Below are 116453 nucleotides of genomic sequence, written 5' to 3' on the forward strand. Positions count from 1 at the left end.
GATAGACTCCCTCCAGTCTATTAGGATGGAGATGAAAAGTGATGAGGAGCAACCAGAGTCAGTTGGACAACTGCTTCAAGAGGATCGTTCATGGGCCGAAGACAGAGAGAATCTAGAGAGAGAGCAGCAACAGCAGCCAGTTGGACAGCTGGTTCAAGAATATTCATGGACTGAAGACAGAGAGAACTCCCAGCGAGAGCAGCAACAGCAGACAGTTGGACAACCGTTTCAAGAATACAGTTCCTGGGCAGAGGAGGGAGAGAATCCCAAGAGAGAGCAACAGGAGTCAGTTGGACAACTGGTTCATGAAAAAGCATGGTCTGAAAACGGAGAGAGTCCCCAGATTGAGCAACATGAGTTGATTGGACAACTGGTTCGTGGAAATAACTCACGGAATGAAAAGACTCCCAAGAGTCCCTCATGGGCTGAAAAGACTCCCAGGAGTCCCAGGAGTCCCAGGAGTCCCAAGAGTCCCAAGAGAGAGTCAGCTGGACGACCTGTTCAAGAACATAATTCACGTTCAAGAGATAATCACAAGAGAGAGAGACAACTCCAGTACTACCTCAAACACGCCCAGGATGAATTGAGAGCCAAGGAGAATCTTCGCTTCCTGTTGCAGAAGAAATGGTACATGGAGCGACAGGACCTAGTTGGACAACTGGTTCAGGAAAAGGACTCGGGGGCTGAAAACACTAGAGAACTTCAGTACCACCTGAAACGTGCCCAGGATGAACTGAGAACAAAAGAGAATCTGTGCTTCATGTTGGAGACAAAATGGGGCATGGAGCGACAGGAGCTAGTTGGACAATTGGGGTCCAAAAAAGGGTCAGAGGGTGATAAGATTAGAGAACTCGAGCACCAATTGAAAAACACCCAAGAGCAACTGAGAAACAAAGAGAATCTTTGCTTCATGTTGCAGAAGAAATGGTATGAGGAGCGAAAGGATCTAGTTGGACAACTAGTTCAAGAGAAGGAGGTAGGGGCAGAGAAGATTAGACAACTCCAGTACCACCTGAAATACACCCAGGAAGAACTGAGAACTAAAGAGAATCTTTGCTTCATGTTGCAGAACAAATGGGATGAGGAACGACAGGCTCTAGTTGGACAACTGTCTCAAGAAAGGGAGATAGGGGTTGAAAGGAACAGAGAACTCAATTATTACCTGAAACGCACCGAGAACGAACTGAGAACCAAAGAGGATCTTTGCGTCGTATTGCAGAAGAAACTGGAAAAGGATCGACGGGAGAAGGAGCGGCAGGAGCTAGTTGGACACCTTGTTTCAGGCCACAAAATGAGTACTGAACACAGCAGACAACAGATCCAGTACCACCTCGGCAAAAGTTGGTGGCGTCATAAGCGGGATCGCCTGGTGAACGTTTTCCAAAAAGTAGGTGTGGTGGGGAAGCCCGATGAGCTCAGAATCGAAGACAATATTTGCTTCAGGTTGCAGAACAAGTGGGATGAGGAGAGACAGGACACGGCTGGACAACTTCTGGGGGCTGGAAAGAGTACACAACTCCAGTTCCACCACCGCCCACCACCACCTCCTCCCCCCACCACACGACAGCATCACAATAATCCTCTCATGCAATCGTCGCCCCATACGCAACGGAATCAGTCGGCTACAAAATCTACCGCGCACCCTAACCGATCTATGCGACAGCTTCACAACCGTCCTCTGACACAGTCGACAGCTTCAACACCCACCACACTACAACGATATCAGAATTCTCTGACTCAGTCATCGGTTACAACACCCACGCTAACCCCTACACGCCGGCATCAGACTCAGCCTCTGACATAATCGTGTATGTTACGAAGCCCAGTACACCCCACAATGCTCACGACAGCATCAAAATCATCATCTGATTCACGTATGCATGTACTGTTCTGTACTATGCAAGTGGAAGTCAACGAGTTATGTGAGTGGATTGTTGTCTGTGTAGACTGTAGACCATGCATGGCGAACAGTAGAACTAGTCCCTATAAACGTCTCGCATATAGCGGCCCAGTTCCGCCAGGAAACTGAAACTTTGAAAGGTGTACATTTTTTTCAGGGCCAGTTTGTCTTGGGACCAACGAGCAAATGGTGCTCATCTGACCATGTAATGTCCCCCTATGTTTTGTGTTCTTTCGTTTGTACTTTCCTTTTCACAGCCTTCTCTGTAGAGAGGAGGTTTTGGACTTTGCACTAATACTAATCTGAATCCCAACAACTTCCCTGATAGTGGTGGGGTTCCTTTCCTTTGTTTCAAAGCCTGGACTGGGCCAATGTCTGCCCATGAATCACCTATAGTTTTTTAAAATCTCAATTTTTTTAGCATCAATTTAGCTTTGAACCTGTGGCTTCCCTCAAATAATTAAAATGGTCCTTGAATGTCTGAGAGTGAACCAGCTGGGTTATTGTCCAAGTAACACACGATGGGACTGGAACAGGTGGATTTGGACTTAATTGCACATTTCATGTTTAACAGGTCTTTAAGATACTCTTTTACTTTCTCATTAAATTGCTTCGGTACGATACTGATGTTGTTGAGACCCAGCAGCTCATGGCTCATGTCCACTGGTTCAACAAAAGGGTGATGGCATCATCACTGTGGTCGAGGATCAGCGGTGATGATTTGCTGAACACTCAGCCAGTAGCTAGTCATGGGACATTTCCTCAAGGCCAGCAGTACGGTCGTAAAACCCTGAGTGGACCTCATCTTCATGGACGGCTACAGTACGACCCTTGTATTCCTTGTAGGTTGTCCCTCATTCATCCTGAGCAGGTATCACACTCCTCCCACCCTTTGTAGCTTCCACTGGGGAAGATCGTGATAGTCAAGGTGGAAAGGATGATCCCTGCTAGTGCTATTTTCTTGTTCCTGATTTAACGTCGGTGGAACACCTACATAGACAGACACCACCGACATACGCAGCCGATTACAGTACTTGCACACTCTGCTTGCACAAGTAATAAATAAGGTCAATGGGTATGTGTGTATGACCACTACTGTATTTCAAACCTATAGACAGCAGCAGAGAGCTTTAGGACTCAGAGCATACAAGTGACACTTTTGACCAGCTGAGTTCACGTACAAGCACAGCTCTTGGGGAAGTAGAATCTCACGGGCTGTGTTATTTATGATTGACCGTCATAGGCTTGAACTCTAAATAGAACTAGAATGATGACATTTACATATACATTCAGGCCAAGTCAATTTGTGACACACATGACATCAGAAGTTACTCTAGGAATAAACTCATAGTCTCCCCTGTTCCCAACTACACTAACAAACAAACACTGACTCTTAATTGTAAACTAATTCATGATAATTACAAAAAATAACCTTATTTTAATGTGAAGTACATTGATAATAAACGTAACTTTAGGGTACAAGTCGCATAATGTGTGTAAGTATGTAATGTATCTATTAACCTGACACATTGTTAATGTATCTAAAGTAGGTTTTACTGAAAGAGTCTACATTGAAAGACCCTCTTTCAATGTAGCCTACTCACAATATCAATATCATATCCCCAAATGCATATGGACTAGTACTAGTTCATTTAATTGTGGGATGCAAAATCCGCCGCCATCGGTGTTTGTGAATGGGTGAATGTAATGCACAATCTATGTAATCTATGTATATACATTTACCATTTACTAATCGGTGTTGTTCTCCAAGAGGACTGCGCAGCGTTTATATATAGTTCTTCCAAACCATTGCAGAGGTTTTAAAAAAAAAGAAACGAGGAAAAAAAGGGTTTGATATGAAGCTGGACTGCAACTGGAAATGATTTAACTAACTTGAATTTCTATGCTCCAACAATATTGAAACATTATTACTGTAGCCTTTATTTTGAGTAAGAGTAAGTGTCTTCCCCTAACCAGCATGAGGATAACGTGTGCGTGCGTGTTATGATTGATTTAAAATATAATTCCAAAGATGCACCCATTTCTTTACACCTGTAAGCCTGTGATGTGACAATAATGCAGAGACTGATTCTGATGTGAGCTTTGTGTGAACCAACAAACACAGCTAAGAACATGAATGGAGAATGTGTAAGTATTTATTAAATCTCATAGTATGGACGGTTCCTGAATGAGCCACTTTGTTTCTTCTCTTCTTTCCCACCACTACGGCCCCTCCTGTCCTTCTTGTCGGATCTTTTCTCTTTATCATACCGAGAGTCCTTTTTACTTCCAGAGGAGGTTCTCTCAGCTCTAGATCTTTCAGCTGAGAGCGTAGAGTCTGAGGAAGGACTGGTACTTTTGCTTCTTTTGGAGGAATTTGTGCCATTCTCACCTCTTCTACGCTTGGGGTCTTGGGTCACTGAATCCCGGTCACTGACAATGTGGAATCTTTTCCTGTCGTTCCGATCCCTGGATCTGCCGTGTTGTGTGTTCTCATACTTTGGTTCGTTGCCAGATGATGAGTGTGATGGTGAAGAGTGGCTGTCAAGCCTTCGGCGCTTGTAATCCCTCTCAGACTCAGCAGACTCTGATCTGGGAACTGGTGACTTGAGGGACCCAACTATAGTGTTCCTGTCTCCCCTCTCCTTGCTCTTGGATCGAACAACTGAATTGTAGTTGGTGTGGTGCCTAGATGCAGAATCCTTGGGTTTGTTGCCATTGTCCTTCACAGAAAAGGAGTGCGGTAGTGAGGAGTGGCTGTCAAGCATTCGCCGTTTGTGATCCCTCTCATACTCTGCAGACTCTGATCTGGGAACTGGTGACTTTAGGGGCTTGTCCATGCCGCAAGCGCCATTTTGTTGGCCGGCAGGAGAGGCGTTGCACACTGGTTGCTCCTTGTGATGAAACTCACTTTCTGGGACCATGTGCTTACTCTGGCTTCTCAACTTACCTGAATAACCCATGGCCAAGGCATAGAGGTCTGGCCTCTTATCCTTCTCCTCCCGACAGATCTTGCTGATTTTGAACTCCAGTGCCTGGCCAAGGTTTAGCACCTTGGGGTAGAGGGGCAAGAGCTTAGTGAGAACAATCAGAATATTCCGCATGTGGATGTACTCCCTAGTCTCCAGGCAGTGGATTGAAGCTTCAGTCAGCATGTAATGCCACTTATGCACCACGTGCCTAAAGTTCTCGTAGTCCACCTGGTCAGCTTTGTTCTCTCCGTTGGACCCCGTGGCTCTGAAGGTCATGAATCCGGGGTAATTGCTGCACTCTTTCTCGTAGATGGCGCAATCACTGTGCCAGCGAGCCACTGTCTTCAGCATGCAGCAGAGGAAGAGTCCATAGCACTGCGACTCATTCTCTGTACAGCTGGCGACTGTGTAAATGATCACAGAAAACACCCTGTCGTAACACAGGAGGGTGCAGAAATTGGGTGTCTTCTGTTGGTGCACAAGCTCCACAAAGCGGGCACAGTACACAGCATCGATGGCAGAGAAGATGCAACGTGGGAAGATGCAGAGCTGCAGGAACTTGGTGATGGTCTCGTTTGTTGTGGACTTAGCCAACAGCCAGTTGTCTTTCTCCAGTTTGAGGCGGTGCAGGACCCTCTGGACGTGCTCCTTTTGCTTCTCCTCCTCCTCTTGCAGCTTGTCCTGCATGGCTGTGTAATTCTCCTTCTCCTTCTTGAACTTGTTGACCACGCGCTCATAAGCATCATGGGGCACGGCCAGGTCATACATGGTCAGGGTCCAGAAGGTGGCGTAAAACTGGGGACGGAGCTCATCCCAGATGCCGGGCGGATAGAGGGACACGACTGCCTCGTGCACTGGCGCCATCACCTGTTCGCACGCTACCTCATACTTGTGGACCATCTGCTGCTGCCCAGCTTGTTCTTTCTGCAGCTCATCAGATTTGGACAGAATCTGGTGGGCATACATGGGCCGGGACAGGAAGAAGGCGGCATCATGCGGAGTGTGGAACTGGTTACACAGAATGTCAATGCAGGGTACAAGTTTCACATAATCCTCTGTGCTCAAGTTGGATGCCAGGAATCCACCAAACTGCACTAGTGTGTTGTGACACTGGTCATAGAGCTTGCCCACTAGTTTGGGGTGTTTCTCTACTCCTTCTTTGAAAACCACCCCATCACGTTGCTTAGCCATTAGGAGGCACAGAGGCAAAGCCAATTCATGGTCCAACAGGACATCCTTAAGACGCTGAGATGACTTCTTAGTGTTCCTAATCTGGTCAAAGCAGCCACCCTCAGCTTTGAGTAGCTCTCCTCCCGCCATTGCCTCCAACTGCTCTGGTGTAATCTCTTCACTGATCTCAATGCCGGCCATTTTCTGCACAACCTCCTTCAGGATGATCAGCTCAGAGCTCTTCCCTGCTTTCAGCTGATTGGTCACGTACTGAAGAAGTCCGACCAATTCGATGGGGTATTTACTGAATGCGGCTCCACACATACTTGCCAAGTTTTGAAGCCCAGAAGAGATGGAAGTATCATTGTGCTTTGTTTTCTCCTTCTCTGGGTGGGCCACAGCCTCTATGATGCAATAGGCCAAGATGTCATAGTTGAGCGATGTGAGGTATTTCAGGGAGTCCACCACTGGACCAATGAGGTTGTCAAAACACTGGATCTGAAACAGGATATAGTCAAAAAGGATGGCGGGGTTGCTATGGCTCAGTTTGCCAATTTGCTTTCCAGATTGTTTCACGCTCTCTTTGGTCAATCTCTTCATAATGTATTTGGCCCTTTCCAAAGTCTGATCTTTGACCTTGACCAATAGTGGGTGGCTGGAGTATGTCTCATTTTTCCACTGCCCATATAACCGGTACCTGTGCTGGTAGGGGAAGCGTTTGAAGAGCCCCCAAAGTTCTTCAGACATGCCAGAAGAATTGCAGTCCATCAGAGACAGAGATGGCAGCAGCACCTGGTCCGCAATGCTCAGGAAGCAACTAAGCAATATCTCCATGTTGTCTTTTTCAGCTCTGGCATCACTTTGGTACTCCTTCATGAAGGCCTTGCCCAGACGCACTATCTTGGTAAAGAGGTCAGGGTCATGGAAGAGGTGGGGGCCCAAGTACCCCAGCATGCTGAATGTGTCCCTCCGCAGGTCCTCAAAGCTCTCTGCTGGCAGAGGGACGCTCTCGTTTCTCAGTGGACACGGCTTACATCCCTTTTCCCCTATGGGTACCCCATCTCTTCGGGACACTGGCTCCACAGTCAAGTAAACTGGCTCCACTGTCAGGTGCACCAGCTGGCAGAGAGCCTGAGCAATAGCCTTGTGAAAAGTGGTATAGAAAGGGGGCATCTTGTCCATAATAGCCTGGGAATCGCGCCAGTTTCCAATGCTGAGCAGTGCTTCTAACAAACCGAGCTTCTGGTTATCAGGTGGTTTATTGCTCTCTCCTTCCTCCTTCTCTTTCTCCTCTTTTTCCTTGTCGTCACTCTTCTCAGAAGATAGATGGTTAGCTAGCCTGCGAGCGAACTGTTTGGCCTCTGACATTTCTCGTTTGTGTTCCTCTACAATGGTGGCATCCAGTGGCATGAGATGTGCATATAGGTCTTCCAGCTCTATCAGGTTGTGGTGAAGCAGGGCAGCAGCAATGTGATGAAGTGATTTAGGTGTTTCCTCATTGGGCCCCTGGTAGAATTTGAACTTGAAGCCCAGGATGTGGCAAAGGCTGACAGGCTCACACATGTAAGACTTGATAAGGGACAAGAAGAACTCATCTTGGTCCGTCCGATCCTTATAGACCTCGAGAATGATATCCAAAACACGATTGGGGTCCAAATTGAAACAACCTATGAGGGATTTGATGCTTTCGAGGACAACGTGGCTGTTGATGTTAGATAGATCCTGACCCATCTCAGTGATAAGCTTTGCATATCCTTCATTCTCTTCCCTCAGCAAGTTAAACTTCTGTTGCTTGTAGAAGAGTTTTGTCTTGATTTTGACAAGTTTCTGGTTAAACAGAAGAGCTTGCTTTACAAGTCCAAGAGACTCTAGCGTTTCTGGATCGAGCCTCTCTTTCAGAATTGACACTGGCACAAAAAGAAAACATGCTCCCACCAACTGTGTGTAATGATCACGTTTGTTTCTTTCTTCCAGTGCACTTGTTTCTATATCAAGTATACAGAAAACGTCTGCTAAAATGGATGACATGTCATCTCTGAATTCCTTCACTTCACCAAGAACACTGGCAGCAAGATCCAACTTCAAGTTCCCCTGTACAACTTGCCAGCAGAGTTCATACAAGGCAGATTGTATATCTTGGATAGTACTGTCGTGACTTTGTTTCTCCGGGAGATTAGTACCGTCATGGGTAGTTATCTCTGTGAGACCCTTACACAGCTGGACAAAGTCATATCTTCCTGATGTTTCCCAGTTGTTGATCCAGTCACTGGGGAGGATAAGTGTTGCCATCTTCACCACACAGCTGGGAGGTCTAGTTTGTTGTATGACTCAAATGTCAAAATGTGTTTCTGAGTCTTAGTAGAAGCGGTCAAGTCTTAAGTCACAAACACAACACAAGCCGTTGCTTAACAACGCTGATTTGTGCAGGCCTTTCCTTATTTGGCATTATACAATATAAGCCTACCAGCATTTTGATTGGTCTAAATACACTCTCATCGTGGGTTAGTGACAGGCCAACGGCATTCCACATTGTGCGCTGCAGAAGTTTGTATTCATAAGATATTCTTTTGCCTAGCCCCTATAGCCTCGATGACCTTGAAGGCTTATGCAAATGCTAAAAATGACAGACATCCGTACAGATTATTGTATTAGAGGGAGCTGTCGAAGAATTCTAAAAAGTAAACATTTAATATCCTATATCTTTTAACTCTGTTCTAACTATACGGAACTAACCTTTGGGGGGAGATATTGGTATGTCATATCCCCAAACGGGCATGGACTAGTGTAAATCAATTACAATAGTGCCAAACCTCAAATCAAATAATATATTATTTTGGGTGGACCAGCCTTCCCTGAGGCTATAGCCTCAGGGATCTCCATATATTGGCATATTTATAAATTGGTCACATCTCATGGATCTCCATATATGGGCATAATTAATTTATTGCGAACGCAGTGAGCACTTACTATGAGACCTAGCAGATCATTCCGTCCGTGCGTGTGTCCCCCCTTTGTGCCCATATATGGAGCTGAGTGATTTGTTTGTGATTGATGCAACACACTCCATATTTGGACGTATAGCTGCTTTGGGGACTCCTTATATGGTTATGACTAAGTTAAAAACTTAACTTAAAAATAACTTCCCGCGTTTGCGCGTCTTACTCGTATATATATATATATATATATAAAACCAGGTAGGACTATTATTTAACCCATATTAACTTCCATGAGTAGTTGGCTGTTTTTTACTGCACACACAATACAAATCAGTTCATTAACATAATGTTTGTTTATGAGAGAGAGAGAGAGAGAGAGAGAGAGAGAGAGAGAGAGAGAGAGAGAGAGAGAGAGAGAGAGAGAAGGGGGCAGGCTTGAGGTGCGTGCGGAAGTGGCGTGTATTGTGTGTGTGTGTGTGTGTGTGTGTGTGTGTGTGTGTGTGTGCGAGAGAGAGAGAGAGAGAGAGAGGATGCTGCTGATATGCAGTAGTTCCTGACACTGTGAGGACGACCAGCTGTGTAGATTTGTTTTACAGTAGTAGCTTATCTACTGCCAGTCCGATGATTATTCACCGATGACAACGTCTGCTTAAAGGTAAAAATATTGTAGTATATTATTTCGCTCCACTTCACAATAACTTTACTTTGCCTTGAACTTGTATCGTGTATTGTCATGTCTAGCGTGGATAATGCTGCCACCTGCTGACGCATACCCGGTCAGTTATTCCCCAAAGAGAGAGACATTTGTGTTAAATCTTTAATATGAATTCAGACCACAATTACCAGAAAGGCTGAAACGTAGGCCTACAGTCTAAACTATATTGTGGAAGAGTATCACATTGTGGGTTATGGGCAATATGGGGTCCGGGGATCATAATACTATTCCTTTTCTATGCGTCGAGGGGTTGAGTTTCCAGGAACAATGTTGTTGCTTCAGCACACAGGAGGAAATCGTGTCGACTTCCTTACCAAATTGCGTTATCATTCAATAACAAACTAAATGTTTTGCTAAAGTTGTGACTTTTCTGCTAAAGTGGCAAAGGTGTATTTAGTTTTCTACACAGTAAACAGTAAAGTCTTCAGTCAGTGTTCAGACTAATCAATTTAAAGGTGCTGTGAAGTATGATTATTTTACTTTATTATAAAGTAATAAAATATGTGGTCTCCCCTGCTCTTTAATACAACAATATATTTATATACAATTTCAGGTGGGACACCATGCAGTTTTAATAATAATAATATCACTCCTCTTCAGATGACTGGGATACATACAACTTGGAAACTATTCTGTGTGCGTGTGTGTTTTGAGACTGTCCTGTTTGCAGTGGTGATTGACTAGGCTTAATTTGCCTAGTTTCTGGTTTCTGTGCCCTCAGCAAATGTAAACAATTCTCCTAGCTATTTTACAGCACCTGTCTTTCACACACACACACACACACACACACACACACACACACACACACACACACACACACACACACACACACACACACACACACACACATTTGGCGTTTTGGTCCTTGCTCTGTAAACAAACTGGCTGCCCAATAACGCAACGGCTTACGGCATCGTTGTTTTGATTGGATGCCTTCCTTCCTCCTTACCTAAGTAGAGTCCTACTGAGTGAACAAACTATGAAACTCACCCAGCATGTTTAGACACACGATATACTGCAGCAGGTGTGTTATGTCATCTCCAGGGTCAAGACCAACTCCCACACCTGCACCCAGCCAGCCCATGTTCACTTCTCTAAACCTAGTTCAGAGACTCGCTTAACCACTTAGAACACTTCTTTATACTTCTTTCACCAGGTTTCCCCAGGCGTCTATCCAACCATGACCCATATTCCTTTTTCACTCTCCACAAAATCGGTGCATTCATATAGCGACTTCATCCAAAGCGATGTGCGCTTAGGATATTATGCAAGGCACCAACCTGCCCTTCGAAACATTGACACTAACCCAGGAGGAGCCAGTAAATAGGATATACAGTATATTTTAACCTGCGTGGCGCCTCCATTTTTTTGGGAATGTCATTATAGGCGAGCATTGTAAATACATTTCACACATTTTCAGCTAATTTCACTGAATACAGATGTAAGTAAGGTTCCTGAGCCATGTAGCCCACATGTCAGGAGCCTATCTTCTGTTTCTGTAGCGTGATGTACAAGTACACCCCCTGGGCATGATGTACAAGTACACCCCCTGCCCTGGGCATGACACTAGTATAACGTCTTACCCCCAATCCAACCTGTGATGTAATGCCAAAAGGAAGGCATTGGGTACCACTTTTATTTTAGTCTTCTTTGGTATGATTCGACATGGGATTGAAAACTGACCTCCCAGTCTCAGGGTCACCACTGAGAAGATGTGCCTCGATGGAGATTTTTACTTGCCTATTGGTGTACCTTGGGCACAAGAAGTTTTAAAACCACTGCAATACATTGGGTGATAATAGTTCATCTAATACTTCGATACGAAAGTGAGAATCAAAAGTACATTTTGAACAGAGCAGTTTCATCTTGCATCTTGCCCACAGAGGTGAGCTTGACAGATTTCCACTCTTGTAAGTTCTGGTGCCACCTGGCCCAGTCCTATCCAGATCCACTTTACCACAAGCATTCCCCATAAACAGGCTAACCCCAAATACTCTAACCGCTGTTACCAAACGTTTTCAGCTCGAGAAGACGAGAACCAAATTATATATTAATTTTGTAGTCTCCCTGCGACTCAAACTTAACAAGAATACATTATTGATTTACCACATGAAGCCCTATTTCAAAATTAGTGAAATAAATAGACAATGTAGATATGCGTTGGGAGTGAGTCAGCCTATTTTCATCAGAGATTTGGTGTAGAGGGGAAAAAAGGAGGGAAAGTATAGACCCCTGCGGGACCCCAGCCAACGAAGTACAGTATACACATACATATAGGGTTTGATACAGCCTAACTGAAAGCGTTTTCTAAACTGCATGGTGTTGGCTAATTCAGTTCTCCCAGAGGAATGTTCCAAAGAGAGGAGATTAATTCGCTCCTCCAATCCCTCTTAATTGGGATCAAAGGTTGTGGTGATGGATCCCATCGGACAAATGCATTTAAAGACTCACGCTCGCACACTGGGCCCCCTCAGTCTGTCACACGCTGTACACTGTGCTGCCCTGGACAGAAAGGTACACGCCGGCTTGGACCTTTAGTGCAGCTGTAGACCTAAGAATTAAGGGACATAAGGGACACTGGCACAGGAGTCATTCTTTCGTTTCGTTCGCCAGTCGCCACTGTATTGGATGTAATAGTTGAATGTTTTAATTTCGGACCTGGATATTACCTATAGGCTACTTACAGTAAGAGGACAAAAGGATCATATTTGAGTTGTTTCAACATAAAGGTGGTTTAAAACTTTAAAGTGATATTTTCTGTTATAATATTAAGTGTTAAATAGCTCTATATTCTGATACAAATAGACAAATAGAGTGTTTGTTCAGTAACAGGGGTCTCCCTGTACCTCCAGCTCAGATTGGGATACCAATTTTGATCAGGAGAAAAGTCATACATGAAACGGTTAAAGACAGTGATGACAAAACAATTAGCAGACTAAATTGGAACTGGAACACTAAATTAAGATTTTACTGTTATAAATTAACACTGAGAATTTTACTGTTTAGCATTGCATAATGGAGGTAAATATGGGAAGCATCCTTTTGAGAGGCATTAACTGTTTCCCAAAAGTGTCGGGGTGTGTTTCATTCCTGCTGATCCCCAATTATAGTTTATTTGTTTTGTGTCATGTTTCATTGGTACCGTGGGCTTTTAGCTGTTGTTACATAATCTTCAGTGATATTCATGCAAATTACGGTCAGCTTCAGTTCCTTTTTTTTGTATCTTCTCTATAGACGTGTACCAGGGATATGCAGTTTCTGTAACAAATCCATTCAAGGTAAACAAAATCTGTCCAATCAGGAACTCAAAATGCAAACAGATCAACCACAGGCTGTTCAGTTTGAGGAACAAGGAGTAGGTGGAAATCTAATTGAGTTCTCTCTATCTAAAAAGGATGTCGACCGCAACAGTTAACAGTGGAGGACCGGGAAGCAGAAGTTCTAAAGTGTCAAAGCGCCATAAAAAGGTACGGCATCTTACTTTAGTTCTCTCTCTTTAATTAAATTATGTATCTTTACACACAGTAGCACTGTATGATGGAGGCTGTAGAATGGTGGCAGAGAACATACTAAGCAGAGAGGCTAGAATCCTGGTCTCTGGTCTCCCCATCACCCCATGGCCAGCCTGGGGAAAGGAACTGGTTGGAATAACGTGTTCCTTCCACACACTACGTCCAACCAGGGAAACGCCCCCCCCCTGTTAGATGAAAAGAAGCGTCTTGGACTCCTCATGCATGAGGTCAGTCCGTTGCTCTCCCCAGTTTGGCAGAGGGAGTGTAGCGCCCAGGATTACATTAGATAATTGACACTGGGTGAAAATATTGGGTTACAAAAATTATGGGGTAAAAATGTAAAATATAAAAAATAAAAACAGTGAGCCTAGGATTACGGGTGTAAAGCAATCAATTATAACATATTCAGTATACTGTATAATAAGGACTCCAGTTGAAATGGTGGCTCAAGGAGTACAGGGAACAACAGATTATTTTCTTGTTTAATTTTTTATATTCTTATTGTAAAATAGCAATTTTAACATTCAGCCATTAAATAATACAGCTCTCCATAGATAGATATAATTTTAAACAATACATTAACATAAAATAAAACACACAAGATAAAAATAAAATGACATTAACAAAGAAAACACAGACAATAACACAAAGAAAACCACATTCTGTGAGAAACTCATCCAGATATCTGGGGGGTATGAGCATTGTGTTCATGAGACGGATCGTTGACACAGTGATGTATTATTCTGTTCTAGCACAGTGGTTTTCAACCAGTGGTCCGGGGACCACCAGTGGTCCTTGAGAGGGTTCCAGGTGGTCCCCAGCTAAATTATGAAGTTGGTAACCAAATAGACCCTTATAGATCTTTAACTCTTGAGAGTGTAAAATGAAACCAAATGGACCCATATATTACACTCTCAAGTGGTACACATTTTTGTTCTGCATTACTTAATGTTTAAGTCTACACAATTTGAGAATGTACAACAATCATTATTTTGATACATTTTTGCCTGTTATCTCTCCTATGGTAGCACATCAATACAACATGGAATTGTGGACAAAATCGTATCAAACGATGACAAAGTATTCTTTAGTTTAGTCTGAGTGGCTAAATCTCATCAAATGGTGGTCCGTGGCTCAAATGCTGAATAAATAATGGACCTTAATGAAAAAGGTTGAAACCACTGTCCTATACTAGCGCAAAACTACAGTCACGTGTTGTAGTGCAGGGACCTGAGCACCAAACCAAATATTCACGAAAAGGAGCCAAATCCATGCAAGAAGAAATTTGTTTGCACCGCCAACATACGCACGTGACCATCCAATGCCCTTCCTATATTCGCACGTTCCAGCATGTGACATCACTGAGCTAAAACAGGCCGTAGATAAGAACACCATAGACAATGCATGCTTTCCCTCTCTCGAGGAATGCTGATAAGCCTTAAGTCAGTCAGTGTGGTGGTGTTGGGGAGATGGTGCTCGACTAGAAAGCACTGAATGACGTCAGCGTCAACACGCCAAGAATGACAGCGACCCAGAGATCAAGCAGGGACAACTATATGTAAAGGTTTTATTTAACCACATGAAACATTTGTGGGGGGGGACAGTATGTACTGGCAGGTGAGCCAGTAGGATACAACAGAAGTGGTGATACAGAAAGGAGTCTTCTTCTTTTCTTGTCTTTGAAGCATGTGGTTAGATGACAGTTTGCCATTTCTTTACAAAGTCCTTTGCATTATTATTATTGAACTCTGCGAGATCTTTTTGAGCTGCACGGGTTGGGTTGTAGAGGGCAGACGAAGATGAAGACGAAGAAGGCAGTGCTGCATCGTACGGTCCTCTTCTCCACATTCACAGATGGTTGGGCCGGTTTTGTAGCCCCATCATCTGTTCATAGCAGCTTTTGATCAGCCCATTCCTGGCAGTTGAGTGTCTTCCACTGGACCCATGGTGCTTCTGAGCCACTGAGCCAGAATGGAGCTCTTCAGAAATCACATTTGACCCAAACTCTCCAGACTGATTGAAAGTACCGGTATGTTGTTTTTGTGGTCACTCACAGCCCACCTCAGGTGTCCTGAAAGATGCCATCCAGTTGGGCATTGGTTATGCTGTGGGCAACCTGAGTTCCAAGCCAGACCGAGACGTTCTCATGCAAGACTTTTCTGTGGTGGAGAGTGTCTTCTTGCCTAGGTAGGTACAGCAGTGAACAGCACCATATGTAACCTTTTACTTACAAATGGAAAAAGGGCAAGTCACTGACACATCTTTAGTCAGCAAGTAATACATTTGACTAAACAAATTACATTGGCTCTCAGTCGAGTGGGCATGGTCTATGGGCTGGAAACCAGGCTTCTCAGACTGTGCATGCATGCCAAATTTACTTTCCATTGTATGACGGTGACCCACCCATTTCTAGAAGCATTGTGCTATTTTTGTTGTGCTATTTTTGTTGTTGTACACCATCATACAGTATGACTAAGAATAAATAAAGCATGAGAGCACCATTGTTTCTTTTAAACTGCGTGCTAGTAAACCTACCTACTGTATTTCCAGTTTCCTGTTTACCTCTGAGAGGGCATGTGTTGTCTAACCTTGTTTAATGTGTAATAATTAGGCCTGTCACAGTTATTACATAATCGTCAATCACAATTATTTGAGATAATCACAATTATTTTGTCATATTCGTGTCATGATGAAAGATTTTCATACATTAAAAACAGCTGAATAGCTGATCTACAAGCTCACAACACGTCATGAAGTGACAGCTATTTCCGCTATTTTGGTACCCCCTTTTTAAGTATAAAAACAATATGTTAGTCATTTCTATGTATATTAGTTATTTGTCATGTCTGCCCTGTGCATATTTTTATTACAAGGCAAAGAGAAATGTATTATTTATTCATATTTTGACCATGTTAACCGTTAATCACAAGTATCTGTGAGACAATGAATTGTCAAATTCAAATTGTAATCGTGACAGCCCTAATAATAATGATGTGTTTATTCTATGGTGAACAGTGAGGGCAGTAACCTGACTCCAGCCCATCGCTTCCCAGACTTCAGGCTGAAAACCTATGCACCTCTGGCCTTCCGTTACTTCAGGGAGCTGTTTGGAATCAAACCAGATGACTATCTGGTTAGTAGTTGACGATGACGATGAGGCGCCGCCCAATGGCTGCAGTGGAGCTTTGGCTTTATGCACTGGTGCCAACATTGGGCGAAATAAGTTTTGGTTAAAAAAAAGGGGGAAAAATAGTCAAATTTTAATTAGTAAAACAGTTTTATACATTTGAGAACTTTAAATGGGACATTCTGCGCAATTAGTATACTTTTACTTTAGGTAATTAACTAAGTATGTTTTGAAGCCAATACTTTTGTACTTTTACTCAAGTAACTAAAGTACAAAATGCGAGTACTTTTTCCACCTCTGTGTGAACGGCAGTACTCCATCTGTAACGAGCCACTGATCGAGCTGTCCAACCCTGGAGCCAGCAGTTCCTGGTTCTACCTGACGAGCGACGACGAGTTCATCATCAAGACCGTTCAGCCCAAAGAGGCAGAGTTTCTGCAGAAACTGCTTCCTGGCTACTACATGGTGAGTCCCTCCCTCCCTCCCCAGAATGCAAAAACATAGTGCTGGCGCCCGCCAGGTCTCCATTCACTTCTACCCACGGCTGGTGGGAATTTTGCATGTCATGTGACAGCGACTGCAGAGCTATGCAAATGCCGTCACCTCTCCAATTTGTCTTCTAAAGCAGACGCTCTTATCCAGAGCAACTTATAGAGTGCGAGATCGGAATAGGCAGAGTAAGCAGCCTCATTTGTTTTTTTATTTTATTTATTCGCACAATAGAAAATGTACAAAGGAAACATTATTAAAAGGCACAGAAATATGTGCAGGTTAGAAAGGAAACCCATATAGGGCTTATACAAGGTTCTCACCTAAAATTAAGTAGTAAGTTAAACATATCGTAAATAAACACAAAACAAGTACTTTGTGTGCAGTTGAATGTGTGGGTGAGTGTGCTCAACTGCTTGTGTCTGCACAATGCACATGTGTGTCTGTGTGTATGCAGAAGTAAGGCATAATATCATATCTAGCGAACATTCTTAACATTTATGGTCAATAAAAACTAATTTAAGCAACCAAAACATGTGAACAAGGGACCAAGATACAGTATATCTGCAATAGTAAGCTAGAATCTATAGAGAGAGAGAGAGACATTTTAAATTCAGGACGGGAACCCCGTTGGCGTTTGGTGTTTTAAGCATTGTTATACCTAGACTATTTTTATTTTCATTGTGAAGATGTGGCACAAATCTTTGAATATATATTCTTTCAGAGAGCGAATGTTTTTAACTCATACAACATATTTTCAGATGGGGGTCCGCTGCCAAATACAGATAATTCTGGGGGTCCTTGACATGAAAAAGGTTGAGCACCACTGACATAGAAAGGTTTTTCAGAAAACTTTTAGGATTTAGAAGCCTTTAAAAAAAATCGGCCTCAGGTCTATGGGTTAAGACTTTTTAGACTGAATCAGAATACTGAATTTGTTATTTAAGCAATATTTCACAAGAGGGTGTGCTTTACCGTGATTATTGGCACGACAGTGATGCAGGTCACTCACTGAAGGGTCAATAATCACGGTAAAGCACACCCTCTCGTGTAATACTGCGATTATACAACGGTCACCAACAAAACAAAACAAAATTCAAAATGTATTCATATTGTGGGTCAATTCACTATCCATTACATGGAAGAGTCCATTTGACTGAGACAATAAATTGTCCCTGTTCATTCAAAGTAGCAGCGCTCAGCTGTCACAGAGGCACCATCAACACAGCTGAGTTGTCAATGCCGGCCCCCGGTGCAATCAGTGGGAGGAATCTTATGACCGTGTCGCACGGACAAAATAACTGGTCTACAAGCTACCAATGCGTCGCAGTGGCGATCACAATCAAACTAGAAGTGTACAAGCTCACAACGTTGTGATGTGAGCTTGTATTGCTAAGTAACAGATATGTTGAGAACTGAGCAGAGCCGTTTTAGGGAGCGGTCCTTTCAAAAGAGTCTTCGTCCCCGAGGAGGAGATAAAGACAGTTTCACATTCCAACGTCAATGCACGGGCGCTAAACATTGTTTTCGGTCTCTTGTAAAACGTAAGCAATACTGTAAAGACTATAAATATAACATGTACGTATGCAACTGTTTACATTCTTCTTAGTGCAGAAACTATTTAACTATGACTTAAAATTGTTTATCCACTATACTACATACATTCAAGATTATAAGTTTATTGCCACATAACAATTTTACTGGTGTGACAGAGTATTATTCACACAGTCATGTGCCTGTAAAATGTTTGGATGTCCCGTTTTTTCCATGTTGCAGCCAGGTCCCTGCATTATGATATCCGGACCAAAGTTTTACACAAGATATATCACTCTGTAAAATCTCTCTCACAAACTCAATGCTGATACCTGTATTGTTAGCACTTATACTATACAGAACAATCTGGCCATGGCCACAAATACCCGTATATATTATGTGTGTATCTATATATAAACAAAGTTGAAGCAATTTGATTGTCTAATCATTTGAAAATGATGTAACCGGCCGACCTGTGATGTTTTCTGTCAGAACTTGAATCAGAACCCGCGGACGTTGCTCCCCAAGTTCTACGGCCTGTACTGCATCCAGTGCGGCGGCGTGAACATCCGCGTGGTGGTGATGAACAACGTGCTGCCGCGCGCCATGACCATGAACTACAAGTACGACCTGAAGGGCTCCACCTACAAGCGGCGCGCCTCGCGCAAGGAGCACGCCAAGAGCTCGCCCACGTTCAAGGACCTGGACTTCCAGGAGATGATGCACGAGGGCCTGCACTTTGACGCTGACACCTACAGCGCCCTGATGAAGACCCTGCAGAGAGACTGTCGAGTGAGTTCCAAACTATCATATATACAGGATTTAACGCTTGATTTAGAAGTCAGAAATTAGGACAGGACATTGCCGTTATGATCAATCTGTGCCGAGGCAGCGTAGATTTGAGTAAATAAGGACGTTTGTCAGCCCGTAAACAAGGTGCTCCGGGAGCACTGAGCTGTCAAAAAAAATATTTCAGTTTTTAATATCGATATAAGACCTTAAGACGTGTCCACATGTCTGAGGCACCCTGCTGTTTTATTTGATAGGACGTCTTTACTATTGTTAAAGATGGAATTCCGTGATTCCCCTCCCCCAAAACATGATCATCAGGTACTATTATACTAGGAGGAAGATGTTTCTTTTTCTTTTTAAAAAAAAAGTGTACAGAAAGTGTTAAAATGATGTTTGTATGTGGCCACACCTACCAGTTCATTAAGTATACCTGGTTTTCACCTTTGCAACACCCACCTGAACTGAGAATTTCAGACTAGAAGGCTTTCTTACCTTTATTTGTAGTTGTTACGTCCCCACCAAAGAGGTCCAGGTGTTCTTTTGTGCAAAAGCGCATTATTGGCTATTTCCCCTACCATAAGCCCTCAATGAATTGAATTGAATGGGGCATATACTCTCTTCATAATGTAAATAGTATCCCAAGCAGCACACTTTACTACTTATTTAGATGGAAATAAGCAAATTGGCACAAAAACCCAACCCCCATTGAGGGCTTATGGTAGGGGAAATAGCCAATAATGCACTTTTGCACAAAATAACACCTGGACCTCTTTGGTGGGGATGTAACAACTACAAATAAAGGTAAGAAAGCCTTCTAGTCCGAAATTGTCCTTTAAGCCTCGCCCACAGCTGTTGTTGGATAATGGGGAAGGGGAGGGGATGATTTTATGGGCCTTTTGACTCAAAGGCTTTCAGGAAGAAACAAAAAATACACAGGGAAGACATATTTAAATATAACCACACCTGGGGGTCTATTAGATGTTAACTCCATAGACAGTTAGACACAGAAACAGAAACAATCACAGCATTCCATAATTAAAAACATTTTCTGTTGGATTATGGCTTTGGAATTACAGTAGGATTTATCCGCTGTACAGTATAAAATTGTGTTAAGCTTAAAAGCTTAGTACAAGAAACAACTACAGTAAGTACATTTAGTTACATTGCACAATTGCTGTACAAAATTACTATTTTACAGGTACCGTGACATACCGTATCCATTTGGAATTCAGTTTCTAATCCTGATCTGTTAGCCTGATATCCTCAAACATTCAGTGAACAACGTTATGTAAGAAAAACAGTCTCCATTGTTTCCGTGTTTCACAAACAAGTAAAAATGGTACATTTGAAATTATCCACAGCATTAATCCAGTCATAATAATCAAATATATCCCCTCAAATGTGTTGACAGATTTGTGACAATGTGTGAATTCAATACTAACGTCTGCATTTAAGAACTTGAACCCTAGAATCCCTAATCCCTAATGGAGGCGAATATTCAGCGAAAATAGCCTCTATACAATCTCCCTACAATATGTTGTGAGCTTGTAGATTGGCTATTTTCTACGATGATATTTGGTGTATAGGGGATACTCGGAGGGGACCATGCAAGGACAGACCCCTGGGAGACCCCGGCCCCTTAATTGGTAAATAGTAAATGGTGCATCTATATAGCACTTTTACCCATTACATTCACCCATTCACACACCGATGAAGGAGGAAACCATCCAAGGCATCAACCTGCACATCAGGAGCAATTAGGGTTTCAGTGCTTGCTCAAGGACACTTGGACACTAACTCTGGGAGAGCCCGGTATTGAACTGGGAATCTCATTCGGCTCTTCTACCCTACCAGCCACTTTACACCTAATACACTGCCGTCCCTTGAAGTGTAGGTTTAAGGTTAAAGCTTTCATCTGACTCGGTCTGAACTGCATGGTGAACCATGCACGCTCTGGCCTGCGCCTTCACTGCTGAGGCTGTTACGTACACCTTTCGTCTGACCGTGAACAATTGCCCTCTGTCCCCGTCTCCCTCTCTAAGCCCGTAAGAATGACCTCATTAGTCCTGCCTGTTGTTTGATTAGTGGGAAAGGACCTCGAAAGAAAGGCCTCCTCCTCATCCAGGATTACCAGCAGTAGAACAAAGCACCACCTGACTCATATTACTGACTTTAACGACTGGACTTCGTGCGTGCGTCCATCCGGAGCCCAGAACACACAGCCCAGGCTTGGTGTATACATACAGTGTGCTGTCTTAGGGTGTGTGATGTAAGCCAGTCAGTGTATTAGGTAACATGTATGAGGAGAATGCAGTGTCCCGTATATTCTGAATTTAACTTTTTCAGTGCTAAAGTAAAAGTACTCAAATTATCCCTATAATCTTTGAGCAGTGCACAGTCTTAACACCGCTCCAATGACTGGCTTTGTGTGTGTCTATGTGTCTGTGTATGTCCGTTTGGGGTATGAACAGCTGCAATACCACTGGGTGACCTAAAGTGGCACTGTTGAGCAGCCTACAGGCCCATTCACACTGAGCACTATAACTCACAATAAAAGTATAACTAACAATAAACCTGTACCATACAGTACAGTACAGTAACTATCACAATAAAAGTATAGTTGCACACAGTTCACACGGGTGTGATTGTTTTAATGTTGCAGATTGTAGATCGACTATTTTCCAATAGCCGCAGAATATTTCCCCTGAGAAGTAGTGGAGTAGACGTTTAAAGTATAAAAAATGGAAACGCTCCGGTAAAGTAAACATACTTCAAAATTATACTACAGTGAATTAATAGTACTTGAGTAAATGTACTTGATGATGTACAGTAAGCCAGGTCAATGTATTGGGTAACATGGAAGAACTTAAAGCTTTAGGCTTTAGGTTTACAAAGAGTCCTTAACATTCACATAGTCAGACTCAAGTTGAGAGTGCACTGTATGTAAGTATTCTTAGTCTCCAAATCCAGCTTTAGTCCCCCTATAACCGTGACTTTCCTGCATGTTGTCTACCAAAGGTTGAATGGTCAAGTTGGGGGAATTGTTCAAGAAATTACCTAAGAATGCGGTAAACTCATTTCATGTATACCCTCAGCCATTTTCTTTGCTGGGGGGGGGTTGCAGAGACATACAGAATAAAATTAATTAATTAAATGCATTCATATAATGTTGCTCGAGGTGCCTTGAATATCCAACATAAAAATAAATAACATCTCAGTACTAACAGTAGCCTATTAGTGTAACCATGCACAGCATTGCAGAAGACACTTGCAGACAGGAAACAACAAGGGCCTGACAGGAGATGCAATAATGTAACGTTGCTTCACCGTTTACAAATTCTGTTGTTACTAAAGCCTTGTAGGCATCCTGTGAGCTGTTCAGTGTTCACACACAGCGATTACTTTATTTTATTAATCAAATAAATCGATTAGTTCGATTTAATAGTTATTCTCGAACGTGGCACGGCTGCGGCTCACCGCTCCAAGAGATGGGTCAAATGCGGAGAACAAATCTTGCATACAGCAATGTATGTGACAAATAGTAGGACTTTAACTTTAACGGTTGCACCATATAGATTTCTGGGTTTGCCCTGGGTTTGTGTAATTTAATTTCCCAGGGCAAAGGTTACAAACCACGATGGTTCACGAAGGTTATTGTTCACACGTTCACTCACAGTGGTCCTCACGGCCAACTTTGAGCTAGGTAAAACAGCCTTCCGTTTTAAGGCTCCTTTTACCTGGAATCAATTACAATGCACTTTAAAAATTGACTCCATGATCTCATCGGGGCAATTAAAAAACCTGCTAGCTGCTCTTGTTGTTTTAAACTGTCACTGTTTTAATTAAGTTGCTCTTGTTTCTTGTAATCTCTGCATCATTGAAAATGAGGGCTTGCGATCAATGTATCTCGGAGAAAATAAATAAAGGTTGAATGAACAGGATCATGTATGTGTGGCAGGTCCTGGAGAGCTTCAAGATCATGGACTACAGTCTGCTGCTGGGGGTCCATGTCCTGGACCAGAGGGCGCTGGGCAGAGGAGCCCGCGGAGACAGTAAGAGGGGACAGAGGGTCCTCTACTCCACCGCGCTGGAGTCCATCCAGGGAAATGTAAAAGGGCCGGTCGATGATGACACGTGAGGAATACTATACACACACACACACACACACATACACTTTGACCCGCTGACCCGACCCAATGGGCTCTATGCACAGAGAATAACTCTTCCTACTTCCGGGTCCCTTCCCTACTTCCTTCACAGGTGTTACTGACGATACAAATTAAGGCTCTGTTCCATTTAGTGTACAGTGGTTCTCTAACTTTTTAAATTTCAAGGATGCCCATAACTCTTGAGAGTGTACAAATGGAACCAAATGGACCCACTTAAGAGTTACACACCCGTACAGGGCCATTTGGAACCCACTCAAGAACACTTTGAGGCCCACCGGTGTAGCAGTGCTTCCAGTGAGCCTACATGCACAATAGCACACACTACACCGCTGGTTCTCAAAGTGGGTCCTTGGGGAGGTTCTAGGGGGCTAAATCAGTTCAACTAGGCTATTTTAATCCTATACATCTAAAAAATAACGGTAGTGGGTCGCACACACCAAGACTTCAGTTCAATTTGTTTCGACAAACGTTTCGGCTATCCAGCCTTCATCACTGATGAAGGCTGGATATCCGAAATGTTTGTCCCTGTTCAAATATGAAATAAACAAATTGAACTGAAGTCTTGGTGTGTGCGACCCACTACTGTTATTTTTTATATGTTTTGAACGAGTAGCGCACCTACAGTCAGAGCGCGGTGGTCACATGAAGAGTAATCCTATACATCTGCCATTTGAAAATAGCGAATAATATTATTATTATTTTAATTACATAAATCATGTAGGGGGGGGGTTCCCTGGCACAAAAGGTTTTCAGACGCGGGTCAGTGGCCAAATATATAATAATAGCTGCAATCCATATACCCTAATTGTATGAATAAATCGTTATTTTAATCTATCTATCATAGAGTATATTAATACAATATAGTGAATATACAGTAACTATATGGTTGGAGGTGGACTCTACTTATATTTACAGCCTGTGGTCGAGTAGGACACCTACTGGCTGAACTGAATATCTCCCCTACTCCAAACAGGCTCTGTAGAACAGGGGTGGGCAACTTTGATGCTGGAGAGGCCCACTATTTCCACACTCACTCCAGGGGACCACATTGCATATACAGTATACTGTTGGGAAGAAACCTCTTATCTCTGTATTTTAACTTTTTCTTTTTCGTAAATGAATGCACCTACTACGTCATTTTATGTCACACAAAAGTAGCAAAAACTGCAGATCTACAGTACAAGCTAAATGCGTTTTGAGCTTTCTGAATTGGAATCCTGAATTATTATTTGCTATTTTTTAACTGGAATCCTGAAAAGTAACATTTGTATTTAATTTCAAATGCGTTTAGTTATGTTAACTTTATGAACTTAAAAACAGATACATTGGACATAGAAAGAGACAATAACATTTTAATACATGCCCATGTATGCCGTAGCGTATGGGAGAGCCGTGTCCGAGTCCCGTGTGAATCTAAAGCAGGGGTTTTCAACAGGTGGTCCATGGACCACTGGTTGGTCGTCTGTGAAGGTATTGCATGTGGTTCCTGACTGCATTTAGTAATGTTTGGATTTGTTGATAAAAAAAAGTATTTCCACTAGTTGAGAACTGAATGACCTGGTGACCTATGATGATGACCGTCAATATAGTTATTTACTGACAAGTTTGGAGGTCAAGAAATTCAAAAGAAAAAGGGAGTTAGAATCTCAAGAGGGGGAAGTAGTGATTGTCTGGTTGAGTCATCATTATTAGGAAATGTGCCCGTGCTGTGTAACTGCATGTGTCGGCTCACTCATAAGATACAAATCAGCATATCAGTTAACATGAGTTTAATGGAAGGTTGGATAAAGTAAGTGAACAGAATAAGTGTAAAGGTCCCTGCACACTGAGAGCGTTTAAAAAAAATTGCTGTGTTTCTCCATCGGTTTTCCCAAAAACGGGTCCAGTGTGCAACCACATTAACTGTGAGATTCTCAACCATTTATTTTAAAGCTCTGCACCACTATAGCATATTTCAGTTAAATGATGCTTCTGCTTAGTATCATTTGTTGTGCGTATCGTGCAACAAATTAAATCGAGCTGTCAATCATCGTCATTTTCAAGCCTTTTCTCCAACACCAAGCCTATACTCATTTTCTTACAGTTGATGGAGTTATGAAATATTATTTATTTTTGAATACATTTCACAAATGTATTTTGTTCATGTATTTAAATTAAAACCTAAAACACTGAGGGAGACTATTGTCTAATCCTATACCTTCTTAACATGTAATATTTACATTTTAAAACATTTTCCCCAAGGACCACCTGCAGGCCTAGCTCTGGTCCATAGCCTTCCTGCTTCGATTCTGCGAATTTCTGCCCTGCAGTAAGGCTAGAAAATTAGACTAGAAATTAGGCTAGAAATTTCTGCCCTGCAGTAAGGCGCAGCGGAGTAACTAAAAGTATTTTTTTTCCGGTAGAAAAAAAATCCCTTTTTGGCCAAAAAGTACCGTTTATACGTGTGGTGGGGGGCTCAGAGTGCGTCCACTAAGGAAAGTAGGCTTTCTATTGACACAACCCATGTTTGTATTGGTGAGTAGGTCAAACGTTCGTGAGATTTCCACTAAAGAGGAGAGGCTGATCTGATTTCGATTTGAGATTTAAACCGGTAAGTCGCATAGCCTTACTGCAGGGCAGAAATTCGCAGAATCTAAGCAGGCCTAATTATGCCATGATGGTCCACTTGTAGTCCATGGACCATTGGTTTGCGAAACGGTGGGATGCATACGGTAGCTAGGAACTGCAGGAAGTGTTCCCAAAGCACTAACCTTAGCCCATATCCACCTCCACCCAACACAACAGTGGTCCCCAGGTTGATTCCATGTCAGGGTGGTGGTCCCTCATTCACAATCAGTTGGAAATCCCTGATGTAAAGGATTGCAGCTTTTTTTTGTTCAATTATAGCTGTTATCTTAAATAGACACTATTTCTCACCTTTTTCAGGATGGGTGGAATCCCTGCCAAACACAAGGATGAGAAGCTGCTCATCTTTCTAGGAATCATCGACATACTTCAGTCATACAGGTGAGGCGTTTACAACATGCAGTGGTTGAAAGTAACAATTTTGAGGTATTTGTACATTACTTTAGTATTTCCAATTTCTTCTACTCAACTACATCTCGGATTTACTCCACTACAATTATTTGAGAACCTTTCTTTGAATTGTTACTACAAAACATACATTAACCACTTTAGCCCTATGTGCATTTTGACCATTTGAAAATAGCCGATCTACTAGCTACTTTTACTTAAAGTTAAACAAAATGTATTACTTATTCCACTACTGACAAGGTACAACATGTAAAAAATTGATACGCTGTAGTGTTCATTTTAAAATCCTATATCTTTCCCTGGTATATTTTTAATTATTAAAAAATGTAAAGGCTTCAGCCACAGTGGAACGTCACTCAGTGTCACGCTCGCATCAATGATGCTTTAAGTGTGTCAGGCCAGTAACGCCTCATCTGCACAGGCAAGGAGCACAAAAAACTGTGCGAAACCTCGCTCAAATAGAGACTCTGCGAGCGAATATAGGAGGGGTAGACGACGTCGCTGCACGTTGTCAGCGATGTCGTTGGCACTCGCGGTACGTCAGGACAGTCATCGCAAAACACGTATTCTAATGAGATTTCATCGTTCACTGGCATCGCTGGCAGTGCAAATGGGGACGGGGTGCAGAAACCTTGGTATCTCCATATTTAAACTTTTATGTTATTTTTGTAAACTTCATTCATCATACAAGTACAGTGACGCACAAAAGTATCGAGAATAGAAGATTGGTGAATCTTGACACGATAGATTGGCTATTTTCAAGAAAAAAAGAAAAAACGATAATACAAAAGGAACGGTTTTGGACATACAAGGTTTCCATGCGATAGACGGCAACGGTGTAATCACTGTGATGAACGAATGGGTGTTCGTTGTCACCCTCGGTAACCAGCCGAGTGCCGGCTTCATGCAGCAATGTCCAGGTGATGCACAGTAGGAGAACTTCTTTGTGATGACAGTGGCATGATGTTCCCTCAGGTTAATCAAGAAGATGGAACATTCTTGGAAAGCTCTTGTATACGATGGGGTATGTACCTGTGTGTGGCGCTGTCTGTGTCTGCTAGTGTGTGAATTCTGTGCATTTTGTCGTGTTTAACATCGGCCAGTGTGTGCCTGTCTGTCTGTGTAATAAGTTTGACTCGTGCACAAGATGTAACAGAAACTTGTGTGCACGTGATAGCGTGCAGCCGTGCACTGTGTGTGCATTCTGAGCATCTTGTCCTTTGTCTTTCAGGATACCGTGTCTGTTCACAGGCCTAATTTTTACGCAGACCGGTTTCTAAAATTCATGGGCACCACGGTCTTCAAAAAGATTCACCGTAAGTTGCTGATTAATATGCCCCTATATCTCAAATGTTTCACTCGCCTCTGCTTTCATATACAAATAATGTACCACATGAACCCTATTCTGTGGCGAACAGTCTGCAAAAATAAAGATATAGTTGAAATTGTAGGAGTTGAGGAATTATATTAAGCTCCGACATATTGAGAGAGAGAGAGAGAGAGAGAGAGTGTGGGGAGAGAGAGTGTGGGGAGAGAGAGGTAGGGAGAAACTCTGCACATACTTTGGGTACAGTACATCATATCCCCGAACGAGGTCTAGTCCAGGGGTTCTCAACCTGGGGGTCGCGACCCCTGGGGCAGTCGCTAAATTATTTTCGGGGGTTCTCCGATTACTTTAAAAAAACAAAACTGAATGGCTGGAAAATTGTATTGTTTATGCATAGTACATGCATAAACATTCCTTTATGATTATATCTGGTTTCAGTATTTACTGTATTTATGATGTATTTTCTCTATTATTAAGGTTATTGTAGCGGTCAATTTGTATTGGGGGTGGGGAAAGCGTTTCCGGGGGTCCCCAGTTAAAGCGTTGAGAACCCCTGGTCTAGTCTAGTGAACATAATAAGTCTTGTAACTTGTACTTTAGTACGACTCTGTGTAATCAGTGCAGGTGGCACTAGTCCACCACCCAGGGGCACTGCTGACTATTTGGGTTGCCCCATGCATGATATGTTTGTGCTGATCGGCTTGGTGCATTTTGTTGGCCCCCTCGGCGTATTGCCCTACGCACAGTGCGTCTTGCGTGTATATAAGGCGGCGACGCTGGCCACCACCTCACCCCCTGCATGCAAATGATTCAGAGATACTGAATACACTCCTCTCCCTGACCCCCCCCCCCCCCCCCCCTCTCTCTCTTTCGTAGATCTCAGAGTGTCTTCTAAGAGGAAGAGGAATTCCCTCCATGCAGCAAAGTCGGCCTCCCAGGAGTTCCTGTCGCCCCTCAGAGACGAGCTGAAAGAGGAGAAGAAGACCCAGAGCATGGACCATCTGGATGGACCGTGTAAGCATGCAGTGGTGTCAAGTAACTAAGTACTTTTACTTAAGTACTGTAAGATGGAGTGCCATGATTTTTTTCCCACCCTAAATCATGATCATCATATATTATTATTATATAAGGAGGAAGATTTTTTTTCAAAAAAGTGTACAGTATTTGTTAAAATGTCGTTTTTATGTGGACACGCCCACCAGTTCATGAAGTATGCCTGGTTTGCCTGGTGGGTGGTGATTGATTGAATTGTAAAATGCAGCCTGTTCCACTGATAGAATTGTAAAACGCGTCCGTTCAACTGATATAATTATAAAACGCAGCCGTTTAAGTAACAAATGTTACGTACTATAAGCACGTCTTCATTGTGCCATATTGCTGCTCCTGGTGGAAAAACGAAGGGAATCGCAGTAACAAACCTTTAGCTATGGATAGGAGTTTGCTAGGTGTGCAGTGTGTGAACGAAGCGTCGTTAGCTTCACACATACTGTACTGTAGGTACATCACACGCTAAAATGTATGTGTAAATTGACAGAAATTCTTAGCTTAATTCTTGGTTATATTTTTGTTTGTTTTAATGGTTGTCATTCATTCATTCATTCATTCATTCAAGTTGTATTTTATTCAACAGTTTTTAGCTCTTCTAAACATCCAGACCTGGTCCCAAGATCTCCTGGTGCCAACCTCGCTGCAGCTGCTGATCCCAACAAGGACCTGTGTGATCATGAAAGCAGGTAAGATGGAGTCTGTCTGTCTGTCTGTCTGTCTGTCTGTCTGTCTGTCTGTCTGTCTGTCTGTCTGTCTGTCTGTCTGTCCGTCCGTCCGTCCGTCCGTCCGACTATGACTATTTAAATAGGCTCCATTGGTGTGTCCATCTGTCCTGCCTGTCTGTCTGTGTTTCTGAGGGGTTTTATATTCATATTTTGAACATTCTTTTTGCGTGGCCCTCTCCGATCATTCTTACCCCAAATATGGAGTTCAACACATTGACGTCAGCAATATGACATTGTGAGGTACAAGTACGTATTTCTCTCCTCAGATGAACATGAGCCTTTTAACCAACTTTGATCGAAACGCAAGACTGCCACGAATAGTCTTCGGGTATAGATCATAGCCGAGCATAACGCACCACTCGAGACCATGTTCGAGGCTCGCCTGGTCCAGGGCTCCATCCTGAAGAAGGTCCTGGAGGCCCTGAACGGCCTGATCACGGAGGCGTGCTGGGACGTCAGCGCGTCTGGCATCTCCCTCCAGAGCATGGACTCGTCCCACGTCGCCCTCGTGCTGCTCACGCTCCGGAGCGACGGCTTCGACTCGTACCGCTGCGACCGGGACCTGGCCGTGGGCGTCAACCTCGGCAGCATGGCCAAGATCCTGAAGTGCGCCGGGAACGACGACGTCGTCACCCTCAGAGCGGAGGACGACAGCCCGGACACGCTCGCCCTCACGTTCGAGAACCCCAGCCGGGATAAGGTCTCCGATTACGAGATGACGCTGATGGACCTGGACGTGGACCAGCTGGGCATCCCGGAGCAGGAGTACAGCTGCGTGGTGAAGATGCCCTCGGGAGAGTTTGCCCGCGTCTGCCGCGACCTGTCCCAGATCGGCGGCGACGCCGTCATGATCTCCTGCGCCAAGGACGGGGTCAGGTTCTCCGCCAGCGGAGAGGTGGGTACCGGAAACGTCACGCTGTCCCCGTCCACCGCCATGGACAAGGAGGAGGACGCCGTGACTATTGAGATGATTGAGCCCGTCCAGCTCATCTTCGCTCTGAACTACCTGAACCTGTTCACCAAGGCCACGCCTCTGTCCAAGACGGTTGTCCTCAGCATGTCCGCGGACGTCCCCCTAGTGGTGGAGTACAAGATAGCCGACAAGGGCCACGTCAAATACTACCTGGCACCCAAGATCAATGAAGACTAAGAGGTTTTTGCAAGCTGCTTGAAAAGCGGCTGGACAACATGAAGCTGTGATGTTCATACTGTAAATGAGAACTTGCTGCAGCTGTCAATTATGACTGAGTCATTCTAGTTTAAATGGGGTTGTGCTGTTTCTTAACGTCAGGTCCGGGGGACCACCAGGGGTCCAATTGGACGCTTTTTATGGTTCTCTATTAGCATTAGCCTTTTGTTCCATGTTTACACTGTCTGAGATTACAAACAATGGTATCAAAGGGGGTTCAATGGCCTATTGAAGTGGTTTGTCGTTCACTGACCCATTTTCATTGGTTGCAGGTAAAATAACAGTAAAAGATGCCAACTTGCGCCATGTATGGCCTACTTGAATGATCACATCCCATGCCACACACACACACACACACACACACACACAAAGCTGGGCATAGGAGGGGCCCCTCAAAATTGTACAGTACTTGAGTACATGTACTTAGTTACCTATTTTCCATGCACCCCCTGTTCCTGCATCACAAATCATCAATCAATAATAAACCTGTCTTTCCCGTGTCACAGTGACGACCGACGAGCCTCCAGTGCCACCGTCGCATTGGAGGATGCCACTGCTTCCCTCTCCAAAAGACCATCGGATTCTGAACTTGACGTCTACTTGGTAAAAAGTCTACTACTTTGAGGTTGGCATGCATTTTAAAGCCAGAACTTCTCTTCCATTAGATCAGTTGGAAGAAACGATAATCTTTCTCTTTCTTTCTCTCTGTCTCTCTCCAGTGAGGAAAGATGACACCCTCTATAATACCTCTTCCAGCCAAATTGTGCCTGTAGCCTACAAGATGATCCTTGACTGTCCAACCATCGCCATTGCAAGAAATTCCTCAAATCAGATACACGATGAAGCACATATTCTATTAATAGGGCAGCCATTTTCTTTTACATCATTCTCATATACTCCCCTCAAAAATCGTGGTATGTCACAGTACGCAAGTATTGTTTCCGGGAGACGGGAGATACGCAGCTTGCGATTGGCTTGTGCTTCACAACGTTCGGAACGGTGCCTAGTCTCGTGGCTCAAGTTCTCTTGAGACAGTAACGGCCTATATCATTGTAATCTGGAGAACTGTGGTCCCAGATTTCCAAAAGGTGGCACACCCGTTTTCCTGTTAATTCCAGTTACTTTCTCATAGCTTTGTTTGATTGGCTCAGCAGCAGATATGAACCAGGCAGAAACACATACGAAGGTGTGATATGTACTGCAGAGCCAGAATCAGAATCAATCTTAGCATTACGCCCACATTACAAGTTAAGTGGGCGAAAAACTTGGTTGTGCAGGCTCATCATTGCAGTTAAAAGGGATAGAGAGAAGAGCATAAAGTGCATAATATGACTAATCTGCAATTGTGGGTGCATAATACATAAATAGCTCATGAATGTACATCTACGTGTACATGCCAATCAATATGCCACTTCTGACTGGAAACCCAGGTCAAACGGCAGAGAAAGGACCGCTGCAGAGATCGTCCATCTTGCTGTACTATCTGTACTCGTGAAAAGTGGGTGCCAGCCCCTTTAGGAGACCAGAAGTTGGTTTTGAGTCTAGTCTTTGATGCCAAAATGGAACTCTGGTGATGTGGCTTCCTTGCCAACAGGATGCAAGGGGCCTTTTAGTTTGAAAACCCCAAAATTCACCCTAAACGAACCGGAAGAATCCGTCTTTGGCAGGTAATGAGTTTTAAATGGCGTTGTGCGATGAGGGGATGGGTGCAGGGAGAGGAAGCCACGCCCACACGGGAACCATTTCTGCGTACCATTTTGTACCTATCTGCGGAGGAACATGAGATGGTGTATCTTTCTAAATGAAGGATCTCTGCCCAGGACTATACAGTTATACACAGAGCCTACTGTACATATTCCTGCAAGATCCAATCACTGTGTACTCAGGCAATGTGTTATGTGTGATGGGGCAACAGTGTAATTTAATTGAGGAAATCCCACACAGAATGGAAGGAGTCTGGCTTTGTGTATGGTAAAAAAAAAGAAAAAGAATATATATATTTGCCATTGTATTTTAATATACTGTATGTACAAACAACATGACACTATGAAGTAGCTTAAATCTCCTTCTACTCTCAACTTTTGCTGCTAATTTAAGAACATTGCGAGTGCTCAGGAAAAATATTGTGCTTCTTTGCTTTGACAGAGCTCTTTTTTCAAGTGTCTTTCTGATAATCTATGCAGTGCCACGTCGGTGTGAATCTCTCAGCGGCAGGATCCCTGAAAGATGAAATGCATTTTTATTATTAGATAGATACGTGGTTGATGCTTTCAAATCATATGCTACTAGAGAGAGAGATAAATATCAGATGACTTCTCTGGTTTTGCTTGAGAGAGAGTGGGTGTCATTGACACATTGTGCATGTGTTTATTATGCTTAATGTCATGCAGTTGGGTTGATAATTGATATTGTTCTTATCTGTCCAAGACGGTGCCGTGCACCGAAAATAGCCAAGCCATCCTACAAGATCACAACAACTTGCTGTGAGCTGGCAGTGGCAAGTAGATTCCCAACTCAAACCCAACATGAAACATACAGATAACATCTCATATTCGGATAGAACATGCAAATAACCTTGTCAGATGTGAAAATGCATCCTATCTTACTCATCATTTTTATGTCCAAACTATACTATGACATTTTCTTCAACCTCAAAGTAAACAAACAGACAAGGGTTTGGAATCTAGTGTCATACTCTAGTCTAGATGGATTCATTAAATCATGCCTTTTTGTGTGTTTTTACACTTTCTTGGTGTAAACGAGCACTGATGGGTTGAGAGACAGTATATGTAAAGCATGTGTTGTTTTTCCAGCGTTTCATCTCTCTTGACAAATTAAAAGTCACAGAGAATAATTAAATGGGGAGACAAAATCATCAGTTAACTATAAAACAGAGGACGAAGTGATTCAAATGGTATGTTATTTAAAGTGTCTACTTTTGCCTTCAGTTCACCTTGCGGAATATATATCATTTCAAAATCAATGTATCATACTGTATTATAGAAAATGTGTCTTTGTCAAATAAACTATTATTTTAAGTGACTATCTTCGTACATTATATATATATCTCCAGCTTAATATTGTCACAGAGAAACGTATTGGCTAGCAATATTATTACAAATAATGGTTAAAACAACTACGTGTACCAGAATGCTTTGCGCTTAAAACTAAATAAAAATTCCTGGGGGTGCCAAATAATTGTTTATATCAGTGGTTCTCAACCTGTACCAAGTACGACCTCAGAAAGTATTTGGCCACCATAATAAGTGATAAATACAGAAACATAAACCTGTTACCTGCCCCATCCTATTCAACTATGTACAGTGAACATACACTATAGGGACATTTCATTTGTTCTTTGATTATTATTATTTTGTTCCATTCCTAAGCCAATAATGTTTCTGCTCTAACAAAACTGTCTAATCAGCACAACTGATGATATTTCTAATGTGATTAATCAGTTCTTGAATTTTCTATTAACAGCTAGGAGTGCTATCATGCTCATTTCACGACTGGAGAGCTGATTTCAACCAATTGCTTGGTCAGAAGAACTACCTGTAGTAATATTAATATTTCATTCCAAGACGATCATAGATCGATATGCAAATCAAAATTGATACAAATAAAAATACTGTACATGATAGTCTTGTCTGATCCATGTGTTTTTGGTTAGACGTAGGAGGGGCCCGGACAGGAGGCAACCCACAGAACCTAGTCCCTCCACATACCAGAATTGTACCTTCCAGTCCCGGCAGAGTAGTTCCGGAGTGGATCCAACGGATTGTGTGGCCCTGGTCTTTCCCTAGTGGGTCTGATCGAGGGTAGCTACTGGGACGTAAGTCAGGAATTGATCACCCCGTCTGGGTCACCCGAGGGCCGAGTGAGAGGTATGATGTTCACGAGACCCTAAACCCTGATGACCTTGGGATACATCACTGAGGATACGTCCCAGGTGCATCCAAGCATGTATTTTCGTTCTGTGACAAATTGTACAACTTTGACTTTGAAAGCATTTAAATTGTATGTTGTTATAATATATGAAGTGTCTTTTTCCTGCACCTTGTGAAATATACAATTTATAAATCGATGTATATTTCGGTATTGTCAGATACAATTATTGATTGTTGTACCTATGTGACTGTCCTTGTGTGCGTTCTACACATTTGTCATACTCTTTGTCACAAGGGGGCACCATTTAAACAATTACTCAGTGGTTCCTCTCATGTAGCATACCGGTATTTAAATCTTCCGGTATATGTCCCATTACATTTCATCACCTATCCTATATTCTGTAACTGCTGAACCACCATAGTTCAAGGATCTTTATGCTTAAGTTATGGTTCTCTAGCATATATACACATTTCACCAGAGAGTAGTGATGGGGGCACTATAGGCTCACTAATACTACAACAATAATAATACTATAAAAAAGCATAACTAAAACTTCATTTACGCAGCCATTTTCGAGGCTGCTTCCGGAATGAATGGACGAAGATAAGGAATAGGCAAAGTACATCAGTGAGCAATTCTATCATGAGTGGAATGAAAACTGCCCTTTCACCCACAGGGTGGGTGTTGTTGTTCCCTTTAAACCACAAGGCCTTTTATTATCTGATGGTTAACAAATGCCTACAAGGAAACAATCAGTGGGAATTTGCAGCATGGACCAGTCCAACGGGTATTTGAAATTATACACCCCCACTGTAGAGCAAGGTTGGCATCAAGACCCTCTCCTTTTCCTGAACGAAGAGCTCTCTAATCAGAACAATTTTAATTCTAGCTGCACCTGCAGGGCTGTCACGATTACAATTTTAAGTTGACCATTAATCAACACAAATAATTGCGAATAATTATTTATTGCATTGAACATGGGAACGTTACGCAATTTGTTCCTTTTAGGCTCCATAAACACAAATTTCACAAGGCAGATATGACAAATAACTTAAATATACAAAGAAATCACTGATACTTTCCAAAAAAATGTAGATTTCCTATTTCTGCTATTTTTGAAAGATGTTTGAGAATGCATGGACATTTTTCAACATGGAAACGTTTGACGATTATGCAAAAAGAATTGTGACGATCTCAAATAATTGCTTTTAGGCGATTATGTAATAATTAGCTGTCCATTGTTTTACCGCTTCCTGTGGTTGGTCATAATGACTCCCCCCTTTTTATCAGAGTTGAAAAGTACAGAGTATTTCAACATTTTCTACTCCACATGTCAGTGGCAAATCATTATGTTTTACTACACTACAAATATTTGAGAAAATAAGTTACTATTTGCTGATTTAGATTATTATAACACAAAACATACAGTCGATTTACAAGCTCACAGAATATTGTGGTCCGACGCGTTGTGAGCTTGTAGATTGGCAGTTTTTTTATTATTATTATTTGGAAATATTTTTGTAGGCTACTGTAAGTATATTTACTATATAAACCATTTGAATACAGGCCATTTTCTTGTAAAAGAGTATTTTATTGTGGTATATCGCTCATTTTACTAAAATGAATAGGCCTCTTCCACTGTCTACTGCTCATTAACCTTTCACAGCCCCCCCAAATAACTCACTTGTATTTAATCTAAATGAAAGTGAGTCACCCTGACTCACCCTGACACATTTACAGACTGGGGGGGCACCTCTGTCATGTGAAACTAGGGAAGTAACCATGACACACCTGCAGTTTCGAAACCACGCCCATACCTGCGAGAACCAGGAAATGAGAGTTTAGGAACCTGCTTACTGGTGGACAGAAGAATACCGTTTTTCATTTCGGCTCTTACTTAAAACCACGATTTCTGCCGTTTTTTGGGGGACTTTTATTGTTGATACAAGAAGACCACACACCCTGTCTGTGGTTTCAACAGGTAAGAGGACATTACTGAAGTTTATATTGTGCGCTGTGAGCCTGTGACTGACAACACAAGTAACAGGGCATTCACTTGTCTTGAGCACACAGAAGGCTTTGTTTGTTTGGCTGGTTTGAATTCCTTCCATTTATTGTGTAAATAAACAAGTAAAGTGTACTTCCAGACTAAAAACACACCCGAAAGTGGATACATACACGTAGCGACATCGTGAATTTATTTTTTTATCTGGCGTTTATAAGATTAATAAGATAAGGCCCAAATGTAACCTTGCATAGATCCCGTGGTGGGTGGAGGCCGTTGCTGGATCGTTGCGTACATAAGTACGCATACATGAGTAAAGTGCATTAGGCTATGTACTAGAGCTACCTGTATGGTTAGCCATGGTTCACACCCCCAGCTCCTTTTAATACACTATGGGTTCACATGACGCTCGTATGTTTCAGGGCTACGGCGGCTACCTGTAGGGTGTAGTAGTAAACACTGCATGTTGTTGTAGGTCAAACATCAAATCAATGAGTTGCAACTAAGGAATGTTCTTCTCATTATCAAATCTCGACTTTTATATCACTTAGGTTCTGGGAAAGGACAACAATCACTGCATGGCTCATAGAAATGAGTAGAAGTGTTTATTAAAACATTATTTTAAATGTCAGTTAAATTACTGTGTGTGTGTGTGTGTGTGTGTGTGTGTGTGTGTGTGTACTGCACCAGTATCTGTTTAGGATATGAGTTCCATTGGATGTTGAGCTCTGTAGTCACATGTGGAACACTTTCTGTAGCTCATTACACATTACCGACTATTACTAATGTATTGATCATCACCAATGTAGTCTTATCACATACTCTCTATACTTTGATCTGAATACGGCTGATGTTCACAGATATAAGCACATAAAGTCTGTTATTCACTGCTTTCAGAATAATGTTTTTATTTTTAAAGGGACCTTTCTTTAGGAAGTAAAAAAAAGTTGATGCACCATATCTGGTATATTTATAGATTACAGGCTTACAGCCTATTTGTTGTAAAGAGCCAATTCTATTATTTATAAATATTCTATATATTTTTTCAAATAGTTTGGAACACAAAGTTATGCCTGACTAGTTATGTCAGACTAGTCCTGCATGCAAACATAGACAAGCATCTAAAGGCAGGCCTGGATTGGAGCCGTGACACCCCGCAGGTTTGAACATGAATTTTACTGCTCATGTTCATTTTACTGTATCTATTTATCGGTTTTAAAAGCTGATTTGACACTAGCATACTGTAAATAGGTAATTCTCAAACTTTTACGTTTTTTTTAATTATTTCAAGGCCCACTTGCTATTAAGATCTTTACTCAATACCTCTGGACCCTCACCTTCTAAGAAAACTTCATATTGGATGATTTGGTCTGACATGGTCTCTCATTTGGTCCAGAATTCATAGATGAATTCAGTGAAATTCTGAATTTCTGCTATATGTTTGTTCTCTAGTCGTATTAACTACATGTAATAATGATGAGGACTAACATCGTCATTATTAGCGCTGATGAAGAAGATTAACGCCATCATTAGCGCAGCGACACATGCTCTGTATATACTAAATACCCAGCCCATTTGACACCACAGTAAACAGCTTTGGACATTGTTATGAGGTTTCCAATTCCATCCGACAAAGACGGTATGACAATTGACTGTACTGTTGTTTTATATCAGGATTTTAAGCCCCAAGGTCTCCCACATGAGTGGTGTTTTGTAGTCGTCAGTCGGCATGTATCTTATCTGGCTAGTCCATACTTGTACTAGATTATTTGTAGAATAAAGGTTATAATATCATACAAAAAATAGCTATATAGGATGATGACATGCAGCGAATTAGCCTCAGGTCAGAATCGAGCCTGTGCCAGCTGCAGGCAGGAAGCGCTATACCATTTTTGTGGTATGCAGTGCACGCTTACACATGAGACACCAGGGTGGCACTGGCCCTCACCTTTTAACGGCTAGAAACCTCAAATAGATGCTGGCTCTAGTTGGGCGACCATCTGCCTTGACCGGTTGGAGGGGGAAAGAGGGGGGGGGTTGTGGAGGCTGCCTGAGTGAGAGCACATTGGTAACTTTTGACATTCATAATGGGCTTGTTTAAGCCTGTTAAGGCATGAATTATCAATGCTGTCATTTGAATCATAAAGGGGTGTGTGTGCACTGTAGTGTACATGTAAATTGTGAATTACTTTTAATGATTGCATTATTTACACATTATTTAATCGATTAGTCGTTCATCGAATCAAAATTGATTATTAAAACAAGCCTATATGTATAGCCTATATATATTTTTTATGAACAGAAAATCTGTTGCAAAGGCTATTGTCACCCAAGAGGAGCCCTGTTGGATACTCTGTTTCCCCGGCCTCGGCTCTCTGGCCACAGCGAAACGACGCATTGTGAGCTTGTAGATTGGCTATTTTAAATTGGCCTAAAATGTATATAGGATCATTAGGATGTGGTTAATGCATGTTTTGTAAAGTAAACAAAGTAACTAGAATGTTTTCAAATAAATGTAGTGATGTAAAAGTACAATATTTTATTTGCCTCTGAGATGTAGTTGGAGTAAAACTATTGGAAATCCCTTTAAGTAAATGTACTTTACACACCACTGTCAACCCATCAGAGCCATAATCCAGACATTCAGCCATGCTGCTGGTAGTGGAGTATAATTCCTCCGGGGACCTGTCCCAGAGTCTGGCAGCTCATCACCAGGGCACCACAGGGAGGGGAGATGATGATGATTTATTTATTTATCTCTCCTCCTCACGGGACACGACAGCGTGCCGTCAGCTGGTGCCAGTTGGAACAAACGTGTGTGTGTGTGTGTGTGTGTGTAGAAAAAAGGGTCAGTATGTAGACTAAAGCTTGATGTATGCTTCTTCGCCTGATGGCGTCACGTGCTGCTGACAATGCATCGCGATGGGCGCAACGCGTTGTCAGCCTGTAGAGCTGCTATTTTCGGCACGCGAGCGACACCGCCGTGCGACAGAGTATAAATTAAGCATAAGCCCGGATAGGAGATTATAGAAGAAGGGGATGGATGGAGAGAGCATACTATGATGATCTGTCAGGGCTTAGTTAGTACCACAATTATCCCAACGAACGGCTGCAGCCGGCCGCACTCACTAAAATCAAGAGTGTTATTGTAATGCAAGTTGATTTCACGTGGGAACCCTCTGCGGGTCCATTCGAACACTCAGGAGTGAAATCAACACTCAGGATTTCTAACGTGCGCTGATGATGATTATGATGGTGGCAGAGGCAGCAGTGTTTTCATTAGTCCAAATGTCCCCAGCAGCAGTCGGGAGAACTTGCAGGAATTATGTAAGCGTCCGTGACGTGCTGTCATCCCCTGAGCACCGTTCATTCCCGGCTGTAACGTGGCCATTGTTTTTCTTCCCCCCCCCCCCCCCTCCGTCGGAAATCGAAAAGAGGGCGTCTTTCTTGTCAGAGAGACTTGGGCGATATAACGACCGGGACAGGAGGAATTGGGGGAAGCCCCCCCTGCTGTCGCTGGCAGGCACTGGGCATCGTGACTCGCATGGGAGTGATCTGCCAGAGAGCATGACTTCCAGAGAGGTTTTTTTCTCCTTTCTTCCAGACTCGGGAAGGAGCTTGGCAGAGGGGTTTGAAGGGCTGCATATAGTCTTGGTGAGGCTGTAGGCTCGTGTGGTAGAAGATGATGCATGGAATCTGGAGCTCTGTGTTGAGGGAGATTCTTTTAGATATTTTACCCACTGAATTTTGTCAAATAGCAAAGATCTTCTATCTACAAGCTTATGTGTGTGGATCGCGCTCGCTATTTTGACCAAATATCCGCCCGTTTTTGACGAATAATGCTCTGCCCAGAATAGGGGCACCAGGGTTCTTGTGGCTATAATGCCGGCGACGGTACACTTGAAGAAGATGGGATGTCAGTGATGACGGTGAGGGTGTGTGCAGCACTGACCGTGGTGGACTACTCTCGGACGGTGTAGAGCTGGTGGGAAACACACACACACACACACACACACACACACACACACACACAGCTGTGGCTGAACGTGGTGAAGATGAAGTTCAAGAAGTTCATTACCTTAATGCAGGCGGCCATGGGGGTCGTCCCTCTTAACAAGCCGGACATGATACCAACTGGCAGGAAAATGTGGAGAGTGAGACCCCCAGGGTGAGTGACGTGCGTGTGTGTGTGTGTGTGTAATATCCATTTGTATATACAGTGTTTTTTAGGACGTAACTGCACACTTAGTGAACTGTAGGTTGCAGTTCAGTACCTGTGGCTCTATCGTTTATATCTGTTTTGTGAAAAGGTTACAGCTCTATATTCAGAATAGTAAATGGAGTGTTTTTTCATTAACGGGGGTCTCTCACTTTCTCCATAAACAGAAAATATTTTTGTTCACTTTATTGCACTGTAAGAGTTCTCTTTCCTGATTGGATAAAATTTGAATTTTCTGTTTACTAAAGAGCTGGAGAGAGTGGAAGACCCCTGTTGCTGAACAAACACTTTGGACTAGTCTAAGTCTATACTATATAGCAATGATCACAGATGGTAGTCCTTTTTGAAAAAACGTCTGACTTTAAAGCGTCAAAGCAATATTTAGAGCACACAAAGGCCAGCACGTTTAATCTTGGATAGGCTACTTTCTGGAAGTTTGAGGACTCATTGAATCGTGAATGCATTAAAACCTCATTTCTGAACCACTTCCATTTTTTTTATTGAGCAAAACCATGTTTGAGCTTAGCAGCGTACACCACGTGTTCCAGCATGTTGGTGATTGGGTCAGAGAGCAAGATTACAGTATTATACACACCTCTAAAATAAAAAAACGAACCCCACCCCTCTTATTTTCTGATGTTGCATCTTGAAGTGGAGAAGATAAATTATATGATTTGGTGGTTGAGATTTGAGATGGATCACCAGGTCCTTTAAATGTCAGCTTCACACCCAGAGGAATATACAGTATAATGTACAGCATACACGGCTTCAGCATTTGTCGTACATTGTAGTTCAGCATGTGGGTGGTGGGTGGCAGCCAGCTGTTTACATCCAGACACTGCTTAAGTCCCGACAACAAGATGGTTAGTTTAAGAAGTCAAGAGACCATGGCAAGGTCAACACTTAATCACTTAAGCCCACTTAAGTGTATTTTACAGTATGATTGAAAAAAACTGTCAGATTGAAAAAGGAGTGGTCTTTTTCTATGAGTTCACCTCCCATGCTCCCGCACGGCGGGGCGATTCTGTCCCTGTCGGTGCATAACTCGGACGGCGCTGAGTCGACTGAAGGCGACTTCGCAACGCTCAGCACGGCGACTCGCTCGCCTGAGCTCGCTCTCTCGTGGCTCAAGTCACCTTCAGACGGCGCGCCTCGGTCGGCGATTCCGAGTCCACCTTTTTTAATCGTACTGGTTTTCCAATCGTACTGTGACATACTTCATCCATCATACAACGAATAGTGTAGATGGTCGTTCTGATCTGACATTGATCTGTTCTTTCTTTCTTTCTTTCTTTCCACCTACTGTATGTAGAGCATAGCAGTGGGCATGTTCTTTCCCAGAGAGATTTACTAAAATATTTATATCAATTATTTTAAGCCTAGAATCCAGGATCCCGGTGAATCATTCATGACATCTTCATCTGTGAAGAAAGAAAAATGAAAACCGCTATTCAAAGGATATTTATAAAATGTAGTATAATGAATTATTAAAAAAAAAAAAAAAAAAGAGCAGATATACAAGCTCATAGATCTGCTACTTTTGAAAAATTGAAAATGTGTGCAAGTCTTTGAATATATATTATTTCACAGCACATGTTTTTAACTAAAATAGTTGCTTCTGGAGGTCCCTGGAACAACATATTTTCAGATGGGGGGGGGGTCCGCGGCCAAATACAGATAATTCTGGGGTTCCTTGACATGAAAAAGTTTGAGCACCACTGATACGTTTTTCAGTAAACTTGGAAGGCATTTAGTAGAATCTGGTCTCTAGTCTTTAATAATAATGTACCATCATTGTGTATGGAACCAGCTGCTGGGTAAAAGCATCCAAACTAAAGCTTCACTGTCTACTTACAATTAGACACTCACTTTGAGAGCTTTTCTGCTTATTCTTCCGCCATAGTCTGAAACTCACCTTCAGACTAATAGCGTGTAGCACTTGCCCTAGCCTCAACGACCCTGCAGGCGTACGCAAAGGCTAAACTTATAGCATATTGTGTAGACATAGCCCTCTATAGTCTAGTCACTGTAGTGTATACTATAGTTTCATTGTACAGATATTCTAAAGTTAGATGGATCTTAGCTCTGAGCAAGTTCTTAGCTTGCTTATGATCCTTGATGACTATTTCTATGTATTTGATGTATTACCATGTGTTGTCCTTGCCTACTGTCTACCCGCTTTGGACATGCTAAATGGGATCTGCTAAATGCCTAAATGGTATTTCCATAATAAAATATATACTCTGTAAAATCCTCAATGTTCCTTTAACATCGATTTGAGTTTGTACACTAGTTGAGTTAAATTTACACTGAGGATGTATTTTTCCAAAATGGGAGAAGAGAAGAGAAGGAAAAAAAGGTATTACAGTACTGCAAAAATTATACTATGTATAGCCTGCCAATGCTGCCATAATATCACACTCTGAACTGTTTTTAGAAAATAGTAACTTGTTCAAATGTACACTGACAATGGTTTAGGTGGGTTTGGCTAGTTTAATGTCTTTGAAATAATAAAGGACAAACTTACGTTGGTGTTTTATTATCCAAACCGCTGCATTTTGGAACACAGACCTTTGTAAGTGTGTGTGTGTGTGTGTGTGTGTGTGTGTGTGTGTGTGTGTGAGAGAGAGAGAGAGAGAGACTGTGTGTGAGAGAGAATCACCTGGTCAAATTGCCATTGCTTTGTGTTTTCTTGTACACATTGAACCATAAACACAGTTTGAACTTTGAGAGTTTTCAACGTTCAAGGCAAGCAAAGGAGGAGAAAGCTGTTACTAAAAATGGGCCTTGTTTCTAAAAATATGTCTTGAGGATATTTTTAAATCAATGTTTATTTAAAAAAAATTAAGTAAAATCAATACATAATCAATTGATAAAAATCATACTGTTTCCAATGGTGAATATCCCTGTGACTATTTCTTTACATTGCAATCCAATTCATTATTTAACATAATTTCTAGGACTTTTACTATAAAACAGCTCTCACTTCTGTTTACTTGAGGGCACACGTCCTGTGCCTTTAGACATGCATGATTACAACCTTGTCCTGATAAAACTGTTTATTGCACGCTATAGGCAAGTTGTACCTAACAGTAAACACCCATGGATTGCTCATTGCTGTCTGTTCTTCATTAGTTTATTTTTCATATCAAGTCATATTTAGTGTTTATTTTATTGGGCTTTGCTTGCTGTGCTGTCTGCAAATCACTGTGTTGTACCGTGAAGTAGTACTACAATATATTATTTTATAATACTTTTTATGTAGTCAGTCATCATTTCGTCATTAGCAGTCTCAGGTTTGCCATTTGTTTTGACTGTAGTTTAATTCATGTAATCAATTTGCATGGTTTTTCTTGTCTTTTTCTTATAATTTCTTTACTATAACATTTCATGATGTAAATGTGTCTTTTTTTTCTCCTTTGTTTTGTTTTTCAACTGTGTTTTTATTGTTTGTATATTATGTGGACCCCAGGAAGACTAGCTGTGCTTCGGGTAGCATCCAAAAGGGGGTCCTAACAGCAAATAAAGAAAATAACCAAATAAACTACGTGTCTTTCCGTCTTACAGTGACCGTCACTGGGAGTTCTGTTGGAGAAGTACGAGAGACGCCCACTACCTGTGCCTCCGTCGCCTGTCTACACACAGCTACTCTGCTATATTGATGGTACTGTACAATAATACTAATAATATAGTTGACTCCTTTGTGGTATTTGTCTGTCTATTCTACACACAGCTATTTGGCTACATTTGACGGTACTGTCCAATAACAATAATATAGTTCACTCCTATGTGGTATTTGTCTGTCTACACACAGCTACTCCACTATATTAATGTTACTGTTGTCAAAACGTTGTATGTCTGTGTGTTATTGGTTTATTTGGACCTTTACACCAGTGTTTCCTTTCGTGGAATTCTGGATCAATCAATGATCGAGGCAATATAGGATTCGAGAGAATAGAGGCTATGCACGTGACATCATCATCATACCCGTACGTTATGTGGGAACGCCTACTGAGTGGCAAAAAACGACGTTCTGGCTTTAACAGCTTATACATACAAACTGAAAAGTCCCATTTGATTGCATTAAACTACGTTAAACTCACTTTGCCAATCACTTTTCACTCGTTTTGACACTCACTTTGTGCATACTGCATACCCTCTATATTCACAGGTGGTGATGTTTATGCTTTATGTACGATATCATGGGTAGAAGTACAATAACACTCAGTCTCAGGTCAGCGTTACGGTAGTTCTGCCAGAAGCACAGGACAGAGAACAAGAACAAACTGAACCATAACAAGATAGGTTGTAACATAAACAATGGCTATTAGGCCTAGTGGAGTTCTGGAGACTTCTAGTCTATCAAATATAAATATATTATAGAAGTATAACAAGTATATAAAGGTTAGATATAAACAACATTCCCAAACACTTAACTGGGTTTGAACCAATTTTTATGGATCCCGACTTGTGTCATAAAACGTTTGGGAACCACTGCTCTGCGCTGTAAAACTTTCCCGGGACTCAAGCTATAGTGGAAATAGCAGATCTACAAGCTCACAACGTGTTTCTTCGTGAGCTTGTAGATTGGCTATTTTCTGTACATTTGATTTCTAATTCATGGAATTTATTTTATTTTGTCTTTTATAACTTCTTGAAATTACTGAGAGGAAAAAAAAACCCATTTAATTTGTTTTTAATTCATGAAAACGCATGGGAATGTTTTCTTTTAAATGTTTTGAAATAATTATTGCCCATTGTTTGGGAAGCGGTGCTGTAAAAATGATCAGTGTGCATTTATCCATTTGTGACTGACAACATACCATGTCAATTAAAAAGGATATAAACGGAGGAAAAGGGGCCACTGCCCATCTATAAGGTGCACAATGCATGTAAATGTCGGATGAAAGTATACATTCTGCCTATAGTTTCTTTGTTGCATGACCAGACAGTGCTAGCCTGTCTACAGTTTCTAGACATGTTCAAGGCTATTGTTCTATTTGAATGGGACAATGCCCCTTCACACACACACACACACACACACACACACACACCGTCACACAGTGACACACATTGAGCAGATGATTAACCAGAAAGATATTTCTTGTCAATGGAAGCTTAATTTACTGACACAAATGATTCAGGACAGGAAGTCTAGTTTGCATTACAATGTGGTTCTCATTGATGGCCACTTGTTGTCCTCATGTCCTGGGATTCTTCAATGACTCAACTAGATGTAAGGGCTTAGAAAACATGACATAGGCGCAGAAGTTTTTATTTGTGTTGTTTCTTTCAACACGTTGTGCTTCACGAGTTCACGTTTCACAGCCGCCTGCCTTGACTTCTGTATGTGCTGACTGCGGCGGGCACGGTGTGGGCTCCCCTCACTGGTGAGAAACTGGGTAGTAAAAACGGGGACGCTACTCAGAGCCATAGAGTAAGAGTTACGAAAACTCTGTTCACTTCATGGGGCCAGTCCAATGGCGGCTCTTCTACATAGACTTCTATTGAGAATGGGAACAAGTCCTGAATCGGGAGTAGGCATAAATGCATTGGACTCAGGCAACACTCCAGCTTTAATGATCTTAAATCCCTTTATTTTAGATTGTTTTGTAGTAATCGTACAACATAAACATTACAGAGACTTTAGTTGTTACTGTACAATACTTTAAAACAGTTGGCATATGTGCAATGCCTAAAATTGCTCTTATTTGCACCGCCCTCGTTGAAAACAATGTAACTCTTCTATTAGATGGCTCTGGGCCTACTATACCAGTGGTCGAAAGTAACGAAGTACATTTACTTTAAGTAAAATTTGGAGGTATTTGTAGTCCTACTTTACTTGAGTATTTCTATATATACAGTATATATATATATATATATATATATATATATATATATATATATATATACATACTTCTACTCTATATATCGGTTCCAAATATTGTACTTTTACTCCACTACAATTATTTAAAAACTTTAGTTATAGGCTACTAATTACTTTGTAGATTTTGATTAAAAACACAGGCTACATGAACCATTTCGGCCATTTGAAAATAGGCGTACACGCACACACCTATTTTTTTTTTAAGTGGTGCAACCACTTCTACATCCAGCTTTGTCCGTGTACATACCTGTGTGTGTACCTGTGTACCTGTGTCCGTGAGCCTGAGTAGTTACTTATTTATACCAGAAGGGGGCGCCAGAAACAGAGAGAGGGGTAGTGCTGTGTCTCTAATGAGAGAGAGAGAGAGAGAGAGAGAGAGAGAGAGAGAGAGAGAGAGAGACGGGGGGGGGGGGGGGGGGGGGAATTGCACCACTTGGTTCACACAGGTGTGATTTTTTACAGTCTATGGCACACACACACACACACACACGCGTGTGTTTTGTAGTGTGAGTGTCCTCACTGTCCTGTCTGGCATCGGGGTCACAGCGGGGTCCCGAAAAATCGATGCGAATTTTTGGAGCGATCCATCTGATCTAGCCTTCTTTAGAAACCACGCAGTAGTTCTGTTGAGTTTGTATTTGTATCTGTGCTTAATATTATTGTCTATTTTAACTTTGCTATTCAAAATTTCCCAATATATTACCGCTTTTTTTTTGGTGGGGGAAGGGGGGGTATAGCCTACCGTACAATGTATCGCAGTTCCACCCCCGTCCTTTGTCTTGGTATATTCTAAGCCCCCAGGGGAGAGTCGGCGCTAAGTTTTTCAGTTGGTAATCTTCATGTTTTCGGTTAACTGTCGAAAAGTAGGCTAAGCGATGCGGTTCAGATATGTAGCCTATACACATTGAGCTGATTGATTCATACCCGACTGCAGAGATCGAGAGCATTTTATAGTTTTGGTATATTAGACTTGTACACGTCCAGTTGGAACTATAATAAAAGTGCACCACGTACGTACCATGCCAGTGAACGGAGGGGGTCTGTTCTCGTTGAGCAGATATGCTACTCAATATTTCAATGTAAGTAAAAAACAAAACAAAAAACGTTAATTTACTAGAACGTGGTGTAGGCCTACACGTAAACGAAAGTTGTTGCACAATGTTATTTGACTGTAGGCTTGTTAAACGTGGTATAATGTTAATAAATGGTTCCTTAACAACAGTAACGACCGTTACATGCACCTGCTCCTTGCTTGGATGCCAAAACTTTGCAATAGTCTGTTATTAATGCAAATTAATATGACAAAGACTGTAGCGCTAACTTGCTCTTGTAGAATGATCGCCGTATTATCATACTTGTTGTGTCGGATATCTGATCTCTGCAAGCTAACTTGGCCATCTATTGTTGTTGGCCTGTAGCCAAAAGCTCCATTCTTGTACGTCACCTTGGGTTTATTCAAAGAAACGTATGTTTGTTTGTGTCAAAAACTGTTTGTCCTCTCATGTCGCAGCCATGGTTTATAATCTTACCCCACAGAGTAGTAGGCAAGTAGTATTAATTTTAATTTAATACCATAGCGTGTGTGTTACTTGACTGGAGTCTCATTTTCTTTAGTGTGCGTGCATTCTATTGTCATGTGCCTTCCCATGCAATGTAGCTGTTCTACCAAAAGAGGGCAGACTAGTACAATGTACCACATGTAAGTGGTATATTCGGTCAAGACAGATTTAGCTGCTGAGCTGAGCAAATTAATTTTCCCCCTCTTTTTTTCTTTTTTGCTGTGTGTGCGTGCCTTGCTGTGCACGACTATTAGGCTATTTATATTTCTGTGGTGACAGGAAGGATGGGTGACTGGGCAAGTTCCAATCATTCCAAAACACTTCAATAACATGTCAGATAGGCCCACAAAGTGTTTTGGGAATTCTATATTTGGCTTGTGCTCCTCCATAGGGCTGTCACGATTCCAAATCTAAGTTGCAGATTAATTATCACACAAATAATTGTGATTAACGCATTAAAGCAACGATTTATTGCTTTAACGATTAAAGCAATAATATCTCAACGTTTTAATTACTTTCTTTTGTTTGTATTCAGACAGCCAGCAATGGGCAAAACACAAACAAACAATATATAGTCTCTGTGACACATCTAGGGACCACAATCTGCATTAAAAGATTTTCCTAGAAGCTTTGTCAATTTGCCTGTCTACTTCTGACTGGTTAGTCATTTCGGCAGGTTTTTTTTGACCAATGACAAAGCTTCTAGGAAAATATTTGAAAGCAAATTGTGGCCCGTAGATGCACGCTGGGCAAGACGGTATCATTTTTTTTCAGGGCGGAAATACCGCTCAAGGAAATGACGTTGACTCTTTACAAATCTGTTTACATCTCCGTGAATGAAATGAGTCCGATGCCGATACCGTCTCTGCCTTGGGTTGTGACCAGGCTTTTCTCTTCGCAGATGAGTAAGCCTGGGACCGAGGCTACCCTAGATGTGTCACAGAGACTACATTTCTTTGTTAGCGTTTCACCCCTTGCTGGCTGTCTGACTCTGAATACCAAAAAAGCAATGTTGTAAGCTTGTAGATCTGCTATTTCTGCTTGTTTGACGATTATGCAAAAATAATTGCAATTATCTCAAACAATTTCGAGGGTGGGCAGTGTCCCTGGCCTGGACGCAAGCTGGCAGACATTTTGTTCGTTGGTGACAAACTGGACATAATCACAGAGCTACTTGAGGTCACAGAGTGCTACTGAGTAGGCCTGTCTAATCGCAGTTATTTGAGATTATCGCAATTATTTTTGCATAATTGTCAATCATTTGAAAAATATTAATAAATAGCTGATCTACAAATAAAAAGCAGGTAGCAGATCTACAAGTTTTGGAAATGTTTTTGGAAAGAAAAAATTATAAAATTGTCAGTGATTTCTTTGTATATTTAAGTTATTTGTCATATCTGCCTTGTGCAATTTGTGATTACGAAGCCTAAAATGCAAACAGAAACACAAATTGTAACATTCCAATGATGAAAAAAAACCCACAATTAAATTGTCAATCGCAAATTACTTACAATTACTCATCAACTTAAATGTGTAATGGTGACTGAAAACCCTACTACTTTGTACAGTGGACAATAGTGACAGGATGTTCAAAGTCTTTGGACAGTGGACAATAGTGACAGGATGTTCAAGGTCTTTGGACAATGAACAATAATGACAGGATGTTCAAGGTCTTTGGACAGTGGACAATAGTGACAGGATGTTCAAAGTCTTTGGACAGTGGACACTAGTGACAGGATGTTCAAAGTCTTTGGACAGTGGACAATAGTGACAGGATGTTCAAAGTCTTTGGACAATGAACAATAATGACAGGATGTTCAAGGTTTTTGGACAGTGGACAATAGTGACAGGATGTTCAAAGTCTTTGGACAGTGGACACTAGTGACAGGATGTTCAAAGTCTTTGGACAATGAACAATAATGACAGGATGTTCAAGGTCTTTGGACAGTGGACAATAGTGACAGGATGTTCAAAGTCTTTGGACAGTGGACACTAGTGACAGGATGTTCAAAGTCTTTGGACAGTGGACAATAGTGACAGGATGTTCAAAGTCTTTGGACAATGAACAATAATGACAGGATGTTCAAGGTCTTTGGACAGTGGACAATAGTGACAGGATGTTCAAAGTCTTTGGACAGTGGACAGCGTGGACCTTTTTAAACCTGTCTCATTAAATCATAGCTAACTCCCACAAGTGACATCGTTGTGGAGCGCACCAACACTGTTAATACTTGAAAACGCATTATGAGCTTGTAGATCTGCTAGAATTTTGCTTTGTCATGCAAGTATAGGGCTTAAATGGCTGTTGGTTACAATTTCTGAAAGTGTGTGTGTTCTTTGTATAATATAATGTTGAGGTGAAATTGTTATCTAACATAATTTCCGACATATTGAAATCAGACGCACGCTCGCTAGCTCGCTCGCTCGCTCACTCACTCACTCACACACAGTCTCTCTCTCTCTCTCCATGAAAAACTGGTAATAGTGCTGTCGCGATTAAATATTTAAGTTGACGATTATTTAAATCGTGCATTTCCAGTCAGTCAGTTGCTTGCTTGGTTGATTGGTTGGTTGGTTGGTCATGCCTCGTGACATCACATGTCATCATGGATTGAGATCCCAATATTAAGCCAATTTATGGGATCCCTGATGTCATCAATATTGGCCAACAACTGTAGATCTGACCCTTAGATCTCCATATATGGAGCTGACCTGTTGTGACATTCCATATGTTGATCCTTCCCCATCCATTCTTCCTCTTCGATGTCTCCCTTTTGACTGATACCTGTCCATTTAAACTCTAGACGGGCTTGCTCCAAAGTTATTGGTGTAGCCACGACCGGCAGCCGGAGAAAACTAGAGTTCCCAACAGGCCCGAAAATTAAGGCCAGGCCCTACCTGGGCCCTCATCAAACCCTGTACACTCAAGACACTGCCCCCGCTGCTGATCTGACACTGGTGTTACATAACCGTATACTCTCCTCATGAGGCCATGGCCTTGCCAGCAGGCTTGCCTGGTGGCAATCACATGTGAAATAAGACCTGTTATGCCTGTAGACAGTACTTGATCAAAATGTAATATGACGCTGCTGCTGTCAAGCTGAAACAGACTCGGTGTTTCCCCCCAAAAAAGGCTCCTTGAGGGGTGTCCATCATAGTTATATATTAAAGCTGCTATAATCATAATTTAATGACCTTTTTTTATTCCATCATGGGGTCCCCAGAAAATAGTGGTGGTTATAGATCTGCTATTTCGTCTTTGACAATAGTCCTGTTCACTTATCTCTGCACATTTTGTTTTTGATGGGGGACGGTTTATGGTAAAATACGTATCAATTTGGGGGTCCTTGACATGCAGAAGTTTGAGAACCGCTGCTCTATCTATTGCACTACTTAATCTCTACGAATGTTGTTTTGTTTTATGATTGGCCTTCACGAGAACCATCCAAACAATTGCCTTCATTCGGTGGCATGTGTCTTGCTGATGCCCCAAAGCGGTGGCGCTCACGCAAGTGCAGTGCCAAGTGTGAAGTTCTCAGCACTTCTCCAAAACCGGCACCACAATTATTATATGCAAAGTCAACATGTGTAGGTAAGCGTCCCCTGCGAATTACATCAACTGATGCGAATGATGGCGGAACGCATGCAGCTACTGCACTGCATCAACACACCAAGGGCATTCGAGGGCGGCAGTGGCTCAGCTGTAGAGTGGCCACTTTTGAACCGGAAGGTTCCCATTTAGATCCCAGGCTCCCCCAAGTGTCCTTGAGCAAGACGCTGAACCCCTTATTGCTTCCGATGTGCAGCTTGGTGCCTTGCATGGTTTCCTCCACCATCGTTGTATGAATGTGTGCGTGAATGGGTGAATGTACTGAACAATCTATGTAAAGTGCCTTGGATAAAGACACTATATAAATGCACTATTTATTTATTAAATGCACCAACACAACTGGACAAGTCTGAAGCCACATGCAGCATGTTGGACATTTACACACACACACACACACACACACACACACACACACATACACACACACACACACACACACACACATACACATACAGAAACCGGCACGCGGGGTACGTTCCTGCACTGCAACTAAATCTAAAGCCCTAAACCTATAAAGCCTATAATCCATACAATGCGATTGTAATGTTGCATGTTAGATTGATTAAACTAGCATGGTCTGATGTAAACATAATCCTCCCGTGTAGTGGTTACCTTTTTCCACTGATTTCACTTGGCATGGAAGTGATGTTTTTGTGAGCATGCATGTCGCTGTGTATGACTAATTCTCCCTGGCTGCCACAGTGCCACTGGTCCTTTTGTTGTCCCTCAAGGTCTAAAAGTCCAAAAATAAGTGGGTTTTGACGGGTCTGCTGCCAACTAGAGTCATGCCCCCATTTCAGTAAGCCGGGCCTTGTGATATTAGAGTTTGTAAACGGGGATTTCACTTTCCTCTCAGTTTCCAAAAAACATTTTGAAATCCCAAGTCTTGTGTTGAAAAGAATATCCGCCACTCTCCAACTTGCTGTTTGTGTGGTGGTACTTCACAGAGAATTATATATATATTATACACATTACACACTCGGTGTTGTCAAAATGGACCCTTAAGGGGTTTTTTTTACACTCTGGGTTAAATCAACAACACTTGTAGATTTGACTGTGTGTAATGTACACTACACTGTAGTGTACATTACACACAGTCAAATCTACAAGTGTTGTAGTGACTACAGTATGTATGTATTCTCTATAACCTGGGGGAAAAGGGTCATTTACATACTGTAGTAATTCTCAAACGTACATCAGTTGATTAGTCACCATGTCACATTTTGTTTAATACATGGATGCTACTGCATGTGCATTTGGGTATTTAATCAACGCCTGAGTGCATGTGGTCCGCTCCACAGAGAGTTTGTGTGCGTGTGCATGCGTGTATTAGTCAGTGCGCGTGCGTTTGTTTGTGTGTGTGTGCGTATGCAGCGGACGGACGGTGGGATTTGCACTGAATATAGGCCAGCAGAAAGAATCCCTCTTACGTCAAATGCAGCCGGGCAGGCAAGGCGGATAGACGCAGGCTTGAGTTGGTAGTGGGTGATGTGAGCATGGAGCAAGCTGTTCACCACCAGACCCCCGCTGGTGGCAAAGCCCGGGAGAAGAGACGCTAACAGGGAAAAGGACGAGGCAGGAAGCCACTACTACGGTAGGGATGAAGGCCGTGCTTAGCCTGCACAAGAAGTGGGCCCACGCGGTCAGGACCATCAGCATCCTCCAGGAACTTGTGAGTGTGACGATGATTCCACTTGTCTCGGATGCATGCCACTCCCATTCTGAGCGGCATGCCAAGGCTGACATGGACGCCGTCGGATACATATTATTTGACTTTTTCTTTTGGAAAGGGTGAAGTCGAAGAGCTTCCATCTCAAAATGAGATGTGCACATGTTGTCCACTGTTTGGAAGGGGGAAAAGTGACAAAGCCGTATTATAATATTATCACTATCAGTAGTAGTGTGGATGCTGAAATCGAGGTATCTTTTTAAAAAGGCATAGGTGACATTAAGTTATTTGACAAAATGGTGAGCTTGACATTAAGTTATTTGACAAAATGGTGAGCTTAAGATATGTTTTCTTATCTGTTTTAAAAATGGATCTACAGGTACATTTGTGTTAGAACTTTCCAACAATGTGTTTTAAATTTTTGAAAACCATTGGTATTGACTTCAGTTGAGTTTATTGCTGGCTCGTTGCTGTTTACATTTAGCTGAAGGCAGTGCGCATGTATCATGTGACATCATAGGGGTGTGTCGACATGTGTTTATTATATGGTATACTAGTTGTGTTGGCTTTATCGTAACAGTGTTCCACGTTGTGGACTTTGAATGAAAAATTGCAGATTCTCCTGTGTTTGCTGGTTTTCTCATGGGCATTAATTAAAACATCTGGGGTCTCTGTACCAGTTCAGCAGGTGAACCATGTCATTGGTTAGATCCCGGACGGTTACTGACCAGTGTTCCATCTCTCTGCCCCCTTGGTTTCTCGTCTCTACTCTCTACGTTAAACTGTCTAAACAAACGCACTGAATTGAAAGCTCATAGTTAGGCCTGTCAGAATTATTACATAATTGTCTAATCACACTTATTTGACATAAGTGCAATTATTTTGTCCTAATTGTTTCCATGTTGAAAAATGTTCATACATTAAAACAAAGCTGAAATAGCTGATCTACGGGCTTACAATAAGCTATAAGCTTGTAGATCAGCTATTTATGCAATTATTTGAACGTTTGAAAATAAAAATGTTGAATATGTCGCTAATAATTTTATTTGTCATATGTGCCCTGTGCATTTTTTTAAATTCTTTATTCATATGTTCTGATGTTCAATGCCAACAACAACACAATTTAATTGTTAATCACAATTATTTGTGAGTCGATTCATCTTCAACTCATAGTTGTGTTGTGTAATGACGGCGTAATGAACACGGTTAACCCTCTGCATTGATTCAGAATGTACTAACTACTAAGTGCAACCAAATGAAGATTCGCAGTACAGGTCCATTTGGTTACACTCAAAGAGTTAAATGAACACCAACACCTTTATTAAGCTGTGCAACTGTGTGTTGCCACATCGCATACATAATGCATGATTAATCTGTTCTGTGAAATCTGATCAGCGATCGTAATCTTCTTCTGGTTTCTCTCCACAGAACCCAGTCATGGAGGAGACCGTGTGGGAGGCCTACACTGTAACGTTGCACAGGGTGAGTCCTCCATTACAGCATCCCTATTCTGGGGGGAACATTCACCAAAAAAACACAGATCTACAATGCCACGTTGTGAGCTTGTAGAGCTTGAACTTGGGCAAGTACACCAAAAACACCTCATCTTCATCTTCACCAAAAACAGTTTTTGGTGAAGAGATTTGGTGTATTTTGAAAAAGGATGTATGTACAGATTACTCTGGTCCATTTTACTATTTACTAAGTATGGAGGGTCTAAGTGCATGATTAATCTGATATTGATGTATTCCAAATCCAAATATTATCAAAGTATTCTGCGGCACCCCTGGATCTGCTTTAGAAAGTGGAAGCTCGCCCTGACCCAAACCAATGTGACAAGAACTTAAGTGACTTTCTGTGATCAATATTGTCTGTATGATTTCACAAGCTAACTTGTAGATTGAATATTTAGATTGGATATTTTACGATATCCGACAGCGTCATGTTAGTGCAGATACAGACCTGTGATCTCGCTTAAACCTGCTTTCTCATGACACTGTTGCATAAGGGTAAAATACCCAATTTAAATAGCCAATCCATGAGCACGCTTGTTAGCTTGTTGATTAGCTTTATTCAGCATGTGACACCGTCATGCGATTAAGTATAAATCAGGGTCGAGGCTGATGCCTTGTGCTCCGTTTACAACATGGTGAGTCTTGGTGACATAGCGTTGTTTTGTGTATCACTGTAAATCGAAAGCAATTCAAAGCACAAGCTTGTTGTTCTGTCCTCTTCTGACATAAAGGCTCTCTGTGTAGGAAGCTATATTTCTCTCTCTCTCTCTCTCTCTCTCTCTCTCTCTCTCTGTGAGATGCCCTTGAGCAAGGCATCTGACCTGTTGCTCCAGGGAAGAGGGAAGCTACTCACATAGAGGGCAGAGGACTGGTGTTACTGGTCAGCTCCTATGTCTGTCTAGTTGTTTGTGTAACTGTTTGTGTGACCTTATGACTGTGAAATAGAACAGTGTCTGTGCCCAGAATATGTCCCCTGGATAAAGGTTTAGTGAAAATTAAACTAATGCTCCCACACACACGACATCATTCAGCACACATCCTCTTATTGCAATGCAATGTAGATTCCCAAAATACTGAATTAATCTTAAAATCGCAGAATATGTGGGTTGGATTACACTTGCCCCTCTGTCTGCCTGTTTCTCTCTCTCCCCCTCCAAAAACACACTTGCACGCGCCAGCGCGCGCACACACACATACACACACACACACACACACACACACACACACATCCCTGTCTCTTTGACCATCTGGTAGAGACACAGCGAGATGGGCGGGGGGGGGGGGGGGGGGGGGGGTGGTGGAGTCGTTGAATGTCTTGTCTAATCTCGCCAGGGGGAAGCGGGGTAGTGGCACACACTAAAGTCCCCAGTGTTAATTTAACTTAAACCCTAGTGTCCCTGTTCTGGGCACTAGCATTGCATAATAGGAGGACATCCAGTGAAAATAGGCAAACATTCAGTTAAAATGGTAGATCTACAAGCTCATAAGGTGAAGAGCATGAAGGCGAAGAGCTTCTTATTTTTGGGTAGTGGACGGGAGGGAGGTCTGTTAATTGGACCCCCGGGGGTAAGGTATAGGGTTTATGTGATTATTTAGCAGCATTTTTCTGCCGCTTCCCCGAAAAACACGTCCAGTCTGCAAGGACGTTTTAGGCCCTGTCATCTGATAGAACACACCCACTGTACTGACTGTTGAGAAGCACTGTCTGAACCCTGGTTCGAAGACCGGTTAGGGCATAAAAGTTACGGTTTGCAGCTTTAAGACTACTCTGTTCTGTTTAAATGTAATTACAAAAAATCATGCCGATAAAATATGCACGCACACAGACAGTACTCTCTCTTTCTCTCAAGACATTTACCAAGATGAGGATTAGTGTTAAAGGAGAATTCCATGCTAGAAGGCTTTCTTACCTTATTTGTAGTAGTTACGTCCCCACCAAAGAGGTCCAGGTGTTATTTTGTGCAAAACCTCCTTATTGGCTATTTCCCCTACCATAAGCCCTCAATGAATTGAATTGAATGGGGCTATGGGGTGTTGTGCTAATTCGCTTATTTCCATCGCTCAAAATTCATTTTTTGTATATCATTATATCCTCTCTTCATAATGTAAATAATATCCCAAGCGGCACACTTTACTACTTATTTCGATGGAAATAAGCGTTTACAATCAGTTGATGAAACGGGAGCTAACAAAACCATAGCACATTCAGCCCCATATACAGGTTTGGTTTTAGGATAGACAATTCATATAATTTGTCTTTTATAATTGTGTACATGAGAGAACATTGAACGATGACCACAGCGAGTGTCCTGTCCTACAACATTATATGGGGCATTCTAATAAACTTGACATGCAGTGGTCGGGATATCAGGATAATGACTAATGAGGATATCATTGGCAGCTGTGCATACTGTACTTGATCAATTAAGCAACGCATTGAGCAAGCTAGCTGATTTCAAGACGAGAGAGATGGAATAGCCGGAGAGAGGGAGAGAGAGACACAGAATAGGAGAGGAAGCGAAGGTACCGGGATGCTTTTAAAAGCTAAAGTGACACAGATGCTAGCCGCTAAAGTACATGTTTCTCTCTCGGACAGGATCCAAAGATGGGTCTCTAAACTGTTTACTAAAGTTCATGTTCCTCTCTGACAGGATCCAAAGATGGGTTTCTAAACTGTTTACTAAAGTTCATGTTCCTCTCTGACAGGATCCAAAGATGGGTTTCGGCATTGCGGTGTCGGGGGGGAGAGATAACCCCAACGAAGACAGTGGAGAGACCTCCATCGTGGTGTCTGATGTCTTGCAAGGAGGCCCCGCTGATGGCCTGCTGTTGTGAGTGTCACAAATACAATAGAAATGATTCTTGAATTAGACCTGTCACAATTATTACTTACATAATCTCAATTATTCTTTATTATTTATAAATCTTCTTGGCATGCCATTAGAAATTATGATGCCAAATGAAGAGGAGGAAAATAGGTCATGTTGAGCCTTGTTTTACATATGGGTCATTTTAATAGTTTTGCGTTTTTGTATTTACTTAGGGCCCATACACAATGGCATGGTTAGGCCAGAGTTGGCTATATAGCTGGGTATATGGGCAGGAAGATTCTAAAACTACATTTTAACACCCCTGTTACTGAACAAACCCTCTAGCAATGATTGCAATCAGAATATAGTTATTTAACCTCTTAACATTTTTTTTAACCAAAAATATATCACTACATCACATACATACACGTGGTATGTGTCACTGACTGACTGGTGGTTGTGTTTGTATGTATCACTGACTGGTGGTTGTGTTTGTATGTGTCACTGACTGGTGGTTGTGTTTGTATGTGTCACTGACTGGTGGTTGTGTTTGTATGTGTCACTGACTGGTGGTTGTGTTTGTATGTGTCACTGACTGGTGGTTGTGTTTGTATGTATCACTGACTGGTGGTTGTGTTTGTATGTGTCACTGACTGGTGGTTGTGTTTGTATGTGTCACTGACTGGTGGTTGTGTTTGTATGTGTCACTGACTGGTGGTTGTGTTTGTATGTGTCACTGACTGGTGGTTGTGTTTGTATGTGTCACTGACTGGTGGTTGTGTTTGTATGTGTCACTGACTGGTGGTTGTGTTTGTATGTGTCACTGACTGGTGGTTGTGTTTGTATGTGTCACTGACTGGTGGTTGTAACTTGTGTCTGTCCAGTGAGAATGACCGTGTGGTGCAGGTCAACGCCATCGCCATGGATGGAGCCGCCCACTCCTTCGCCGTCCAAACCCTCAGGAAATGTGGCAAAGTAGCAAAAATTGTAAGTAAAGGCTCATAATTTCTACACAATAAACGCAGAGCAAAATGTGTGGAAACAGATTTTTTTTTTACAGAGTTGATCGCGTTATCGTGTTGTTTACCAAAGTCCTGACAAACAACTGACCACTGAATTATTTGACACAAGGTTTTTGAGTTCATATTAATTTAGCTTCCATTGTTACATAAACCTCTATGGTTCTCTCTTATAGAGAACGGCAGTAGGTTTGCTCAGATAGATTAGCTTGGAGCAGATTTTAACCAGAAACTCGCATCATGCCATGTTTTCCGGTTCAAATCTGCTTGGCCAATCAAACTAAACCAATCAAACTAAGCTATGCCTACGGAACTTGCCTATCGGCTCGTTCCTGCAGCAACGCAGGCGTGCCCTTAATGACGGTAAAGCACACCCTCTTGTGTAATATAATATTGCTTAATTATATGTACTAGTCCTTACGCGTTCTGAATATATGAACAGCAAATCATGTTCAGTGTGCGATGTAATAGATCACATTACACATGTAAATATGGTGGTGATATTCTGCCTATAAATGGAAGTTATTGAATATTTTCAAGTTCGGTGTTGCACTTTGTAGACGGTCCCTAACCGCTCACCGTCTGCTGCCCATGGAGATATAAGCTATTAAACGGTGAACGCGGAGGTTGGCTTTTTGGGCTTCAAAGCAAGTTGTAGTTTGTTCTTTATATAATCAGGATAAGAATTTGATGTTTTGTGTGATTTAGGAACGTGTCGTTGTCATTGCATCTGTCTGTATGTATTTTGTCATTGTGTTGTTCCAACGGCACGGGATCTGTCTTCCCCAAACGTCTCCATTTGGCCACCCCGAGACCCCGACAGATAAGCATTCCGTTGTGATAGTGCTGTTCAGTGTGTCACGCAGCCACGCTGGGTGCGCGCTGGGCTGTAACCTGTCGTTGTCGTGCCACGCAACCCGGCCGCGATGCTTCCCCAAAGAAGAAGTTATGTCGACTGACGCAAGAGTAGCTGTACTATGGGTCCGAGTTGTTTTCCTCGTGTGGGTCTGATGCATAGGTCTGGTGCCTGCCTGGGGGCGGTGTGAAAAAGGGGAAGTGCGTTGGAGAATGCAAGGAGAATGTTGCGCCGGAAACTGTGTCCCAGTATTAATCTGTGTCCGTTCCAACATGCATTTCACTGGTGACACGTGATTTGCGGGGAGATGAGTTGTTCAGTAACCTGGGGGCCGCGGGGGGTACTGCGCCCTAATTCACTAATAAATTCATTATTAATCATTAATGTGTCAAATCGAAAAAAGGGCTCCGTTAAGACCTCCATATTCATATGGTCAATGCCTGTGTGAAAAGTGGGATTGGTGCAGACAATGATGAGAACGCGTTGTTTCTGACAGACAGGCATTGTTAGAATTATAGTATGATGATATTCCATCATGTTATCTGTTGTTTTTGTATTTCTATTCGACAGACGGTTAAGAGAGCCAGGAAGGTTCCGGTCAACCTGATGAACCGCCCGCCATCTCCCGACGACCGCGTCTTCAACAACGACTTCAACGAGGACTACAGCTACGAGCAGGACCGCCGCAGCGTGTACAGCGGCCGAAGCGGCGGGCGCGACCACAGTGCGGAGCGGGAGCGCGTTGGAGGCTACATGGATTCCGGCTACCAGACGCGTGAACGCGACTATGACAGGCGCGAGCGCGGACGGAGCGCCGACAGAGAACTGAGCCCGGACGGCAGGCCGTACAGGAGGGATGGCAGCCGGGGGCGGACTTTGGACAGGGAGCACAGCCCGGACCGGCGCTACCGCAGCGAGCACGTGCTGGACCGCGAGCGCAGCCCGGAGAGGAGGGTCCGCGACAACAACAGCCCCGACCGCCGCTACCGCAGCGAGCGTGCCCTGGACAACCGGGGAGGAGCCCCCCGCAGCCCCGACCTGCGCGGCGGCCACGGACGCGGCCGCAGCCCGCCGGCGCGCGACCCCAGCTTTGACAGGAACCGCGAGCGAGTCCCGGAACACAGGAAATACGACGAGCCCCTGAGGCGGAGCGGGAGCCGGGAACGTCTGGACGACAGGTCGCCCTCGCCCGCTCCCATGCCCATCCCTCTGCCCCGCCCCCCTCGAGACCTGGAGCCGCTGGAGAAGCCGCTGAGCGTGCTGCTGCTGAAGAACAGGCCCAACGAAGGTCAGAGAACAGTCCAATCAGCTGATCCTCAAGTCGTTTTTATTCACTGGCTTTTGTCACGTGCCTCGTTGAATATTGCCGAGTGTATACGTGACTGAACATTATATGGCACTTAAATAGTGGCTACAAAGTACTACTGTATGTAGACTTATAAATTAAGAGTACACATGAAGATGGCTTTAATATCCTTGATTATTTAAACGAAGCTTTACACTTTTATTCTAGAATGATATTTTCTTTTTCACCTACTCTCATTTTAAATGAATTGGTATTTTTTGTTTTCTTATCCAAAATGCACATACTGTAGAATATTTTTCAACTCCATTTAATTCTTCATTTACTGTTGACACTGACATACACCACTGCGTCTTATCACCACACACTTAATTTCCTTTCATTCATGCTTTATTTAATGGTATTGGATTCCACTGGTGCATTCTGTGCCTGCATTTACAATGTACTAATGCATGTCCATTGTCTATGCTTCTCTTGTTTGGTAGAGTATGGCCTTCGTCTGGGCAGTCAACTCTTCATCAAGGAGATGACCAGCACAGGCCTCGCCAGTAGAGACGGAAACCTGCAGGAAGGTGACATTATTCTGAAGGTAGGTTTCGGTGTCCTGAGCCCATGTCCTTTAACACCCCATCCAAACTGCAAACAACAATATCTTATTGAATAGAAGTTTTTCAATGAGAATGCCCTGGCGTAACGCAATCGTGCAGCGACGTCGTCCACACCTATATTCACTCGCAGAGTCTCTATTTGATATCACAGCTTCAGTTGCTTTGATTTGTTTTAGCCTCTGTAGGCTATAGGGACTTAAAATGTTACACTACTTTGTTAAACTTTCGTACAAGGCAATTAAGACAGCCGCTCTCAAAAAATGTAGCCTCTTTGACACATCTAGGGGCCACAATCTGCATTCAAAGAAGAAAAGCCTGTCAAAATGACTAACCAATCAGGAAGGAAGTAGACTAAATCGACCAATGACAAAGCTTCTAGGAAAATCTTTGAATGCAGATTGCAGTCCCTAGATGTGTCACAGAGACTAGATTGTTTTGGGAGCGTTTTACCCATTACTGGCTGTGTGAATATACAAAAAATAAAATAAAAATAGCAGCTTTAACGAGCTTAATAGGTTACAGCTGGAAAGAGGAGAAGACGTCAACTCTGTACACATGTAATTCAGTGGTGCAGGTGTATGAGTATGAGGCACAGTAGGAATGACAACGAAAGGTTTTTATGTAACCTTGTCTGTAGAGGAGCTTGCTTCTCTTCCCTCAACTACATGCAGAGAGCTAGCTCCGCTTCAGCTGATCTGCAAGCCCACAACGCCTCACTGATGCAACATGCAGGCTTGTAGATCAGCTGTGTTCCATGCTAGGATAAGATCAAAAGGGACTAAAATAAATGTGCGGACAAATGAGCACTGAACGTGCACGTTTATGTGCATAAAATTACCTCTGGGATTAGGTTGGGGTCGCGAGTCAACCGCGGCATTATTTTGGCGTCGCGGGCTGAAATGTTTGGGAACCCATGGTTTAGATGAGGTGGTATGTGTAATTTAGACTCTGATTTATGCTTGGCAAAAAGAAACTCGCAAAACATAATTTTTATAATATTCGTTACGCACTTTATATTTGAAACAAATCTCAAAGTGCTACTGTACATTGAAAGAGAAAAACGTTATTTAAAAAAAATGAAATTAATAAAATTCACATCAGTGGTCTAATAAAGAGGTTCCCACTTCCCAACCACCGGCATGTGTCTTTGCTGGTACGCGGGACATGTCCCACTGGTACACGGGACATGTCCCACTGGTACGCGGGACATGTCCCACTGGTACACGGGACATGTCCCACTGGTACGCGGGACATGTCCCACTGGTACGCGGGACATGTCCCACTGGTACGCGGGACATGTCCCACTGGTACACGGGACATGTCCCACTGGTATGCCAGAAGGGAATCCCAAGTTTTCCTGAGCGTGAATCTATAACCAGGGGTGCACACTATTATTTTAGGCTAGTACTCAAAGGAGCACCTGCCCATGTAGTTTGGTGCACACAGCGAGGGGGGGTACAGACGTTCATATCCTGCCACAACGTTATGCTGCTTTCACACAGGCTGATGCAAAGCTACACTAGTACACCTAGTCACAGACAGTGTCGTTGTTGCGCAGCAGTATATCCCACTGGCAGCACCTGTCCGTTTATCTCTAGCACAACCACAAACGTCCAACACATACAATGAATTACTCACCTAAAGTTCCATGTTTAATTCCAGCGTGTGTATCTTACATTGTCTAAGTGACAGTTTTCATATTGTAAACATGGTCGCTAATGTGGTTTAGCGACTAGCACTTTGACAGCTCATCCATCGTAGCTTGTTTACAAGTGAAACAGACTTTCTGTGCATAAACTGCCTCATCAAAATAAGAGCCACTTGTAATGATTAGTCAACACTAGTTTTATTTCTAAGTCTACTTACAGGACGTTAACATCTCATTTGAGTTCCTTTTGAATGCCTGTCAGCATTCTCTAAATCCCTGACTCTTAGCTGGTGAAAAATGTGCAGGTTTCGAACCCTTAGTCTAATACACGGCTATAAAAATTAAAAAAACACACAGGCATCAATAAGAGCAATCTAGGCAAACGTCTCGTTAATCATTGTTTCAGCTTCTCTCTAATTCTCCGCTCTTCTCCTCTCCTGTGCAGATCAACGGTACGGTCACAGAGAACCTCTCCCTGGGCGACGCAGGGAAGCTCATCGAGAAGTCCCGGGGAAAGCTGCAGCTGGTGGTGCAGCGGGACCGGAGGCAGGTGCTGATCCGAATCCCGCCCATGGCCGACAGCGACTCTGAGCTCGATGGTGAGGCTTGACCCATTAAGACCTGGAATGCATCTGTGTGTCACCTTATAGCTTTTTGACCACTTTTATTATTTGAAACTGATACAAGCTTGTAGAGCTTGTAGATCTGCTATTGTTGAAGAATCGTGAAATCATTGAATAATTATTCTTTCAAAGCATTTCTTTTTTTTAACTCAAATCTTCTGGGAGGGGTCCCTGGAACAACATGTTTTCAGATCGGGGTCGGTGGCCAATTACGTAATTTTTTTGGGGTCCTTGTCATGAAATAGTTTGAGAACCACTGATATAGAAACATAGGTTTTTCAGTAAACTGATTTAGAAGACATTTAGAATCAGATCCTCAGGTCTTAATGGGTTAAAGGCAGCAGCTCCCCCTATCCACTTTTAAGGGAATAACCTTGGCCCGTCAGTGGCCATTGTGTTGTGTAAAACCCTAGCTACCGTTGAAGGACACTGTCACGCCAAAGCAATGAATTGTGAAAATGAGCATGTATGTTTCTGTTGGATGATTCTGAACCATATTTTATTATGTATTTGTACACTTTGTCACCAAAACCTTGTTTGTTCATGGGAAAATAAAAACTGTACTAATGCTATTCACCATTCTTTTATACTTCACACAATCTGTTTACAATTTAGGCATTTAGCAGACGCTCTTAATCCAGAGCAATTTACAGTAACAGCACAAGGTACATCAAATGCATAGAAATGGTCATCTAGGTCTAGGATCATAAATAAACCAATAACCTATCAGTCTAACAGTAGAATATCCAATCTATGTGAGCAACGGAGCCATAGCTTCTGCAGGGAGGTGACACCGTATGCCAGTGGTTCCCAAACGTTTTAGCCCGTGACCCAAAACAGAAATTACGCATTCTCGCGAGACTCTAACTAGTGAAAATAGCAGATCTACAAGCTCACAACGCGTCACTTCACACCGCGTTGTGAGCTTGTAGATCGGCTATTTTCACTACTTATTTTTCTTCAAATTTATGGAATTTAGTAGATTTTTCTTTTATTACTTCATGAAGTTACTGAAAAACAAAATCATTGAATTTCGGTTTAATTCATGAAAACTTTTGCTTTTTTTGGAAATGTTTATTTTTAAATTCTTTCTCTGCTAAGTACGAATATGTTCATACCCCCCAGCTATGGGGCGTTATCTGCTAAGTACGAACATGATCGTACCGCTCCGTTTACACCATAATATGAAGCGGATGAGCTGAAAATCTGCTTTTGCTAGGCAATGCCCCCGTCACCCCAGGCACCAGGATTTATGCACACAGCCCCCATTTACATCAAGTCAAAGGATGATTTTAAAAGTCTCATAACTCTGCATCTACGTTCGCTGTCCATGTAATCCTGATTCATCCGAGGTTCGAATATCATTTGTCTCGCATCGCTCCCGACATGTAAATGTTTCTGGGGAAAGGTAAACGGTGAGCTAATGCTAATGATAGCCGATCCTTACAATGGGGGTCTCCAGGCTGGTAACACGGAAATGAAAATGGCCAAAATAGGGAAATAAGCCTGCCAAAGATTTCCTACACTCTGCTGCCACCTGGCTATAAAATAAATAATAATAATTAAAAACCAAATTTAGGAAACCAAAAATAAGGCGACCCATAACAATGTGTCCGCGACCCACAAATGGGTCCCGACCCAGAGTTTGGGAACCAGTGCCGTATGCTCTGCAGGCGTACGTGTGACCCACTTCATGTGGTTTAGGGACACTGTGTGTGTGTGTGTGTGTGTGTGTGTGTGTGTGTGTGTGTGTGCGCGCGTCAGGGTCTCTGCTTGCTGGCCTTTGAATAATAATCCACACTCATAATCCAGCCGTTGGATATTTAATTATTTTATGGTCCACACATCTTGGCAAAAATGCCTAGTGCCCCCTAATGTAGTTCACGTCAATTGCGATAGCATTTTTCCCTCTAAAACGCATTCAAAATGTCTAAAACGTCCGCTTCACTTTCGTGTGCACTTGCATGCCTAAAGCTGTCACGCGATGACGGTCCGTAAACATGTCGAATGTGAGTGACGTGTTGGAACACGATGTGCTGGGAATTTGGATGGAGTTTTTGATTGGCGAATCGCGTTGAAAGTGATCTCTTCCATATCGTCTCTCCAGCTTTTTGGTAAACGGCATATTATGTTTTCAGGTGGGTTGCCAATTTCATCCAGCCAAGAACCCTATTTAGCGGGTTCCTTGGGCTCTGCGCACACACGCCATTTTCACAGGTGTTAACGATGATACTAATGAATGAAGGCTCTGTTCCATTCTGGTCCGGGTGCTGCTCGCTCACTGGAAACACTCTGCTACACCAGTGGGTTTCAAAGTGTCCTTGAGTGGGTTCCAAATGTTTCTGTACGGGTCTGTAAATGTGCCCTTGCTTCCATTTGTACACACTCAGAGTTATGGGGGTCCTTTGGAAACCACTGTATTGGAACAGAGCCTTAATTAGTATCATCGGTAATACCTGTGAAGGAAGTAGGGAAGCGGCCCGGAAGAAGGAAGAGTTATTCTGTGTGCATAGAGCTTATTGTATAGTGTTCCAGTTCCAGTTTTGTCTCCTCCTTTTTTAGTTTTTTGTTGTTTCATCACATTCAAATCCACTTGTTTATCCTGTGTCTTCTCTCTCTCTTGTGATTGAATGAAATTGGTATCCTGTCCTGAACATGTCATAATTGCATTGCTACAGAAGTGTGTTTGTATTGAGTGAGTATCATCATGACCCTTGGTCTCCAGAAGTACAGGAGTTCCCAAACCTTTCAGGTCGAGACCCAACAGAGAGATTATATGTTTGCCCGGGACCCAACCAGTGAAAATAACAGCTCTACAAGTGCACAACGCAGCGCCGCATTACGAGCTTATCTATCGTGCTATTTTCACCACTAATTATTATTTATTTATAGAATTTCTTTGTGTTTGTTTCATTTTAAAATGTATACAATTATTTTATTTAAAATTCTATTGGTTGCAGGACATGCGTATCAAAGACCGGTCAAAACGAAAGTTTGATCGCACATTAAAAAGGTTTTTATTAAACCTTCACTCTGATGAAGAGTGTATATGGGTGAAAACCTAAAAATCTGATCTGTCTGAAGTGAGTTGTACTGTACTGTACTGTACTGTACTGTACTGTACTGTACTGCCCTCCTCCCTGCTGCTGCAGAACAGTGCCATCCAGCGGTATTGGCGTGGTACTTCCGTGCTCACATACACACAAAGTCACATAGGAGTGGCTAGCACCACTCAAAAACACTGACGGGAGCATCTCAGTCATTTGTTAATAGAATCCACTTGTTTTTTTTTAGCTGTGTACCCACGGCTTAGCAGAAACCCGTCTTCCAGTGCAGGCTTTCTATTCCTGAAAGGTTACTGGCGATAATACAATTGTTAAAAAAAAAGCTTAAAGATGATGTCACTGGAAGACGGGGTTCTGAACTGCCCACAGACCTATGAGACAGAGAAAATGGTGCTACTTTATCAAGGAGATTTCCGGACAACCCGTTTATTTTTTTATTTTTTTTTACTGAATTCTGATGATAATGTGACAAAAAAATACAAATATATACTGGGCGCTGCGGCCTTAGGTAAGGTAGGCGGGCTCAAACCGGTCAAACGCCATGGAGCGTATAAGCAGGAAGTGACAGAGTCACAACACTTTGTGGATTTCTATCCCACAACATCAACAACGGATGTAAACACAAAATAATCTTTTTTGTGCGTTTGAAGAAGAGATCTAGCGTTTGACCGGCCATGCGGGTAAAAGGCTGAGAAATGCTCAAAATGGATTTATTTTTTCTGCAAATGTCCAGTGATCAATGGATTATCGTCATCGTGAAACATGAAACGAGTTGGAACTCTCCTTTAATTTGTCCTAACGTGTTAACGATGATGATGTGTTTTCTAGATATCTCAGAGATCGAGTCGTACCGCTCCTACTCGCCGGGGGACGAGCGGCGGGCTCACCATTCCGACCTGTCTTCCCATTCCTCCAACGAGAGGCTCAGAGACAAGCCCAGGTGAGCCATAGCACCACCTTACAGCCACCCAACATTGATATACATGTTTGGCCGCGGAGCCCCATCTGAAAATGTGTTGTTCCAGGAACCCCCCAGAAACAACGATTGCTGAGTAAAAAGAAATATCAAGTTTTTTTTAAATAAATGGCAGATCTAAAAGATCGTAGCGCGGTGACGCACTCTGAGCTAGTAGATCTGCTACAAGTGGGGTGCCTCAGAAATACTGTGATCATATTCTTTTTCAGCCTACAGTACACCAAGTCGAGACATGCCATTAATATGACAAAAGGTGCTATAATGTACTGTAACAGTATTATAATTCTGGGCTGTCGTGGATGAAAAGGTTATTTACAGGGGTGACCTGAGCCAAGAATGTTTGTGAACCACTGGTCTACAGGCATTAGTAGCTAGTAGGGGTGTAAGGATACATTTTAACAGCGATATGATATGTATCACCATTAGAGATATCCCGATACTGTATCGTTATCGGATCGGCCCTTATTTTTGGAGGGAAGACGGCGCCAGGTTCGTCACACGGGATACACCTAAACCAGGATGCAGCTTTCTTCACTGAACAACGACAAGGAAGACGGAACACGACATTGAAAGGACATTGTTTCCGGGCACCAACCCATTGGATAAGTTCGGTAAACGGTCAAAATGTGCTGTGTGTCAAAGCACATTTCATTGGGCCAAGGACTGTCCCCAAAAGAAGAACGAACAAGTAAGATTAACTGAAGACGAAAATGTAGATGAAGTTAACATCACGTTGTTGACAAATAACCCCATGTCTGACGCAGAGATTTTCATAACTGAATCAGTGGGATCCGCCATCATAGACACTGCATGCACTCGTACTGTATGTGGGGAGAACTGGCTTGACAGTTATGTTAATGGTCTTAGTCAAGAGCAGGCAGACAAAATGATGAAGACAGAAAATTCCAGTTCCAGACCATTTCGTTTTGGAGATGGCAACTTCTGTATATTCCACCAGAAAAGTGAAACTACCTGCCAAAATAGGACACACAAAATGTCACATTGAGACAGAAGTGGTCAACGCTGACATTCCACTGTTACTGAGTAAATCTTCACTGAAGGAACTGTTTTAGACATGGAGAATGACAGAGCAGTAATGTTTAAGCAGCAGATTCCTCTTGAGTTCACTAGTTCAGGACACTACTGTGTGGACATAAGAGACAAAGACAACACAACACCGCGAATGAAAGATGACGTGATACTTGCAGCGACAGCTGAAGATGAAGTCCTGACAGTGACAGAAAACATGTCTTCAGCCGAAAAGCGCAAAGTCCTTCTCAAGCTACACAAACAGTTTGGCCACGCATCTGCAGACAGGCTGCAGAGGCTAATCCAGAGCTCGGGGAAACAAAGACAAGGACTGCCTCACTATTCTCACTAGCAAAACAAAGCCGAAGCCAGCTGTTGGTCTGCCTCTAGCTTCAGAGTATAATGAAACGGTGGCGGTGGACCTGCACGAGTTGGAGCCAGGAGTATGGTATCTACATGTGATTGACCAATGCACACGCTTCAGCGCAGGAAGTATTGTGAAAACGAAGAAAGCCTCTGAAATAGTCAACTCCCTGTTGATGTGTTCACCGTCCCCCTCGGATTCTGTACAGCGACAACGGTGGAGAGTTCAATAACGCAGAGTTCAGAGATATGGTGGAAAACTTCAACATCGAGACGAGGACAACGGCAGGATACAGTCCCTGGAGCAACGGGCTGTTGGAAAGACATAATCAGACTCTCACCGAATTGATAAACTACCTGCACTAGAAGGCACTACACTAAGTGCAAGGGTAGGGCAACACATATCAGCGTCGCATGCTTCTAGGAAAGCTTTCACTGAAGCTGAATGTTCAGAGAGGATAAGGAGAGCACTACGTAAGCAGCTCAGACCCACAAATGTGAGACAGGACCAGGGGTAGTTATTGGTCAGGATGGGGCTGTTGTATTTGTAAGGCATGGTGGTATCCTTGTTAGAGTACATCACTTAACCTCATCACTTAACCTCATCTTGAACACGTGTGTGTATCTTATTAAGCCTTAAGGCTTAATAAGATCTTGTTAAGATATATGTATCTTATTAAGCCTTAAGGCTTAATAAGATGCACACACGTGTTCAAGATGAGGTTCTCAATGACACAAACGGTGAGACAATTGTACAGAACCAAGCAGCAGATAGTGAAAACACAGGTGTGGTGAACAGAGACACAGGTAGCTCATTTACTGAACGAAACACAGACAACGAACAGGAAAGTGACAGAGAGTCCGATGCAGGAGAGGGGAGCACATACATTAGTGACTCAAAATGATGTAACACAAAGTGAAATGGAGCACAATGTCTGTGATGATGACAGACTGTAACTTTTATGAAAAGAGATGAAAGTGTTCTATGTAGAGCTAAAGTCCTTAATAGGGCAGGCAAAGCCACAGGAGGGTAAAATAAATCATGCTGAGCACAGGTGGTAAAGTGTCACAAGTGGATCCTGCAGTCTTTTATTGGTTAGATGACCAATGCAAAGTTAAAGGTGTACTGGCATGTCATGTAGATGATTTTCACTGGGCTGGCTCACAAAACACTTTGTAACTGATTCCTCGACTCAAGTCTGCGTTCCATGTGGGACGCGAGGAACATGGGAATTTCTGCTATGTGGGACTGGATATTGTCACTGTAAATGGTGTCATAGAGATGCATCAGCAGAGCTATATTGACAACATGCAACTCATCCACATGCAGCCAGCACATGCTATACAAAGAGATTCAGCTCTTAGTGAAACAGAAAGAGAGCAGCCGAGATCAAAAATAGGACAAATTATTTGGGTTGCAAGGCAAACCAGACCTGATGTTATGTTTGATGACTGTATTTTGGCATCCATTCTAAAGAAATGCTACTGTACCGTCCATTCGTGATGCAAATAAGGTGATTCGTAAACTTAAAGCTGAAAAGGTTACTCTGAAATTTCAGCATTTGGGTAAGAATGATGCTTTGAACTTGACTTGTTTTCAGTGATGCTTCGCTGGGGAACTTGATCACACGCGGAAAGTTTTCTCCTCTCTGTTGGAAATTGAAGAGGATCAGACGTGTAGTGCGGAGCACACTTGCGGGAGAGACTCTTGCTATGTCGGATGGAATAGAGTCAATAGACAATGCAATTTTCCTTGCCACCCTCTTTTCTGAGCTCACTACTGGGTCTGCCGAATTGAATGCTCCCGTGTGTCCCTGTGTGACTGACAATCACTCCCTTTACGATGCCCTTAAGTCCACTAAACAGGTCACAGAGAAGAGACTTCGGTTAGACATAAGCGGCATCAAAGAGCTCATTCAGAGTAAAACGATCAAAAAGGTGCTCTGGTCAGTCACGAAAGCCCAACTCGCTGACTGTCTGACTAAAAAGGGAGCATCGCCTCTAGTGCTCTTGAGAACACTCTGTGAAGGACTACTATGGAATCCAGCCTAAATGTAAAGGAAAAAGAAAACAGAAGTGGGAAAGTTTGTATTTGTATTTGTTTACATGTTGAGCCGGTGTATGGTGAATAAATTGAGTCAAAACTAAATGAACATCCTGTTTATTAAGTCCTAATCAACATATAGACAACAGTAAAGTGTGCATAGTTGAGCCCTAGCACCCTCTGGTGGACAAATGTGCCAGACAGCCTGGGATAAATACACAGACATCAGACATTACAAGACTAACACTTTATGCAAGAAGATGCATAACGTCAGTTCTAAGTCAAATCTGACTTTTGGATCATGTAGCATCTTTAGCTATAACACTATTCTGTTTCAAGAAGGTATAGTATTTAATTGGTCCCACTATAATGGAACCTACTTAAATAATGTTATTAGGTAGGACAAATGACCATTAACCATGCTGTTGTAATGTTAACAGGGACGACCCACCCAGCAGGCTGGCTAAAATGGGCGCCATGCCAACGCCATTCCGAATTCCAGACAGAGCCGTTGAAGACCCGCCCCCCGTTGTGGCAGAGAGGGAGGAGCCTCGTCCAGAAACGCCCCCAGGTGTGTGAATGAAAGCACAGCAATAACGTGGCAAAATGTTTTCATAACTATAAGGATATATGATATACTTAAGGTTGTTTGTACTTCCAAAAATATATCTGATACAACAGGTCGTTTCGAGGAAGCAATCTCATTAGTTGAAATAGATATCTAGCCGTGCTTAAAGGAGCAAGATGGAACGCCTAATCAAAACATAAAAATCAGCTGTGCTGAGTCTCGGAATTCCTCTTCCAGAGCAGAGCTGTTTGGGTGGCTAGGCGTTTTCATGGGACATTTTCGGTCGTAGTGGCTACAGCTGTCATGTGTTTTTTTTTTTTAATCGAATATCTTGGTTATAATGAAATTGAGTCGACGTGTTTTGTTTTTTTGAGTGGTCACTCCAAGGACCAGCAATGTGTGTACCCTCACCATGTACTGTATGTATGCATGTATGTCTGTTTAAACTTTAGGGTACCATGTCTGTTTAAGGTACCAACATGTGACAAAGTGGCTTAAACATTATCTGGTTCCCAAACGGTGTGACGGGGCACACTAGTATACCATGAAACAAGGCTAGGTGTGCCTTGGAATTTTTGAGACGATGTGGGCGCTGGGGGCTTGTTCTCTCCTCCACGTCATCAGCACCCATACCCTAGGTGGGGTTGGCGAAAGGGTCTTGTTCTCCCCGTGTCCACTAGGGTAGGTATAGGTACCGTCACAAAAAATAGGCAGTAATCCCTCAGTTTAGACACCGGGCGCTCCATCAGCCTGATGGAGGGGAAAGGAACTGGTTGGAATGACGTGTTCCTTCCACGCGCCACGTCCAGCTGGGGAAACTCTCCCCTGCCGGGGGAAAAGAAGTGGCTTAGACTCCTCATGCATAGAAGGAAGCATGAGGTCGGTCCGTTTCCCTCCTGTAGGTTGTAGTGTAGCGCCCAGGATTACATTCGATCATTTACACTGGGTGAAAAAATGGGTTGCAAAATGTGAATGAATTATCTCATAATTGGCTATACCAGTACTTTGTGTGCAATCATTTCCCAATACAGATGCAAATTCTATACCCTGGAGAAATACCATTTGAACCACTTTCAACCTGCCGTTATTATAGGCAGTAGGCACAAATATTCAATATTTTTCCAGACAAATCGACAAATCAGCAGATCAACAAGCTCACGTGTCACAGCGTGACATTTGGGTGATATAAATATAAATACAGCCGCTCATTTATTTTCTATGAATACAGGTGTGCCTTGAGATCTTGACTACTCCAATGGTGTACACATTGGTTTTCAAACCACAAAAGGTGCGGTCCGTGTTGTTGTTTCTCTGTGAATATCGTGTGTCCGAGTGAGACATGCACAGTTGCACACAACAGTGATGTGTCTTTGGCCACTGACCGACCGTGTAGTTTCTGCGTTGTTTCTGTGCTGTTGTTTTCTGTTCTGTGAATAAGAGAGAGAGAGAGAGATAAAGTGTGTCCATGGTGTTGTTGCTTTCCCTTGTTCGATGCGATACAGAAAAGGGCTCTTTTAGTTTCACTTTCAACAGCGTGACAGAATGCTGCTTGTAGGAAAACCCCACTGTGTTTGACCAGTAGTCGCACACCCACCCAGCTGGGTTGAAGACACGGGTAACGTCGGTGACGTATCGCGGTCAGAAAGCACAGGTGTAAACGGCATTTCTGCATGCTCCGCATACGTGACATGGCGACCAGAACTGCACACAAAGCTGCGATACAATTTGCATTGTGCTTATTTGCATTGTGGGCGTGTCATTCTCTCAAACGTAACACTGAAAATAGATATACCGTCTGCCTTATTCCTTTCCAGCAGTTACTGTGGCTCCCAGAGTTCACGCTCCCCCCAGGGTTCCTCTGAAACCCAGCACAGAAGACCAGGAAATCTATGGGTTTGTATAGTTACTTACTGTACACCGGGGCTTCTCAAAGTGGGTGCCTTGTCCTCAGAATACTTGTGTCACTTCAGTTTAAACACTTATGCCCTCTATACTTAGTAAAACGTATAATTGTACATTATAAAATGATAGGTAATATTTTAATTACGTTTTATCTTTCTGGGGCTGTGTGATAAAAAAATGTCACACCTCAATTTTTATTGTAGAAACAGTGAAAACAGCACATTATAGGTAAACAAACGGTGCTCTTACACATTCCTCAGAAGACAGAGCGCTCTGGCCACGTTCAGGTGTTTAGACAGATATCTGGTGTTAGACGGTTCTGTCCGGCCTCAAACAAGCACTTGCCCGGTTGGGCAACCTGAAAGAAAACTCCACCTACTTGAAAGTTTAATTTACCTGCCAGGGGCATGTGGGCAACCCTTAGTGTCAACGCCCGACATGTATGCCTACATGATTCCACACGACACTTACATGTTTTCAACCCTGGGCCGATGGCTTTTTCTCACAGTATTTCTTGCTATTATTGAACGTGTGGTTTAGAGCCAACACGGTGATGGTGCGTTTCCAGAAGGGGGATAGCGTGGGTCTGAGGCTGGCGGGAGGCAACGACGTGGGCATCTTCGTGGCAGGAGTTCAGGAGGACAGCGCCGCCGAACAAGAAGGTCTCCGCACAGGGGACCAGATCATGAAGGTAACCCTTTAACAGTGGAGTCCAGATCATGAAGGTAAACTTTACCTTACAATGCAGTCGTTATGACAATTCTCAAGTGTGTGTGTGTGTGTGTGTGTGTGTGTGTGTGTGTGTGTGTGTGTGTGTGTGGCAGGTGAACAACATGGACTTCAGAGGGATGGTGCGTGAGGATGCTGTTCTGTACCTGTTGGAGATTCCCAAGGGAGAAGAAGTCAGCATCCTCGCTCAGAGCAAACCTGACGGTAGTTTAACCCAGTGATCGTAACAATCATAATAATATGGTACATATTACATAGGGGTGTAGCGATACATTTCAACAGCGATACGATACGTGTCAGGATACATGGTTGACGATACGATACATGGACTGTATTGGCTCATTATGGCGATACGATTCAATGATTTAAAATCGATACAGTAACTATTTAGCAAAGAAATTAAATCTGTGTGAAACATGTGGATATTATATTTGAATGGGTTAAATTACAGTTAAGTTACTTAACTGTAATTTAACCCATTGAGACCAGATTCTACAAAATGAATGTCTTCTGAGTGCCGAGCTATGAGCTTGTAGATCTGCTATTTTTCAACAGCTAAAGTTTAAAATAATGGCTAAAGTGCTTAAAAGCTATAAGGTGACACAGATGCGCTCCAGGCCGTAAGGCCTTATAAGTGAGACGCATACTAACAGGCAGAGTGTGTGTGTGTGTGTGTGTGTGTGTGTGTCTCTGCATCCTAATCCTAGTGTACAAGGACATCCTGGCCTCGGGCAGAGGGGACTCCTTCTTCATTCGGACACACTTCGAGTACGAGAAGGAGGTCCCGCAGAGCCTCCCGTTCGGCCGGGGGCAGATCTTCAAGGTCACGGACACTCTCTACGACGGCAAGCTGGGCAACTGGCTGGCCATCCGCACAGACAGGGACAACACACTGCTGGAGAAGGGAATCATCCCCAATAAGAGCAGGTGTGTGTGCGTGTGCGTGTGTGCGTGTGTGTGTGTGTGTGTGTGTGTGTGTGTGTGTGCACGTGCGTGCAACTGTGGTAATGCCAGCTAGCTTGTTAGCCATGTCTACATTAGTAAGGTTACCCATGGTGCAAGTTTCAGTATTTAATACTTTTACTTCGACTCCACTACATCTCAGATCCAAATATTGTACTTTAATCCACTACATTTATTTTAAAACTTTAGTTACTTTGTAGATTTGGATTATTATTACAAAACATACATTCACCACTTCAGAGTATATACAGTACATTCCGGCCATTTAAAAATAGCCGATCTACAAGCTCACAGTGCGTTGCGATGTGACACATTGTGAGCTTGTAGATCTGATATTTTCAAAAGATGTTCATACAGATTTGAAAACTTGAAATGGGACAATCTACACAATGAATACTTTCCACTTTTGGTACTTTTAAGTACATTTTTAGTATTGATATTTAAACTTTTGACTCATTCCATGTTGCGTACGACAGGGCAGAGCAGATGTCCAACGTCCAGAGCGCCCAGCGAGCAGCGGCTGGCACCGACCGAGGAGACTTCTGGAGGCTCCGAGGCCAGCGGAAGAAGAAGGACATGCGGAAGAGTCGAGAGGACCTGACCGCCACGCCCGTTGCCACGCGCTTCCCTGCCTACGAGAGGGTGGTGTTACGAGAGGGTGAGCCCAACATGAGAGGGTGGTCTTAAGTGAACGTAACCGGGGTGAGAGGGTGGTCTTTAAGTGAACGTAACCGGGGTGAGAGGGTGGTCTTTAAGTGAACGTAACCGGGGTGAGAGGGTGGTCTTTAAGTGAACGTAACCGGGGTGAGAGGGTGGTCTTTAAGTGAACGTAACCGGGGTGAGAGGGTGGTCTTTAAGTGAACGTAACCGGGGTGAGAGGGTGGTCTTTAAGTGAAAGTAACCGGGGTGAGAGGGTGGTCTTTAAGTGAAAGTAACCGGGGTGAGAGGGTGGTCTTTAAGTGAAAGTAACCGGGGTGAGAGGGTGGTCTTTAAGTGAAAGTAACCGGGGTGAGAGGGTGGTCTTTAAGTGAAAGTAACCGGGGTGAGAGGGTGGTCTTTAAGTGAAAGTAACCGGGGTGAGAGGGTGGTCTTTAAGTGAACGTAACCGGGGTGAGAGGGTGGTCTTTAAGTGAACGTAACCGGGGTGAGAGGGTGGTCTTTAAGTGAACGTAACCGGGGTGAGAGGGTGGTCTTTAAGTGAACGTAACCGGGGTGAGAGGGTGGTCTTTAAGTGAACGTAACCGGGGTGAGAGGGTGGTCTTTAAGTGAAAGTAACCGGGGTGAGAGGGTGGTCTTTAAGTGAAAGTAACCGGGGTGAGAGGGTGGTCTTTAAGTGAAAGTAACCGGGGTGAGAGGGTGGTCTTTAAGTGAACGTAACCGGGGTGAGAGGGTGGTCTTTAAGTGAAAGTAACCGGGGTGAGAGGGTGGTCTTTAAGTGAAAGTAACCGGGGTGAGAGGGTGGTCTTAAGGGAAAGTAACCGGGGTGAGAGGGTGGTCTTTAAGTGAAAGTAACCGGGGTGAGAGGGTGGTCTTAAAGGGAAAGTAACCGGGGTGAGAGGGTGGTCTTAAAGGGAAAGTAACCGGGGTGAGAGGGTGGTCTTTAAGTGAACGTAACCGGGGTGAGAGGGTGGTCTTAAAGGGAAAGTAACCGGGGTGAGAGGGTGGTCTTTAAGTGAAAGTAACCGGGGTGAGAGGGTGGTCTTAAAGGGAAAGTAACCGGGGTGAGAGGGTGGTCTTTAAGTGAAAGTAACCGGGGTGAGAGGGTGGTCTTTAAGGGAAAGTAACCGGGGTGAGAGGGTGGTCTTTAAGGGAAAGTAACCGGGGTGAGAGGGTGGTCTTTAAGTGAAAGTAACCTTGACTTAAGACAAAAAGTTCCTGTCGACCATCATGTGTTTGTTTTTGTTTGAGTGGTGAAACCACTCCCTGGACCACACTTTGAGAAGCACCAAGACAGAGAACAGAAATGGGGCTGAGTGACACTCCTTTTACGGCCTGACAGCCATTCAGCACTATTAGACACTGCACCCTACCACCACCTAGTGGCTGTCCGCCCAGACCTCCAGATCCAGACGGGTTGTGGTGGCACAAATAAAGTACACAGTAGTCTCTCTGCTCTACTTAGTTGTTTTATTACATGTTTTTCTGTCCTGGTCTATAGCTCACAGTGTCGTGTGTTGTCATTGCATTTGTTCTAGCTGGATTCAGGAGGCCTGTAGTCATATTTGGTCCAATCGCTGATGCAGTCAGTGAAAAACTGGCCGCCGATCTTCCCAATGAGTTTGTCCTTGCCAGTAAGTATTTGCTTTGTATGTGACATTTGTACTAAAATGTGTAATAAACATGGTCCTAAACAGCTTGCAGAGAACTTTTGATTTAAAAAGAAAAATTCAAAAACAGTGATGTACAATAGTCAAGTGCAGTGATACTCAAACTTTTACATTTCCAGGACGAATGAAATGCATTTAATTTTTTATCTCTGGGACCCCAATCTGATAATTGATTGTTAGACATGACCTGGTGCGATGTGGTCTGTCATTTGTGGGTCCCCGATTCCCAAGTTGAGAACCACTGGTCTAGTGTCTTGCCTACATGTCTGGAACTGTATGTAAGGCTTTGTTACAAACCCTGTACTGTGTGCAGATATGTTCTGTTACTATGTTGATTCTTGCATTTGTGACGATATGTTGGCACATTGTAAATACCTTTTTTATTGTTTTTTTTTTCTTTTAGAAACTGAGCCCAAGGATGCAGGCAGTGAGCAGTCCTCTGGTGTGGTGAGGCTGAACACCATTCGACAGATCATTGAACAGGTATTGGAAACAACTGGCAGCATTTACTACTTCACCATGTTTGTCATCCTCTGCCTCAAAGCAGAATAGTTACGAATTAAAATGGTGAGAGAGTAGGTGCAGGCAGCAATTCATGATCTATATTTGTGTCGCTTGGCACCAAAGCCACACAAGTACGTAAAGTACTGTAGTTTGAAACATTTTTAATAAACTGGCTTCTCTGTTACCTCCTGCACATCTTTTCCTAAATTACCGTATGACGTTTGACGAGTGGCTGCGACTATGGTTCGATTCCTGCGTTTATTTGGGGATGATTTAACCACTTCAAACCTGGTGGCGCCGCCCCAGCCCCTCACCTGCACATCATTATCGGTGTCATTACCAGTAAGACGCCTGAGTGCAAGAAGCGACCTCGCCCAGGTCACGAGAAGATAGATAGGTCGCAGATATTTGTCTTCCCAGGTCTGTTAGTTCAACACCAACAAAATAGCACAGAAAACATATTACCAAGACAATACACAGGGCAGTTGGTTTAATGCCGCGATGGCTGAGGGGACAAAACTCACCCCAAAGAGGACCTTTTTTTCCACCCCAAGGTTCTGTATCTTTGTCCAGATGGCATGAGGTTGAAGAAGCGTAAGAGAGGCTGATCGGTGTAATAAGCGTGTAGCCTGCCCAAGCCTGTGTGATTTCTGGTCTAGAGAGTCTGGTCTATTGCAGACGAAATCAGCCTGATCCCATTTGTTCAACGATCTAAGTATTAATACTTCGGTGTGGAAAATGTATTTCCAAGGGGCGGTTACAAACAGATTCCAACACCACAGTGTCTCACTTTCAACAGTGGGCTCTGATTGTTCACCCACAACTCTGGGGTGAACGAATTGCAATTCAAACTGATCAGTGCCAGACCCCAATCTGGCCAGGGAAATGTCTTCTTTTCCTGCGGCAGATTGGTCTGGTTTCCAGGCTAATGCATACATTGCCCTGACTCTCCACAGGACCTCCATGCCCTGCTGGACGTGACGCCCAAGGCGGTGGACACCCTGAACTACACCCAGTGGTATCCCATCGTGGTGTTCCTCAACCCCGACAGCAAGCAGGGCGTGAAGGCCATGAGGAGCCGCCTGGTGCCCGGCTCCAACCGCAGCGCGCGCAAGCTCTACGAGCAGGCCCTCAAGCTGAAGAAGACCTGCTCGCACCTTTTCACCTGTGGGTTTAACACAAAAATGATAAAAAATAGCCGATCTACGAGCTCATAATGTCGCAACATGACCTGCTGTCGAGTCATTGTGAGCTAATGGATCTACTATTTGCACCTTTTATGGCGCGGATAGAATTCACGTGGTTAATGCAATTTTCTTGATGTGCTTCTAGCGGCCGTCGACTTGAACTCGGCCAACGATGCGTGGTATGGCAGCATTAAGGACTCCATTCGAGAACAGCAGGAGAGAGCTGTCTGGGTGTGTGAGGGCAAGGTACGTTTAGATGATGTCATTTTAGAATTTTCTTTAATCTTTTGAATCATTTTTTTAATGATTTTCTGAATACATAGGTATTAGAAGGCGTTTTAAAAGTCGGCCTTAGGTCTAAATGAGGTTAAGTGGTCAACTATTGTGCGCTATTTTGTATATACAAAGAAAATGTGTCAGTGTCATAATTATTATGTGCAATTTGGGATTACGAAGCCTAAAGTGGCAAACGGAAATAATAATTGTAATGTTCCATTGTTCAATGCAAAAAACAAAAACAAATTGTTGATCTCAATTACTTAAATTAGCCCTTACCCGTTGTGAGATATTGCCCCGTTAAGACCTCCATATTATTGTGGTCAATGCCTGTGTGAAAAGTGGGAGCGATTGGTGCAGGTGAGGAGATACGGCGGTGTTTCTGACAGACATTCAGACAGACATTGACTGATGATGATGTGTAATTATCTCTCCCAGTTGGACGGTACCGAGGAGGACCTGGACATCCAAGATGACCGCATGTCCTACCTGTCGGCCATGAGCGACTACCTGAGCGTGGACAGCCGGATGACCAGCGACTACGAGGACACCGCGGACGAGGGCGGAGCCTACACTGACAACGAGCTGGACGAGCCAATGGACGAGGAGCCCCGCCACCACCACCACCCCGCCGTGTCGGCCATCAGCCGCTCGTCAGAGCCCGTGCTCCCGGACGAGGTAAAAAGAAAGATATCGCACCTGTGTGAACTGAGCGGTGCAGGCCCCTGGCTGGATGCCAGTGGCATTGCAGCTGTTGGTACTCCAAACAGACAGACAGACACGCGGCCAGTCTTGGGGCAATTAGGCACTGCAAAAAAATAACACCTTTTTCTCACGACCATCTCATCATTGCATCACGTCGATCATTTCCATCGTGTGTTGCCGTTTTTCTCCCAACCAACAGGGACCTGATTCCCAAGTAATGTTTTGGCCGTGGCGCCGTGGGCCCGTTTTCATGGGGTGTGATTAAATATCAGGGTTTTTATTACATTTCCTAACAAAAACATAATAAAATAATAATAATTGTAGTTATTTCCAAGATTATTATTTTTTAAACTATATTTTCTCAGAAAATATCAGCTCTACACGCTCACAATGTGTGGCGATGCGACGGGTTCTGAGCTTGGAGATTATTATTATTATTATTTTTACTTTTCTATTTTAGTGTACGTCGTTTGGGTATCTAGAAGGCACCGACTTTGTTCTTTTTTTGGGGGGTATCGAGCTGAAAGTATTCAGTGTTACTTGTTATGAAGTTACATAACTTATCATTCATGTGTTTACCAACCCCCCCCCCCCCCATCACCCACCCCTCATGTGTAGAAAGCCCACCCTGCTCCGCGGGCTCGTATGAGGAGGTCAGGGAGCAGAGAGGGGCTCACCAGAGACCCCAGCCCTCCCCCGTCCTTCATCCCTGAACCCCCAAAGGTGAGACCCCAGCCCCCCCCCCCCCCCCCGTCCTGTCCTGTCTCCATCCTTCACCCATCAACGCCCACCATCTTACCCCCACCACTAACATTAACACTGCCACATAGGGCCGTCACAATTCTCCAAATCAGTGGTTTTCAACCAGTGGTCCAGGTGGTCCTCAGCTAAATGATGGAGAGTGGGTATTGGGTAACCAAATGGACCATATAGATCTTTAACTCTTGTGAGAGTGTAAAATGAAACCAAACTGACGGGTCCATTTGGTTTCATTTTACGCTCTCAAGAGTTACATTATTGTTAAACCCATCTACACAATTTGAGAATGTAGAATAATTGTTATATTGATCAAATGTTGCCCGTCATCTCTCCTAATGGTACCACATCAATAATACAGCATGGAATTGTGGAAAGAATATTATCCGACAACACAATTTTCAAAGTATTGGGTCTGAAATGTCATCAAATGGTGGTACGTGGCAGGCTCAAATGTCGAATAAATAATGCATGTATGAAAAGGGTTGAAAACCACTGCCTTAAATTCACCATTCAAAGAGACTGCTGACTTAAATGTGACTTTAAAATATTTATCTCACAGACATTATTTCTTCTTTTGCTTTTTTCTTTGACAATTCTAATCCCTGTGGCTTTTATGGGTCAGGAAACTGGAGCTGTTGTAAAGTTCTCGTCTGCTATGCATGTATTGTATATAAAATGTATAAAGAAATGGCAAACAAACAAGTACTTATAAATACAACCAGATTTACAAGCTCACAAACCTTTGACAATTTTCACCCGTAATTTGGGACTTCAGATTGACATGGTTTAAAATTGGGCCACTTGGACTGGGTTAGTGCTGATATCAGCCAGACTGCAACAGCTAGAAAGCAAAATCCGGAGGGTTTTTTGATATTTTTTCATGTTCCAGTTCCAATTTTGTCCAATTTCACTCGCCCTTGATGAAAATTGTGTCCCATTCCAAACATCTGTTTGCTTAAATGGGAAAATTTCAATTTTTGTGTATTTTTATATAAAAAGTCCCTAAAAAGACAATTTGAAACTTGTAAACAAACAGACTGCACCCATGTCCCCAAAAAACGAGGACGAGATGGATTATGGGCGACGGTACCTGATACCATCTAGCGCAGCTCTAACGTCCCATAGCCTTGAAGGGATGCAACGCTCTGTTTGGTTCAGAAACGTACAGGCTTCCGTTTCAGACTGAAACTAATAAAATGGACCGACAGTCCCGACTTTAAAGTGCCGATTCCGAAGTAGCTGTACCCGCGGAGCCTCTCTCCACATATTGGTGTATGACGCTGTAGTAGTCCTGGTCGCCGTCGACGACGGTAGCGCTTAGCGGCATCGCTAGCTCGTAGTCGAAGTGGTTGAATCCGGAGATCTCCTCCCAGTCACGGCTGGACGGGGTGGCGAAGGTGGGTTCCGGCGTCTGCACGAAGAAGAAACTGTCCAGGTTGCGTTTGGCCAGCTTCTTGGCGTGCTCGGCGGCGTAGCGCTCCAGCAGGCCGCTCTCCTGCTCGGCATAGAGCCGCCGGAACCGGAGCTGCTGGTCGCTGATCCGCGAGCGGCACCGCGCCGCGCACGTCATCAGCAGGTGGAACAGTATGATGATGGCGATGTACAGCCAGCCCAGGATCTGGTAATCGGCCAGTGGTGGGAAAAAAGTACTCACATTTTTTACTTTAGTAAAAGTATCAATACGGCAATGTTGTACTCCGTTACAAGTCAAATCAATAAATATTTACTTCAGTAAAAGTATTGGTATAAAAATGTACTTAAAGTATCAAAAGTAGAATACCCATTAGGCAGAATGTCCCATTTCACAAGTTTTCAAATGGACCCTCATAGACCTTTAACTCTTGAGAGTGTAAAATGAACCAAATGGACCCTTACAGATTAATTTGGGTTAATTTTACGCTCTCCAGAGTTAAATAATTGCAGAGGCTACTGTAAAGATCATCAAATGGTGCTCCGTGGCTCAAATGCAGAATAACAAATAATGGACCTTGATACCCACTAATCCATCTAAATGGACGTCTAAAAATGGGCTAAAATAGTTTGCTAATCAGCATCGTCTCTAGGCTAAGCTTGGACCGCTAAAAAACTTATATTTTTAGACATTTTTTTGTCTAATGGAGAATTAGACGAAAAATGGTCAAAAAATGTAGTATAGTCGTCTATTAAATAGACGACTATTGCTCAGTAGGATGAAAAGGGTTGAAAACCACTGGCATAAGATGATGGAGCAACCTCCACAAGTTCTTTCTCACCTGCGATTCGGCGCGAAGAGTCGCGAGTATGTCGTCTATCTCCGCCTGCGGCACGGCCGTGCTTTTTCCACGGCAGGGAAACTTGTAGCGCTCCTCCTGGCACCTTGACCGCGACATATTGCCACAAAGAAGGTGGTCTTGATAGTGCCGCGGCACATTCTCACCGGCGAGAGCGCACACGTAGTAATTGCCGCCGAGTAGCGCCACGGCGATCCAACACAGAGGCGCGATCCACGCCGTGTTGCTAACGATCAGGTACATGGCGACGGTGTTAAGTGTGTCTTTTAGGCTCGTTTTGCGAAGAGCCAGTCCCGTGACGAGTTTCCACGTGTCCCTGTTCAAGATGTAGCCGAGCACTAGCAGCACAAGCGCGGGCACAAAGAAAGACACGGCGCCGTACAGGCGGTTCCCGTCGTTGCAGGGACAGCTGAACAGCACCAGGGAGAAGACCTGCTCGCCGCCCGCGGTCGACAGCGCCACCAAAGCCGTCACCAGGCCCACGTTGGCCTTCTTGTTTAGAGTTCTCACCACGGCTCTGAAATGATCCATGTGTGTTCATGATGTGCCGTGTGCTGCGCGGCGGTTGCAACTTGTGTCTGTGACACTGTTAATCGTCTGGGTTTCTGAGGCTAGTGACACTGCAACTTGACTGATAAGCAAGGGTGGGGATTGAGAAGGAGGGGGTGTGTGTGTGTGTGTGTGTGTGTGTGTGTGTGTGTGTGTGTGTGTGAGTGTGTGTGAGTGAGAGACATTAAATATGGTATCTGCTTTTGCCAAAAAAGAAACTATTATTATTAATTTAATAATAATACATCAGCTAAACTTGCACATCGGTCAGGTTGTAATGTTTCCATTTAAAATGGGCAAGCCAACGGGTATAGTGCTTTCTCACTGTTCTCAAAGGGAGTCGCAATAGAATATATATATATTTATATATACAGTATATATATAGTAAAAATGCAACTCCTTGGAACCAAACTTTTGCGAGTAGTTGCATGAAATGAAACCATTATCCCCAATGGCAGTTGCAAGGAGTTGCATTGGTGTGACATTTCCTTAAAACTGTTTTGTTGCAAGGAGTTGTGCCTAATGTGCTGTCCCATGAATTCCATACCATTTGGAGCCCTTGCAGGCTCTCACCCTCAAGCACTTACCAGCTGACGTAAGTCAATGAGGTGCAGGGCTTGAGGGCGAACATTGAAATCAGGCCCACTGTATGCAGGTGACTTGTCTGGATAACATGACGGCATTAAATCGTCCCGTTCATCTGACAGGTTCGGGGGGTTCAAACTCGCAACGACTCGTCCCGAGGCTACGACTCTCCCTCCAGCAGCACCATCAGCAGTGACACCACCACCGGCGGCGGCGGGGGCCGGCCTCCTCCGCCCCCCGTGGCCAGCAAGCCCTCGTTCACCTCCCGCACCCACAGCCAGTCCGTAGAGGAGCACCAGGGCCCCCCGGTGGCCAAGGAGGAGGACGACCCGGCAAACCGCTCCTTCATGGGCAAGGTTATTATTATGAAGCACTTGTTTCTTATTGCCTTCTCTGGCGCTCCCCGGTCAGACACAAATAGATTCTGCATACCAAACTGGGGGTCCGTGAAATAAAAAGGTTTGAGAACCACTATCGCTATTAGTCGTATGACAAGTATATAGGTCTTAAGAGGTGTTTTTATGTGCCTATAATACAGTACATGCGCCCACGTGCAGGGGGATCTAAGGTTTTGTTAGATTTGTGGGACCTCCAAGGAAAAAAGGTTGGGAACCACTGAATGATTACCCCCTAGAAACCAATGCTGCACGATTCTTGCACAAATGTGAATCTCCATTGTCCTCCACAAGAATTGAGATCATGATTCTCACACGATTCAAAAATCTTCCATGAAAATATTTGTCTATAGTCTGTAGTTGCTGAACATTCAAACTGTGGCATCTGGAGCCAACTACTGTGGCTACAAGGGAGATACTTTTTATCTCCCTTGTAGCAAAAACAAATTGGACAGCCAACAATTGCTCCACAATTCTCTAATCCCGTGTTCATTGCTTTCGTATTACTGTTTTGGACGGTCTTATTATATATTGTTCGTTTTTTTCTTCTTTCATAATAGTTTTGAGCACCTCGGGAGTTCCTAGAAAAGCGCGTTTGATGTATTAATATTTCTCTTAGTATAGTTGGTCATACGCAATTGAACTCTGAGAGTGTTCAAATGTAACCAAATGGACCAATAAGGGTCCCGTTGTTTACATTTGAACACACTTGGAGTTAGAAATACTGTAGATAAATATGTTCATGCTTCCTTCTGGGTTCCCACGGTCATGAAATTCCTGGATCTTTTTTTTTTAAATTACAAGAAACATTTTCCAGTCCTGGAATTTGGATTTTGACATTACACGAAATATGTAACATACATAGTTTTTTGTCGAACGGGCTGGGTGATTGCAGCCTAATGTGTACTAGTAGACGTTCCAAAAACAGATCTACAAGCTCACAACATGCTGCAGTGTGATCCTATGCCCTAGGATAGGTGCTGTAGCAAAGATTTGGCCTGATATTTGGAATGGAATTATATTCCAGGAGTAAGAGACTCATTATTGCTCTGAATTATTGTTATATAAACCTGGAAATTGGCTTCAATATTACTACGTAAAGATGTGTGGGAACTCATTTCTACTCTGCCCATAATGCATTCAGGAAAAGAGCTTTCATCTGACTTCCCTCCCCTTGTTGATAAATATTTTTTATTTTAACATTCTTCTTTTTTTTCACTTGCTTGCTTTACTATAACAAAATAGAAGCATGGTGGACAGGTAATGGAGTACATATTGATGTACATACATTGTGATTGTAATTTTGTTCCCCCCACCATTATGATTCCATGTGGTCATCCATCACGATGCCGTGTTTTTGTTTAATCGTACATTGTTTTTTTGTTTCATTATTTAAAACCCAATCATTTGTCTAGTTATTTTAACGACATTTGTGTATGGCTTTAGTGTGAACGGCACCATATGTTTGTATTAATAAGCTAAATATGTATGGTTAATTAACTTTGAAGTGTTTTACTTGTAAGGTGAAAGCCTTCGAGCAGATGGACCATCTGGCCAGAGCCCAGAGGATGTTGGAGCTACAAGAGGCAGAGAATGCTCGGGTTGGTACTCAAAATAGTACTTTTAAAAAAATGTTCGATGCAATAAGAATTAAATCGTTAATCGCAATTATTTGTGTGGCAATTAATTGTCAACTTAAATTTGTAATCGTGACAGCCCAATTTAGCATAATTTATTTGTTTTATCATGTCTTTATGATACTACTATTACTACCGCAATACTACTGCATACAACTACATGCTCCCCAAAGTCATACAGTGGGATTAAACATGTCTCGTTCCTTTCCTCTCTCTGTGTACAGCTGGAGATAGCTCAGAAGCACCCTGACATCTACGCTGTTCCAATTAAACTGCCAAAGTCCAACCTCAACCGCCCACAGCCAATAGGGTAAGCCCAAGCTCAACCGCCCACAGCCAATAGGGTAAGCCCACCCTATACTGCCCACAGCCAATAGGGTAATAGACATATTAAGGTATATAATAACATATATATAACATATTAAGGTATATCCGTCTCTGGGGCGTGTGTTCTGGAGAGGGGGCAACATTTTACTGAGATTCCTTGTGAAGCATAGCGGAAGCATGAGTGTCAGCTCACGTAAGTCCCAGAAAAGATGCGCTGTGATTGGCCAGTAGTCACTTGAGTGGCAGCGAGAGACATGGAGGAGTCGCATGAGTGACATCACTAGGGCAGCGACACAGCGTGCCTTCAGCACTCTTCCTGTGCACTTCCACCCCCTTTTGCACACACATGGCTCCAACGAACTGCAGCTGCCAATGAGGCATTTATTTTTAAGGGGCGCTAGTCCCTTCTATAAACGGCCTTTGTCTCCACACGTCTCAAGATGTGCCATTGACAATGAAAGGGATTCCCCTTTCATTGGGCCTTTCAGGTCAAATGTCCGCTAAATCTTGTCCCCACACGTCTTTACTTAAGTAAAACATTTGGGTCCCTTTTCCACCACTGCCTGCTGTCTTTTAGCTCCAGCTCCAACGCCCCCGAGCCCCAGGTGGCGCCATCCAGGCCACCGTACGGGGAGAGCAGGGGCTACGCCCGCGATGATAACGACGACGAGGATGAGTACCGCAGGCAGCTGGCTGACCAGACGAAGAGAGGCTACTACAGCCAGCAGAAATACAAGGACACTGAGCTGTAGAGCCACTGTCACTACTACACTACAGCCAGCACAAATACAAAGACACTGAGCTGTAGAGCCACTGTCACTACTACACTACAGCCAGCAGAAATACAAGGACACTGAGCTGTAGACCCACTGTCACTACTACACTACAGCCAGCAGAAATACAAGGACACTGAGCTGTAGACCCACTGTCACTACACTACAGCCAGCACAAATACAAAGACACTGAGCTGTAGAGCCACTGTCACTACTACACTACAGCCAGCACAAACATAAATACACTGAGCTGTAGAGCCACTGTCACTACTACACTACAGCCAGCACAAATACAAATACACTGAGCTGTAGACCCACTGTCACTACTACACTACAGCCAGCACAAATACACTGAGCTGTAGAGCCACTGTCACTACACTACAGCCAGCACAAATACACTGAGCTGTAGAGCCACTGTCACTACTACACTACAGCCAGCACAAATACAAAGACACTGAGCTGTAGACCCACTGTCACTACACTACAGCCAGCACAAATACAAAGACACTGAGCTTGTAGATCCACTGTCTGGCAGTCTTCCACTGTCTGAAAATGCAGTGGGCTGAAACCCCCTCCTTCATTCTGTCCTATTCTCCCACCTAGTCGAGGCAAAGGGATATTATGGCTTATGTCAGCGTGGTGGCCAAGTTAAACAGTGTCTTCACTTTGATGTTTAAGGCCCATGCATATTCCACTTTTAGGTGATAACCTAAAACAAATGTCACATTTGAAGGTGATGACCCTTTCACCTAAAAGGTGAGTAGGTTATCAGCTAAAAGTGGAGTATGGGGGCATTAACTGTCAAATGTCTGTTGTGTTCCATACTCCCATCTCCTAAATCTAAAAGAAAAAAAAATCGGATTACTAAAAAGGGATTACTTCACATGCGAAGCACATTAGATAACACGTCTTTTATTCCTGTTCACAAGGTGTGTGTGTGTGTGTGTGTGTGTGCGTGTGTGTGTGTGTCTGCCTGTGTGTGTTGTTCCAAATGTTTTGGAAAAACATCACAAGACTGTAAAGTAGTTTTCTTAAACTTTTCGTATATACCCGTCCTTAATGGCAGAGAGTGTAAGTGTCTGCAATTCCTTTTTGATACAGTATGTTTGATATTTCATGGTGTATATATTCCTCATATCGGGCTTTTGTTACATTATTAGGATACAAACTCGCTCGCAGGGCTTTCCATTACACTTATAGCAATGCTGTGTCCATTGTGGGCCCAATGACAAATATAGCACCGTTTCAATCATCTCGTTTTTATTTCTTTTGAAGTTTTACTTCTGAGACTTCCCTGCTCTCACTCTTTTAAAACATCCTTGTGCTTTTAACTGTTCACAGTAAAATCCGCTAGTTAATTTTTATGATTTTTCTACTTGGAACGGTTCGCGGTGGGTTCACCCAGTTGGAGGCGGAAGTGCTGCAAAGTGAAAGTTGTGAAGCGAATCGGTGGACATATTCTTCAACCATGTCCAACTGTTCACACCGGGACATTTTTTATTCATACACTTTGGGTGGACTTTTATTCTGACATATTGTCAGATTTGACACAGGCTTTGCAGCGCTTCTGTGTGCACCTACCGTCCGTCCTAGATAAAATGATTCTATGACCTGTGCATCCAACACATTGCACTGACTCTGCCACGTTGGATCACACTGTAAACAATGGCACACAACTGTACATGTACTTCTTTACATTAGTGTCCTTCCTTTCTGTGCCGTAATCACATTCATGCAAAATCAACTGTTTTATTATTGTTCATGTATATGCCTGAGCCCAGGGCTGGGCATTATATCCATATTATATCCATGTCATTGTACGTTACAAGATATCTCGGGTTTTGAATATTGTGAAATGGCAAATGTGTTGTCTTTTCTTGGGTTTAATAATTTAAGCCCTATTTTATACTCGATTAATGCTTTTTAGCTATTTAGAAAAATGTATATTTATATGGTCACAATAAAGAATTATCCGTCACAATATAGATATCAAGGTATTTGGTCAAATGATGGTGACATTTTCTTTTGTCCATATCGCCCAGCCCGCTGAGCATTGCTTCTGGATGTCCGTAAATCTGAATTTATACTCCCTTCGCATGATGATGTCGCCTACCAGGTAGGGCTGTCACCATTACAATTTTTAGTTGACGATTAATTGTGTCACATAATTGCGATTAACGATTCGTTTTTTGCATTGAACATTGGAACGTTGCAATTTTTTTGCCTTTAGGCTTCGTGATCACACATTTTTCTTTCCAAAAATGACAAAATAGCGGAAATAGTTGATCTAAACACGTGTTGTAAGCTTATAGATGTGCTATTTCTGCTATTTTTGATTTTTATTATCTCAAATAATTGCGATTAGACGATTGTCATAATTGTGACAGCCCTACTGCCAACAACTGATTTTATCTTGGGAATAAAATCAGCAACACCGATTGCTGGCCGTGTCACGAGGCAAGCAGCACACTTTCTAATGTGCCTTTTTTGCTTTGATGACTTTGAGAGAGAAACGGCATGCGTCCTGGACAGCACTGTTACTTATGTTCAGGATTCAAATTAAAAAATGGCAAAAGTACAAGATCGACAAGCTCCACATTTCGAGCTTGTAGATCGCTACTTTTATGCTTTTGTGTCGCTGTATTATGATCAAGTGGGGCGTTAATTTACACACAAAAAGTTAAAATATGGAGATTAGTAGTTTTTGCCCGATAGCAACAATATACTGTATATTATATAACATTCAATGCACTATGTTTCATGTCTGTTGTCTCCCAAGTCCTGACACACAGATGTCATTGGAACGATGTCTGAACTTCAGCATAGATGGTGGCGCATCTAGGGCTCTATTTTCATCACAGCTAAAGCGCTTATCCCTAAACTTCTTTGCCTTTTTTACTATTTTGAAAAACATTTTTGAATAGTTCAACTAGCCAATCTACATTGACACGTTGTGTGCTTGTAGACTGGCTATTTTAACTATTCAAAAATGTTTTGCAAAATAGTAAAAAAAAAAAGGCAAAGTAGTTTAGGGATAAGGGGTTTAGCGGTGATGAAAATTGAGCCCCTAGTGTACAATCTAGTGCGCCATCTGTGTTAAAAAAATACCTTGACCAAAAAGTCCAGGAGTGTAGCTTTAAATGTGAGGCACTGTACTCAATGTACTTGAAAAGGTTTGATCACATACAGTAAATAGTTGTCAGGGAGAAACCTCGTTTGGCCAAAACTGTTACTTTTCTTCTTTCAGGATTAAAAATGTAAAACTTTGTGTAACACAGTAGCATGCCGAAGTAGGCCATCAAATTAAGCAAGATGAAATCTTGCTTAAAGCGCCATGATCCTACACACAGTAAAATCCTCCTGTTAATTGATCAATTTGAATCCATATAAGGGTTGATATTTTGTATATTGTAAGGCAATAAAAGCTGTTTCATGACGGAGAAGAGACGTCACAGAGGAGGGATGGATTGTGGAACAGGTTCAAGTCATTAAGGTGTCTCTAGTATTTTGTATTTGTACCTCTCTTTATTAGCTGCTCACAACAGGAGACAATCACATTTGTATTGCATATATATTTGTATGTTGTGTACACGGTACGTTCTGTCATGTCTTTATTTTTTCTTCTTTTGTACAAGGTAGAATTGGGAAATATTATGGTACAAGACAATCATGTCAGTTGCTTTATTCCAAATGTATTTAGTACGGTATGTGATGTGTGTAATCTCCCTGACTTGCAGCAATTCTTGTGACTGTTGGGAGTGCTTGTCCCTCTGAAACAAATTCAAATAAAAAAAAACAATTTTCATTTTTTTTACAGTTACAATTTTACATGAGGTTGATTATTAAGATTATATTCTAAAACCAAATCACGTCAATGCCTGGTGCTTGTGAGTGTGATAACACTGAAAGGTCTCAAACTCAACCCGTGGCTGAAAAACCCTGGATGCTGACATGAGTTGGTCGGTCATTCTCAAACAGCCTCTGAAGTTTAGTTCCACAGGCGCATGATGGAATATCTTCAGTGGTGTAAGTACATTTACTTAAGTAGAATTTCCGCAATTTCCGCTTTCCCCAATTTCCGCAATTTCCGCAATTTCCAATTTCCGCAATTTTTCAATTTCCGCAATTTTCAATTTCCACAATTTCCAATTTCCGCAATTTCCACAATTTTCAATTTCCGCAATTTGCAATTTCCGCAATTTCCAATTTTATTATTACTAAACATACATTAACCACTTATTAAAGCACTATATATTTTGGCTATTTGAAAATAGCAGATCTACAACCTCAGAACGCAATCTGCTATTTTCAAACGATTTTTATACATTTTAAAAACATGGGACATTCAGCATAATGAGTATTTAACTTTATGTAATATATATATTTTTTTTTACTCTTTGTTTATCCCACGATTTTGTAACCCACTTTCACCCAGTGTCAATTATCTAATGTGATCCTGGGCTCTGCACTCCCTCTGCCAACCTGGGGAGAGCAACGGACTGACCTCATGCTTCCTTCAATGCATGAGGAGTCCACGTAGCGTGTGGAAGGAAGGAACACGTTATTCCAACCAGTTCCTTTCCCCTCCGCCCCAGCTGGCCAGGGGGAGGCAGTTTAGAGACCAGGATTACTGCATGTTTTTTGTGAGGGTACCTAATCTAGAGGACACGGGGAGAACATGCAAACTCCACACAGAAAGGCCCTTTTGTAAACCCCACCTAGGGTATGGGCACTGATGACATGGAGGAGGGAACACGCCACCGTGCTATTGCAGTATTGATACTTTTACTTAAGTAAAGATTATGAGTACTTTTTCCACCACTGAATATCTTCACTTGCAACGGTTGCCAGGGAATCGGGGGCTGGGTGGTGAAATGCATAAATTAAAACATATAATGGGACGTTGAGTGAACCAAAATCAGCACTTTGCAAAACCTCTCTTGAGATTTGATGGGAGGACACCTAACACCACCAGCTAATGAAATACGTACTGAGGCCAATTTATGTTCACATTGGCCCCTTTTCCACCAGGGTTGAACCGGCTTGTTTATATTTTCCTATATAATGCCTCATTTGCACATTTAAATGTACAATTTTGGAAAACTTTAATACTGTAATACAATAAATCATTGTCTTCATGTAAGTAACTGGGGAAGTTTCATGGTGATAACTATGAATTACGTTTTTACCTATTCACCTCATGTATACAGGTATACTGTAGGTGAAAATAATGTGTGAACTGATACATATGAAAAAGCTACTCCTGTGGAAGGGTTATCATATATTAATTTACTTATATTGATCCTATAAATATTTAATATAGGTATGGTTTTGCCCACTCAATTGGTAATTAACGTTCCAATTTTGGGGATCTGGCTTCTGGACTATAAACCGGGCCGGTTCCACCCTGGTGGTAAAGGGGCCATTGTGAAAATGAAATGGACCGTGGGAGGTTTCAGAGTTTGTTTGGCACGTTTACACATGCACAAAAACGCAGTGCCATCGACCGTCAAGAGTTCATTTGAGAGGTGGAAATCTATGTACAGTAGCCGGCAGACACACCCCAAGAGGCAATTTGTAGGTCCGTTTGTGTTCGATACATTCAATTAATATAACTATATAAATAAATAATAAAAAAGTAAAAAATAAATAATAATGATTATTTACCCCACCACCTAAATATCTCTGCTGTCTGAAAGAAACCACCAATATTTCAGGAAATGGAAAAGAAAATTCAGCTATCAAGAAGTTAGAAGGGTCTTTGTCAAAGCACTTTTGCGCGCGTGTTCAATAGCACTGATTTATGAAAAAAAGTTAGGTGGTTTCTTCTGAACAGCAATGATATGCACAATATAACTCGCTGTTGTCTTTGGTTATGCATGATGAAATGTGAACACTCCGCCTGGTGAAATGACCTGCATCGTACTGTAGCTCTACCGTACATGTTCACATGATGACAAACTGTACAGATTAAGGCAAGTCAGTGCTGATGAGATCAACGTGTTGAACGTGTGTCGTATCAAACAAGATGCAGAAAATGGGTCATTTCGGCTTTTTTTCTGTCAAATCAAATTTGTTATGGATAAAATTAAACAGGATTCAAACCGCTGTCTTAACCCATTTAGACCTGAGGACGCATCGTTGTCACCCTATAGCTTTTAACCACAGCGCAGCACGAGTGCTGTGCTATGAGAAAATGTGTGAAAATGTGTGCAAATCTTTGAATATATATTCTTTCACAGGGAACGTTTTTAACTCAAATATTTTCTTCTGGGGGTTCCTGGAACAACATAATTATTTTCAGATGGAGGTCCGCGGCCAAATACTGATATTCTGTGGGTCCTTGACATGAAATAGTTTGAGAACCACTGATATAGAAACATAGGTTTTTCAGAAAACTGTCATGATTTAGAAGACATTATTTTGTAGAATGTGGTCTCAGGTCTTAAAGGGTTGAGACACATGGAAGCATTTGTACTATCTGGTAGGTGGGTGAACAGTGAACAGGGAGGCCGGTCAGATGTACACCGGATGCTCTTGTGCTGTCAGCAGACGGTACATGGCTGCAGGCATGGTCTTCATGTGGATCTGGAGAAAGGGTCATGAAACACAATGATCCAGGCACTGTAAACAGACAACTGACTGAGTAGTAAACTGAGTAGTTTCCCTTAGGCCAGTGGTTTTCAACCAGTGGTGCTTGAGGGGGTTCCAGGTGGTCCCCAGCTAAATGGAGTTGGTAACCAAATGGATCCTTCTAGATGTGTAACTCTTATTAGTTTAACAGTTTTTATTTTGTTGCTGTATACTGTATAGCAAAGGCTACTGTACACACAGAGGTGCTCCCTGTAAAGCATGTATAATTAAGTGAAATATGACAAATGGATATCACAGAGGGAACAAATGAAGTCCCCAAAGGGGAATATATTAACGGAGCCCAAAGGTGGATGCTGGGGTGCGATTGCAAAACGTCTTAGGGCAGCAGCAGCAGCACAGACAAGGCTAGGGTTGATCAGGTAGGCGGGGAGATTTAACCAGGTGACGAGTCCATGTGACTGATCACCTGATCAGGGTTTGGCATCACTGCCTTGAGTTGATCTGTCTGAACTAGCTCTGCAAGCCTTGTATCATTCAGCAAAAAAATTGTTAGCTCACATAGTCTGTCTTAAACTAGAAAGATTTGTTCAAGATATGCTGTAAAAAGAGTGCTGGGTTCTGCCCCCTATAGTTCCCCTAGAAACCTGTCTATGCAGTGAAGTAACCAGCAGAAAGGAAAAGCAGCAGCCATCTTGGATCTCCATTGGAGTTGAGAAGAACCATTGATGTAAGTAAATTATGTTTTGCATCATGGCAAAGGACAGAGGTTGGAAATTAGTATATGTAACATGTTGGCTATAGGAGTGAGTACAGCCACAGTGGTTCGGGGGTTTGCAATTTGCAACACTAGATTTTTTTATGAAGAACTTCTGTGTTGGTGTTTTTTGGCCCATGAATTTGCACATAAATGCAGGAAGCAGCAGCACAATCCGTTAATGAAAACGAGTGCTTCCAAACTCCAACACTTGGAAAAAATTATCACGGCTCGATAACATGTCTACGGTGGCGTTTTATTAAATAAACTACAGAATTTGCATATTGAAAGAGGATAATTCAAACTTTCCTTACAGCTGCAATGTTGGCGAGTTTAACGTTGTTTAATACCAGCAGATCGCACTTTTCTGTTTGGATGAATGGATTGTCAATGCCAGCTGGTGTTGCAACTCTAGACTGAACCCATTATAAAAAACCTACTGTTGCAAATTGCAGCTAGGGTTTGGGTCAATATGATTGGGACCAGTGGCTGTGGTAGCGGTTTTCTATGGAGCCCGGCTTTGGGGTTGGCATTTGGCAATGGCATGGATCTCCAATCCAAGTAACACTGTAGTACTAGGGCTACTTTCTCATGAAAGGCAAACCCAATTTCTATGTAAATAATGTATAGTACTGTAGATGAGAACTTTAGTCTGTTACTCAAATGTCGTATTCATTTTACTTGAGCATAACACATTTTGTAAGATTAGACAACATGGGTGTATACTTTTTTCCTTTCACACAAATGGTCAATCTTTGTCAGAAACCTTTAATGAGAATAATTTATCGAACAAACTGACCTAAATTCAATATTATAAAAACAATGTAAGGGGACGGCCGCACTTTTATTCTACCTACGAGGGTGGATTCTGCCAATGCATTCCAATGGATTTATTTTTTGGCAGAAATCCGTGAATAGCAGCAAACCGCTGCATTCCCATTGAAATGCATTGGCAGACTCCACCCTGGCCCCTCATGGGTAGAATAAAAGCGCGGCGTGAACGTGGCTTAAAGCCTGATTTATAATATTTGTCGCACATTGGCTTCATAACTAGGGTAAAAAAACGTGATCGGGACATCCCTATCAATATTATATCCATATCATGATATTAGACTGCATATTGTCTGATTATGGATATTGTACTATTGTGATATGGCATAAGTGTTCTATAATTTTTTCGGTATTGGCAGATACTCAAAATCAAAAGATCAGAATCGGATCTTGAGAAAAACCAAACGTGATCCGGACATCCCTAGTCATAACCACGTGTAGTTTGGCTATTTTGTGAATCTGCACGCGAGACAAAGCGCTCGACCAATCATCAATGAATAGTATAACTAGGGCGGTCCTACCTCTCCCACGGCGTTGGACAGAATGTGGACGATCTTCTCGTGGGGCGTGGCCACAACGCTCTGGCTGTTGATCTCTATGATGCGGTGACCCACTCGGACCCCGCCCCTCTCCGCTATCCCTCCTCTCATCAGACTACAGATCTGTGGAGGAACAAACGGCACACTTACTCACTGTAATAAACTACTTCTGTTTGGTATAGACAGAAGTTACAACGCTCTGTGTATTATATTCCTACATCATTATTTGTTAGTATATTTCAGTATACTCACAATGCCGTTCTGTACGCTGAAGCCCAGCTGGTACCGGAGGTCAGGTCTGCGTATGAGCACCATGGTGACCGGAGGACAGCGCACAATGTTCAGCTTGATCCTGGCCTGGGATTTCAGACCCTGAGGGGAGGCACACAGATAGTCTCCAAATAGTTTTTGTCATATTTTAGTCTAGTTTTAGTCGACTAAATATCATAAGTCGAAGCAATATGAGAAGAGCAGATCTAAAGATCAGCTATTTTCAAGTGTAAAATAACTTTTAGTTCTACTGGATCTACTCTTGTCTCCGCTATAGTCCCTCCATAACATTTTAGTATAGTTTGTATTTGTTGATGAAACAATCACACCGGCCAATCACGCCGGCCAATCACAATTTGCATCTTACTTTCCCGTCTTTTCACGTTTGTGTTTAAAAGTAGCTGACGAACATTTTTGGTCAAAGTTTGAGCTGACGAGATCAACAACACTGCAGTGTACAGTACATACAGTACCTTGATGATGCTCTGACAGGTGCCGAGGGGCAGGCCCACCAGGCTGGTCCCGTTGACGGTCATGATCTGGTCTCCGATGTTCAGCCGGCCGGACTTCTCCGCCGGCCCGCCGTGCATCAGGCTGGCGATGATGACCGTGGGAAGGATGGAGCCCCAGCCCGACTCCACGATCACCAGGCCCAGCATCTCCGCCTTCTGTTTCTCTATGTAAACCTGCAGGAGTTAGGCAGTTGGGCAGTATTTTTTATCCATTGCAATGTTTTTATTTGGTTTGCAGCTTACTTTTAACTATGTCTGCACCTTTATTACTTTTGGGTTCTAAAAAGTTGGCCTTAGAGCCACTATTTTCAATATATTTATACAGAGTCCTTAGCTTGACATGCTGATTGCTGCCTCATCCTTTTAGATGTGGTGGGCGTGTCTAGCTTGATTTTCATCATTGCAACAGAGCTTGTTCCTTGTAGACCTGCCCATATGCTGTTGTATATAATACGCCTCTTGATGTTGTACACGCATACCTGACGAAGACCCACAGTGGTCGAAACGTTGTACCAATGAAGAATTTTCCTGGGAGCTACAACTCAATTTTCAACCTGCAGGAGTTCACACAACAGAGACCTGCTTCTCTATGTAAACCTGCAGGAGTTCACACAACAGAGACCTTCCGCTTCTCTATATAAACCTGCAGGAGTTCACACAACAGAGCGACCGGTGGGGGCACGTAGTTGAAACAGAGAAAACTGATTCAAATGCTTTTTATTGAACAATACGGGATATATGGGTGCTTATACCCGCCCGAGAACTGTAACATCTGTGCCCTGGGGTGAGCACTTTATATTTGAAATCTGAACATTTATGTAAGGGCTGTACAGAACGTGAGTACTGCGTAGCCTATACTTGGCATTCCGTAGCCTACTTGGTATTCACTAAAACGTGTTCTATAAACATTATTGATGAATTAATGGATTTTTAGCAAAAAGCAAAAAAAGCTAAAATCAGAGAACATTATCAAAACCCCCCATGGATATACAAGAACAAGCATACATCAAGACCGTTAATGAGATTAACTTGAGTCAAGCAGACTTTAAGCATACAACTTGAATGCATGTTAACGTTAAAGCCATAGAACATTGAATTAGATTATAGTATGAATCTAGTTTACTTCAGAGACATGCACACGAGAAACATTTGGCAATACATAAATTGACAGCTGATTACAGCTCAGGCAAGCGACTAACGTGTCCCTGTATAAACTAACGCTGTGCTTCATTAAGTGTCTCTTACGAGGGGGATAAAATCGTTGTGCGGTTGTGTTGGATCATGTCCAGACCAGCAGTCAAGAAAAACATTCCAATCAGACTCTACCTTTTTTAATTTTCTAAAGTAGCGTTCCTTGTTGAGCTGCAACAAGGATCTGTGCCTGTGATCTGGCAAGCCATGACATCTGTGTTTGAAAGCCCAACACCCAACTGTTTATTCCGGTTGGGAGAACTCTTAGCTTTACTCCAAGCTCCACCCCCCAGATATATTGACGCACATTGATGACACAACGCTGTGTGTATGTATAGGAGGGTTGTGGGCAGTTCAGAAACCCGTCTTCATCGTTGCAAAACGTTTACTCACGTCTTTGCAGTTCTCCGACTTGGAGAAGTGGATGAGGTCATCGTTGTACATGTCCTGAGTGTTGAGCAGGTCGCTGTACTCCCTCTGACTCAGGTCCTCTGGGTCGATGCCGTTGGCCCGCAGGAACTCCTGGTAGGCAACGCTGAACGCCTGGCCTATAGACTGAGCTATCAGCTGAGCCTGGTGGGTAGGTAGGTAGGTAGGTGGGTGGGTAGGTAGGTAGGTAGGCCGGTAGATAGGTAGGTAGGTGGTGCATGGGTGGGTAGATAATTAGTCATTAGAACTTAAATGAGAATTCGGGAACAACCATTTTCTTACCTTAATCTGGTAAAGGTGAAAAATTACACAACTCAGTTTATTAGAACTTAAAGGGCTACTAGTAGGCAGGTATGTGTTTGTACAAACACACTCCGCCCTCCCGTCTCCGACAGGCATCAGGCAGGTAGCTGTTCTTGATGCTTTGATTGATTAGAGAGAACACTAATGAGCACAGAACCCAGTTTGACACTTTTACGGCCCAATTCAGTGCGCAACTACTTTGTAGTTCAAAGGGATCAATTAAGAGCTCTGTCTGAGCTCTCCCTCCCCTCACAGAAATACACGTCCCTGCAAGGGATGAATGTCAACATAAAACAGTGGAAATGTCAACGTAAACAGTGGAACAAAACCAAAATAGAGGGAAGTCTGGAGCTCTCTGGTGGAGCTGTTGCCCCCGCGACCCGATTACGGATAAGCGGTTGAAGATGGATGGATGGATGGATGAAAACCTAAATACTGTCTTTCTGCAAGGAAACACCCCAGCACCAGTGTTGCCAACTCTCCAGTAACGGAAGTAGCTAGTGGCTCCTCGAAAAGTAGCTAAAAGTCGCCAGGGGTGCGATATGCGCGCGCGTAGCGCGCGCCGCCCCTAGCGACTTTTTTGCGTCCCTAGCGACTTTTAGGCGCCCCTTAGTGCACTTAGTTTGTATCATCTCTTCATTTGATAACACATCGTTTAAACTCATTGTAATATTTTAAAAAAACATACCTCAATTCAACTAATGTTTAGAACGCTATTTTGTTCCGATCCATACAGGAATTAGAAGGTTAATACTTTATGCATCCGAGTGTGTATTTTATTTTTACTAGCAGACTAAAAGCTGCCAGTGCTTCCTCCTTTCTTGCTCTGTCGAGCTCGAGGGGCGCGTTCGGAAATACCGCACCGGAGCGCACTCGCCTAGGCAGAGCAAGAAAGGAGGAAGCACTGGTAGACAGTCTGTGCAGTGTGCACATAACCGAGCCGAGGAAGCCACTGAGCCTGCTGTGAGCCAGACCAGACGCGCCGACCACTTTTAGTTTTGCCAATTTCGCGGATTTGAGGCTGAGAAAAAAAAAAAAAGATTTTATCTCTGGCGCATATCTGGCGCCTGTCAACACGATTTGTCCCCAATTCACCAGGGGAAAAAAGCTAGATTTCTCGCCAGAAGCTTTTCACTAATTCAGTCGCTAGGGGGGTCTGGAAAGAAGCTAAATATGACGACAAATCCGCTAAGTTGGCAACACTGCCCAGCACAATAATATAGTGGCTGACAGACTGACAGAGGGACTTGAGGGCTAAAATATTTATATACTATATATTTAAAAAGAAAAAAAGGCTAAATGTTACCCTTTAAGATTAACAAATGACTCACAGCCAGGACAAACAATACAATACTCACGTCCTCGGACTCGAAGACGTGACAGATCATCCTGTACTGGCGCCGGTCGTCGTGGGCCACGGTGGTCTGCTCCTCTGTGGCGTTGTCCAGGCTGTCCTGGTCCTGGGAGCTCCTGGACCGGACCATCTTGCCCCGCGCCATCAGAACCACCATGTTGCCAATGTCCGCTATGTAGGAGATGGTCCTCAGAGGCAGGTCCATCATGGACTCCTGTTCCAGCAAGAAGGAAGGAAGAAGCCAGGGCAACAGTGTTGATTTTTGATTTAATTTTAGTCGTATTTTTGACCACCGGAGAGACTGATGGCAGCCGGAAATTAGACGGCACCCGGGAGCAGTATGGGTTGGCACCCCAGCCTGTGTCTTCCGTGAGGAAGAAGCCCAACAAACCCACGGTGAGGCCTTTAGGAGGGCCATTCAAGCTTCAAGCGGAGCCTGCGGCACCACCAAGGGCAAGGTGGAGCCTGCGGAACCGTTGCGGCTCGAGAATCCACCATTCCTGAATAAAGTGCCTGGTGCTGGGAGTCTGGTGCAACGCACAGGGCCTGACCTGGTGAGAGCAGGAGTGGACCTGGTGAGACGTAGGAGGGGCCCGGACAGGAGTCAACCCACAGAGCCTAGTCCTTCCATGCGCCAGAATGGTACCTCCCAGTCCCGGCAGAGTAGTTCAGGAGGAACGGATTGTGTGGCCCTGCTTTTTCCCTAATGGGACTGATCGAGGGTAGCTACTGGGGCGTAAGTCGGGACTTGATCACCCCGGCTGGGTCACCTGAGTGAGGGGTATGATGTTGGGAGACCCGAAACCCCGATGACCTTGAGGATACGTCCCAGGTGCATCCATTTATGTATGTATTTTGTTATAGTCACCTGAAATGTTTTAGTGTTAGTTTTAGTCGACTAAATATATGGTTGATTTTGTTGACAAAAAAATGCATTTTGGCGGGCCTTGATGGCATCGTAATGGCAGATTTTACACTTTTCCACAAGCTCACAACGCGTCACAGCGTGACACACTGATCAGATCCGGACAACCCTAATTAGAGCCTTGCTCAGGGGATAAACTGAACTCTGGATCAGTTTTAGTGTCATCTATCTCGGTGTGGTTGTTTGTGTTGAAGCTGCAGGTCCAGGTCCAGGACCAGCACCAGGAGGACTCTCTGTCTATAGTGTCCACATTCAATAGATATTTATTTGAGTTGGTGACACTGAGTCATGGCTCTCTCACCACGGGGCCTGTCGAAACCGCCAGACCTGAGAAATACAGTACATTGAGGAATGTGTTGTTTGTGTTCGTGTGTGTGTGTGTGATAGAGAGAAACTGAGGGCCGATTCATACTCCTATTTTACCGCTGTTTCGGTGCTGTAGTGCCGAAATGATTTTGGCTCGTCAGAAATGTTCAGTAGCACCGAAGAGACGACTTTAGGACGGTCCCCGGCTCCCCGAACCTCAAATAACGATTGTAGGCTCTACAGCGCCGAACTGACTTTTATTCGGCTCTAAAATAGGAGTGTGAATCGGCCCTTAGTCTCTCTCTCTCTCCCACTCTCACGTACGCACAACACATACAAACAGAAAGTACATTGGAAGAGGATCAGCTATGACATCAGTACCGCTAGCTTATCATTTCCAAATGAGTCAGGAGTGAAAATCCACTCCCGTGTCAGTCTCTATAGAGCGTCGCAGTCCCTCCCCCTTTCAGAACAACGAGTGGCGCAGGAAATAAATCCCAATGCATTTTTCCCATAACCATTTCTTAAAGTATTTATTTAAAGAAGGTTACGCTGCGTACAAAGCCAACTCGGATCGTGACAAATCATGACAATGAACACAATGTTTTGGGCCGATCAAATAATTTATAAGAAGAAAAACAAAACAAATAGTGTTGTCTCCTGCCTTTATTTTCTTCTTTCTAATGATTTGATCGGCCCAAAATATTGTGTTCATTGTCATGATTTGTCACGATCCGAGTTGGCTTTGTCCGCGGCGTAACCGTCTTTAAATAAATACTTTAAGAAATGCCTATGAGGAAAATGAACGGCGATTTATTTTCCGGGTCTCTCGAGGGGGCGGGACTGCTACGCTCTATACTGTCCAGTGAATATGAAACGAGGAAGTGGTTGGGCCTGATTTACTTATACGGCAAGGTATAAATTAAGCATTATTGTTCCAAATTCATTGCTTCCCCCGGCAAAACGGAAGGCGAATTTTCGTCCATGCAATCAATTCATAGACATGACGTGAAGTCGTGAACAATAACAACAAATAACAATCGATTCATCTAATTATCGGCTCAGGAATGCGACGAAAACAAAAAATAAATCTCCATGAATTCAAGGCTTCATGGGGTGTGTAATTTATAGAAGAATTGTGATTGTTATTGGGTGAACTACTCTCTTTGTAGAGGGTCGGTCCACAGTGTTCCTGTACCTGACTGTCTGCGTTGAGCACTTTGATCCTCTGTGTGGACATGAAGAGATCCACTTCAGCAGAGGCAGGAACCTCTCCTTCAGGACTCTGGACACAGAGAGTGTTATCATAATGGAATCAGAACAGACTCATACTTGTTTTTATTCGTAAAAACTATGGCTGGGACTTTAACTGGTTAATTTCATTGAATTAATTACAGAAACAATAATGCGATTGAAGAAATTACCGCATTGTGATCTTAGTTTTCGCACCAAGGAACCTTTCTCAGTGGACGAATTTCAGGAAGCCTATCAGACCGCTTTGCTTGGCCCAGTGGATGGGAAATTTATATTAAAAAAAACTCACTCATTGATTCACTCGTGTACCAATATCCGTTTTCATTTAAAAACAAAAAAAGCTTCTCAGTGCGAATATTGATATGCGATTAAAATGTGATTAACTTTGAGTAATTACAATGTTTCAAATCGTGCTACAACTACAAATCTGATTTACACTACTACATTGGCTATTTTTGAAAAGCCAATGCAGAAATCTACAATTACACAGATTTTAATGCGTTAACCTCTATATCGTTGCTGTCGGGCAGAAAACGTTTGTAAATGAACGCCCTACTTGATCCTACACGGCGTCACATTAACTATCAAAAGTAGCAGATCTATAAGCTCAAAACACGACGCGAAGCAACGCGTTTTGAGCTTGTAGATCTGCTATTGTATTGCTACTATTTGGGCGAAGACAAAGCAGCATAACTTACCTTTTTCCTGTTTTTCGCCTGCTTCTGAGCAGCCTGCGAGACGTAGAACATAGGAGAGAGAGAGAGAGAGAGAGAGAGAGGGGGGGGGGGGGAGTGGGGAGAGGGAGATGGTGGGGGGGGGCATAGAGTGGGAGACAGAGGGAGAGAGCACAATCAATGCAACACTTGAAATTGAGATTTGGGTGGGAGGACAAAACAGAATTGGCTAAGTCACTACTTAGTGTGTGTGTGTGTGTGTGTGTGTGTGTGTGTGTGTGTGTGTGTGTGTGTGTGTGTGTGTGTGTGTGTGTGTGCGCGCGCGCGCTACACAGTGCCAGAGGCTCGTGAAGCGAACATCATCAAAAGTTTCCCCTTCATCGACATGACACAAGTCACCCTGTAGACACTGATACTGACATGCTGCATGTGTTATTATCACCACACGTCTCAAATGTGTCCGTGGGAAAGACTTGACCTTGAGTGTCCAGGTTTTCTTCAGAATATGTATGGCAGTGATTTACACTATGGCACATCATGAGTCCAACTAGTACTAGTGGTTCTCAAACATTTTATTTGTAAGGACATAACCCCAGAACTCTGAGAGTGTATTCCATTTGTTTCCAGTTACAGGCCTGTTATGGTCATTCAGGGCTAGCTCGTTGTGTTTCTGGTAATACTACGTTTATGTCCGAGGCAGAAATGTAATTTTGACAAAATGTCTACCACAAGCAGATGTCGATGACCCTCCCTAGTCCTACTTGTCAGTTGTTGTGCTTACTGGTTACTTACTGTGACCTGCAGGGCGTGTTATCACCAAACATCACGACATACACAGCAACATCCTCAATGTTAACCATTTCAATCAATGGTATCATGGATATTGTAGAAACCTCTTATCTCCATAGTTTTACTTTTTTATTATTAACACCCCTACCTGATCATACTTTTGAAGCACCAAAGTAGCAGATCCACAAACTCCAGCCCGTTCGTGCCTGTTTTAAGCTTGTTGATCTGCTACTTTTGCTATTTTCTAATTAGAATCCGGAAAAGTACCTGAGACGGAGACGATATAAATGTATGGCCTTTTCCTCTGTATCAGCAATTTTACAGTCATTTGAGCCTGTTCACATTGTGACCAGATGAGGGCCCTATCTTGCGCCACCACCTTACCCCTTATCCCTAAACTTATTTGCCTTTTTTTTCCACTATTTTAAAACATTTTAAAATAGTTACAATAGTACAATCTACGTCGACACGTTGTGAGCTTGTAGATCAGCTATTTGCACTATTTTAAAATGGTAAGAAGATGGGAAATAGGTAAGATAAAGCTGCAAGGGCCCAACACGTTCACTGAGTTCAGATTTATTCTCACCCGGACTCGGCTCATGGCTTCCTGGGCTTGTTGCATGCGGGCGGCCTTGGTGGGCGTTCTCTCTGACAGCAAGTGGGTGGAGCCGAGATAGCTGGCCGCAAAGATGATGCCATCAATCAGGTCATCGGGATCACACGGTCCAGGGACTGCAAAAGCCAAACATGCGTGTTGATTTCGTCGACTAAATATATGACAAAAAATGTTCATCGACTACCTTTTTTCCAAAATAAATGGAAACTAAATAAAAACTAAGTTATGATGACTAAGACTAAATATATTGACAATATCGTCAACAAATACAAGCATTTTAATACACCTTGGTTTCAGTGAACAGTGAAACCAAGGTGTACTAAAATGCTTGTAAGTAAACGATGGAACATGCTAGAATCATAATTCTTTTTTCGGTGTAAATTACAGACTTGCAGCTTTAAAATGAGACATTTCGTGACATTGTGGTCATATCGCACATATTTCTATTGTCATTCAAAAAGTCGCCAAATCTGGCCCAATGCACAATAAGATGTTATTAAGAGTGTCCAGTCAAAGGGTTAATACTTCATTTTGCGACAAATAATACACGATCCAAGGTTAAAACGTTGTGAGCATGTACACCTGCTAGTAAACTTTAGTCCAAATTAGGGATACCGTGCACAATGACATAAACAGATGAACGAAGTGGGTAGGAAATAATTCAAATAGGTTCACGTATGAATTCATTTGATGTCACTCACCATCTACATATGTGGGAAATGTCGGCAGAGTTCTGCGAATCTGAGGAGAGAAGAATAAAAATTATCCTTTTTTTTAAGATTAGCAATACATTTAGGTTTTGGGCATATAGTTTTACTGAGGTTATGTTTAGGAATAAGGTTAGGTGTAGGCATATAGTTTTTACTAAGGTTATGTTTAGGAATAAGGCTAATTTTAGACAGTTTTACTGGGGTTACCTTTTAGGAATAAAGTTAGGTTTCATAGGCATAGTTTCACTGAGGTTACGTTTAGGAATACAGTTAGTTTTAGGCCTAGTCTCACCGAGGTTAAGTTGAGGAGTAGCTGGTACATTCCTGGTACCTGCTGCATTCATTGCACTAGCTTACCTCTTGGACGCAGGGCTGCTGTGGCACTGGTGCTGGCTGTGGCTGTAGATGTTGATGCTGAGGCGGCGGGTGCTGATATGGCGGATGTTGAACTTGCTCGTGTTGTTGCTGTTGCTCAAGATGTTGACGATGCTGATGTTGCGGTTTCTGTTGCCGTGGGTCGTGTTGCAGACGTGGTTGCGGTTGCTGCGGAGCTTGCTGATGTGGAGGCTGCTGATGATGAACCAGTGGGGCGCGCGGTGGCGGCGGCTGCGTGTACGGCGACCGTGGGGGCCTCGCGGCGGTGTCCCTCTGCTGTGGCGGCGGGTGGCCTTGCTGCTGTTGCGTGCTGTTGCTGCTTGCGTGCTGTTGATGGACTCTGGACGCCTCGGCCCTGACCGGACTGACGGGCTCCTCCCCCCCCTGGGACGGAGCTGGGCTGTAGTGGGACGGTGACTCGGACACCGAAGGAGAGGACGACTGAGAAACGGGCTGAGAGAGGGGGGGAGAATACAGATTGTATTACTTTTGTATGCATGGAATCAGTCATCATACTGTCTTATTTTCCTTGCAACATAATCGATACAATAATGCAGACATAAAAAGTATTCATATTTTGTACTTGAGCGATAGTATCAATACTACTGTATATAGAAATACTCAAGTAAAGGTCCGGAATTCAAAATGTATTTGAGTAAAAGTAAAAAAGTATTGGTATCAAATGTACCAAAAGTAGAAAGTACTATTTATGCAGAATGTCTCATTTTAAGTTTTGTATATTTGTAGCCTTGTTGATCCCCTAGTTTTCCCAGTATAGTTTTCCTCTTGCCTTCCTTGTGTTCCTCGTGTTCCTATTTTGTTCTGACTGCCTCTAAAATGTATTTTGGCAGGCCTTGATGCCGTCGTAATGACGGCAATGACGGAATTTTACGCTTGCTGTAAATAGTATGCTATAAAGCTATTTCAACATGCAACCAAGTGTAAAATGACATCGCTTGTCTACTAGCCCCTTCCTAACATAGTTAGTCTTTATTTGTTGATAAAATTGTCAATATATTTAGTCTTCGTTTTAGTCCCCATAGCTTAGTTTTCATTTAGTTTCCATTTAGTTTTCGTCAGTGAAAAAAGGTAGTCGACGAACATTTCTTGTCGTAGTATTAGTGCATCACTCACGCTGTGATGCTGCTGCTGTGTGCTTGTTGCGTCCTCCTCCTGTCTCATCACCCACACCGGCTCCACAGGCTGGTCGGGCGTGTAGGGAGAGCGTACCGTCTTGGTCTTCACCTCCTCTATGGCCTCCCTGATGTCTTTGATAGCCAGGCTGATGGCGTCGCCACCGGAGCCCTCCTCCTTCACACACTCCTCCTCCTCCCCGGAGGAGAGACCCGCCCTGGCTTCCTTAGGGCTGTCACCATTACACAATGTAAGTTGACGACGTGTTATTGTCAAACACATGATTGCGATTAACGATTTAGTTGTTTGTGGCATTGAATGTTGGATCAAATGAATAAAGAATACCGGTACATTTCAGTTTGCCAGGGCAGATATGATATAATTACAAAGTGCACAGGGCAGATATGATAAATAATTTAAATAGGCTATACAACAAAATCATTGACAATCGTTGACAAGCTTACAGACTTGTTGTAAGCTTGTAGATCTGCTAATACTGCTATGTCTACTATTTCTATAAAATGTTTTGAAGATGTATGGCCATTTTTCAACATGGAAACGATTGACTCCTATTCCGAAAAAATTAGGCGATTATGTAATAATTCTGACAGGCCCTACCTGGCCTGCTCATCCTGCTGGGCCTCTTCGGAGCCCCTCTGCCCGGACGGAGGGCTCTTCACTCGGGCGTCTTCGCGATGCGTTTGCCCCGGGACCGCCCCGAAGCCGCCGGGGGTTCCGTCGGCGTCGTCGCTCTCCCCGCCGTCAGACTGGCCGGCGTCGTAGTGGTGCAGCCTGCAGCCCACGGAGCGCCCTCGCCATGCGGGGGCCATCGTGTGTGAACCCCGCTCTCTGCCCGCTCTGATAGCGGCGCGTGTGTGACATTCGACCGGGGAAACGGGTGCCCTTTTTTGTACATTGTGTTTGTTTATCTCCCGGTGCGCCTCGCCGCTCTCTGCCCTTCTCGAAGGCCTCCTCCGAGGTTCTCTGTGTAACTCCGGGTAGGACGTCCTGAGAGGCTCGGGGAAGGAGTCGGGATGGGACTTCATCACGGACGGTTCCGCTTCAGCGTGCGGCTCGCCGAGGGTTTCGGGGGCCGATTTTTGGTGGGACTCCGTATAAAAGTCTGCATAGGTTTTGGGGTAGGAGGCGGTGTAGGACTTGGACGGCGAACAGCATTCGGAGCTGTCCTCTTCGTCGTCATCGTCGTCGTCTTCGGGCAACGCATCGTTGTCGGGGCCGGGGCTGGGGCTGGAGCCGGGCTCCTCCTCCTGCAGGCACCGCTGCCCCAGGTCGGGGGACGACGGGGGGGTGGGCTCCTCCTCCTGCAGGCATCGCTGCCCCAGGTCGGGGGACGACGGGGGGGTGGGCTCCTCCTCCTGCAGGCACCGCTCCCCCAGGTCGGGGGACGACGGGGGGGTGGGCTCCTCCTCCTGCAGGCACCGCTCCCCCAGGTCGGGGGACGACGGGGGGGTGGGCTCCTCCTCCTGCAGGCACCGCTGCCCCAGGTCGGGGGACGACGGGGGGGTGGGCGAGCAGAGAGGAGGTGGGCCGTCCATGTTGAGCGACGCGGCGCTCTCCGTGTCGGAGCAGAGATCGACGGTGGCTTCTTCTTCTTCCCCCGGCACCGTGTCGTCACCCTCCTTCAAATATATCTCGTTACCTTCTTTAGGCTCCTCCTCCCTCTGTGCAGGCCCCGCCCCTTCAGCTGCCACCTCTTCTTCGTTCCTCGCAGGAGCTATTTCCATGTCGCCATGGCTACGATCCGAGTAAGTCGCGGTCGAGTATGAGTCTCTGTCTTCCTCGCACAAACGTTTCTCCTCCTTATCCTCCTCCACCTCATGCTCCTCTGGCTCTTTCTCCTCTGCTCCGCTCTCCCGCGGTTCTTCCTGCATGGAAGCAGAGGGCGGGAGGTCGCCGCGGGTTTGCAGGTCCGCAGCCGGGACGTCGGCGGCGGGCGTGCGCTCTGTGGGCGTGAGCATGGCGACGGGTGTCAGGTTAGGAGACGCCCTGTCCAACGACTGTTCCGCGTGCGACAAGCGCTGCCGTGGCACCTCGGCCAGACTTCTCCCGCTCTCGTCTTCTTTGCCGGGCGACCGCAGCTGAGGCGACGGTGACGACGACGCGTCCTCCTCGACCTCTCTGACCGGTTGCCTCTGTCTGTGAACGCGGACCCTGGGGTTGGGGTCACCCTGGCGGCGGTAGCGGGTCACCCCGGGGCGAGGATGCTGCACGGGCCGAGCCTCGGCTTCCAGAGCTCTGCCCTGGTCTTGCCTGGACGGGACCAGGGCTGGCAACGGAACCTGACCTGGTCCCGGACCTTGTCTCCTGTGCTGCCGTGGCTGGCCTCGACCTGTGGGATGGCCTGACACCGTTATTATCACACAATCAATCCCCCCTGGTTTTCGGACATTATGTCATAATACGGCAGCAATGTCTATGGACTTTTAATGACATAAAAAGCAGAAGCCGACATGTGGCAGCCATGTCTATGGACTTTTAATGGCAAAAAAACAGCACCCAACGTGACTCCTTGTGGCAGCCAAGTCTATTGACTTTTAATGACATAAAAAACAGCACCCCATGTGACGTCATGTGGCAGCCAAGTCTTTGGACTTTAATGTTTGTTTAGAGTACAATGATTGTTTAAAGAAGTGAGGCGCCCCTCACTTCACACACGTGTGATTTAACTTTTTTCTATTTCAAAAGACCCTTAAATCCAAGTGTACGACATTTAATCGTCAAGTGAAGATTCCCGATGGTGACACATACCTGAGGTGGGGTGGTGGTGTTGAGGAGGGGCGTGGTGGTGATGGTGATGATGGTTGGGCTCTCCGTCCGGGCTGAGCATCTGACAGGGTCTCCAGGACCTCCTGGCGGGGGGAGCGTCTCCTGCTGCTGCAGTCCCATTCTGCTGCCTGTCCCTGGGGTTGGCCTGGTGCTCCTCCCCTGCCGCGCCGAGGGCTGTCACCATTATGACATTTTAGGCCCAAACCGCACCAATGATTCGCCATGCACACTCCTTTGTACTCAGAGTATTTGCATGTTGCTGGAGTTGCATTGGTGCGGTTTGTAGCCAGCTCCTTGCTACAAAACTGTTTTTAAGGACAATGCCACCAATGCAACATGATACCCATGGCATGTACCTGTCTAAATACTTAATTTCAATGAAGCCCACACCCACAACACTAGAGGGAGTTCAACAAACCATGTGCAACCCAGATTCGGCTCAAACAAGGGACTAAATTTAAAAAAAGGGTATCTTTCCTTCAGGTTGTACTGCTTGATTCCCAGAGGTGTGAATTGCAGACTTGAAAAGAAGAACCACACCTGGTTGAGCAGTACAACCTGAAGGAAAGATACCCTTTTTTGTATGGTTCTACCTGTATCAAAAAAGAGCACCTATCTAAGATCGTCTGTAAATAACATTTTCAATCAATCAATCGATTGCCACTGCCGTTGGGGATAATGGTTTCATGCAACTACTCCCAATCATGATTTGGTTGCAAGAAGTTGCATGGCGAATCATTGGTGCTGTTTGGGCCTGACGATTAACTCTCATACGGAAGATTTGCGATTTCATTGTCGTTTAATTCAATTGGCTTTTAGGCTTCATAAACAAGAGGTGCATATGGGGCAGATATGACAAATAACTTACATAATGAATTAACTATACTTTTTACTTTATATGAACAGTGGAAATAGCTGATCTACAAGCTCATTTCCACTCTTTTTGAAGATGAATGTGAACATTTTCATGCGCGCGCGCACACACACACACACACACACACACACACACACACACACACACACACAAAGAGTGCACACAACAACATCCAAATGATGAAATGATTATCACGATAAACATGTGCGACTATCTCAAATAATTGCGGTTTAGGCGATTTATTATGTGATAATTGTGACGGGCCATACCTGCACCACCGCACCCTTCGTCCTGATGCTTGTGGCTCATCATGACTGCTTGCGTGTGACCTCCGTCTGACTCTCAGAACATGCTCGCCGTATCCCAGAGGAAACGCCGCCGCTCATGACATTTTCTGTCGGTGGGGAAAAACCCCCCAGGAATAATGCAAACAGAACATTGGAAAAATGACTCACAGATGTTAAAGGTGAAACAGAGGTCGTAATGGAGTTCTAATAATTCAAGACAGGGTCACGCGTGGCAGATGATAACAATCGGTTCTGTAATGGTAATTAAAACACAAATGCTGCTTTTTGTATAATGTGTGATTCACTAAAACATTCATCAGCATTATTAACAACATTCTCACCATAACATTAAAGGTCCAGCCTTACCAGGGTAACCTGGGTATTTGAATGTTGGCAGCTTTAAGGGCCTTGCAAACGGGGAGCGATAAAACGCGCCTATTGTTCATTTTCAATGAGACCTGCGTTTTTGCGCGCAGCACTGGGGAGCAGTCGCGGTGCGACAACGCAAGCGCATTTATGTGAGCGCGGTCCCGTGAATTTGTAGCGTGCGTGCTTGTTACGCGCACACGTCCGTGACTCACCAGACCTGGATTCTGTTTAGCTTTTTTTTACGCTTGCGTTGTTGTGCCCCTCTTCAACAGACCTGGAGGAGACCTGTGTTGATCCAGGCAACAACGCCTGCGTTCCTCGCTTCAAGGCCCTTTATGCCATAGGGTAAGTGATATTTTTGGGTTTAAAACAAAATGTTTTTTGTTAAAAGGTTAAATCATATTCTGATAGTAATCATTGCTACAGTGTGTGTGTTCAGTAACAGCAGTGTCTCTCCAGCTCTTTAATAGACAGAAAATAAATTTTCAGGTCGGTGACAAAATGTCAGTCGATTAGATGAGTAGCCATATCAGCTTGTGGCTGAGTGGCTATGGCCACATTTAGCCCAAGGAGTGTTTTCGGGCAAAACTAATGCTTGGAATGGATTCAGCATCATGAAAACCCCCTAGTTTGACACGTCACATGCTACTTAGCCTGAGCTAACGTGTTAAGTTTCTGGTCTATAGGGGTGGGTTGCGGCTGAGATTTGCGCACGCCCTGATTGGATCTCACCGATCTGTCTGTCAGCCCTGGCCACTCCTCTCCCACCTAGTGAAGCGCTAAGTCACATAATTTGGAGCGACACCCACCCGGAAGCGTTGACTCCCACTTCTAGACCAAGGCAGCCAATGCGTTCCTCCAGGCTTTCATTTTTCGCGCAGACGAAATGAAAGCCTGGGTATCGAGGCTACATGCTACTTAAAGCATAATGAAATTTGCGGAATTTTGCCTTATATTGGATGTTTATGGTACCCCAACTTTCAGCAGCTGTCACAAAGTTTCCCAAGGGTGTTGGGCTGGAACAAATGTATGTGATTGTAGACACCTTTTATGAACACATTTGTGAAGAAAGCTAGTGGTAAGCATTTTAGTGCTCCTGTTCCAATGTTGTATGCTCATTTATTTGTGTCATCACTTCTAATTGCACTTGTTTAATCTGTATCCTGACTGAGTTCTATCCTGATTGGATCAAATTGGTATCCTGGCCTGAAAATGCATTTTCTGTTTAATAAAAAGCTGGGGGAGACATGGAGACTCCTGTTTCTGAACAAACACTATAGCAATGAGTACTATCAGAATTTATAGCTATTTAACACTTATTATTTTTATCAAAGAAAATCACTTATACCCTACCCAACATTTGACCAAGATCAATGTTGGCTTGTATGCCAGTTTTACCTTTATGCAGTTTTGAAACAATGATTTTTGCATGATTTAGTGAGCTGACAAGCATGCAGGACCCTATAGGAAGTCCTATAGAGTTACTACAGGGGGCCGCCAAATCTTTGTGTGATAGTAACTTTTTCCACACACACACTACTGATAAGAAGAGAGTAAATGTGTTGCTATGCTTCTGGGTGTATGTATTTTAATCTGGTTCACATTCACCCCAGCAGCTGGCAGATGACACAGTGCAGCCAGAGAGAAAGAGAGACAGGAGGAGGAGGAGGAGCAATATAGGGTATACTGTAACCTCAGTAACAGAGTGGGAGGGTCTAAGCTTTCATGTGAATACTAAATGTCCCCATCTCTAAATGATACACACATACTGTATGTAAGAGAGTGGTCACGCCTGTACAAGACCACCAGTCCACTTCAAGGACCGTGCAGTGGACAGACAGTCACGCCTGAACTGTACGAGACCACCAGTCCACTTCAAGGACCGTGCAGTGGACAGACAGTCACGCCTACTGTACGAGACCACCAGTCCACTTCAAGGACCGTGCAGTGGACAGACAGTCACGCCTACTGTACGAGACCACCAGTCCACTTCAAGGACCGTGCAGTGGACAGACAGTCACGCCTACTGTACGAGACCACCAGTCCACTTCAAGGACCGTGCAGTGGACAGACAGTCACGCCTACTGTACGAGACCACCAGTCCACTTCAAGGACCGTGCAGTGGACAGACAGTCACGCCTACTGTACAAGACCACCAGTCCACTTCAAGGACCGTGCAGTGGACAGACAGTCACGCCTGTACTGTACGTGTACGAGACCACCAGTCCATCTGGCAGGCTGCAGCCAAAGCCTCGGGGCGGACAGGGGATTTACTATCCCATAAGCCTGATCTTATACACTGATAAGACAGTGGGCCCACACACACACACACACACACACACACACACAGTACACACGTATATATACTTCTGGGGACATAAACGTTTTGGGGCTGTTGCCGGGCTTAAATTTGACAAATGCCCTATATTTACAGATGTGTGCCATTTTAACCTGAAGCCGAAAATAGCTGATCTACAAGCTCTACAGCGCGTCACAGTGCACAAAGCATTGTGAACATGTAGATGAGCTATTTTCGGTAGTATAGATATTTAATTAAGAGGACATTTTGTTGGTCCTCCCATGCAGTCCCAATGTCTATTTGTCAAATGATGTAGGCCTACATGTCATGATGTGGGTGTATTTGGCCCCAGCCGCCCAATCCCCCACGAAATGCAAGTATAGGGCCTATAGCCTACACACACACACACACACACACACACACACACACACACACACACACACACACACACACAGTGAAATTGCCAATAGGCAGTTATGCATATCGGTTACATTGGGTCTACTGTTGTAGACTATGTTTATTCTACCATGGGTATTATATAGAGATAAACAATTGGCTATAAACATTGCTTTTATTATGAAGGCGTAAAACGGCTTCATCACGATGGAATGCGTTTAAAATGCATGTTATGTCGTGTAGCCTATAAGACTGACGACGTGATATCACAAATGACTAAAAACCTACAACTATGTCTATTTTTTATTTTATTTTATAGGATATAGGAATCGCGCCCCTTAATTGTCGTTTATGAATATATATAGAGCTCAGCTCACGACGGAACGGGTTCGGGGTTCTTATTGATAACGAGTACTATTGGCCATAAATTAATATTCCCTCCTTGTCACGACATGCCGTAGTAGCCTGTACTACAGCAGCAGCAGGATGCATTTCATGCGCGCCCGTCGCCCTATAGCTTGTTCTGTCTGTGTTCTGTGACTGACTGTCACCCCATTCCACCGCGGGACAGGACAGGCAGCCTGCATGGGGATGGAGAACGTATCCATAGGCCTGAGAATGCATCCGTTTATCAGATCAGGCAACCGTAGGAGGTCCGTTAGCTATAGACAGCAGTCACCTGTTTGTCTGTCTGTGTCTAAACGGACATTAAGGCTGAAAGAGCCTTTGAGGAGGAGAATGGAGAATAACATCCTCCAGTTTAGACCTCCGCAGGTGTCCAGTCAGAGAGCCACCAGAGCGACCACTCACTCACTCACTCACTCACTCGATACAGTCGATACAAGTAAGCGATACGCACTCACGCGTGCTTAATTCCCCCGTCGCATCTTTACACAAAATCCCAATACATGAATGACAGAGCTGACATAATTCGGATGTCTCTTACCTGGATGTGTGTGAGTGTGTGTGTCACTGGATGAAAGGGGTGGGTCGTCGCGTCGCAAGAATCCACATCATCATCTCCATCTTTTCGTGCGGGTCCCCCTCCTGCCAGCCAGCTCCCTCCCTCCCTCTCTCCACACCCACTCGCTTGTATGGATGGATTAAACCGGAGCGCTCGGCTCCTCCCCTCTTGTGTCGTGACATCAGAGCAGCGGATTACCGTATGCTCGTTTGCTCCTCGGTTTAAACCTTTAAACAGTCCTGTCGCCGTGCGACGGTGTCGTGTCGAGTGCCGAAAATAGCCGAACTACAAGCCCACACATGCGTTGCATGTTGCATCCTCGATGCTTTGTGAGTTTAAGGTAGGCAATATTGGCTCTAGAGTACTTGTGTAGCCTGCTGGGACTGCCTGTTTGTGTATATATCTATACTTTTGTAGGCTATTAATTGTGTGTGTGTGTCTCCCCCCCGGAGGCGTGACTGACGGTGACGGGAGATGCAAGTTTTCATAGTAAACAGTGACATTCGGTCGCTATTATTATTATTGCGACCATAGGTCGCATTTACTATGAAAACCTGCATCTTCCGTCTGTCCGTACATCAGTTAGTCACCCGACTCACCCCACGCCTCCATATATGGTCAAGCCTCGTGACATCACACCGGTCAGTGGTCACACCACACACCTCATGACATCAAGCCTTAGTCGTGACACGTCACGCCACCATGTATGAATATCACGACACTGACCTCATCAAAGTCAAACCCTGGATAGCCATACATGGAGAAGACTGGATCATCCCCTGGCCTAGATCTGCATGGAGCCGGCCAGCAACTCTACATCTGACCTCAAACCCTTAGATCTCCATATATGGGGCTGGCCTGTTCTGGCTTTCCATATGTTGATCCACCCCACCCATGCTTCCGCTTCGATGTCTCCCTTTTGACTGATGACCTGTCCATTCAACAGGCCCGAAAATTAAGGCCCGGCCCTACCTGGGCCCTCATCAAACCCTGTACACTCAAGTTACTGCCCCCCTTAGATCTCCATATATGGAGCTGACCTGTTCTGACGTGCCAGCCCAGCAGTCTGCCGTCACCCAGGCAGATAGGGCGAGGTCGCTTCTCGCCCTCAGAGCGTCTTACTGGTT

General features: G+C 43.5%; 6 protein-coding genes across 10 annotated transcripts; 3 read left to right on the forward strand and 3 right to left on the reverse strand.

The window, feature by feature from the left end:
* Positions 1 to 4059: 4059 nt before the first annotated feature.
* LOC308309631 (THO complex subunit 2-like) lies at positions 4060 to 8331 on the reverse strand (the record flags this gene model as incomplete). Its single annotated transcript, XM_080755541.1, has 1 exon — positions 4060 to 8331. One exon carries the CDS (start codon positions 8329 to 8331, stop codon positions 4060 to 4062), a length of 4272 nt encoding a protein of 1423 aa, XP_080611667.1.
* A 1178-nt stretch (positions 8332 to 9509) lies between these two features.
* LOC308310362 (phosphatidylinositol 4-phosphate 5-kinase type-1 beta-like) lies at positions 9510 to 34186 on the forward strand. Its single transcript, XM_080756694.1, has 15 exons — positions 9510 to 9633; positions 12928 to 12971; positions 13088 to 13160; positions 15262 to 15392; positions 16221 to 16338; positions 16645 to 16797; positions 18847 to 19146; positions 23105 to 23280; positions 26241 to 26321; positions 27324 to 27372; positions 27580 to 27664; positions 28552 to 28689; positions 29306 to 29408; positions 31143 to 31239; positions 31356 to 34186. Exons 3-15 carry the CDS (start codon positions 13089 to 13091, stop codon positions 31356 to 31358), a joined length of 1506 nt encoding a protein of 501 aa, XP_080612820.1. The 5' UTR covers positions 9510 to 9633; positions 12928 to 12971; position 13088; the 3' UTR covers positions 31359 to 34186.
* LOC308310405 (proliferating cell nuclear antigen-like) lies at positions 29815 to 30597 on the forward strand (the record flags this gene model as incomplete). The annotated part of the gene is made up of 1 exon (XM_080756750.1): positions 29815 to 30597. One exon carries the CDS (start codon positions 29815 to 29817, stop codon positions 30595 to 30597), a length of 783 nt encoding a protein of 260 aa, XP_080612876.1.
* Positions 34187 to 36365: 2179 nt separating the features above from the next.
* On the forward strand, positions 36366 to 88125 carry tjp2a (tight junction protein 2a (zona occludens 2)). 4 transcript variants are annotated; one of them, XM_080756089.1, is made up of 25 exons: positions 36367 to 36508; positions 44319 to 44415; positions 54905 to 54958; positions 57697 to 57821; positions 58685 to 58787; positions 60246 to 60963; positions 61464 to 61567; positions 63680 to 63833; positions 67751 to 67862; positions 71775 to 71905; positions 73717 to 73795; positions 74345 to 74495; positions 74629 to 74737; positions 75241 to 75460; positions 75973 to 76154; positions 77692 to 77787; positions 78227 to 78306; positions 79284 to 79494; positions 79660 to 79760; positions 80229 to 80468; positions 81114 to 81218; positions 84781 to 85014; positions 86577 to 86654; positions 86915 to 87000; positions 87595 to 88125. In XM_080756089.1, exons 2-25 carry the CDS (start codon positions 44413 to 44415, stop codon positions 87767 to 87769), a joined length of 3651 nt encoding a protein of 1216 aa, XP_080612215.1. In that variant the 5' UTR covers positions 36367 to 36508; positions 44319 to 44412; the 3' UTR covers positions 87770 to 88125. The 4 variants fall into 4 exon arrangements, with proteins under 4 accessions (XP_080612216.1, XP_080612215.1, XP_080612213.1 ...); XM_080756090.1 differs by lacking the exon at positions 44319 to 44415 and having other exon boundaries at positions 36366 to 36508; XM_080756087.1 differs by lacking the exons at positions 36367 to 36508; positions 44319 to 44415 and adding an exon at positions 47519 to 47717.
* LOC308310046 (calcium homeostasis modulator protein 6-like) lies at positions 81787 to 84099 on the reverse strand. Of its 2 annotated transcripts, none has more exons than XM_080756091.1 (2): positions 83507 to 84099; positions 81787 to 82872 (listed from the first exon to the last, which is right to left on the reverse strand). In XM_080756091.1, the coding sequence occupies exons 1-2, from the start codon at positions 84053 to 84055 to the stop codon at positions 82471 to 82473; spliced, it is 951 nt and encodes a 316-aa protein (XP_080612217.1). In that variant the 5' UTR covers positions 84056 to 84099; the 3' UTR covers positions 81787 to 82470. The 2 variants fall into 2 exon arrangements, with proteins under 2 accessions (XP_080612217.1, XP_080612218.1); XM_080756092.1 differs by having other exon boundaries at positions 82486 to 82903.
* Positions 88126 to 94306: 6181 nt separating the features above from the next.
* On the reverse strand, positions 94307 to 111408 carry LOC308309632 (uncharacterized protein; the record flags this gene model as incomplete). Its single annotated transcript, XM_080755542.1, has 15 exons — positions 111281 to 111408; positions 110120 to 110311; positions 107969 to 109700; positions 107351 to 107582; positions 106199 to 106669; positions 105833 to 105872; positions 105102 to 105247; positions 103751 to 103783; positions 102997 to 103083; positions 100572 to 100781; positions 98875 to 99054; positions 97252 to 97464; positions 96761 to 96880; positions 96491 to 96631; positions 94307 to 94378 (listed from the first exon to the last, which is right to left on the reverse strand). The coding sequence occupies exons 1-15, from the start codon at positions 111321 to 111323 to the stop codon at positions 94307 to 94309; spliced, it is 3912 nt and encodes a 1303-aa protein (XP_080611668.1). The 5' UTR covers positions 111324 to 111408.
* Between the last annotated feature and the right edge of the window lie 5045 nt (positions 111409 to 116453).

The sequence above is a fragment of the Protomyctophum bolini genome, assembly GCF_963924005.1.
Source record: "Protomyctophum bolini genome assembly, chromosome: 22".
NCBI lineage: Eukaryota > Metazoa > Chordata > Actinopteri > Myctophiformes > Myctophidae > Protomyctophum > Protomyctophum bolini.

Bases quoted from the DNA above. Each gene is read 5' to 3' on its own strand.
- tjp2a (XM_080756087.1), top strand. From the start codon at position 47,658: ATGCCAGTGAACGGAGGGGGTCTGTTCTCGTTGAGCAGATATGCTACT. The intron at 74,496-74,628 runs GTAACCCTTTAA...TGTGTGTGGCAG, and splicing joins CAGGGGACCAGATCATGAAG to GTGAACAACATGGACTTCAG. The intron at 81,219-84,780 runs GTGAGACCCCAG...TTCATCTGACAG, and splicing joins TCATCCCTGAACCCCCAAAG to GTTCGGGGGGTTCAAACTCG.
- LOC308310362 (XM_080756694.1), top strand. From the start codon at position 13,089: ATGTCGACCGCAACAGTTAACAGTGGAGGACCGGGAAGCAGAAGTTCT. The intron at 19,147-23,104 runs GTGAGTTCCAAA...TATGTGTGGCAG, and splicing joins CCCTGCAGAGAGACTGTCGA to GTCCTGGAGAGCTTCAAGAT. The intron at 27,373-27,579 runs GTATGTACCTGT...TTTGTCTTTCAG, and splicing joins AAGCTCTTGTATACGATGGG to GATACCGTGTCTGTTCACAG.
- LOC308310046 (XM_080756091.1), bottom strand. From the start codon at position 84,055: ATGGATCATTTCAGAGCCGTGGTGAGAACTCTAAACAAGAAGGCCAAC. The intron at 82,873-83,506 runs GTGAGAAAGAAC...GCCGATTACCAG, and splicing joins CTCTTCGCGCCGAATCGCAG to ATCCTGGGCTGGCTGTACAT.